The sequence below is a fragment of the Myodes glareolus genome, chromosome 1 (assembly GCF_982192425.1).
Source record: "Myodes glareolus chromosome 1, mMyoGla1.1, whole genome shotgun sequence".
NCBI lineage: Eukaryota > Metazoa > Chordata > Mammalia > Rodentia > Cricetidae > Myodes > Myodes glareolus.
This window is the reverse complement of record NC_142026.1, coordinates 126,514,066-126,658,244: the sequence shown is the minus strand read 5'-3', so window position 1 is coordinate 126,658,244 and position 144,179 is coordinate 126,514,066. Positions and strand designations below refer to the sequence as shown.

The 144,179-nt window shown below is 43.1% G+C and overlaps 3 protein-coding genes and 2 long non-coding RNA genes across 9 annotated transcripts in view; 3 read left to right on the top strand and 2 right to left on the bottom strand.

The window, feature by feature from the left end:
• LOC146895807 (small ribosomal subunit protein eS24-like) overlaps positions 1 to 13,113 on the top strand; it is a 31,981-nt gene extending 18,868 nt beyond the window's left edge. The window contains exon 3 of one of the 3 annotated variants that reach the window (XR_015739358.1): positions 12,991 to 13,113. Coding sequence is in view for 1 of the 3 variants with exons in the window: in XM_087911875.1 (XP_087768001.1) it covers positions 8,843 to 9,262 (420 nt within the window). In the remaining 2 variants the exon portion in view is untranslated. The other 2 variants (XR_015739359.1, XM_087911875.1) reach the window with 2 other exon arrangements.
• Positions 13,114 to 16,202: 3,089 nt separating this feature from the next.
• Positions 16,203 to 25,006, top strand: LOC148123567 (uncharacterized). Its single transcript, XR_015739356.1, has 2 exons — positions 16,203 to 17,005; positions 24,569 to 25,006. It is a non-coding gene; the product is annotated as an uncharacterized LOC148123567 (long non-coding RNA).
• A 24,319-nt stretch (positions 25,007 to 49,325) lies between these two features.
• Positions 49,326 to 133,030, top strand: LOC148123566 (uncharacterized). The gene is made up of 3 exons (XR_015739360.1): positions 49,326 to 49,509; positions 129,536 to 131,439; positions 132,210 to 133,030. It is a non-coding gene; the product is annotated as an uncharacterized LOC148123566 (long non-coding RNA).
• Positions 70,621 to 87,344, bottom strand: LOC125394504 (UL16-binding protein 1-like). The gene is made up of 8 exons (XM_085688227.2): positions 87,341 to 87,344; positions 84,031 to 84,103; positions 80,287 to 80,440; positions 78,404 to 78,536; positions 74,628 to 74,888; positions 74,041 to 74,316; positions 73,380 to 73,517; positions 70,621 to 71,401 (listed from the first exon to the last, which is right to left on the bottom strand). Exons 1-7 carry the CDS (start codon positions 87,342 to 87,344, stop codon positions 73,402 to 73,404), a joined length of 1,017 nt encoding a protein of 338 aa, XP_085544353.2. The 3' UTR covers positions 70,621 to 71,401; positions 73,380 to 73,401.
• LOC125394505 (UL16-binding protein 1-like) lies at positions 102,858 to 124,574 on the bottom strand. 3 transcript variants are annotated; one of them, XM_087911866.1, is made up of 5 exons: positions 124,006 to 124,503; positions 120,468 to 120,719; positions 119,064 to 119,345; positions 118,273 to 118,377; positions 102,858 to 103,544 (listed from the first exon to the last, which is right to left on the bottom strand). In XM_087911866.1, the coding sequence occupies exons 2-5, from the start codon at positions 120,499 to 120,501 to the stop codon at positions 103,540 to 103,542; spliced, it is 426 nt and encodes a 141-aa protein (XP_087767992.1). In that variant the 5' UTR covers positions 120,502 to 120,719; positions 124,006 to 124,503; the 3' UTR covers positions 102,858 to 103,539. The 3 variants fall into 3 exon arrangements, with proteins under 3 accessions (XP_087767992.1, XP_087767987.1, XP_048281344.1); XM_087911861.1 differs by having other exon boundaries at positions 124,175 to 124,503; XM_048425387.3 differs by lacking the exon at positions 102,858 to 103,544 and adding an exon at positions 114,861 to 117,094 and having other exon boundaries at positions 124,175 to 124,574.
• Positions 133,031 to 144,179: the final 11,149 nt, after the last annotated feature.

The window sequence follows — 144,179 nt, the reverse complement described above, 5'->3', positions numbered from 1 at the left end:
TCCATCTGCTCCCAACCTGCCCAAACCAATCCCTCATGTTTCCATACTTCCATCCCAGCACCACCTCCTGTTTACCCAGGAGATCTCATCTACTTCTCCTTTGGGTCCTCGTTACCTAGCTTCTCAGGGGTTGTGGTTTGTGGCCTGGTTATCTTTTACTTTACAGCTAATATCCACTTTTAAGTGAGGCCAGACCATGTTTGTCTTTCTGGGTATGGACTACATCACTTAGGATGATTTTTTTTTTCTAGTTCCATTCATTTGCCGGCAAATTTCATGATAACATTGTTTTTTACTACTGAGTAATATTCTGTTGTGTAAATGTACAACATTTTATTTATTTATTCTTTGGTTGTGGACCATCTAGATTATTTTCAGGTTTTGGCTCTTATGAATGACACTGCTGTGAACATAGTCAATCAAGTGTCCTGTGGTATGATTGAGCCTTTGGGTATATGCCCAAGATTGGGATTACTGGGTCATGAGGTAGACTGGCTGCCAATTTTCTGAGAAACCACCCTACTGACTTACAAGGGGACTGTACAAGTTTGCACTCCCATCAGCAGTGGAGGAGTGTTCCCCTTACTCCACATTCTTTCTAGCAAAGGTTGTCATTAACTTTTTTGATCTTAGCCATTGTGACAGGCATAAGATGGAGAGCCATTTTATTTTGTTTTATTATTTTTTATTCTTATTCCCTTGATGACTAAAGATGTTGAACAGTTCTTTTAAGTGTATCTTGGATATTTGGGATTCTTCTGTTGAGAATTCTCTGTTTAAATCTGTAACCATTTTAAAATTGGATTATTTGGTATTATGATGTCCTTTTTCTTGCATTCTTTCTGTATTTTGGAGATCAGCCCTCTGTCAGACATGGGGATGGTAAATAAAGCCTTTTTAAGGCTTATTTATTTATTTATTATAAATATAACATTCTGCCTCCATGTATGCCTGCATGCCAGAGGAGGGCACCAGATCTCATTACAGATGGTTGTGAGCCACCATGTGGTTGCTGGGAATTGAACTCAGGACCTCTGGAAGAACAGTCAGTGCTCTTAATCACTGAGCCATCTCTCCAGCCCCTCTTTTCTCATTTTTAGGCTGCTGTTTTGTCTTGTTGACAGTGTCCTTTGCCTTACAGAAGCTTCTCAGTTTCAGGAAGTTTCATTTATTGATTGTCAATCTCAGTGTCTGTGCTACTGGTATTATATTCAGGAAGTGGCTTCCTGCGCCAATGCATTCAAGGGTACTTCCCACTTTCTCTTCTGTCAGCTTCCTGATACCAAAAACACTGTTTGAGGGAAGATTCCATGATCTATCTGTCCATGGGATCCATGGGTTTCATTATCACATACCACATAAAGCTACTTCTTTTACAATGTCCCTGTCCTGATCTATCGACCATAAACCATGGCTATCTTATCTAGGACAACACATGATGGGCTGGAGAGATGGTTCAGTGGTGAAGAGTAGTGGCTGCTCTTCCTTAGGACCCAGATCATAACTCCAGTTCAGGAGATTCCAAGATGTTTCCTGACCTCCCTAGGCACAAGTGCTGCACAGACGTGCATGAAGGCAAAATGCCAATAGGCATAACATTAAAGTAACAATAAAATATGCAGTTTACTCAGGAACTACCTCGCTCTCAGTTACTCCAGGATTTAGATAAATGGACAAGTACGTATTCTCTCCTTCACTACTGAGAGTTTAGACCTCAGGATAGTCATTGGATAATCTTTAAAAAGGGGATGAAAAAACACTAACAAAACTGGAGAATGTCAGATTCAGCATCATTAGGATAAAAATAATAACATCATATTTCTCTCTCTCTTAATATCTATATTTTAGAGAGTTATCAATAATGAGCAAGACAGTGTTAAGGATGTCTGAAAAAACAGATGGGGAGTTTCATTTGTAATTTTCCTTCAAAGCATTCTTAGGAACCAATCCCTGCCCTCCCCAGTGACTCCCATTACTACCTCCCCAGTCTCCTATTCTCTCACCCTCCTTTCTAGGCAGATTCTGGGGACAACACCAAAATGTTAATGACAGTAAATAGACTCCCCTTCTATTCATTTGGGACAAAGTTCAGGCTTTGTAACCAGCAGCATGATAGAATGCTGTTCTTCTGTTCAACAACCAACATATTTTTCATAATGAATAAAAGACATTGGAGCTGGAGAACTGGCTCAGCAGTAAAGAGCACTTGCTCTTGCAGACGATCTGAGTTGAACTCCCAGCACCCACTTTTGTTCCTAGAGGATCCAACAGCTTCTTCTGTCTGAGGAGCTCAAGAGCACAAACATGGTACACAGACATACATACATGCATGCAAAGTAAACATACATATAAAATAATAGATAGGTAGGTAGGTAGGTAGGTAGATAGATAGATAGATAGATAGATAGATAGATAGATAGATAGATAGATAGATAAACCTGTTTTGAGTTTGTTCGTTTTGGTTGATTAGATTTTTTGAGACAGGGCTAATCTGTGTAGTCCTAGCTGTCCTGGAACTAGCTCTGTAGACCAGCCTGGCCTGAAACTTACAGAGAAACACCTGTCTCTATCTCCTGAGTGCTAGAATGAAAGATGAGCACCACTACGTTGTGGCATAAACAAATAAATATAATAAAAAACTTAAATAATATGAAAGAGAGACAGACAGGTTCATGCATAATTTCTTTAAAAGATTTATTTATTTATTTATTTATTTATTTATTTATTTATTTATCATGTATACAGTGTTCTGTCTGTATGTGTGCCTACAGACCAGAAGAGGGCACCAGATCTCATTATAGATGGTTGTGAGCCACCATGTGGTTGCTGGGAATTGAACTCAGGACCTCTGGAAGAATAGTCAGTGCTCTTAACCTCTGAGCCACCTCTCCAGCCCCGTTCATGCATAATTTTACATGACTCAGATCCCAACACTCTTGAGGCAAATGTGGGAGGATCTCTGTGAGTTCCAGGTCAATCTGGTCTACATAGTGAGTGTCAGAGCAACAGATCCAAGGTTCTGTCTCAAAAAAAGAAAAATAAGAAAGAAAGAAAAGTGAAGTAAAAGAAAGACATGGCTAGAAAATTCTGACAGGTACATATGCTATATGAACTATGAAGATGGTAACTGAATCACCAGGCTCTGCACTAAGCAGTCTGACTCTTGTAGCAGGTCACAAAGCCTGCTACAGTGGCAGGGTCAAATGACCACCATACACTTGAATACCTCTTTACAGGCTCAAAATCCTTCCTTTACAAAAGAAAAAAGGAAAGTAAAGGAAAAAAGGAAGGAAGGAAGGAAGGAAGGAGGAAGGAAGGAAGGAAGGAAGGAAGAAGGAAGGAAGGAAGGAAGGAAGGAAGGAAGGAAGGAAGAAAGGAAAGAAGGAAGAAAGAAAGAGAGGCCAATGTTGACATTCCCATTTTCCATAGGGGGGAAATCCAGGCTGAAGGAGGCCCAGTAACTAATGCAAGATGATATATTGGATCACAGAGTTCAGCTTTCTCATTCCCATTGTACTTGCTATCCACAGCCACAGTGGCTGCTCAGATGAAGACTAATAAGCATTGTCTTCAGCTCAGCGCACAGGTACTGCACTGACCACTCCAGCAGTAGTAGCTGGGGTCTCCTCTCCCTGGAACCGTGCTTGTGTTGGCACAGCCTGGTGACTGTTCCTGTCCACTCTCTCTGCAGGATCACCCACATATGCCCGAGGACTAGATCTATGAATTCTACTAACTTCACTAATTAAGTCAGTGCACAGCGGAAAATGACAATAAACCACTGTTTACAATCACTTTTATTCTGGTCACTATTCAGTTTCACTTGTAATCCACACCTGGCCTGCAAAAGATAACTAACTCTGCAATAAAAAGAGGCTTGGGCCAGTGAGATGGTTCAGTGGGTAAAGGCATCTGTCATTCAGGCCTGACAACCTGAGTTCAATGCCCAGAACCCATATAAAGAAGAAAAGGAAGAGGGCTGGAAGGTGGCTCAGAGGTTAAGAGCACTGACTGTTCTTAACCTCTGAGCCAGATCTCATTACACCAGAGCTCATTACAGATAGTTGTAAGCCACCATGTGGTTTCTGGAAATTGAACTCAGGACCCCTACAAGAGCAGCCAGGACTCTTAACCTCTGAGCCACCTCTCCAGCCCAATAAGCAAACTCTTTAGTACTCAAGACAGAGAAGGCAGGAAAGCCTGCGTGGAAAGGAGAAAGAAAGATTAAAGAGTAGAAACCAAATAAATAAGAGAAAGAACTATTTAGATATTCAAACTCAGCTGTGGTTTCCCCCATCAAATGGCTGAATCCTGAAGGAAGGTCCTGGATTGTTTACTGGGGCTAAGCCAGAACCCTCCAAGATGAGCAAAGAGATCTTATTAGACAAAAGCTATACAAAACTATATATCCCTATAGAAATGTTTTTAAAAACTCACAAGTCTATACTATATCTCTAAGACATGGTATTTGGCAGAAGTAAGTAATGCCTCCTTGGATTTAACCCATAGGAGACACTTAAATGTTCATTACATGTTAATTAACTAACTCCCCTCCCCCACACTGCCATAAATTTTAGCTACAAAATTGTAGCTCATACTCCAAAGACAGTTAAAGTTCCCTGCTCTTCCCTACCATTGTATATTGATAAAGGCCAACATTCATAAATGCTTTGTTCTGGTTTTCTCACTTTTTCCATTCCAAAGAAAGAAATTGCTGTCAGTAGAAAATGGGTGCTGAAATGCTAATTAGGAATCCAACAACAGCTTGTTCCTGGTGGCACAGGCCTTTAATCACAGCACTCAGGCCCAGGCAGGAGGATCTCTGTGAGTGAGAGGTCAGTCTGGTCTACAGGGAAAGAGCCAGGACAGCCAGGGCTACACAAAGAAACCGTGCTTCAAAACACAGCCTCCCACCCACCCCGCAAAAAGGAAAATATTCCAGTCATATGGGTTTGGGGAGAGAGTTCACTAAAGTGGTAGCCACAAAAGCATGAAGAGGAAGACTTGAGTTCAGATCCTGAGCACATCCAAAAAAAACCAAACCAAAACAAAGCAAAACAAAAAAAACACCCTTCATCTATAACTTGAGCACTTAAGGTAGGGTGGCAACCTAAGGAGCCCTGTAGCTCATTGGTCAGCCAATCTATCCAATCAGTGAGCCAGATTCAGGGAGAGTTATCAGATTTAAAAAATAAAAAAAAGATGTAGAGCAATATGGGAAGGCAAGTAACAACTTCAGCTTATCTCTGGCCTCCCCATGCCATGCATCCACAGCAGAACCATGCACACACCCTAGCACACACACACCCTAGCTCACACACGCACCTTAGCACACACACACCCTAGCACAGTTTAATTTTTCTCAATTTTCAAGCACACTTGGTGTCTACTACTTGTTTATATGTTCAAAGCAGTTCACACACTCTCTTTGATTTCCAAATGCAGTGTTCAGCATTTCTGGTATACAAGAAAAAAGTTAGTTTTAACAAGTGACTCTTACCTCGAGGCGATGGTGAAAGGCAGACCGTCTGGTGGCCTTCACAACTGCTGTGCACCCCAAGATTCTCCTAAGGAGCTAGCATTGATTTTAAAAGAGAAAAAGGAAGCAAGAAAATAAATCACAGCCCTCTCCTTAAGCCTTCACATCTGTAATCTAAATTCAAACTCAACATGCATCAGTCCACATAGCTCTGTGTGTTAGAATAAAGTCAACTACATGAGGCAAAATTAATTTTAATCATTCACATCATCCCCACATTCTAAATTCACACAATAAATTCCTCATTGTAAATAAGAGTACTGCTACCCAAGCACTAGGGATACTGAGTCAGGAAGATGTAAGTTCAACACCAGCCTGGGCTACACAGGTGACTCTGTCTCTCTCCTGTATGTATGACAGACAGGCAGTAGATACAGGGGTGGTTTGACACAACCTTCATTTCTCCTGTTTTCAACTTTAAAGTTCAAGATTCTTTAACAGTATACACACTAGGAAATAGGCATGTAACTCATTCATACACACACATATATGTTTTATACATACATAAATAAATAAATTATACAAAGCATCCCCAAAATAAACTTTTACTCAGTAAATCAAAATTACATTCTTACAACAAGAATATTTATTTTACAAATATATACATAGGCTACTGAATAACTTGTGAGTCTGAAATTACATGGATAAGAGAACAAAATGATCAGCTCATAGAAAAAGCAAATTCAAATTTTTTTTCACTTTTTGCAAAATTTTAAGGACATGTTTTGTTTGATTTCTCCTTAACGTTCTGAATTAAGCTATCTGATATGACTCCTTAGAGGGGGTAAATGGTGAATGATACAGACGATGGTAATTATAAAACAAATTTCTTTATCTGAGGTATGCCAATCTCAGATCTCAGAATAACAGGTTTTATTCTTTAATGTAAACAAGAAAGAGGAGAAATCACAGGACTCGAAAACTCCCACTGCATTGTTCTCTGATTGATAAAACTTTCTAGTTCTGATCAGCATGGGTTCCCATATCCAGCTGCTAACTGGGGTCGTCCAATTACTTCCAAGTCTAAAGTCATAGTTATATGTAAAGGGCAATCTATGCTTCCTGCCTGGCGAACTTAAGATGCAGTAACTACTAGAGGGCCCCCTTGGCCAGTTTTGCAGACTGGCTATTGTGTTATGCTTTAACCTTTCTGAGAAATTCTCTCTACCCCAGTCAAAGTTTTTTTTTTTTAAACCATTGCCCAAAAAATCCCCCCGAACCCGGACCGGGATAGCCAGTACAAAGCCTCCACAGCTCCCCACACCAATAAAGACATCACAACCCAACCAACCATCTACGAAAACCGAAATGAGAATTTATCACACACACACACACACACACACACACACACACACACACACACACACACACCAACATACAGACACACCTGGTTTTTGTTTCTCGTCTCAGTTAACTTAGAATAATTTTTTAAAATCCATTTTTGTTCCTGTGCACTTTATTTCTCAAATGCATGGTTCTGACTGTGGTCCTGAGGTGACAAAGGAGCTGGCTAAGGGATGCTAAAGGCGGGGGTGGGGGGGTGTGATGTGGTGGGGGTTGGGGAAGGTCCTTGCAAAGGGCATCGAAGGAAGTTGCATAAGGAAAGAGACTCCGTTTTCTGCCCCACTCCCACCTACCCCCCCAAAAAATGAAATTTAAAAGAAATCAGTGGAGAAAGAGGAGGAAAGGAAACTGGGCAGTTTTCCGCAGGACAGAGAAGCGACGTTTACCTTCGTGTTCCCCATGGAAAAGTGGGACAGGAGCCCTGACCCATACATACATTGAGGGCAATGCGACTCAATCTCTCACCCAGGCTATTAAGGAGCAGGAGCGCAGACGGACAGAACAAATAGATAAATACCTTTGCCTCCTGATGGTTGGCACAGAACAAACCGCTGGGCAGGTCAACTTTCTCTCTGGGCCCAGCAGTGGGCCGCGATCGTGGGGTTCGGACCCAAAACACCCTCCCCTCCTTTTTTCGTCTTTTTTTTTCCCACCCCAGAAGGCGATCAAGTTTTCCCTCCTCCAGCCCGACCCTCTGCTCACTGCTCCCTCAAGTTTGCCTCCTCCTCTAATCGGCGGCTGGCGGGGAGCGCTGGTGCCTGGGCTCCTGTGCTTCCAAATCCTCCCCTCTGCCCCTCCTCCCCGGCTCGTCCTACGGTCGTCAACTTCCCCGCCCCCTCTGCCGCTCGCCCGGTGTGCTCAGCGCGGGAAAACAGGTCGGGGCGAGGGCGCGACCGGACCGCGCCCTCCTCACCGTTGGAATCCCACGACCTTATGAAGGCCCTTAAAGCAAAAATTCAGAATGAAAGTTATCATTAATGGCCTTGGTGAGAGTAATATGAATAACAGACTTTATGAAATATCATAAAGATAACTTTCTGGATAACAAAAAACTAGTCAGGGAAATGTCAATTGTGATTGTGAATTCTATCCAAGGGTTTTGACATTAAACTACAGAATTACAGCTTTGCCCACATCTTCACGCCTCAGTAAATCTTGTCTTGGATATATAAGACATACTAGGGAAGATGGATTTTATAATACATCAAATAAACCGTGTGATTTTATTGCTTCTGGTTTAAAAATGATGGGCAGCTTAGGTTAGAAACTGTCCATAGGGAAGGTTGAGGAGAGAGGACAAAGGAGAGTGGTGAGCTGGAGAACACAGGAGTGAGAAGAGCCAGTAGGAAGGAAAGGAAGAGAAAGACTAAGGTGGAGTTTGAGAGCACAATGACTCAGGGACCAAGCTCCAGAGTGAAAAGAGGGTGAATCTTGAAAGGCCTGGACTTTGAAGTTAAACTTGAATGGCCATCTAGGAACGGAATATCATCTCTGTGATAACAGAATAAACAATAAATAATAATAAACAAGTAAAATGAAACTCCACATTACTTCTAGGATGGGTGTGCTGAATGGGATCTTTTTGGAACACACCAAATAAAGTCTTACTTCTGACAGGTGAGAAGATAATTACGGATTATTGTTACTATAATATTCTCTTTAAAAGACAAATGCAAATGCTAAAGTAAAATACAGAGAATGCTACTGTGGCCTGAGAGCTGCGAAGCTCTACTTTCATATGAGGCATTTAACATACTTGGAAATATCATTCTCTCGCCTCTCTGTCGAAATGACACTTGTTCTGTGTATGTGACAACCCTTGAGGAGGTGACCATACTCACACCTGTAAGGTTCCAGTGTAGCTGTCAAACGCAGCAATCCGTCTCTTACTTGACAGAATATATGTCAGGGAGGTGGTTTTCTAAAATAAGAAGCTCTTCTCTTTTCCTGCTTTAACAGCTCGCAGCGGCCGTCATCATGAACGACACAGTAACGATCCGGACCAGGAAGTTTATGACCAATCGTCTACTTCAAAGAAAACAGATGGTGATTGATGTCCTTCACCCTGGAAAGGCAACAGTTCCAAAGACAGAAATTCGGGAGAAGTTAGCCAAAATGTACAAAACCACACCAGATGTCATCTTTGTATTCGGATTCAGAACTCATTTTGGTGGTGGGAAAACAACTGGCTTTGGCATGATCTATGATTCCCTTGATTATGCCAAGAAGAATGAGCCCAAACACAGGCTTGCAAGACATGGCCTTTATGAGAAGAAAAAGACCTCCCGAAAACTGCGACAGGAACGCAAGAATAGACTGAAGAAGGTCAGGGGGACTGTGAAGGCCTATGTTGGTGCTGGCAAAAAGCCAAAGGAGTAGATCCGCGGTGACTTGCTCTGCTGTGACAATTCCCAGAGGACAAATAAAACTAAAAGCTTATGTGTCTGGAGTCTGCCGTTTATTGGGTATTAGAAGTATTAGGTGGCTGGGCTAGAGAGATGGCTCAGTTTAAGAGCATTGACTGCTCTTCCAGAGGTCCTGAGTTCAATTCCCAGCAACCACATGGTGGCTCACAGCCATCAATGATGAGATCTGTTGCCCTCTACTGGTGTGCAGGCAGAACACTGCATACACAATAAATAAATTTTTTTGAAAGAAAAAAAATAAATAAAATAAAATAAGAAGCTCTTAGATTCTGTCACTTTACAGTGTGTGGTTGTGGTTTTATTATGAAGTAAGAAAATGCGGGCCCTTTCACCACTCATTTTCAGGAATGTACTTTTTATTGGAATATAATTACAAATATGCTTCTGAGCATATTTCTAGAAACAGTTTTGGGGAGGGAATATACAGCCTACTTTACTGCATATTAATTTTATAAAGGTGTTCAAAAGTAAGATAAATCTAACTCATTCTTCTGTCAAGTCCTTTAAATACTGGGGAAAATATACTCTCTTTGCAATGAAGCCTCAAAATGAAAGATGGAACCAATAACAAACCTTGGACCTGATTATTATGACATCTGGTTAAAGACAGATTGGATGTTGCACAATGTAGATGAAGTAACTGCATGCCTTCCAATTTCATCCTCTCCTGAGATGAGCACACTTCCACTGAGAAATCTACTTGAAAGGGGCAATGCCCTAGAGAGATGCTAGGTCCAAGTACAGTGGTTCAAAGCCATTCAACACCTCGTTGGAATGTGTCTTCCATTACTCGAAAGTTTTTCAAGTCTCCTTATGATCAGTGGCAAAGTAACACGTTCCACACATAGTAGAACTTCTAAGCCTAATCGTCAACTACACAGTTTGGCAACTTAGAACTATCATTCCTGACACCAGCAACTATGCTCTTACATAACAGTAAGTACTATAACCAGGAAATTCTTGTTGAAAATAATACATTAAAGCATTTAACATGAACTAAATGATTTAATATAATCGCGCTGACACTGCATGAATAAACACTTTTATAAATAAAGGAAGGCATTCCTGTTTTTTTAAAAATCTCCTATGTCCAGCTATTCTTTCTTCCTTCTTTCTTTCCTTTCTCCCTCCCTTCTTCCCTCCCCACTCTCTCTTTTCTATAGTGACACTCCTGTCCTTCACTGCAGCCCTTGTTCCTCTCTGAAATTGGAGCTCAAGTCCTAAGTGTTCTTCAAGCTCCTCAAACTAAAGATAACTCAAAAGTAAAATACTTTTTTTTTTTTTACCAAACCTACTTGTCTCATTCTTGTCTTTGCTTGTGTCTATTATTTTTGTATTTACCAACATCTGAATCCTTAAGCTCCTAAATTGATGTCAAATATGGTCTTGCTTCCTTTTCTTCTTCATACTCAATTAAGAACCAAGGGCTATTGATTTCACAAACATTAGTCATCTGCTTAATTCTCACCATGCAATGTCATAGTTTGGGCCTTTTGTTCCTAATGTGGTTATCAGATTTCACTTTTTCATACCTCCACAGCGCACACTTTTTTTTTTTTTAAAAAATGACTCAACCCTCTTATCTTACCACAGAGAAAATGCTGTCTACTATGGTAACAAGGGTTTGTGTGGGTCCTGTAAATACTATTGACCATGCTGGGTCATGAATGGAGATCTTTAGCTCTCATTCCACTCTTCCTAATTCCCATTGGGGATTCTCTCTTTTCAGGTCTCAGTCTCTATCACAAACTTATGAAACTTGTTTGTTAACAAATCATTAAAGATCAGATGCAACACTATATAAAACAGTGCCTTGACGAGTTAGGCAATATTCTGCGTAAAATGCAGACAGTTGCAATTATCCGTGTGTATGATTGAATCTGCTCTTTGGTTCCACTCAACTGTTTCTGTCACTCTCCAGAGAACTGTAGTGGTGATAAATGGTACCTACATCACTTACAGACCTTGTGATCAAGGCAGAGATGACCTTAGAAGGTAAGAGGCACTGTCAGTGGATGTTTTATGAATGAGCACTGTCCATGTACAAAATGATTTCAGATACTTTATTTAAGTGTTGCCTTGTTGAAAATTTTCAGGTGGAAAAATGAGAATTTTAGCATTCAGTGACACCCAGACATTTAGCATTCTTGACAAACTGTAACCCTTGATAATGAAACACTCCATTGCTTTTAGCACTTCTTAATGAATATTATCATTAGTATGCTAGTAATGCTTCTGAATTAAAAGATGTGATTGGGTACACTACACAAACAATTCTCCAGTATCTTCCACAAATTTCTATTTATACTCCATGTATATTATTAAGATTATTGCAAAGTATTTAAAATCTGCTAGGTGACTCAACAAAAGCTAATTTCCAAGATGACTTGTTCATTGCAGTCTTTAAAAAGCTGCAACAATCTGTCTGCATTTTCTCACAAGGTCAAAAGCAGGACAAAATCCACCAAGTTATGAGTCAAGATATTTCAAATTATTGTTTTGGAAATAAGACCAGTGTACAACAATTACAAGAAGGGACCTTCTTCGCTAAGTCAACCACAATTCCAACACATTATTATGATTGGCTCTTGATATATTCTCAGAACTTTTGGAAATTTTCCTAATTGCAACCAAAGTTAATTCTTACATTTCATGAAACACAATAACCACTCGGGTGCTATTTTAGGAATTCACTGAAAGTTGAGAATGGTATTTTTGCTGAGTAGGAATAGGTGTATGAATCAGGGAAGTGCTCAAGTTGAGTGCTTTAAAAGAAGATAAAGAGAAAAAAAAGTAGTAAATTAGAATATCTGTAATAATTGTATTTTTTAAAGTTCATTTTTGTAATTTCAGAGTAATATATCAATATTTCTTTATGTAAGGTTCTGAAATGCTTTATCATGAAGGATTAACAATTAGACATTTAACTAGAAAGCCATTTAGTAGCAACCTAGAGATCCCTACCCAGATTCAAATAATCTAAAAGGATCAAATGTCTAATAAAGTCGTTTTCTAGTAAAATCAAATTTTGCTGCTTGTTGTAGTTTCAGTTCATTGCTTTCTGGAGACCTAATTTGTAGAACATTAAAAACCATAGAACTCTTTAATGGAGAAATGGCTCAGTAAAGCCCATCTACTTACAAGCTTAGCTGCTGCTCACAGTGCTGTTCAAAGGACTATTGAAATGTTCGTGGTACACCCTTTTCACTTGCTCTTATATCCTCAATGCTTAGAGTGACACGGGCTAAAATGACAGTATTTCTAATTACCATTTTTTCAGGTACTTAGGAAAATCTCTCTACTGAAGCAGTAAACACAGATTTAAATTAGAGTAGCAACAAGGTATTATGGGAAACAACCTTTCTAGTTGGAAGATGGCTCCCTTAGAACTTATGAAGGTAAATGCATTTTGCTTCTATTTTTGTGTTGCCACCACTTCCTAGGAAATTGAATTTAACTTTGATTTTCATTCATACCATATAATGTGCCTTAGATGAACTTTCTCCAAGAGATTTTGCTTATATCTCTGTCCAGCTATTTTTCTCAAAACTGAGGCATATAGGTGACTAATGTAGTCCAGTGAGGAAAAAATGTGTTGTTCCCAACCTCCAAATGAAACATCCAAATTAGCATCTTAAAATATCAGTGTGTTCTTCTTTCATCTGTTAACTTTTCTTTCAGGACCAGCAGTAAAATCACCAAGAGTACATCAGAACCTTACACCATAAGTCAGCATTTGCTACACTGTCATAAGCGATGATCAATATATTCCACTAAGTATATTATCAATGTAATTATTTTTGTTGTATTCTTGCTTCATTTTCATGTTTTTTTCTAAAGAGTGTGTAGTAATTGGTTTTTAATTGTTAGACATATAATGAATTTCTAAAACATGCCTGGTGTATAATGTGAAACACTAAGAAGAAATAATAGATGTTCATATTTGAAGAACATCTTGGTCCCTGATGGCCTGCTTCAGACAGTAACCCTCTGGGGCAGTATCATCCTATAGAACCCTTTGGATCATCAAATAGTGTTGAGTAAGTTTGGTGTGCAATTATTTGACATTTGTCCACGTTGTAGCAATATTTATCAAGATTATGTTATTTGAGCAGAGTAGCTTATTCTCTAAACATATTGGGAAAATGACAATCTGGAGATCATAAAGTTAATTATTCTAATAGTTTGATATCCTCTCTACACCAGGGTCACAGCATAGTATAAATTATAAAGGGCAGGGAAATTCATGGGAGAAGACAAGCTTCATTCACTGACTACTTGGGTTTTAATTCTTAAACTCATTCTCTGCAGAAGCAAGATCAACGCCATCCAAATGACATCTTGTGAAATATGATGCATTAGGAAGGAATTGCGATTGTAATGATAAGATGATGCTTAAATTTTATTAATATGCAAACGAAAATTAGAAGGTTGGTTTTTACCAAGCTTCAAAGGAAAAAGCTCACAAGGCTGGAAAGGAGATTAAAGATGGAGTTTAGATTTTGTAAATTGGCATCCAGGATCCAAATCTAGGACTTGCTGCTAGAAAATCTTGCTAAATGGTAACTTCTTTTGAGTAAAGACTTTACATTTTATCCTGAATAAATCTAGTTTGTCATCGCTGAGCACCATATATCAATCAAAATCAGTACTTTTTGTGTTTATTTGCCATAATTACACAGATATTTAAAAATACAAGGCTTCTGTTTTAAAGCACTGTGGGTTTTCTTTCTTTCTTTTCTGAGAAGATAGTAGTGTGTAATAATTAGGATCTCTGGTATTTTGCCAAGTAGAGCTCAATAGAATACTGATGATTGTATAGAAACAGTGGAATATTTGCATAACTTTTTTGGCTATTTCTGACGACAAACAATGGTTATTAAAAATGAACGTGATTGTAACATCCGATTCTGTGTTACCCCCTCGTGTGCCACTGTACCATATGCAAGCCCGGCAAGAGCCTGGGGATCCAAAGAACACACAAGAGACCTGGGTCATCCGAAAGGAGATCAGCCGAATGCCGTTTATTCAACTTTGGGGAAATCCTATATACCTAGCTGCTGCACAAGGAGCTTCCCCCCAAGGCAGGTGGGAAATTGCCACAGGCAAGATGGAGTAAGCAATGCCCTACAACTAATCACCAGGCTGGGCAGAGGGAGCACAAAAACAAACAAAATGTTTTAGCTGACTGACCAGAAACTGTCCTCAAGTCACCACAGGAGCAGGGGACAGAGGGCCCTACACATGATTAACTCTGCAATGACACTCCTTGATAGTAAGGGCCTTTTGTACTGAAACTTTCAAGAGACCAGTTTAAAAAACTTTAGGTAATATTTTTAACCTTAATTTTCTACTTCTATCATTAGTGATGCTTCTAAACGTTTAAGAAAAGCAAGTTATTTATACAAGGCAAAAGCAATACTCTTAACTGCTCACGTAAGTTGCCCTAGTGTGGAAAAAATAGGGATGTCTGATCAGTTTTAAAATAATTTGACCACAGCTTTATTATTCATTATTTAAAAAATTCCCAGTTACTCTTAAGTACATTTTTATTCAGATATTTCAAAAAAACATGATCCAGGTGAATTTATGAATGTATAGCATCAATTTTGAGTTTTGGGACATTGAACAAGGGCATTTAACCTTCTGATCCTTGTTCAAAAAAAAAAAAAAAAGTCATGCTGAACCAGCCAAATCTTTCTTCTGTCTGCTCAGAGCATTCAAGGGGTCACACCTCTAAGGGGATTGCAGGAGCAACCAAGCTGCAAAGGCAGACTCAAGTGCTGCCCCAGGAGCAGCGATGCCTGCAGGACCTCTGTTCCAGACCCACTCCCACAGAATCACTGGAATTTCAGCTCCATTCCACCTATTTCCTCTTTTATTCCCGTTGACTTGGCCTTGGGGTGATCCAGGCAGAAAGAAAAATGCCTTCTCCTTTAGACTTCATAAATCAACCCTCATGTTCCAGCCCAGATGTGCCCTCCCAGAGTCCCTTTCCCCTTCCACCCTACCCCCCTGTTCTCACCTGGGGGGGGGGATGAGAAGGAAGGCACAGTAAACTTTCCTTTGCTTTCTTTTGTTTCCTTCAGAAACAGAAGTGGCCCAGCCAGACCCCCAGGTACCAGTAACACTAAAACAAGGTGGGGATTCTGCTCTCTGCCAGACTGGTGCAAGTGTGGAACTTTCAAGGGTGGGAGGGTGTTGCTACCAGGTTACAGTGACCTGTGAGCTATGTAGAGCAAGAAGCTGTGTTTCTCTTGACTCTGGTTTCCCCACTGACCCTGAAACTCAGTGCCCAGTGGACCTAGCTTGCCTGGGTGGGTATGAGGACCTCTGAGCCCCAGGCTGTTGCTTCCATGGGCAGCAGCAGGGCCTGAGTGGTGGGAGGGTTGCACAGAATACAAACCACTCAGAGGCCAAGAATAATGAATCGGATGCCCTGACATGTTTAGTTTAGGCTCTCCTGTGCAAAGACGAGATACAAGAGACAGTGGGGCCAACTGGGACTCCAAGTCTCTGGTGCTCCCACCCAGTCACGATTTTTAAAGGCAATTTTCAGGTGAATCAAACTTTGTCTGGCCTGGGCTTTGCAGTACAAAGAGAGCTTTCAGGGGACCCTCACGTTCAGGGCTAGGGCAGAAACAAACAGTGGTCAGGCTATTACTAAATTTCCATACAACACTTGTGTCCAGAGAGTTGCAGGCTTTCCTGCCCCAAAGATTTTGCCTGCCAGCTGGACACTCAGGGAAATATCTCATTGGGAGACCAGACAAGGTCTTGGTCTGACCTGTCAGAATAGCTTTATTGAGTGAAGTCAGTTCTCCTTACTAGCTAGCCCTGGGCTCCTGAGCCCTCCGCCAACCCAGGGTCTTCCACAGCACAGCACATGCCACCCTGGAACAAATAGAGGCGCCACCCTTGCATCTGTGCCCAAACCTCTGAAAGGTACCCCTTTCCCTCAGACCAACTTTGGTGGAGGCTGACCGGGCGGCTCCAACTAATTCCAGAGAGAGCTCCCCACACAGCCATGACAGGACACTCTTCTAGGTAGTTGGGTAATAGAGTCAGGGGGAATCCCATTCTCTGTGTGTGCCTGTCTCAGGGGGACCTCTTGAAAGAGTCTGAGATGGCCAAAGCCTCATATGGGACAGGCAAGGCAGGAAGGTAACTGGAGTTCCAAACCCCGACTGGTGAATGCAGTGGAAGGGAGCAAAAGCTTAACACAAACCAAAACAACAGCAACAACAAAAATCAAAACAAAATAAAAACCCCAAACCCCAAAGCAAACCCTGCACTTACTTCTTCACTGGCGCTATCCCCGGGAGGCGTTTTGGCTGCCGATGTATTCCATGAAGTTCAAAATGATAAAAAAAAATCAAGAAATCAGTCGCAAGTGCATAGTAACCCAGTGATGTTTTCCTTCTTTCCTTTTTCTTTTGACTGTTAGTTATATTAAATGGGTTTTTTTTAAATATGTACCTAGGTTTTAGACATGTCTATATGGTACACTGAAGAATCAGAGCAGCCGGACTTCTCCACTGAGATCCAACAGGCGTGATGACAAGCGAAATGGAGCGGGTGGACAGGGAAACCAACAACTACGTTTTCAAAATGTCAGAACACCGCCGGCTGCTCTGAGGAGGCTGTCGTCGACTTGAGCAAAAGTTGCAGGAGACTCCCAGCTGGTTGGCCACAGGTTAGCATCCGCTGTACAGGGCAGTGGGCGGGATCCCCAAGAGCAGTGACCCCTGGAGCTCAGAGGCAGTGGCGGCTGCAGCAGTGGCTCAGAACCTGGGAGCAGGGGAGCGGACACCACGGGTTTCGCGACAGCTATGGCCAAGGGGCCCTGGAGAGACCCAAGCTGCTTCTGGCGTTCCCGAGGAGGAGTCGCCCCAGTGTTGGGCAGGGCTGGGAGCACCTCATTCGGGAGATGGGGGAGGAAAGGAGAGAGAGGGATAGCTGCGGAGGGCGAGGGAGCTCGGAGAACCTGCAACGACCTCGGGCGACCTCAGTAACTTTCAATTTCAAGAGGAAAAGCGGGAGCTGGAATAGTACAGCTTTGCGATTTGGCAGAGGGACGGGAATACGCGCCTAAGGGGTCCTGGGTCTGTGCTGGAGCATCTCTGGACACAGCAAGGGGAGGCCCTCGGAGAGATAATTCGGGTGGGTGCACTGAGGTTTCTGATCCAGCTGTCCCAAGTACTCCAGGCCCCAATGGTTCTGTTGTCTTCGGCCTCTGGTAGGGCGCTCCAAGTCGTAGTGACCCAGTCTCTTGGCTTTCTAGACACCCCTCCTCACTCCAGCAACCGGTCCTGGGCAACTTGCCTTGCCTCTCTTTCATTGGTCTTTTGTTTCCTGGGTTTTCTGGTCACAGATTCCTCTCAAGCTCTCCTTAGTCTGTGGCAGTTTCTCTGTTCTTGTCTCCCTGCCCTCCTTCCCCACTCCCCAATGAGAGCAGCTGTGATTAGGTGCTGGGCAGGTGATCCCAAGAGGTGGTTAGGTGGGCTTTATCCTTCATCTTGAAGGTGATTTTCCTGATGCCAAGGGGAGGACCCAGAAGTGTGTGCTTTGGGGACTTTCTGGATGGAAAAACTATCCTGCTGAGGTTGCCTTCCAAATCCAGCCTTTGGTGTGGTTCTGAAAGATTCCTCCTCCTCCCAGGCAGTTCCTCCTGTATTCAGCTCACCTGTTAGGCGCTCTCTCTTGTCTCTTCATGTTCTTGAGAGGATCCTTTACACATTTTGGCTTCTCATCTAGTAGTCTAGGAATACTATGTGGAAAGACTGTCCCCATTTGGAGGGAGTTCAAAAAGGTCCATTTCTTGCTTCTGTTTCCAGCACAAGTCAGGTCGGGGTGAAGGATTCATTGCAGTAGCAGGGAAAACCAGGTTTCCAGGCCAACACAGCACTGGGGAGGGGACAGGGCCCTGAGGTGCTATCCACTGTTGAAATCCTAGTCTTCCCTAGAAGCACAAACCCATAAACTCTTCTGTCCTTATGTATTTCGTTGAAGGTTACAAACCTCAAGTCATTTTTAATGTAAACCTGCCCTAAGAGTACTTAATAGTATTCCGAAGGGTTCTGCAGTGCCAAAGCTTTATGCAAGGCTGGATGGCAAGCAGACCACTTTGAAAACCAAGTAAGATAGATGTGCAGGGTTGTCTTCTATTTATCTGCCCACAAATTAGAGGAGAAGCAAAGGTCATAGTCCCTACCTGTCCCATTTTGTAATCTTTCAAAACACCCCAGGTTACTGATCTCCTGAATCTTTATACCTGTACATTTCTTATATGTCCCCAAATTGGGATTGAAGAGACGAAATGGCCTGGACACAAAAGTCAGGGAACTTCAAACAGGCATTCTTTGCAAGGCTTTAAAATACAGCATATGGGAAACTGACTTTTTTTCTGCTAAATCTTTATTAAATGTCTATTATTTTGCCTACTTGTATTTGAAATTTGAAAGCAGGCAGAATATCCTGCATGTTTGATATATGAGAAAACAGTAATCTTGTCAAGAGTATAATTTTTTAAAAGTTATTTTTAAGAATTCCTATACCACACAGTTCCTTTTTCTGAGGTAAACCTTTTTTTTCCCTGAACATCCCACAAGTAGCAGGAGCTGCATGAGACCATGAGATACACACACACACACACACACACACACACACACACACACACACACATTGTGGTGGGAGCAGGCACTCTGCATCAGTTGTATAATGTCTACTGGTAATTGATAGTTTTCTCTGAACTAGAAAAGACACAGGTGCCCATGCGATTCCAATAATGATTATCTTGTAAAGAAACCACCCTTGTAAATAAGCCACCATATTCCTTTGTCTGTCCCCATCAGTTTTTTGTTCTTTCTTGCTTAATACCCTAGATTCAGAATATCTGAATCATAAAATGTGGAGAATTTAAAAGCTATGGGAGGCTCCCTTTGCACAGGACTCCAGAGACTGCCTTTCTAATCCAGGATACTTGAGCAGGACGGAATGAGATTGCAAAGGGCATATGAAAAAGCAATTTGGTGAAAAGTTCAGGGAAGTAGGCAGGCAGAAAGACACTCACTTCTCACTGTCTGCTCTGCAGACATATGTTCCTGAGGATGAGAACAGGAATGGCAGTGGAAGTAAATAAACAAACCCAGTGAACTAAGGTTGTTGAGTCATCCCAGAAAAGAAGTGTTAGAGTCAGTGGGCAGGAAAAGCTTGTGAAGGAACAAACACCATTCAGAGGAAACACAAGGAAAACATTAAATAAGTGGGGAGAGCATTCTTTCTTTCTTGACACTCGACTTTAGAATAACTTTTTTTTTCCTTTTGGTCCATGATATCTTAGTATTAAAAGTGTGTTTACTTGCCTGACTGAGTCTGACATTCCCCCAGCTGTTCCAGAATCTTCAGAAGGCATGCTGTGGACTATTTTGTGCAATAAAGTACCCATTTTTCCAATTCAGTAAAGAAAACAATGCTCATAGAAATTGGCATTAGCTCTCGGAGCTCCAGACGAAAGCAAGTTAAAAGCCATGGGTGCAACACAGAGTAGAGAGTGGGCTGTCTACCAACGCTTTGATAAAGATCTGCCTGATGGTGTGTCTCAGGAGACTGGAAAGGACCGCTAAGACTGTGAAGACTGCAAGTAGTGCACACTCCTGAACACTAGGATGCAAAACTAAGAGCATTATAGCACTTTTGTATCTTAACCATGTCTTCCCAAACTTAACAAAATTGCTACTGTAATTTATATTTGTTAGTAATGATTACATAAAATTATTTTTATCTGTCATGACCATTTCCAAATGGTTGCTAGAGGAAACCTTCAACGTGGACAGTTATGCTCAACTGAATGCTAATATCTATACTACATTCTAATTTAAGGATGGCCACAGCTACCAAAAAAGACTTTACCTAATCATCTTGAAATTGATGTACTTTTATTTCCTGAAAGTTATCTTGTCCTATAATTACTCTTTCTCTTGAGTCATACTGTTCATCCTGTGAACGGGAGGGCAAACGTTACCTATACTATGGTCTCATTGTTTTGGCTTGAGTTTCAAAACTCCTTTTTGTAGATTTCTAGTAATAATAGTCTCATCATGGACTTCTTTAGTGATTTCTATAGTCACATTTCATAGATACATATACATTCATATATACATATGTACACACACACAACACACATATATATAGGTAGATAAATAGGTACAAACTAAGTTGTCTAAATATGTAATTTTACTGAAAAGCACAGGGCAGTGAGGATTCAGGACTTCAAAGATATCACTGTTAGATGAGAGAAGAAGGAGAGAATGATTTCAGGTCTGGAAGGAGAGAGCAGAATGTAGAACAAAGAAGACAGATCCAAGTCTCTTGACATTTGATCCTTTGTGTTTAATTTCCTTCAGGAGTGAGAAATTGCAGTGTTCATGAGGAACTTGGAATCAGAGATTAGAAGACACTCTGAAACTTACTCCTGTGCTCTTGGGAATTGATAGATTTTTCAGGCAAAGGGTTTCTGCAGACCAGACACATCTTATTTACATGAAAATGTGAGAAGAGGCCTCGGGGCTCTCCCTGTTACACTGTCCTGAGAGCATCCCTGGACTCTACAGAGCCTGGGAGCACAGTGCTGCCTCTGGTAAGCTGGCAGTTGCTGTTTTCTGGATCCTTAGAGTTCACATTTCCTGACACTTCCTTAGGCCTGGGGCATAAACTGGGAAGAAATGACAACAAAACTGACATTAATTCCTTAAATAAACACATGTGGGAGCCAGGATTTTATCTACTACATTCTATCATTAGGGTTGCTGTGGTCATGGCAACACATAGGAAGCCGTCATCAGATGGAGAACCAGATTGGGCAAAATGTGGGTAAGAAGCATAGTTATGTGGTCATTGAACTGCTGATATTTCCCTTGTTAGATCCGGGGTCCCTCATTCAGAATGTCCATCACATATAAGCGCATCACATATAAGATATGTGCAGAATGCCAGTAAATAAAACTTTAAAAATGCGAAAATGGTAATTTAAAGAATAAATTCCCATTGACAAATGAGGAAGAATGAATTAAAGGTAGAGCCATTGAGTTCTTTGAAATAAAATAGAGCCATTGTTGCTAAATTATCTGGTATTAGAAAGTTCAATGATCCAATTTCTTTTATGTCTAGCTTGCTTTTGCCTTTGCTATTGCTTTTATTTGTTCCTATTCCTACTATGTTTTGAGATTACATCTCCTATAACCAGGACTAGCCACGAACTCCTCTATAGCCAAGACTAGCAATGAACTCCCCTATATCCCATGAATTCCCCTATATCCAAGGCTAGTCATGAACTGATTCTCCTGCTTCATTCTTGCCACCACTAAGCTCTGAGAGTATCGATTTGTGCTACCACGGCTAGCCTGTCTATCATTAAATAATTATTTTATGTTGTCTTGCAGTTTTCTTCACTATAATGAAATACTGGAAAGAGGCTAACTCTTTATAAAGACCAGAGGTTCATACAGCTCACAGCATCAGCTTGACACAGGGCTGGAACATGCAAAAGGCAGAGTCTTGCCCTGAGAGTGATTCAAGGACTAGGTTTGGTCTTCTAACAACTTCCTGTTACTATTTAGGGAACACTGAGGCCCCAGGATGACTACTATAATCATCCCAAGAACAGGTCCCAGTGATCTAAAGATCTCCCAATCGCTCTCACCTCTTAACATCTGGGTGATCCCCAGGAACAAAGCAAGTGGCAAGATGAGTTCAGATGCAAGTGCTTCAGAGAACATACAGAGTCCTGGAGAGAAATGAATATAATCTGTCCCACTGGACAGGTATTTCAGTGGTGTACACCCCCTTTCTTCGGATCAGTGGTTTTCAATCTGTAGGTCACAGTTCTTTTGAAGGCTATTGGAAAACACAGATTTTTACATTGCGATTCATAACAGTAGCAAAATTACAGTTATGAAGTAGCAATGAAAATAATTTCTGTTTGGGGTCATCACCACATGAGGAACTGTATTGAGGGTTGCAGCATTCGGAAGGTTGAGAACCTCTGCTCTGAATGCTATGGTATTGATAACCTCTCAGGATCCCATATAACCAAGTTGACAGGGGCTTTCTCATCTTTTATATGGGTGAACTGCGCAGAACTCCTGTTAACTTGTAGGAACTGGAGGACAATGAAAACATGTTTGGAGTCTGAACCAAAAGGCCAGAGTGCCTGGTGATTTTATGGGTTTGTAGTGAGAGACGTTTGGTTCTCCTGTAGAATGTTTCCAAAAGAAAATGAAGATAATTTCCCTTGAATAGCAAATCGTGCCAGCATAAGGCTTCTTTGGAGAGCTGAAATTTCTCAAAAAGCCAGATGTAATGAGTCAGAACTTGGGGGTCTATGAGTTCGAGGTCAGCCTTGTCTACACAGCAAGCTCCAGGAGAGTTAGGGTTGCGGAGTGAGACTGTCTAGAACTGAAAGTATTGCAGAAGACCATCTAGCCATCATCATCTGTCATCTTCTTTTTAATATGTGCCCTGACCCCTGAAAGATTACGGGATTCTCTTGACAGGCTCCTGGCAGCTAGAATGCTGCTTATCACACCGGGCTTGTGAACACTGTTCCATCAGCCATCGGGTGTGCCATCACTCTCCTGCTTTAGCAGTTTCCATCCTTGTCCTGAACCTCTGGTGTCTGAGAGCTCCCTCCTCAAGCAGTTCATCTGTTCCCATCGCTCTGCCCTCTCTGTGCTACAGGGCTATTCGGACATTGCCCCTGGTTCCCATTGTCCTTCTAAAGTAAGATCTCTTCACACACTTTAAAACATTTAAGACTTTGTCAGTTTTTGTGGGGCCAACACTTTAATTCTAGATTTCTTTAGTAATATTTCTCTTTCTTTCTTTCTTTCTTTCTTTCATTTTTTAAAACTGCTTTTCATACCTTCTTGATCTGTAAATTCTGATCAGGTGACTTCTGGATAGAACTGAGAGAAGATTGTTTTGGCATGCAGCTTAGTGACTAAAGGCTGTATTTATCTTTATAACTAAGAAAATCCACATGAATTTGTTTCACAAATAGGCTCTGTTTCATTCTTCAGCTGAACTTAATTAAAAAAAGCCTACTCAGAAAAATTAGGCATTGTGTTTATATATTATTTATTTTTGCATTGCTAAATTTATTCATTTATTTTTAAATTACTGTGATGAATAAAACCCACTTGGATTCTGCTTCTACATGGTCCACCAGTGAGCAAGCTGGGAGCTTACTAAGGAGAGAGTAACCACACAAATATTAATAGTGAGAATGACACCAAAGAAAGAAAGAACACAGGTTTTTAGATGTTTATAACTTATTGATGGAGAAGGCTTTAGAAGTGTGTTAATGAATATATTATTCTGTATCAATGTTTTAAGACTAGATCTGCTAGAATTTGAAAACAAAAGTAACCACTCTGCTCAGATGAGGACTAGCCAGCCGGGGTCCTTAATGCCCCAGTTTGAGCGTAGATACCCACGTATCCACCTGGTGCCTTGGGAGTTGGGCGTATTATGTATTAATATAGTAATTACACAATTATACCAAGTGGTATAATATATTACAGTTGCTTCTCTATCAGAAACTTCTGAATCTTCAGGAGATAAAATGATTTTTCCATCTTTCCTTACAACAATATATTCATACTCCTGAGTCTTTCCGATACATTTTAAACTAATTCTGAACTGTAGTCTCTGTCTTTACTTTAATTTTACCTTTTCCACATTTGAAATGACTTCATCAACACAACTTTCAGATTTAGAAAAATGTTCTCTGAGTTTCTACCAATGTGTCCCTGTAGATATATTATTCTTACCCTAACCCAGAAGGCTCCTGTCACTTTGATCCTCTGCTTGTTGACTCATAGGAAGGTGTGAGTGCTCATGACATGTCAGGTGAGTTTTAGCCATAATACCATGATGTGGGATTCCCCTCTGTATGCTGTGAATATGTTTTATTATCATTGGTAAATAAAGAAGCTACTTTGTGCCTGTGACAGGGCAGAACAGAGTTAGGTGGGAAAACCAAACTGAATGCTGGGAGAATAATACGGAGTCAGAGAGACACCATGTAGCTGCTGAAGCAGACAGATGCCAGAACCTTACTGGAAAACCAAGAGTCTAATGGCAAGATGTAAAATAATAGGAACGGGTTAATTTAAGATGTAAGAGCTAGCTAGGAATATGCTAGAGTCATTGGTGAAGCAGTGTTGCAGTTAATATAGTTTCTGTTTGATTATTTCAGGTCTGGGCGTCAGGAATCAGATGAACGACCTTCACCTACAATACCAGGCTCCAAAGAATGTCCAGTCTGAATGCTTTCCACCATCAAGAAATTTCACACTCATTTATTTATTGGACGTCCGGTTAGACAATTGGTTCAAGATACCTGCTAAGTTGTTCTACCCAGTTGCTATAGGATTAAGACTTTCACTGTGTTTTTAAAACCTGGTCTTTTTGTTTTCTCATGTTAAAATATTTTCTAGATTTTCAGGCCTGGAGAGATGGCTCAGCAATTAAGTACACTGGCTGTTCTTCCAGAGGTACTGAGTTCAGTTCCCAGTCACTACGCTGTGGCTCACAACCACCTATGATGGGATCTGACACCCTGTTCTGTCATGCAGGCATACATACAAATAGAACACTCTTATACAAAAATAAATAAATCTTTATTTAAATGATATATCCTAGTTTTCCTGTCAATTTTTTGTTTAACACGTAGCTATATAGAAGCATGTTCTTTGAGACTGAAATGTCTAAAGATTTCCCACATGTCTTCCTGCTGTTGATTTCTTATTTTGTTGCCATTGTGTCCAGATATCATGCTTTGTTTTATTTTATTACTTTATGCTGTGTATATTTTTAAAACTCTATTTGGTGGCCAAAAACTGATCTTTCATAGTGACACACCCCTTTAATCCCAACACTTGGAAATAGAGGCAGGTGAAGCTCTATGAGTTCAAGGCCAGCCTAGTCTACAATAGTGAGTTCCTGGTTAGCTAGCATTATGTAGTGAGCCTCTGACTCAACTCAACACAAAACAACATCAGCAACAACAATCCCCAGAAGAAGGAAGAGCATATATGGTGGATATCCCACATGTATGAAAACAGAGCATGTATTTTGCTCTTCCAAGATGGAGTATTCTAGATATGTTAGCAAAAATTCCCACATCAAGAACTTCTTTAATTATTCCCCCCGTCCTTCTGCTCCCAACCTGCCCAAACCATTCCCTCATGTTTCCATACCTCCATCCCCCCACTTCCTGTTTATCCAGGAGATCTCTTCTACTTTCCCTTCCCAGGGAAATCCATGTTTCTCTCTTTGGGTCCCCCTTGTTGCCTAGCTTCTCAGGGATCATGGATTGTGGCCTGGTTATATTAATTTATCGTTAATATTCTACTTATAAGTGAGTACATACCATGTTTGTCTTTCTGGGTATGGGTTATGTCAGTCAGGATGATTTGTTTTCTAGTTCCATCCATTTGCCTGCAAATTTCATGATGGCATTGTTTTTTACTGCTGAGTAATATTCCGTTGTGTAAGTGTACAGCATTTTCTCTATCTATTCTTCAGTTGAGGGGCATCTAGACTGTTTCCAGGTTCTGGCTGTTATGAATAACACTGCTTTGAACAGAGTTGAGCAAGTGTTCTGCAGTATGATTGAACCTTTGGGTATATGCCCAAGATTGGTAGAACTGGGTCATGAGGTAGACTGGTTGTCAATTTTCTGAGAAATCACCATACTGATTTTCAAAGAGACTGTACAAGTTTGCAGTCACACCAACCGTGGAGGAGTGTTCCCCTTACTCCACATTCTTTCTAGAACAGACTGTCATTAGCTTTTTTGGTCTTAGCCATTGTGACAGGCATAAGATGAAGAGTCATTTTTATTTTGTTTAATTATTTTTATTCTTATTTCCTGATGACTAAGGGTGTTGAACAATTCTTTTAAGTGTATCTTGGCCATTTGAGATTATTCTGTTGAGAATTCTCTGTTTAAGTCTGTACCCATTTTAAAATTGGATTATTTGGTATTTTGATGTCTATTTTCTTGCATTCTTTTTGTATTTTGGAGATCAGCTCTCTGTCAGACACGGGGGTAGTAAAGATCTTTTCTCATTCTGTAGGCTACTGTTTTGTCTTGTTGACAGTGTCCTTTGCCTTACAGATCTTATCAGTTTCAGGAGGTTCCATTTATTGTCAATCTCAGTGTCTGTGCTAATGATGTTGTATTCAGGAAGTGGTTTCCTGTGCCAGTGCATTCAAGGATACTTTCCACTTTCTTTTTTGTCAGCTTCCTGTTATCAAAATCATTGCTTGAGGAAAGACTCTGTGACCTATCTGTCCACGGGACTCCATGGTTCCACTATCACACACCACATAAAGCTACTTCTCCCACAATGTCCTTGTCCTGATCTATCGACCATAAACCATGGCTATCTTATCTAGGACAACACATGATGGGCTGAAGAGATGATTCAGTGGTGAAGAGTGTTGGCTGCTCTTCCAGAGGACCCAAATCATAACTCCAGTTCCAGGGGATTCCAAGATGTTTCCTGACCTCCCTAGGCACAGTGGTGCACAGACATGCATGAAGGCAAACGCCAATAGGCATAACATTAAAAACAGCAACAACAACAACAAAACATGGAGTTTACTCAAGAACTACCTCCTCTCAGTTACTCCAGGATTAGATAAATGGACAAGAACATATTCTCTCCTTCACTACTGAATGTTTATACCCTCAGGATATTGACTGGATAATCTATAAAAAGGAGATGAAATAAAACTAATAAAACCAAAGCATGTCAAGATTTGCTGTGTCAGGTTCAGCACCATTAGGATAAAAATAATAGCATCGTATTTCTCTATCTCTTTCTATCTTGATTTTAGAGAGTTATCAATAATGAGCATGACAGCATCAAAGACATCTAAAAGGAACAGGTGGGGGGGTTTATTTGAAATTTTCCTTCAAAGCAGTCATTCTCAGGAGTCAATCCCTGCTCTCCCCAGTGACTCCCATTACTACCACCCCAGTCTCCTATTCTCTCACCCTCCCTTCCAGGCAGACTCTGGGGACACCACCAAAATGTTAATGACAGTAAACAGACTCCCCTCATACTGATCCATGCTTCCCTCACCGTACTGTTCCCACCAGCAGGCATTATTTTTAATCATTTCTTTCCTTTAGCCCTTCTAATCATTTGGGACCAAGTTCAGGCTTTGTAACCAGCAACATGATAGAGTGCTGTTCCTCCATTCAACAACCAACATGTTTTTTTCATAAGAAATAAAAGACACGGGATCTGGAGAATTGGCTCAGCAGTTAAGAGCACTTGTTGCTCTTGTAGACGACCTTAGTTGAACTTCCAGCACCCACCTCAGTCCAAGGGGTTCCAACTCCTTCTTATGACTTTCCAGTTCATCAAGCTCAAATGTGGTAGACAGACATACATGCAAGCAAAGCACACATACATATAAAGTAATGTATAAATAAATAATCTATTTTGTATATGTTTGTTTTGGTTTATTGGTGATTGTTTCTTTGGTTTTTTTTTTTTTTTGAGACAGGGCTTCTCTGTGTAGCTATAGCTGTCCTGGAACTCACTCTGTAGACCAGGCTGGCCTCAAACTCACAGAGATCCACCTGCCTCTGCCTCCTGAGTGCTGGGATGGAAGGCATGCACCACTACTTTGCAGCATAAACAAGTAAATCTAAAGAAAAAATTAAACAATAAGAAAAGACAAACAGACAATGGCAGGCATGATGGTACATGACTTGGATCCTAACTCCCGAAAACTCAGTCTTTTTTATGTTTCCTACTAACGCTGGCACACACTCTCTTTGATTTCCATATGCAGTCAGTGTTCTGCATTCCTAGTGTATAAGAAAACATTAAGAGTCACAACAAGTGACTCTTTTCTCGAGGTGGTGGTGAAAGGCAGAACTTCTGGTGTCCTTCACAACTGCTGTGTACTCTAAGATTCTCTACAGGATCTAGAATTGATTTTAAAAGAGGAAAAGGAAGTAAGAAAAAAAATCACAGCCCTCTCCTTAAGCCTTCACATCTGTAATCTAAATTTAAACTCAACATGCTTCAGTCCACATGGCATTGCTCTGTTTGTTAGAATAAAGTCAACCAGTTCCACGTGAGGCGAAATTAATTTTAATCATTCACATCAACCCCATATTCTAAGTTCACACAGTAAAACTCTCATTGTAAATAAGAATACTGCTACCCAACCACTGGGGATGCTGAGGCAGGAAGATATAAGTTCAACACCAGCCTGGGCTACATAGGTGGCCCTGCCTCTCTCATTGTGTGTATGACAGACAGGCAGCAGATACAGGGGTGGTTTGACACAGCCTTCAATTCTCTGGTTTTCACTTTTAAAATTCAAGATCCTTTACAGTATACACACTGGGAAATAAGTATGTAACTCATTTACAGTATACACACCGGGAAATAGGTATGTAACTCATTTTATACATATACATATACGTTTTATATTCATAAACAAATTACACAAAGCATCCCCAAAATAACCTTTTACTCAGTGAATCAAAATTACATTCTTACAAGGAGAATATTTATTTTATGAATATATATGTAGATTAGTGAATAACTTGCTAGCCTGAGATTACATGATCAGAGAACAAAATGATCTGCTCATAGAAAAAGCAAACAAAAATTATTTCACTTTTTTTTCAAAATTTTAATCACATGTGTTTGATTTCTCCTTAACGTTCTAAATTAAGCTACCTGCTATGACTCCTTAAAGGGGAGTAAATGGCGAAAAATACAGACGATGGTAATTATAAAACATATTTCTTTATCTGAAGTATGCCAATCTCAGATCTCAGAATAAAATAATGTATTTGTTAATGTCACCTAGAAAGAGTGGAAATCACAGGACCCAAAAACTCCCACTTCATTGTTCTCTGAATCACAAAATTTTCCATTTCTGATCAGCATGGTTCCCACATCCAGCTGCTAACTGGGGTCCTCCAATTTTCCAAGTCTAAAGGGACTAAGTAGCTACAAGTAAAGGTCAAACTTCGCTCTCAGCCTGGCGAACTTAAGATGTGTGTACCACTAGAGGTCCCCCTGGGCCAGTTTTTCAGGCTTGCTCATTCTACACTTGAAACTTTCTGGAGAAATGCTCTCTACTCCTCAGTCAGTGTTTTTCTAAAAGCTTGCGGAGGTAGCCAGTACAAAGTCTCCAGGGCTCCCCACACCAATAAAGACATCACTGTTAAGTTTGAAGCGTAGACCCTAGGCACTCGCATCTCTCCTAGCCCCTAGGCCTGAGAGTTGTATTGGCCTGGACTCCAAATCCCAGCAGGCCAGGTCCTGACCCCACCTTGGGTCCACCCAAGAGCGCAGGAATCCCATTAAACCTGGATATTTCTTAATTTTGCTTGTTTTGATTTGGCTTGATTGGGAATTTGTGTCGACAGAGAGCTCGCATTAGAAAAAAATTCTAACAATCACAACCAACCATCTACGAAAACCAAAATAAGAATTCAACACACACACACACACACACACACACACACACACACACACACACACACGTGTTTATTTCTTGTCTCAATTTCCCTTAACTTAGAAGAATTTTTTAAAATCTATTTTTGTTCCTGGGCACTTTGGGTGATGTCAAATGCATGTTTCTGGCGGTGGCTCTGAGGTGGCATAGGAATGGGCCAAGGGATGCAGAAGGCGGGGTGTGGGGGGGTGGAGGAGCAGAGGGACTTGCAAAAGGCTACTGAGGAAGCTCCATAAGGGAAAAGACTGTACCTCCGCCCCCTGCCCGCCACAAAGAGAGAGAGAGAGAGACAGAGACAGAGACAGAGACAGAGACACAGAGACACAGAGAGAAACAGAGAGAAAATCAGCCTGGAAAGAGGAGGAAAAGGAAGCTGGGCAGTGACTGCAGGGCAGACTGGGGAAACCAAAGTGACATTTACCTTCACGTCCCCCCTAGGGAAGGGTGGGGCAAGAACCCTGACCCATGCGACCTGTCAGTGTGGCTGTGTCTCCCAGCCCTGCTATCCCGGAGCGCAGACAGACAGAATGAACAGACAGACAGACACCTCTGCCTCGCGTGGGCCGGGCGCAGAACAAGCCATGCTTAGGGTGCTCTTTCTCTCAGGGCCGTGCAGTGGGCCACGATCGCGGGGTTCCGACCCTAGAACCGCCCCCCCCCCCCGATTCTTTGACGTTTTTCCCCACCCCAGGATGCGATCAAGTTTTCCTTAGCAAGTGCGCTGGGTCCAGAAGGTGAGCAGGGACCAGACAGCAGCCAGCGAGGGCAAAAGAGCAGGTGGAGGGCGGAGGTGTTGGCGGGCACACGTGCACAGCTCTAGGACCTCCAGGCTCTCAGGCCTTGGCCATCTCAGGTGACCTTAAGCAAACTGCAGACCCCCCGCCCCCCGCAGCTGCCTGGCCACTCCCACATGCCAGCCAGTGCCTGCAAAGGCTGCCCAGCACAGAGAAGAATGCAGAAGTGAAGGCATGGGGGCTGAAGAGATGGCTCAGAGGTTAAGAGCATTGCCTGCTCTTCCAAAGGTCCTGAGTTCAATTCCCAGCAACCACATGGTGGCTCACATCTGTAATGAGGTCTGGTGCCCTCTTCTGGCCTGTAGACATGCACACAGAAAGAATATTGTATACAAAATAAATAAATAAATATTTCAAAAAAAAAAAAAAGAAGCGAAGGCATGGATGCCCGCCCTGGCCTCTGTCCTCCTCCCCATGGGGATGCCAATGACGGGCCACGTTGCCAGCCGCGCCCCCTTATAAAACAAGGGGAGGCCTGAGTTAGAGATTAGATTTGATCAGCTGCTTCTTACCCTTTTTTTTCTCTGTCTCACAAGTTGTCCTGAGAAATGAAAGGTCAAATGCCTTCCCAATCAGATCTGGAAGAGGGGAAACTGCCCTGTTGCTGCCTCTGGCTCTGCCCCCAGAGAAGCTCCTGCTGGCTTCCCATTGTGCCTTTGCTGCTGGAAGGCTAGGCCAAGGCAGTTGCCCTCAAACACTGGTTCAAGTGCATCCCTTTGGGATCATTGTCACTGGGGCATCCAAGCTGGGTCAAAGAATGTCTCTAACAAATGAGAAAGACTGAGAAGATGATAGATTTCTTTGTCTGCTTTTGCACTTAATTTTTTTTTCTTAAGACAAATTCTCAGAACACCAAATCCACCATGTGCTGGTCAAATGTGTGTATTCAGTCATTAAGGAATGGGCCCTGGTCTCACATCAATTGCTACCCAGGGGCTGGACACATGCCACAGGTTAAGAAAAAAAAAAGAACAAAGAAATGAAGTTGATAAATTGTATGGAGTCTAATTTGTCCTTTTCGAGACTGGAAGAATGCATAATAAAGTCTGAAACTTGCATGTTCATTCGGCATCCTAAATGGGATTTCTTTTGACAGCTTCAGCGGGTTAGGCCTCTGTTATGGGGACGCTGGGAGTTCTACCTCCACTTAGAAATCCTTGGTGAAGTGCCTAGGCTATAAGACAGGACCACCCACTTAATGTACTCAGGCAAGATGGCTGAGCCCTCCTAAATAGCAAACTCTGCCTTTGTCAGCGCTTCAGTTCTAGATCAAGCTAGTATTGTATTTCGATATTGGCAGTCATCGGCTTATGGACGGGCTACAAACTGGCTTTTTGGGGGTTTATGGTTCCCCTTTTCTACAAGGCTCGGGAGCAGACAAAACAATTCAAAGTCTTTAAATTTGCAATATGTATGTTGATGCCAACAAGAAAGTTCACTGTGAAGGGAAAGGGATAAAGCAGTAAGGTGTGATTTCAGAGACAGTGAGGCAAGCCCAGCACTTCTCTGAGGGGAAAGGGAAAGCAGTGGGGAAGGAAAGAAAAGCTCTGCCCCTGCTGTACTGTTTGTTTTGCCTCTCATGAAGGCTACAGAGGACTTTCTCTGCTGTAGTTGCCTAGAATTTAAATATATCACAGGTGGAAATTCCATATTTAAATGTCTTCCCCTAAAAAGTAAGAGTATTCTTGATTGAATTTTTTTCACTTAAGGAATGTTCTTTGAACTAGTTTCAGAAAATAACCTCTTAAATTCTTTCCTCAGGTCCCTGAAATGGCCCTAGAGAAACAAATCACCTATTTCTTCTGTTACTGTAGACACCAGCTCTCCAACTCCCAAATGGAGGTAAATGACTTGACAGGTGCTTTGGGACACAGGTGCTCACTTGTCTTGCAGCGTTGAAATGAGTTCATAAAATAAGCTTCATGTGCTGCCTGCACAGGCACTGATTCAAGTGTGTGCAGCAGGGACTGTCTGGTTAGTGAGAGCTATTGATTACCTCAGACCACCACCTGAGGACTGATTTAGTCAACCTGCTACAAGGGCAGCTTCATTAGCAGGCAGGAATTTCAGCTTCTCCCCTTTTCTTCCCAACTCTTGAATAACACAAAGTGAAATGACCAAAAGCAGACTACAAGAGAAAGAAAGACCATGAGTTTTGTGGTAAACTAAGACATTGCCACCAAGAAAATCAAAATTAATTTCAAATTCTTCTTTCTAAAACTCCATCCATCTCAAAGTCATTCTCTAGAAAATTTTAGGTGATATTTCTATTTCTATTAACTTAGCATCCTAAGGGCTGGGATAGTAGGTGTTAGCTGCCACGCCCACCTGCCTCTCCTCCAAGGTGCCTAAGATAAAAAGATGACCAAAAATAACATTATGTGCAATTTTGTTCAGTAGTAAATACTATGGTAGCAAGAACAATGGAGGCATTCCCTGAACAATAAGGAAAAATGTACATCCAGGATTTATGATGGCCCATTATCTAAGGAGTCTATGAAGGACAACCATTTGAAGGAGGCCTATTACAGTCAAGAGTGTAGAGTGTATGCCTCACATGGAAACCTGCCCTGGTGAGGGTTGGCCAACAGAAATGGGCATAGCTTGAAGTTGGATACAATACATTGTATCTCTGTTCCCAAAGTCACTGTGGAAACTTTGTCTCTAATTGTAATAGCCCTACATAGGGGAGATAGTGAAGATATTGAAGACCTGTCAGAATAAGGACTTTAACAACTGCCTCCCCTCCCCCAGCCTGGAAAAACACCATCACAGATAAGCAGAAATGCAATTAGAACTAGATGTCAATTTTATTCTTTATATAAATTGGTGCTGTCATCAATACATTGGACCACTGTTGCTGGAGGCTGCTTGTTCGTCCTCAGCCACCCAGATGTAAAATAATCATGCAGATTATTTATATTAATCACAACAATACCAATAACTTATGTATTCTTTTAGCTAACTCTTACATCTTAAATGAATCCATTCCTATCATTTTGTATTTTATCACGAGGCTCCTGGTTTACTGGTAAGGTTCTGTATGGTGTCTGTCTCCTTCAGCAACTGCATTGCTGAGGCAAATCCTGCCTGCGTGCGCCATTGAAACTGGCTCCCCTCGTCGGTCTTTGGGAACGATGTGCTTAGCTGTTTAGGATCTAAACTACAACCAGGCAGGCCTTGGACACATAGAGATCTGTAGGTCTCTGTCTCCAAAGAGCTGGGATGGGAGGCATGCACCACCATTATCCTCCGTGGGGCCGCTGTCAGTCGCAGAGGCCTCCGGGGCTAAGTGCATGCTCTGCTCCCTCCCCACATCACCGCCTGGCTCTGGGCCACTTGCCACACCGTGCATGCTGCTCTGTGGTTTGGCCTGGCCTGCCACAAAGAAAACAAGTTTTAGATCTAGCTCTGCCCGGAACCTCCCTAGGGGCAGAAGCAGCCATTCGCCCCACCACAGGGGGAGGAGCTATGCCTCTGCACAGAGGGATAAAAGCATCCAGGTCCTTGTTTCTATGGAGGTGCAAAACTTCCTGGCAAGACCTGTTAGCATTCTCATAGGCTAATAGCTTTACTGCTGGCAAGTAAGGATTAATATCCCCGAGAGTTCGATTGCCCACTTCTAAGAGGCGGTTTATAAATGCAGAATAAGACTCTGTAGGTCCTTGTACGAATTTTGAGAGTAGTTCTCCTATTCCTTCAACTGGTAGAGATTTCCAGGCCTTTATGGCCGCGGCAGCCACTAGAGCGCAAACTGCGGGATCTTTTTTTTTTATTACCCCATCTTTATTTTTTTTTTAAGTAATTTTATTAAATTATAAAAGTTTCCGCCAGCTTCCATCCAGAGGGCCTTCGGAGTGGTGAGTTGATTCGGGCCACGGGAGGGGCCCGGCGAGGGGGAGCTAGGACTTTCCCCGACCCCATAGACTCCCAGGTCAGCCTGCTCTGCTGGCGCCACCCTGCTAGCTTCCCGCCAGCCATCCCAGCTTCCATCTAGAGGGCCTTCGGAGTGGTGAGTTGATTCGGGCCACGGCAGGGGCCCGGCGAGGGGCAGCTAGGACTTTCCCCGACCCCATAGACTCCCAGGTCAGCCTGCTCTGCTGGCTCCACCCTGCTAGCTTCCCGCCAGCCATCCCAGCTTCCATCCAGAGGGCCTTCGGAGTGGTGAGTTGATTCGGGCCCTCGGCAGGGGCCCGGCGAGGAGGAGCTAGGACTTTCCCCGACCCCATAGACTCCCAGGTCAGCCTGCAGTGCTGTTTCCACACTGCTAGGCTCTCCCGCCTGCCATCCCAGCTTCCATCCAGGTACAAATTTCTATATTTCTCCCCTCCCACTGAGGCCATAAAATTTCCCCAGTTCAGCTGCCTTGCACACTGGGCCTGCTCTGTAGGGGCATCCCGGAAAGAGGGAGTGCCTGTGCTTCAATACCCTGCCTGGGGAAAGGTAGGCATTCTATCAGTGAACTCCCTGCCCAACAAGGGAACCTGACCCGATACCAGAAGTTCCAATAGAGAGCATTTGATCGAAGAGATGGGCAGACGCCAAGGCAAGACCTCCTCCAACAATCTGAAAAACAACATGAAAATATCAGATCCCAACGACCCTACAACAGAAGGATTTGAACACTCTAACCCAGATGAAGTGGAAAAAAGTGTCATTATGAAAGCAATAGAGTCCCTTAAACAGGATATGAATAACTCCCTTAAGGAACTGGTCGAGAAGTATAACAAAAAGTTTGAAGAAATGAGTATAGAAATGGATGAGAAATATAACAAAAAGTTTGAAGAAATAAGTAAATCCGTGAGTGATACCCTGAGAAACCAAGAAAAAACAATCAAACAAGTAAAGGAAACAGTCCAAGTATTGAAAACTGAAATGGAGGCAATGAAGAAAACACAAAACGAGAACCGGCTGGATATGGAAAACCTAGGTAAACAGCGGAGACTACAGAATCAAGCATAACCAATAGAATACAAGAGATAGAAGAACGAATCTCAGATTCTGAAGATACCATAGAGAAAATAAATGATCTGGTAAGAGAAAACGGCAAATCCAACAAATTCTCTTCACAAAACATTCAGGAAATCTGGGACACAATAAAAAAACCAAATCTAAGAATAATAGGGATTGAAGAAGGAGAAGAACTGCAGATCAAAGGCCCAGAAAATATATTCAACAAAATTATAGAAGAAAACTTTCCCAACCTAAAGAACGATATTCCTATGAAGGTTCAAGAAGCATACAGAACACCGAATAGATTGGATCAGAAAAAACATCCCCGCGCCATATAATAATCAAAACAAAAAACATAAATATTAAAGAAAAAATTTTAAGAGCTGCAAAGGAAAAAGGTCAAGTAACTTATAAAGGTAAACCTATCAGGCTTACACCGGATTTCTCTATGGAAACCATGAAAGCCAGAAGATCCTGGATAGAGGTACTGCAGAAACTAAGAGACCATGGATGCAAACCCAGACTAATATACCCAGCCAAGCTATTGTTCACTATCAACGGAGAAAACAAAATATTCCAGGATAAAAGCAAATTTAAAAAATATGTAGCTACTAATCCAGCCTTACAGAGAATATTGGAAGGAAAATCACTACCGAAGGAATCCAACATTCCCAACACGGCCTACAATAACTCGAACATCTAGCGACCATTCACAAGCACAAATCAAAGAAGAAAAACACATACACTCTACTACCTAAAAAAAAAAAATGACCGGAGTCAACAACCACTGGTCATTAATATCACTTAATATCAATGGTCTCAATTCACCTATAAAGAGGCACAGACTTAGAGATTGGATACGAAAACAGGATCCAACATTCTGCTGTTTACAAGAAACATACCTCAACCACAAAGACAGACACTTACTCAGAGTAAAGGGTTGGGAAAAGGTTTTCCAAGCAAATGGACCTAAGAAACAAGCGGGCGTGGCCATTCTAATATCTAACAAAATCGACTTCAAACTAAAATCAATCAGAAGAAATGGAGATGGACATTTCATACTCATAACTGGAACAATTCATCAGGAGGAAGTCTCAATCCTGAATATCTATGCTCCTAATATAAAGGCACCCACATATGTAAAAGAAACTCTTCTAGAACTCAAGGCGGTCATCAAACCACACACACTAATAGTAGGAGACTTCAACACTCCTCTCTCACCAATGGACAGGTCAATCAGACAGAAACCAAACAGAGAATTGAGAGACCTATTGGAGGTATTGAATCAAATGGACTTAACAGACATCTATAGAACACTCCACCCAAATAGGAAAGAATATACCTTTTTCTCTGCAGCTCATGGAACCTTCTCGAAAATTGACCACATACTCGGTAACAAAGCAAACTTCCACAGATACAAAAAAATATTAGTAACTACCTGTGTCTTGTCAGATCACCATGGACTAAAATTAGAATTCAACAACAATGCTCCCCCCAGGAAGCCAACAAACTCATGGAAACTGAACAGTCAACTACTAAATCACCCCTGGGTCAAGGAAGAAATAAAGAAAGAAATTAAACTCTTCCTTGAATTTAATGAAAACAAAGACACAACATACTCAAACCTATGGGACACTATGAAAGCAGTGCTAAGAGGAAAGTTCATAGCACTAAGTGCCCAATTAAAGAAAGCAGAGAAAGCACACATTGGAGACTTAACAGCACACTTGAAAGATCTAGAAAAAAAAGAAGCTGATTCACCCAGTAGGTCTAGAAGACTAGAAATAATCAAACTGAGGGCTGAAATCAACAAGATAGAAACAGAGAAAACAATCCAAAGAATCAATGAATCAAAAAGCTGGTTCTTGGAGAAAATCAACAAGATTGACAAACCCCTAGCCAAGTTAATCAAACGGCAGAGAGAGAACATGCAAATTAATAAGATCAGAAATGAAAAGGGGGACATAACCACAGACACAGAGGAAATTCAGAGAATCATTAGATCTTACTATGAAAGTTTATATGCCACAAAGTTGGAAAATGTAAAAGAAATGGACATTTTTTTTAGAAAAGTACCACATACCAAAGTTTAACCAAGAACAGGTGAAGAATCTAAATAGACCTGTTAGTCGCAAATCATTAGAAGCTGTTATCAAAAATCTCCCTATCAAAAAAAGCCCAGGACCAGATGGTTTCAATGCAGAATTCTACCAGAACTTCCAGGAAGAGCTAATACCTATACTCCTTAACGTATTCCACAATATAGAAACAGAAGAGTCATTGCCTAACTCCTTTTATGAAGCTACAGTTACCCTAATACCAAAACCACACAAAGACACAACCAAGAAAGAGAATTACAGGCCAATCTCACTCATGAACATCGACGCGAAAATTCTCAATAAAATACTGGCAAACCGAATCCAAGAGCACATTAGAAAAATTATCCATTATGATCAAGTGGGCTTCATCCCAGAGATGCAGGGCTGGTTCAACATACGCAAATCTATCAATGTAATCCATCATATAAATAAACTGAAAGAAAAAAACCATATGATCATCTCACTAGATGCTGAAAAAGCATTTGACAAAATTCAACACCCATTTATGATAAAGGTGTTGGAGAGACTCGGGATACAAGGATCATACCTAAATATAATAAAAGCAATATACAGCAAGCCGACAGCTAACATCAAACTGAATGGAGAGAAACTCAAAGCCTTTCCACTAAAATCAGGAACGCGACAAGGCTGTCCACTCTCTCCATACCTCTTCAATATAGTGCTTGAAGTTCTAGCAATAGCAATAAGACAACATAAGGAGATCAAGGGGATTCGTATTGGAAAGGATGAAGTTAAACTTTCGTTATTTGCTGACGATATGATAGTTCACATAAGTGACCCCAAAAACTCTACCAAAGAACTCCTACAGCTGATAAACACCTTTAGTAACGTGGCAGGATACAAGATCAACTCCAAAAAATCAGTGGCCCTCCTATACACAAAGGATAAAGAAGCAGAGAGGGAAATCAGAGAAGCATCACCTTTCATGATAGCCACAAATAGCAAAAAATATCTTGGGGTTACTCTAACCAAGGAAGTGAAAGACCTATTTGACAAAAACGTTAAGTCTTTGAAGAAAGAAATTGAGGAGGATACCAGAAAATGGAAAGACCTCCCCTGCTCTTGGATTGGGAGAATCAACATAGTAAAAATGGCAATTCTACCAAAAGCAATCTATAGATTCAATGCAATCCCCATCAAAATCTCATCAAACTTCTTCACAGACCTTGAGAGAACAATAATCAAGTTTATATGGCAAAACAAAAAACCCAGGATAGCCAAAACAATCTTATACAATAAAAGAACTTCTGGAGGCATTACCATCCTTGACTTCAAACTCTATTATAGAGCTACAGTATTGAAAACAGCTTGGTATTGGCATAAGAACAGAGAAGTCGACCTATGGAATCGAATAGAAGACCCAGATATTAACCCACAAACTTATGAACACCTAATTTTCGACAAGGGAGCTAAAGGTATACAATGGAAGAAGGAAAGCATCTTTAACAAATGGTGCTGGCATAACTGGATGTCAACCTGTAAAAAAATGAAAGTAGATCCATATCTATCACCATGCACAAAAATCAAGTCCAAATGGATTAAAGACATCAACATTAATCCGTCCACTTTGAACCTGATAGAAGAGAAAGTGGGAAGTAGTCTACAAGATTTAGGCACAGGAGGCCTCTTCTTAAGTAGGACCCCAGCAGCACAGACAATAAGAGAAACAATGAGTAAATGGGATCTACTGAACTGGGAAGCTTCTGTAAAGCAAAGGACACTGTCAGTAGGACAAAAAGGCTGCCTTCTGACTGGGAGAAGATCTTCACCAACCCCTCATCAGACAAAGGTCTGATCTCCAAAATATACAAAGAACTCAAGAAACTAGGCACTAAAACTCTAATTAACCCAATTAAAAAATGGGGTACTGAACTTAACAGAGAATTCACAACAGATGAACTTCGAATGGCCAGAAGACACTTAAGGTCATGCTCAACATCCTTAGCGATCAGGGAAATGCAAATCAAAACCACTTTGAGATACCATCTTACACCTGTCAGAATAGCTAAAGTCAAAAACACCAACGATAGCCTATGCTGGAGAGGATGTGGGGTGAGGGGAACACTCATCCATTGTTGGTGGGAATGCAAACTCGTGCAGCCACTGTGGAAATCAGTGTGGCGGTTTCTCAGGAAACTGGGAGTCAACCTCCCTCAGGACCCAGCAATTCCACTCTTGGGAATATACCCTAAAGATTCCCTAACATACTACAAAAGCATTTGTTCTACTATGTTCATAGCAGCACTATTTGTAATAGCCAGAACCTGGAAACAGCCTAGGTGCCCCTCAATAGAAGAATGGTTAAAAAAGGTGTGGAACATATACACATTAGAGTTTTACTCAGCGGTAAAAAACAATGACATCTTGAATTTTGCATGCAAATGGATGGAAATAGAAAACGCTTTACTGAGTGAGGTAAGCCAGACCCAAAAAGAGGAACACGGTATGTATTCACTCATAAGTGGATTCTAAACATAATTAAAGGTCTTTGAGCCTATTATTCGTGATCCTAGAGAAGCTAAATAAGAAGATGAACCGGATGAAGATTATTTAGCTATCCACCAGGAGGTAGGAAATAGACAAGAGTCCCAGGTAACCTCGGGTGCATGGGGGGGAGGGAGGGTCGTTGGAAGGGGAGAAGGTTAGAGAGAAGGGAGTAGGGGAGGAACGGGGAAAGCTTGGTGGCCTGGGATGGGGGGGGAGGGAGGAAGGATGAATATGGGATCAGGGAAGATTATATTTCAACTAAGGGAGCCATTTTAGGGTTTACAGGAGACTTGATTATATATGGGATCCCAGGTCCAAGGAGAGATCCCCCAGATTGCTCTCTGGACAGAGAAGAGGGTGCCTGAATCGGCCGTGGCCCATGACCATACTGATGTATATTTTGCTTATCACCATAGATCCTTCATCTGACGAAGGACGGCGATACAGACGGAGACCCACATTGGAGCACCGGACTGAGCCCCCCGAGGTCCAAATGAGGAGCAGAAGGAGGAAGAACATGAAAAACGAAATCAGTACTGCGAGGGATGCTATCACCCACTGATACAAGGGAACGGATCTGATGAGAGTTTACCAAGGCCAGTTGGACTGGGACTGAACGAGGACGTGATCTAACCAGACTCTCGGAATTTGGCCGGATTCTCTGACTGTGGCTGACCCGAAGTCTTTCTGAAAAGCCATTGATTATGACACTGGGACCTGTTTCCTCTACATATACTGGATTTTGGGGATCCAGTCTGTTTGGACACTCATCTTCCTGGACCTGGAGGGAGGGGGAAGGAACTGGAACTTCCCACAGGGCAGGAAACCCTGACTGCCCTGGGGGACGAAGAGGGAGGAGGAGGGGGAGTAGGGGGAGTGGGAGGGTGTTGGGAGGGGGGGCGGAAATGGAAACTTTTATAATTTAATAAAATTTACTAAAAAAAAAATAAAAGTTTCCATTTACGCCCCTCTTCCCAACACCCTCCCACTCCCCCCTCCCTCTCCTCCAAACTGTGGGATCTTAAGTGGTTTGCACTGTGAGATCAGAATATTGACCCTCACCAAGTAGCACGTCAAGGTCATGCTGGGGGAAACTGGCGGTGGCATTAGGCCACATGGTCTCCTTGCAAATCTTTCGCATATCACCTTTCCACAGCAAAAATTCCCCACAAGAGAGACAGACTTTGCAAAGTTGTATCCAATCGCTGGGTGTAAGGCTGAGTCTAGCAAAGGACTCCAGCAATGTCACAGTAAAGGAAGCATGAGCACCATAAGCAACGACTGCCTCCTTTAATTGCTTGACAATCTTAAAGGTCAGAGAGTCAGGCTGTCTGATATTAAGTACTTGCTGGCCAAGAGTTCCTTCAGCAGGATAAATCGACCTATCTCTACCGAGATTATCAGGCCTGTTTGAAAACTCTCGAGTTCCCGCCTCCAGATTTACAGGGGCGAGAGCTGTAGCACAACGGTTTGGGGTGGCAAAAAATGTTTTTTGCGGAGGAGGTCTAATAGGGGCATCTCTGTTAGTGGCCCAGCCTTCCTCCTTTTCTAGCTGTTTGGTTAGAAGTGTGATTTCGCCTTCTAATATTTCCTCTTCCTCTTCTAAATTCTCAATGCTTTTGATTTCTTGATCCTCAAAACTCCTGATAGAGCTCACAGATTCTACTTTCTGAATTTCCTCAAGGGTTTTGTTCAAAACCTCTAACTGTTCCTTCACTAAAACATCTTCGCTAAGGAGGGCATCTCTGATAAGACACCATAGCGAATAGATCGCTAGGGGGATGGCTTTAGTTCCCCGTTCTCTCTGTGCAACACGTAGATCAGCCCTAACTTGTTCCCAGTCCGCGATATTAAGATTTCCTGTTAGAGAGAACCAAGGACTGAGCTCTGAAATTGCCTTAATGGTCCCTCGTGCTGTGTCAACTTTGATCCTGGTGCCTAGCTTTTCCACGAGCTGCAGTAGCTGATCTGCTAACTGCCCTTCTAACTCCGGAGTGGACGTTTCAGCACCCATTTTCCTAAAAATCAAGCTTATTCACCCCCTTATCACACTTGCACAATTGCACACCATGAAATTGGCCAGTTTTTTCATGGGGTGACCCCTACCGGTGGCTCTTACCTCCCGGGGTTCTCGTGGTGGGTCCACAGATGGCAGAACACAGCTGTCCTTCTTCAATATCCCAGTGGGGCCTCCAATTGTTGCCTGCACTTTTCTGTGAATTCCCACACCTGATTCAGGTGCGCGCCTTCCCTCATCAAGTCCACGAGAATGGATAATTATCCTAGGGGTTGAACAGACACACAGAGAGACCAGGCTCATTCATCAAAGGAGTAAATGGCAACTTTATTAAGCACAAGTCGGGTATATATACTAGGGGGCAGAAGGACAATAGCCCCTTCCATCCAGAACAGGAGAAGAGGATGTCAGGCTTCTGGCGCCCAAGGCCAGAGAGCAGCTGTGGTGGCAGATGTATAAGGTGCCTGCAGGAACCTTGCTTGCAGGTGGAATTACCATAACAAAAGAGGGCCAAGTTCTCTCTAAGCTAAACCCTCAGGCCTGTGCAGCGAGCAGAGAAGCCAGGAAGTCAGAGGAAAAAACGGCCCAACATAGCACCTCGAGCAAAGGGGAAAAAACCTGGATACCGACAGGAAAAGCCCAAATCCTAGGTAGAATTTTTTTTTTAAATTCTTGTCACTTTTAAATGTGTTTTTGCAGGTGAACTGTATGTTTGTGAAGGTGTGTGTGTGTGTGTGTGTGTGTGTGTGTGTGTGTTATACTTATAGGACAGACATTAACCTAAGTGTGGATCCACAGGTTCCATCCATCTTACTTTAGGAAACAGTGTCTTCCACAGGTCTCAGCTCTCGGAGTTGGCTATGTTTTCTGGACAGTGAATACCAGAATTCTCACCTCTGCCCAGATTTGCATCTTAAATGACCTTGAACTCATTGTGTATCCAGCTTCTAAAAGTTAAATATAGTTATCTAATAGGAAGTAAGTGTGGGGAGAAACCAGGAAATAAAAGAAGGTCCAGGATATGGGACAGAGGGTATAAGGCAGAGATGAAGAAGGATGGCAGAACATGAATATATGAGAAGGGAATGGGAGTTACTGGGAGAGTAGGGCACAGTAGGGCAGGGGTGGGGGAGGCTGTAGTGGTGTCTGTAGTGCAAGGTGTGTTTTTCATGTCAGTGTTGCCTCCATGCTGTGTTTACTCTATAGTAGGCACTGTCAGTTAAAACACAGAGGATAGAACTGTAAGGGGTAGTGACGGAGATCAACATTGTCAGCCTGACTGTCTGAGCAGGTATGGAGAATTGTTAAGATGCTGCATCTGTGGGAATGTTTCCAGAGGGAATAGTGAATCACAGTAAGACCCTCCATCAGTGGGGTGACCCAGCCCAGGTCACCACAAAGAGGAAGTGTCTCTATTATTGCCACCACCACAGTTGTTCTCAGTGACAAAGCCATGGATCCCTGTCAGTAGCTCCAGCTTTCACTGTCAGATTGTCACTGCTGAGGCACTCAGCCTGCTGGACTGAGCAGTACTGAGTTCTCTGCCTCTCCCTTGTACCCTGAACAATCTGTCAGCCCAAGGTGTCAGCTCTAGGAAATGGCTCCTGGATGGACTCATGGCAGTGTCTAATTGGAGAAGCACCTTGCTTGGGCAGAAGCCAGACTGACCCACCTGCAGCAGGGAAAATACACTCCATGTCCTTGTGTCTCCTGACATGAACCTGGGACCTGGGAGAGAGCAGCCTGTGGTCTTGGGCTATCAGAAGGCCCATCAGGCCTCAGGCAGACATGATGAGGTGAGCTAGTTCCCACTGGGCTATTTTGAAGAAAAGTCACAGTCAGACAAGATGTCCAGAAGTGAGACACACCCAGAAGGGACATAGTGGTCATGTGTTGTGAGATGCCAAGCAGATTGAGAAAAGGACTTTTGCCTCAAGAAGTCTCCTTTTCCAAGATGGTTGTGGAAATAGCATTCCAGAGAAATGAACAAGGTTCCCCTCTCCCCCAGCCAGCACCTCTGACTCAGGAGCGTCCTCATTCCCAGGACTGCAGAGCACAATGTGCACAAACACCAGGAACTCCCATATCCTCTCCAGCTGACCCAGATGGCACAGCAGCACAGGACCATTCCTGGTTGTTTAGTACACAGTTTTGGCATCACTTGGAGAGAGTGCTCAGGGGAATGGATACCAATACTGGGATACAGGATGCTACCTAATCTGGGGTCAGGTGAGTAAAGAGGCCAAATGTGGTCTCCTGTTGCCCCCCAATCTCTTGTGCTGTTTTCACACTGAAGTTGGAATAGAGTGTTTGATGTAGATAGGAAGTGACTTGCCGAGTTGTCATCATTATTATGTGCTCTGTAAATAAAAGCAATGAAATGCCTGCTGAAATGAACCCTATTATCTGCTATTGTTTGCCCAGGAGTTAGCCGGCGGGGGGGCGGCGGGGGGGGGAGGTTGGGAGGCAGAGGTTTCCTTATGCCCTACTTAGCACCATTGCCAGGTCATATGTGACTTAAACTTTGCCCCTTATCCCTATTTTAGGTTCTATGGGTGAGAGTGCATGGATTTCTTGGGTCGGTCCTCAGGCAGGGGCATGCAGTGCCAGCTGATTGAGGAGGTGATAAAGCACCTTCCTGTGTGGGAGGGTGGGGAAGGGGATGATATAAAAATGGTGAACTGGGTGCTGGTTCAGTATATGAAGCAGTCAGTGAAGTTGTGTGTGGGGACCTGTGCCCTCAGCTCCGAGAAGGCTGATGGAGGGAACTGGTGCAAGCTGGAAACCTGACTTATACAGTGAGAAAAAAATGAGGAGGAGGAGGAGGAGATAAATAAAGAAATGAAGAGAGAACTGGGGTGGTGTGATTCATACCCCTGGGAGCAGCTGTGGCTTTAGAGATCAGTGGCTTCTGGTGAACCACAGTGACCTTTCAGTTCCTCTGGCCCTGTCTCCCCTTCCTATGTAGTAATTTTTCTGAGACATCTCAGCTTCTCTGAAAGCATCTGAGGAAAAGACTATGGGGTGAGCTAGAGAGCAAACCCCAGGGTCTGGTCTGTACAGTCATCCAGAAGGAGTCTGAGGGGATGGGAGGATGGGGGTGGAGGCCCAGGATCATCTAGGAGCACCCTTCCTCTCTGATGCTGTAGTCCTCTGTCCCCACAAGTTCTGTTGTTGAATTCCTCCAAACTCATGGGCTGGCAGTGTGAGCACAGAGGCAGGATGCAATTAATGAGCTTGGTCACTGTGGCCTAGGCCATGGGTTTCCTTCTCTAAACCCAGCCTCAGATGTGAAGGGCACTGTAATAGATGCCAGCTTCCTGCTGATGACATTCAGGAAAATTTCAGAATCAGGGCTGTGACCTCAGGAAGTTTGTGGTTTGTTTGTCACACCTCTTCACTTATTTCTTAGAGGTTTTGTGGTTACATCAGCTTCCAGGAGAGTCTCTAGGAGGCTCAGGTCCTTTGTCTGACAGAGGCCATGGCACTCAGGCAGCAGCTGAGCAGCCTACGCTCCCTGGTTCTGGTGTCCCCAGGCCTCCCACTCCATGCCATCCCTTCCCCACACAAACTGGATGCAGCCTCAGAGATGCTAGGCAGCTGAAGCAGGGCAGAAAGGCAAGGAATAAATAAAGCAGTTATTTAGGGTTGTGTAACACTCTCTTGCCTGCAGCCATAAAGCAAGTATCAGGGACTGTTTGAGGGGTTTCTTAACATCCTCCAGTCACTGTCCCATGTCTCCAAGCTTGGCTGGCCTCACTTTCCACTGTCTCTCCTCTCCCCCCACTCTGTCCTGTCCTACCCCTACTGTACAAGCCCCACCCAGTTCCTTCCTTTCTTTTTCAGCCCAGCTTTAGGTCCCTCTCTGCTCTGCTGTCAGCCCTCAACCTCTCACTAGCTGCTCCCCTCTTTTACCCCTTTATCTTGCCCTCCAATCCCTAACCCCCAATGCCTTATTCTCTCCCAACCCATTCTCAACCCCTCTTGACCTTGGGCTGGTATGGTCCTGTCCTAATCCTTATCACACAATTATTCCTGTCTTGATCCCCCATCTACCTTTGTGGGCCTCACCCTGTTAACTCTCTCCTCCCTCTCAAACCTCAGCTCCACCACACCCCCACTGCCTTAGATTTTTCTTCTCTACCCCAAAACCAGCTTAGTTCCCACAATGCTCTTGCCACCTCTGGTGTGGCTCACCCTGTCTTCACTTTTAGCCTTGCTCCCATTCGCACACCTCTGCATTGGATTCCAACCTCAGTTCTCCCCCCATCCTCTCTTTGAGAACACTTTGGTTCTAAAGCACAAGGTGTGCTTTGGAGATGTATGTGGGTTGCCTAGTCACCATTTCTTTGTTTGTTTGCTTGTTTGTTTGTTGAGACAAAGTTTCACTATGTTACTCTGGCTTATCTGTAACTCTCTATAGAAACCAGGCTAGCCTCAATCTCGTGGAGGTCTGTCTGCCTCTGCCTTCTGAGTTATGAGATTAAACATGTGAACCACTATGCCTGACCCGTTATTGGTATTTTTCCCCTTTTGCCTATACCTGTCTAGTTTGATATTTTCACTTTTGCTGTTGTTATCTGTACATTTCGTATTAAGTTTCTGTCTTAGGATTTCCTATTGCTGTGAAGAGACACCATGACCACGGCAACTCTTATGAAGGAAACCTTTAATTGTGGTGGCTCTCTTAAAGTTGAGAGGTTCAGTCTATCATGGTGGAAAGCATGGTAGCCTGCAGGCTGGAATGGTGCTGGCTACGTGTTGCAGGCAACAGGCAGTCCACTGACACACTGGGAGGAATCCTGAGTATATAAAACCTCAAAGCTTGCCTTCACCATTACACACTTCCTCGAACAAGGCCATACCCACTCCAACAAAGCCGCACTTCCTATGAGATTCTGTGGTAATAGGATTTGGAATTAGGGAGCCAATTACATTCAAACTACCACAGTTTCAAATGTCTCTAAAAAGATAAATATCAAAATGTTTCCTTAGAGTGTTTACAACAGTTTCACAATGTTAGATTCTAGACTTAAATTTTCAGTCCATTTTAAGGATGCTTTTGTATGATGTGTGCTGTGAGGTTCAGGTTTAACCTTTCCCATGCTGCTTCCCAGTTTCCCCAGGATTGTTTATTGAATAGATTTTCCTTCCCTCCACACCCCACCCACCATTTAATCTTAGCGTCTTTGTTGAAGATCTTTGTGCAGGTTTATTTGTGGGCTTCCTGTTCTATTCCATTGTTGGCTAGTTTTCATACAGTTTTGATTACTACCGTTTTGGGTATAATTGAAATAAAGAATATGCTGCACGCTGCTATTTCATTCTCAAAATACTTTGGATGCAGTTGGAGAGATGGCTCAGTATTTAAGAACATTTATTCTCGCAGAACAGGCTCCAGAGTTCAATTCCCAGCAACCACGTGGTGGCTATCAATTATCTACACAATTGTGCACATACATACGGTGAGCAAAACACTCATATACACCCAAGAAAATAAATAAAACTGATGAAAAGGACATTGACTATTTGGAACTTTTCTTTTTAAAAAACATTTTTTATTAGTTTATAAATAATAACAATCAAAATTCCCACTTCCTCCTCTTCTCCCACTTCCCTCCCGCTTCCCCACACAACCCTCCCCCCCCACCCTCTAGTCCTAAGACAGGGCAAGGCACCCTGTCCTATGGGAAATCCAAGGCTCTCCCTCTTACATCCAGGCTTAGGAAGGTATGCATCCAAAGAGAATAGGATTCCAAAAAGCCAGTATATGCAGTAGAGACAAATCCCAGTGCCGTTATCATTGGCCCCTCAGTCTGCCCCAATTGTCAACCACATTCAGAGGGTCCAGTTTGATCCCATGCTCGTTCATTCCCGGTCCAGCTGGGGTTGGTGAGCTCCATTAGTTCAGGCACACAGTCTCAGTGGTGGACCAACCCCTCGTGGTCCTGACTTCCTTGCTCACATTCTCCCTCTTTCAGCTCTTCAGCTGGACTTTGGGGGTTCAGTCCAGTGCTCCGATGTCGGTCTGATCTGCCTCCATCTGTCATCGTAAGAAAGTTCTATGGTGATATTCAAGATAGTCATCAGTCTGACTACGGGACAGTCTGACTTCTCTTGTTATATCTCATGATAGTTATGGCCAGCAACTGGACACCAAAGCCCCCAAAATCCTTCCTAAACAAGGCACCTTCATTTACAAATTACTCTGAAGGAAGTGTCTGTTGTGTTAAGACTTGAGTGGGAGGCTGTATGCCTTAAAAAATCAATTTGTTATACAATATAACTTACATTGTAGTCAGACATTAACCTTCTGCACAGACACACTGATTCTTAACCTTTGGTTCATGACCCCATTGGGGATAACACATGAGTTATCATGCATTTCACATTTTTAATTTATAATTCATAATATTAGGAAAATTATAGTTATAAATTAGCAATGAAACTAATTTTCTGGTTGTCAGGGTCATCACAACATGAGGGACTGTATCACATGGTTACAGAATCAGGAAGATTGAGAAGCACTGGTCTAGAACAGAGTGCCATGTGTAGTGTGCTCTTACATCAGGTAACAGTACTAGATTTGTTCTCAGATTTGAATGTCTGAAGCTCCCAGGTTCCTCTGGAGAACCACATGACTTCTGAGTGATACCAGAGATGATAGAAATTAATATTTGTGGACACACCATGGCTCTACTTTCTGCTTTTTTCATTGGTTGAAGACAGAAACATTAGCTGTAAAGTGGTTTTTCCTGGAGAAGGCCTTCCTAAGGAAACAGAAGACATTCTAAAGTACAGACAAGCTGTTTGCTTTTGTTACTTTGAACCCAAAGGAAGATCTCACTTATTATAATCAAAGAAGGGACTGGAAATCAATACTGTGGGTCCTCTGCAGAGTTGAGACTTGTGCTTCTTTTAATCTTTAATCTGTCTGTGTGACAAATTCTTCTGCTTGTTGGAAAGGTCACATGTGGGTTTTAGTCTTTCCTCCTATGGAAATACTCTCTTCAGAGGATGGGAGAGGCCCCTTAGAACAGGAAATAAGCAATTTCCTATCATTGAGAAACTGAAACTCTTAAGTTTATAAGACTCACCCAGGTTGTAGAAGGAGGAGACCCTGACCAGCTTCAGAGAAGACCCCAGACCTGTCCCTAGGCCTGCAAGCTGTGCAGTTTCAGCTGTGCTGTTCTCTGAGTGGCTGCCTGAGCTGATGTGGACTCTGCAGGGAGGCAGCTGCTGTGAATCCATTCCAGCTCCTGTAAGTAACTCCTCACCACACCCCTGTTAGCAACCCCAAAGAAAACCCGGTTGTCCCACAGGGTGGCCCTTCATGGTGTTGGTACTATGCTCTGTCATAGGTTCTCCTTCGTGTGTGTGTGTCTGTGTGTGTGTGTGTGTGTGTGTGTGTGTGTACATTCATCTACACAGGTAAAGTCTCTAGTACAACATCAGTTTTCATAAGATCCAATTGGTTTGTGCGATCACGTCTTGGTTTGATATCAGCCGACGGTGGAATAGTGCGGCCGGCTTTGTCTGCACAGCTGTTGTCATCCTGGGTGTGTGGATGCTGGCTGTGTAAAAGATGCTCTGTAGAAATGTAGGGAAGGATGAACTTTACAAATCCAGTCACTGATCAGACCTGTAGTCTGGAGTGGAGGTGCAGAGCACAGGAGGGAATGTGAAGAGTTAGACTACATGGCGGTTTGAACAAGGACCCTGGTGTACTTGAATTCCAAGTGATCAGGGAGTAGCACTACTTAGAAGGAATAGGAGGTATATCTATATTGGGGTAGGTGTGGTCTTGTTCGAGGAAGTATGGCACTGGAGAGGACTTTCATATTCCAAAAGCCAAGCCAGGTCCTGTGTTTCTCTCTCATCCTGTGCCTGTGGATTGTGGTGTAGAACTCTCAGGTCCTTCTCCAGCACCACGTCTGCTGCTTGCTGTCAGACTCCATGTTTTGATGACAATGGACTAAACCGCTGGACCTGTAAACAAAGCCCAATCAATCCTTTCCTTTATAATAGTTGCCATGGTTATGTTGTCTCTACACAACAATGGAACACTTACTAAACTTACAGCTCTGCTGGTTTGGGGGAGGACATCTGCTTTTGTGTCTCAGGTTGCTCAGCTGAAACTTTCCAAATCCTTCCCTTTTGCTCCAAACTCTTACATTCTGCAGTTCCTTAGACTTTGCTCTTAATCCCTTTTTTAGGAGTCTGGCTTCACCAGAAACTCTTTTTAAGAACAGGCCCAGTGGTAGAGTCCCCAGTGAGCACCTGGACACAGGTCCATGACTGAACTATGTGTTGCACACCATCAACTCTCGAGTTACTTCTGCAGCTCGGCCTCTGTGGCACACACAGCTGGTCTTCTCAGCTCTGTCTGGCTTCACTCCACTGCTGCTGCTGTTTTTGGGCATCATCCCATGGTACCTTCAAAATGCTGGGGTCTTCTGCTGCAACTGTGCTTACACTAGTAGCCTATCCTGGGCTCTCTCCATGGAGTCCAGTCCTACTACACAGTGCCTAGCACCCACGACACCTTTATACCTTCAGAACTAGCACCACCAGGGTGATTCTTATACACTATCAAGTTTGGCTGCCAGCACAAGGCACAATCTTGACCATGTCTGGAACACAGCCTGTGTGTGCTGACTCTCAGGAAACACTTTCCAGAAGACCTCTCCTCTAAAATGCTGGGTTTTTTTTTTTTTGAATCACTGCTAATTTCTCAACTCCAGCTAGTCAGCATTGAGTATCCCAACAAAGCAAAGGTTTCACTTTTGTAGTTCTGGTACCTTGTGAATAACAGCTGATACTTCAGCCCCCAATACCCAGAACCATTATTCTAACGTCACAAGCCAGGCCCCCGTTGTCTGCGCTGCTCTCAACACTCTTAGCTGCCAGGCTCCCAAAGAACGGCCCAGTGAGCTCTCAACACTTGATGATTTTCCAGCCCATATTTCCAAAGTTCTTCTACAAGCCTTCCCAAATCCCATGGTAAGCAGTCACAGGAATATCACACTATCTTGATATGAACTTGTCTTCTTGAGGGTTACTATTGTTGTGTAGAAACATCATGACCAATGAAACTTGGGGAAGAAAGGGTTTATTTGACTTCCATTTCTAAATCACTGTACATCAGTTGAAGGAAGTCAGGACAGGACTCAAACTGGGCAGACAGGAATCTGGAGGCAGGAGCTGGAGTAGAGGCCGTGCATGGATGGGTGCTGCTTACTGGATTGTTCCTCATGGCTTGCTCAGCTTGCTTTCTTATAGAAAACTATGGTGGGACCACTGCCATTGACCGGTAATTAAGAAAATGTCCTACAATCTTGCCTACAGCCTGATTTGATGGAGGTGTTTTTAAAATTGAGGTTCTCTACTCTCAGAAGACTTTAGCTTAAGTCAAGTTGACACAAAACTACCCAGCATATACCTTACATTTACCAGTTTCATTCATTATTGCTATATTACCTGACATCTATGATAGAAGGACCTGTGACTCCCTGTCACCAAGATTCAGTGGTACATTACTACAATGATGTCATAACTGGCTATTACAATCCACATTATTAAAACAATGTGTTTTTCTTTTTGATTCTAAAACATTTAACTGTATTGAGAAGTTTGCTGTAAGACCTTCCCTGTATTTAATTATATTCAAGCATTTATATTCCTTTTAAGAAACTTATTAGAGTGCTAGAGAGATGGCTCAGCAGTTAAAAGAACTTGCTACTCTTGGAGAGAATCTGGGTTCAATTCTCAGTTCTTACAACCATCTACAACTGCAGTTCCAGGTGTCTGATGCCCTCTTCTGGACTTTGTAAGTGCCATGTACACATGTCACATACACACATAGATATAAGTAAAATAATTATACACAGTAAAATAAAAATCAATATTTTAATGATAGCACATTAATGATACATAATAATAGGTTTCACTGTGATGTTTCTATAATTGTGCATATGCTATTTTCATTATTATCAGCCCTTCTATCACCTCTCATGTCCCCTTCCCACTCCCTCCAGCTGCTTCCTCTTCCCAATTACTCCTCCCCTACCTTCATGTGAGGCTTACTTACAAGTTATTTTATCTAATGATCCCATTTAGGATCATTTGTAGAAGCTCGGTGAGGAGCTACTTATAAGAATATGGATTCCTGAAGAGTGGCCACACCACTGATAAAATGTCAATCGTACTCCAGCATCATTAACTGCAGATAGATTTTCAGGGGGCCCTGGGGCCTCATGAGCCTCCTTTTCTCCATGAAGGGAAGGCTGACAGGCCTGCTTTTGTGCAGGGATCATGCAAGTGCTCTGAGCTGCTGAGAGTTCAACAGTGCAGCAGCCATGTCATGGCTGGAACACAGGGTTCTCTTACATCCTTTTTTCTCCCTTTTAAATGAGATCCTGACTCTTGGGTGTTGTGATGTAGATGTGTGGTTTAGTAAATTCTTTTATTCTCACGTCATGGGCTCATCTTCCTGGAAAAACATTTTGGTGGATAGTTGGGGAAATCTCCATTTGGCTTCATTGTCCTCTCTTGATTCTGTGGCTTGTGTCAGTTGATGGGACAGCTCATGGGCAGCTGAAGGTTTCTGTCTGGAAAGGTTTTGCAGTGAGATTCAAAGCTCCAGACTGAGAGGCTGAAAGTACTTAACCCTTTACCTTAGGAGAGAAGTATGACAGGCATTGCTTACCTTGTACTTCAACATCCCATGACCCCTGACAAACGAAGGGGATTTGAATGCAGACCACACCAGCCCTTCTCAGACAGACCCATTTCTGGGGTCAGCAGCCTCTCAGTTGCAAGTGGTACAGAGGAAAGCGAGGCAGAATGAGTGGACGGGCAATCCTAGTTGACTGTGTGAAAACACCTTTGCAGTTGTGTTTGTGATGAGTATATGGTAAGGGTCCCTCTAAGGGCCATGACAGGACTGCATGCAAGTGATGTGTTCAGAAGCTTGTTACACTCAGTTCTCCTTGGCTAAGCAGAAGACAGTATATTGACTTGGTAACCAGACAGTCAAAAGCTCAGTTTTGGGGGCTGGGAGGATGGCTAAGTGGGTAAGGCCCTTTCTATAGAATCATGAAGACCAGAATTCACATCCCTGATACCCAGTGGGACACCTGTTCCATGTCCTCAGCTGACCAACCCTACCAAGAACCAGAGTGAGACCCCAGTCTGTTTCTTACCTTCTTGGGAATGACATTTTCTCTTCATATTCTTGTAAATACAAGGAATAAGTAAGATGATGATGACGATGACAATGCTATGATGGTAGATTCTTCCTTATTGGAAAACTGCCTGGAAGACAGAACCTGGGTGGTGTTCATGGTATATGGAAGCTGGGTGATATCTGTGGTCCTTGATGTAGGTCCATAAAAAAATTCAGGAAAATTCTGGATAAAGTTAAAAACACTGCTGCATCACCACCTTCTCTTCAGGCAGTCGGAGGGACTCTTTGTAATAACCGTTTATAATTCCTGAGTATAGAGAGGAGTGGAGCTGTGTGAATGATGTCCTTGCGGAGTTTGTGTCATTAAAACAGAAAGCAAATTTCTATCAAAGCATTAAACAATGTGACATACTTAATGTGGTAGAACTTTCTGGATGTTGGCACAATTGGTTGTGTTTAATTGTGTCAGAGAAAGATATAGTGAAGCCTTTCACAGTGACGTGGAGCTGGTACAAGGGCAGCTATAAGTGAGAAGCTATAAGTATAGTTGTATAGTATATGTGTTTTAACAAATGAAGCTTGCCTGAAGATCAGTGGGTAAAGGGAAGCCACACCTTTAATCCCAGGATTTGGGAGACAGATGCAGACAGATCTTTGTGAGTTCAAGGCCACCATAGGCTACTCAAGATCAATTCAGAATCCATGTGGTAGTGGCTCACACCTTCAATCCCAGTACCAGAGAGTGACATGCCTTTAATCCCAGCACTTGAGAGGTGGAGACAGGAATGATATGGCTGTGAGGAAAGAGGAATATAAAGGAGAAGAGACAGGAACTGACTGGAGTATGGAGTGTGAGGTTTGTGGAAAGCATTTCAGGAGGGTCCCTTTGCTTGTCTTAGTCTTGATAGAGGCAAGGTCTTTCTAGTGTCTTGGCTGCTTTGCTTTCCTGATCTTCAGCTTGAACCCCAATATCTGTCTCTGGGTTTTTATTATTTGTGCTACAAAAAAATGGAAGTTTACACTGATGTTTGCTGACTTGTGGCCTATTAGCAGGCCGCATAGTGTCTGGACCAATTAGTTAGTACAAAATGAGAAACACTGGGAGGTGAGATGAAAAAGAGGAATCCCTGTGGTCATTACTGGATCTCAGACAGGAAGACTACCAGGAAATGACCCACCCTGTCTATCAAATGTGATGGAGTTGTCCCCTGATAATCTAGGTAATACCTACTTGATTTTTCCTTCTGGAACTTTAAGAGTTCCTTGAGCCAGTGCCTGCAGTCTGCTGTAGAGAAAAGACCCTGGGAGAGAGGGGCCCTCTGGTCCTGTGATACCAGTGACAATGCAGCCTCAGGGGTCCATCAGGAGCTGGGTCTCAAATCTACTATGACGTAAGGTAGACTAGTCCAGAACTGAGAGAAGATCCCAGAAGTAAATGGTAACAGCGACCTAGTGAGTAATTTGTAGGATCATAGTCATCACACGCACACACACACACACACACACACACACACACACACACACACAGGAATACTAATAACAAAGAAATAAAATTTAAAAGGAAGTTAACTTTATTTCCTTTTGCTTCTGTCTAACAGGAATCAGCAAAGTTTTTTTTTTTTTTTTTTTTTTTTAGGATTTAACTCATAGGTATACAGTGTACAGTGCTCTGCTTGCATGTATGCTCACACACCAGAAGAGGGCACCAGATCTCATTACAGATGTTGAAAGCAGCTGTGTGGTTTCTGGGAATTGAACTCAGGACCCCTGTAAAAGCAGCCAGGACTCTTAACCTCTGAGCCACCTTTACAGCCCAATTAGCAAACTCTTTAGTACTCAAGACAGAGGAGGCAGGAAAGCCAGAGGGAAAGAAGAAAGAAAGATTAAAGAGTAGAAACAGAATAAATATCAGAAAGCACTATTTAGATATTCAAACTCATCTGTGGTTTCCCCCACCAAATGGTCCGGATCCTAAAGGTAGGTCCTGGATTATTTATTGAGGTTAAGCCAGCACCCTCCAAGATGAGCAAAGAGATCTTATTAGACAAAAACTATACAAAACTATATATAATCATAGAAATGTTTTCAAAAACTCACAAGTCTGTGCTATATCCCTAAGATATGGTATCTGGCAGAAGTAAGTAATACCTTCTTGGATTTAATCCATAGGAGACACTTAAATATTCATTACATGTTAATTAATTAACTCCCCTCCCCCACACTGCCATAAATTTTAAGTACAAAATTGTAGCTCATACTCCGAAGACATTTAAAGTTCCCAGCTCTTCCCTACCATTGTAGATTTATAAAGGCCGACATTCATAACCGCTTTGTTCTAGTTTTCTCACTTTTTCCATTCCAAGGAAAGAAATTGCTGTCAGTAGAAAAGGGAGTGCTGAAATGCTAATTAAGAATCCAATAATAGCTGGTTCCTGGTGGCACAGGCCTTTAATCACAGCACTCAGGCCCAGGCAGGAGGATCTCTGTGAGTGAGAGGTCAGCCTGGTCTACAGGGAAAGAGCCAGAACAGCCAGGGCTACACAAAGAAACCCTGCCTCAAAACACACCCTCCCACCCACCCCCACAAAACAGAAAATAATCTAGCAATGTGGGGTTGGGGAAAGAGCTCACTAAAGTGACAGCCACAAAAGCATGAAGAGGAAGACTTGAGTTCAGATCCTGAGCACTCCCACAAAAACACCCTTCATCTGTAACTTGAGCACTAGGGGAAGGTGGCAACCTAAGGAGCCCTGTAGCTCATTGGTCAGCCAGTCTAGCCAATCAGTGAGCCAGATTTAAAGAGACCAATCAGGTTGGGGGTGGGGGGAGAAGATGAAGAAGAAAGTGGAGAGCAATACAGGAAGGTAAGTAACACCACCAGCTTATCTCTGGTCATCCCATGCCATGCACCCACAGCAAAATCATGCACATACCCTAGCGCGCGCACACACACACACACACACACACACACACACGCACACACCTTAGCACAGTCTCACTTTTCCTCAATTTTCAAGCACACCTGGTGTCTACTTGTTTATACTTTCAAAGCAGTTCCCACACACTTAGTGTTTTTTATGTTTCCTACTAACCCTGGCACACACTCTCCTTGATTTCCAAATGCAGTCAGTGTTCAGCATTCCTAGTATATAAGAAAACAATTGGTCACAACAAGTGACTCATACCTCGAGGCAGTGGTGAAAGGCAGAACCGTCTGGCGGCCTTCACAACTGCTGTGCATCCCAAGATTCTCCCAAGGATCTAGCATTGATTTTAAAAGAGAAAAAGGAAGGAAGAAAGAAAAAAAATCACAGCCCTCTCTTTAAACCTTCACATCTGTAATCCAAATTCAAACTCAACACGCATCAGTCCACAGGGCATCACTCTGTGTGTTAGAATAAAGTCAACCAGTTCCACATGAGGTGGAATTAATTTTAATCATTCACATCATCCCCATTTTCTAAATTTACACAATAAAAGTCCTCATTGTAAATAAGTGTACTGCTACCCAAGCACTAGGGATACTGAGGCAGGAGGATGTAAGTTCAACACCAGTCTCTCTCATTGTATGTATGACAGACAGGTGGCAGTTACAAGGGTGGTTTGACACAACCTTCATTTCTCTGGTTTTCACCTTTAAAATTTAAGATCCTTTACAGTATACATACTGGGAAATAGATACGTAACTCATTTAAAATACACACACACACATATGTTTTAAATCCATAAATTATTCAAAGTATCCCCAAAATAACTTCTTACCCAGTGAATCAAAATTATATTGTTACAATGAGAATATTTATTTTAGAAATATATATATGTAGGTTAGTGAATAACTCATTAACCTGAGATGACATGGATCAGAGAACAAAACGTTGGGCTCATAGAAAAGCAAATTTAAAATGTTATTTTTTTAACTTTTTGCAAACTTTTCAGTCCATGTTTTGTTTAATTTTTCCTTAACGTTCTCAATTAAGCTACCTGCTATGACTCCTTAGAGAGGGGTAAACGCTGAAAGATACAGGCAATGTTTATTATAAAACAAATTTCCTTATCTGAGGCATGTCAATCTCATATCTCAGAATAAAATAATTTATTTTTTAATGTAAACAAGAAGGAGCGGAAATCAGAGGACCCGAAAACTCCCAGTTCATTGTTCTCTGATTCACAAAACTTTCTATTTCTGATCAGCACCGGCTCCCACATCCAGTTGCTAACTGGGGTCCTCCAAATACTTCCAAGTCTAAAGGGACTAGGTAGCTACAAGTAAAGGCCAAACTTTGCTCTCTGCCTAGCGAATTTAAGATGCGTGTTACCACTAGAGGACGCCCTCGGCCTGTTTTGCAAGTTCTCTATTTTCTACACGGGAAACTTTCCAAGAAATGCTCTGTACTCGAATCAGTGTTTTAATAAAAACTTGCCCAAAACTCACGCAACCGAGGTAGCCAGTACAAAGTCTTCAGGGCTCCCCACACCAATAAAGACGTCACAACCAACCATCTACGAAAACTGAAATGAGAATTCAACACACACACACACACACACACACACACACACACACACAGGTTTTTATTTCTCGTCTCAGTTTCCTTTAATTTACAATAATTTTTTAAAATCTATTTTGGTTTCTGGGGACTTTGGGTGATCTCAAATGCATGTTTCTAGTGTTGGCCCCAAAGTGGCAAAGGAGAGGGCCAAGGAATACAGAAGGCTTGACCTTGGCGGGAGTGGGGAGGCTTGGAAAAGGCGCCCAAGGTAGTTGCATGAGGAAAGAGACCCCGTTTTTTGCCCCTCTTCCCCCCCCCCAAAAAAAAAAGAAAAAGAAAAGAAAAATCAGCAAGGAGATAGGAGGAAAAGTAAGTTGGTCAGTGGTTGCAGGACAAAGAAGGGAAACAGAAGCGAAGTTTACCATTGTGTCCCTTGTGGAAGGGTGGGGCAAGAGCTCTGATCCAACCCGCCTGCCGCTCAACCCCTGCCTAGGGCGGGCCTGGGGCGGAGCAAGCCGCTGGGCGGGTCAACTTTCTCTCAGGGGCGGGGTTCGAACCCCAACCCCCCCCCCTTTTTTTAGTCTATTTGGATTTTATTCCCCCACCCTCAGGAGGCGATTAAAGTTTTTCCTCCGCTAACGATCCCCTTGGCCCGCCGCTCTCTCAAGTTTGCCTCCTCCGTTGGGCAGTAGGCTGGACGCGGAGCAGATCCTAAGGCCCTTGAGCTCCCTGATCCTCACCCGTGCCGGCCTCTCCTTCTCCTGCTTCCACTGCAGCCACGGCAGCCACTGCCGCCACTGTACCCACCGCCGCCGCCACTCTACCCACCGCCCCCCAGTCCGGCCCAGGAAGCAGCCCCTGAGTGCAGAAGGGCAGACGGGCGACCATAAACAAGTCGCAGGCACCAGGAGCACCCGCCGCCGCAGCTCGCCTCTCCCATTCGCCCACGCCCGCATCGGCGGCGCTGCACCGAGAAGAACGCGGTCCGGACGGCGCGGGTGCCCGGCCTGGCCCGCGCCTTCCTCCCCGCGGGGACGCCAATGCCAGGCCAGCGCCGCCGACTGCGCCTCCTTAAAAAGCACTTTCCTGCCTCGGGTAGGAAAAAAATCCAGCGGAGTTTTTCGTTTCCTTCCTTCCTTCCTTCCTTCCTTCCTTCCTTCCTTCCTTCCTTCCTTCCTTCCTTCCTTCCTTCCTTCCTTCCTTCCTTCCTTTATTTCTTTTTCGGTGTAACTTTCCGCAAACGGCGGAAACTGGAAGCGATCTCTAGAAAATTCTCCCGCAGTCGGCGGCGGGAAGCGCGGGTGTGGCGAGCCGGGAGAGCACAGGCAAACTCTAGGCCGCCGTCCCCGCCTAAGCTCGGATGTGCTGACCTGTGAAGTCCGCGAGAGGCGCCTCTGCCACACTCAATGGGTCTGTTCTCCGCAGCCGAGCCCGGAAGCAAAGTCGCCCGGCTCCTTTTCCCATTGCCTCGGTCTCCCGCATTTGAACTTCCCACGCTCGCTCCTTCGCTCTCTAGGTGTGCGCCTGGCACGAAGGCCACGCGGGCAGAGAGGACTGCAGGGGAGGGGGGGGGGAGGCGGCGCGCTGGGGATCTTCTCCTTTTGCCTCCGCAGAACCCAGTTGTCAACGCGATTGTCCCCATGGTCCCCTCCGGAAGACTGCGCTCCCTGGCGAGGCTGCGCCAGGTGTTAAGCAGCCAAAGTGAAGAGCTCGGGATTGGGGGGTCAGAAGCATCCCGCCGCCCACTCAAAGGCCCAACTCAGCCAACTTGGCTGGCTCCCTTCCGCAGGACCCCCCCCCCCCACCCTTCGCCATGTGCACCTAAAAGGAGGAAAAAACAGAAGTCTCTTCTCCCCCCCTCATTTTTTTCTCTTTTCTCCCTCTTTTCTTCCTCTTTTGCACTTCTTACCTCAGAGAGAGAGATGCCCACAGACTGCTTCCACAAACTGCTTCTAAGTCACTTGCCCACCACCATCCCCCCTCCTCAAAATTAGTTTCCTCCTCTTTCCCCAAGGCACAAAGAAGTTGGGGAGAAATCCCTTTTCTTCTTCCCCTGCCCGGAGCTCTTTCTTAAGACTAGGGTGCACTTTCTTCCCTCTCTAGTTCTCAGAACTTTCATCCTCACCCAGAAAAAAAAGAAAAGAAATCAATGAAAGGCTTTGGCATGGGCTGAGCTGCGGATTAATTAGAAATTAGATCCAATCAGCCACTTCTTAGCTCCAAATTCTCTCTCTCTCTCTCTCTCTCTCTCTCTCTCTCTCTCTCTCTCTCTCTCTCTCTCTCTCTCTCTCTCTCTCTCCCTTGCTCCCTCTCTCCCTCCCTCCCTCCCTCCCTTAGTCTCAGGAGTAGTCCCAGGGCTGCAAAGGCAGTGCACATGTGCACATGACTCAAGACTAGAGAGAGATGAAATTGCACTGGTGCCTCGCCTCTGCAGCCACGGCCACACACGGGCTTTCCTATTACTGCTGCTAGTGCACCTTTTTCTTCTGGAAAAGAGCAGTTGAGTGCTTGGCCAACGCGGCCGCCTACAAACACTGGTTCAGGTGCATCCCTTCACTATTCTACTTGCTGCTGATTTCAATCTGGTCAGAGAATGCCCAGAACAAATGGGAAAGACTGAGAAGGCTATAGACTTCTTTGTCTGCTTTTGCACTTCACTTTTTTTCCTAAGGCAATTCTCAGAGCCGCGAATCCACCAGGTGCTGGTTAAATGTGTGCATTCAACCATTAAAGAGTGGGCCCCGGTCTCACATCAATTGCTACCCAGGGGCTGAATACATGCCACAGGTCAAGAAAATAAGAAATGAAGTTTAATGGAATTTAATTTGCCCTTTTCGAGACTGGAAGAATGCATAAAAAAGTCTGAAATTTGAGCATTTGTTCCGCATTTAAAATAGGATTTCTATTGGCAGCTTCAGCGGGTTAGGCCTCTGTTCTAAGGAATGCTGGGAGTTCTACCTCAACTTAGAAATCCCTGGTAAAGTGGCTAGGCTATAAGATGGGACCTCCAGCTTAATGTACTCAGGCAAGATGGCTAAGCTCTCCTAAATAGCAAACTCTGCCTTTGTCAGCCCTTCAGTTGGGGATCAAACTAGTATTGTATTTCGATATTGACAGTTGTCTGCTTATGACTGCAAACTAGCTTTATAGGGGTTTACGGTTCCCCTTTTCTACAAGGCTGGGGGCAGACAAAACAATCCAAAGTCATTAAAGTTGCTATAAAGTATGTTGATACCAATGGGAGAGTCTGCTGTGAAGGAGGAGGGGATAAAGCAGCAACCTGTGATTGCTGAGACTTACCTAGCACTTCTCTAAGAAGAAAGGGAAAGCAGTGGGGAAGGAAAGGAAAGCTCCGCCCCCAGCTGTACTGTTTGTTTTGCCACTAAAGAAGGCTATAGGGTCTTTCTCTGCTATTATTGCCTGACGCCTAGAATTTAAATATATCACAGATGGAAATTCCATATTAAAAAGCCTTCCCCTAAAAAAATTATTCTTGTTTAAAATTTTAAACCTAAATAATGTTCTTTGAACTAGTTTCAGAAAATAAACTCATATTAAAAAGCCTTCCCCTAAAAAGTAAGATTATCCTTGATTGAATTTTTTTTCACCTAACAAATGTTCTTTGAACTAGTTTCAGAAAACAAACTCTTAAACTGAGGAACTTCTTTCCTCAGGCCCCTGAAATGGCCCTAGAAAAACAGATCACCACCCATTTCTTCTGTTACTGTAGAGACCAGCTCTTCAACTCCCAAATCGAGGTACATGGCTTGACATGTGCTTTGAGGACATAGGTGCTTACTAGTCTTGCAGAGTTGAGATGAGTTCATAAAATAAGCTTCATGTGTTGCCTGCACAGGCACTGATTCAGGGGTGTCAGCAGGGACTGTCTGGCTAGTGAGAGCTATTGATTACCTCAGACCACCACCTGAGGACTGATTTAGTCAACCTGCTTCAAGAACAGCTTTATTAGCAGGCAGGAATTTCAGCTTCTTCCCCCTTTTCCCCCAACTCTTGAATAACAAAAAGTGAAATGGACAAAGGCAAACTAAAAGAGAAAGAAAGGAGTTTTGTGGTAACCTAAGACCTTGCCCCCCAAAAAATCAAAATTAATTTCAAACTCCTCTTTCTAAAACTCCATCCATCTCAAAGTCATTCTCTAGAAAATTTTAGATGATATTTCTGTTTCTACTGTGTTTATGTGTTTTCATAAGCATTTACTCAATAGCCTGTTTTTTTCAACTAGGTTTTTGAATTTGGTTTTGGTTAAAAGTCTTCTATTGCAACCCAGGCTGGCCTAGATCCACAGCAGTCACTTAACTCAGCTTCCAAAGAACCAGGGTAGTAGGTGTTTGCTGCCATGCCCACCCACCCTTCCTACAAGATGCCTGAGATAAAAAAATGACCAAAAGTAAGATTATGTGCAACTTTGTTCAGTAGTAAACTATGGTAGCAAAAACAATGGTGACAATGAGGAAAGATGGACATCCAGGATGTATGATGTCTTAGAGTCTCTGAAGAACAACCAATCAGAGAAGGTCTCTTACAGTCAAGGGTTTAGAGAGTATACCTTACTTAGCTGCCCTGGTGAAGGTTGGCCAACAGAAATGGGCATAGCTTGAAGTTGGATACAATACAATGTATCTCTGTTCCCAAGGTCACTGTGGAAACTTTGTCTCTAATTGTTGTAGCCCTACATAGTGGAGATAGTGAAGAGATTGAAGACCTGTCAGAATAAGGACTTTAAAAATTGCCCCCAAACCTGGAACAATACCATCACAGACAAGCAGAAATGCCATTACAGCTAGATGTCAATTTTATTCTTCACATCAATTGGTGCTGTCATCTGTACACTGGACCACTGTTGATGGAGGCTTCTAGTTGGTTTCTAGCCACCCAGACCCAAAATAATCACACAGAAATTATATTGATCACAACAATGTTTGGCCAATACATTATGGATACTTTAACCTACATCTTAAATTAACCCGTTTCTATTATTTAGTATTTTATAAGAGGCTTGTGGTTAACCAGTAAGGTTCTGTCCAGTGTCTGTCTCTTTCAGTGACTACATGGTATCTCTCTGACTCTGGCTTCATTTTTCTTCTATCTATGCTTAAATTTCTTCCTTGTTCTGTTCTGAGCTGCCATAGGCCCAAAGCAGATTCTTTATTAATCAATGGTAAAAAAACATATTCACAACATACAGAGGGGAATCCCACATCAGACTACTTTTCCTCCCGAGAAGCAACATTCTAATAGAATTTCCTTTGCCCTGCCTTCCACCCTCCACTAATCATTCCCTGGTGAATTGGTGAATAATTTTATGATTCTGATCAGCATTGTTTAATCTCCTCCTGCTCTACCTCTTGTTTATCTGACTCTGCCTCATGCCAAAACATGTGAATACCAAACTCATTTTTCAGATGTAGGCCTACCACTCCCCTGATGTCCTAAACAAGGGGATTACCTCAGTTCTTTATTTTTCTATGTGCTTTTAATATCAAAAATCCATCATCCCTCCCCAGAAATGTCCATCCGTAGATATGCTGAAGCCAAAGTAATTTTATGTGGAAAATATTTTAACCAAGTAGTGGCACTCACTCTTCAAAGTCATTTTGAGGCTTCTCAACAGCTCCCTAGTAATGGTCATTCAAAACCTCTGACTTTACATTCTGAAACTGCTACTGCACAACCTTCAAGTTAGAAACTTCACTTCCTGTTCCCAATACTAAGCAGGTCCTGCCCTTTAGGTTGCAGTCCTGGACTGAAAGGCATCCTCCATGAGCCATTCTCTGTTTGAAGATGCCCAAGAATGAATGAAGTCCAGTAGGTTTACGGGCACTACACACACATACTTCAGAGAATCATGGTGTAGAAGGTTCTTCTGTCTATGTGTTATTTTCATTGGTTAATAAAGAAGCTGCCTTAGCCTTTTGATAGGCCAGCCCTTAGATAGGTGGAGTAGACCAAACAGAATGCTGGGAGAAAGAAAGCAGAGTCAGGCAGATGCCGTGATTCTCCGACCCAAGATGGACGTAGGTTAGGATCTTTCCTGGAAAGCCACCACTTCATGGTGCTACACAGATTATTAGAAATGGGTTCATCAAGATGTGAAAATTAGCCAATAAGAGGCTGGAACTAATGGGCCAGGCACTGTTTAAATGAATACAGCTTCTGTGTTATTATTTCCAGGGCTAAGTTAGCTGTGCAGGAGCTGGGCGGAACAAAAGGCAGGCCTGCTCGCCTCATCACTAAGAATCACACTCAGACAAAGCACTCATCAAACAAAAATGAATATTTTTTGCTGTTTTAGAAGAGGCTTTTACATAGGAGAAGTCCAGACACTTGGTAGAAAAATTTTAAATTTGTTGTCACTTTTAAGTGTGTTTTTGCAGGTGAATTGTGTATGTTTGTGAAGGGGTGTGTGTGTGTGTGTATGTGTGCATTATACTTATCGGACAGAGATTAACCTTGGATGTGGAGCCACAGGTTCCAGCCCCCTTGCTTTAGAACACAGTGTCTTTCACTGGCCACAGCTCTCTGAGATGGCTATGGTGTCTGGCCAGTAAGTCCCAGAAATCCCACCTCTACCCAGATCTGTATCTGAAATGACCTTGAACTCTTTGTGTATCCCACCTTCTAAAAGTTAAATATGATTATTTAATGGGGAGTAAGTGTGGGGGGAAACCAGGAAATAAAAGAAGGTCCAGAAGATGGGAGAGAAGGTATAAGGCAGAGATGAAGAAGGACAGCAGAACATGAATATATGAGAAGGGAATGGAAGCTACTGGGAGAGGAGGGCACAGTAGGGCAGGGGTGGGGGAGGCTGTAGTGGTGTCTGTAGTGCAGTGTGTGTTTTTCATGTCAGTGTTGCCTCCATGCTGTGTTTACTCTATAGTAGGCACTGTAAGTGAAAACACAGAGGACAGAACTGTAAGGGGTAGTGACGGAGGACTCCAATGTTGGCCTGATTAGCTTAGCAGATATGGAGAATGGTTGAGATGCTCTGTGTCTGTGGGAGTGTTTCCAGAGGGAACAGTGAATCACAGCAAGACCCTCCATCAGTGGGGTGACCCAGCCCAGCTCACCACAAAGAGGAAGTGTCTCTATTACTGTCACCACCACAGGTGTTCCTAGTGACAAAGCCATGGATCCCTGTCAGTAGCTCCAGCTTTCACTGTCAGATTGTCACTGCTGAGGCATCCAGCCTGCTGGACTCAGCAGTACTGAGTTCTCTGCCTCTCCATTGTACCCAGGACAATCTGTCAGTTTGAGGTGTCATTTCTAGGAAATATCCCTGGGTGGAATTTATGGTAGTGTCTAATTGGAGAATCACCTTGCTTGGGCATAAGCCAGACTGATTCACCTAAAGCAGGGAAAATACACTCCATGTCATTGTGTCTCCTGGCATGAACCTGGGCCCTGGGAGAAAGCAGTCTGTGGTCCTGGGATTTCAGAAGGTCCATCAGCTTTCAGGCAGATGTCATGATGTGAGTTCTTTCCCACTAGGTTTTTATAAGGACAGATCACAGTCAGACAAGATGTCCAGGAGTGAGGCACATTCAGAGGGGACAATAGTGTTCATGTGTGTTGAGAGATGCCTAGCAGAGAGAGAAAAGGACAAAAATTTACTTTCCCTAGATGGTTGTGGAAATCTCATTCTAGACGAAGTGAATGGGGTTCCATTAGCAAGCATTTCTGACTCAGGAGCATCCTCATTCCCAGGACTGCAGAGCACAATGGGCACAAACACCAGGAACTCCCATATCCTCTCCAGCTGACCCAGGAGGCACAGCAGCGCAGGACCATTCCTGCTTGTTTAGCACACAGCTTTGGCATCACTTGCAGAGAGTGCTCAGGGGAATGGGTACCAATACTGGGATCAGAAAATGAGTACATAGGCCAAACTTGGTCTCCTGTTGTCCACTAATCTCTTGAGCTGCTTTCACACTGAAGCTGGGATAGAGTGTTTGATGTAGAGCCAGGTAGGGAGTGACTTGCCAAATTGTAAATATTATGTGGCCCTTAAGTAAAAGCTATGCAATGTCTGCTGAAATGAACACAATTATCTGCTCCTGTCTCCCTAGGAGTTAGTCTAGGGGAGACTGAGAGGCCAGAACAGAGGTTTCCTTATGCCGCACTTAGAATAACTGGCAGATCCTATGAGATTTAAATTTTGCCTGGTATCCCCTGCTTTAGGTTCTATAGGTGAGAGTAGATGGATTTTCTAGGGTGCGTCCTCAGGCAGGAGCATGCAGTACTGGTTGAGGAGGGAATAAATCACCTTTCTGGGTGAGAGGGTCGGGGAAGGGCATATAACGACTGTGAACTCAGTGCTGGTAGTAAATGAGGTAGTCAGCGAAGCTGTGTATGGTGACCTCTGTCCTCAGCTCTGAGAAGGCTGATGAAGAGAACTTGTGCAAGCTGGCAACCCAGCTTATACAGGGAGGGGAAAAATTAGGAGGGGAAGATAAATAAAGAAATGAAGAGAGAACTGGGGTGGTGTGACTCCTGTCTCTTGGAGCAACTTTGGTTTTAGAGATTCAGTGACTTCTGGTGAACCACAATGAACTTCAGTTTCTTCTATTCTAGGCTCACCATCTTGTTCTAGTATTTTTTTTTTGAAAATTCTCAGCTTTTCTGAAAGCCTTGGAGAGAAAGTGCGTGGGTTGAGGTAGGGAACAAACCCCATGGTTTGTACTGTACAGTTATCCAGAAAGAGCCTGATGTGGATGGGGGTCTGAGGTTGGAGGCCAAAGATCATCAGTTCAGCTAGGAGCATCCTTCCTCCTTGATGCTATGGCCTTGTGCCCCTCAAACTCTATTGTTGATTGATGGAGGAGGGTCTTCTGTCTGTGTGTTACTTTCATTGGTTAATAAAGAAACTGCCTTGGCTTTTGATAGGACAGCAGCTTAGATAGGTGGAGTAGACAGAACAGAATGCTGGGAGGAAGAAGGCAGTGAGGCAGACACCATGCAGCTAGCCACCAGGTCAGACATGCTGAATATTTCCCAGTAAGCCACCACCTCATGGTGAGATACAGATTATTAGAAATGGGTTGAATCAATATGTGAGAGTTAGCCAATAAGAGGCTACAGACAATGGGCCAGGCAGTGTTTAAAAGAACACAGTTTCTGTGTAACTATTTCAGGTAAAGCTAGCTGGGAACAGGGCCGCAGCCCACCGCTCCCACCACTACAGTTGATTCCCTCAAACTCATGGATTGGCCTCCCGTACAATGAGAAAAGAGTCAGGGTGCAGTATTGAGCTTGGTCACTGTGGCCTAGGCCATGGGTTTCCTTCTCTAAACCCAGCCTCAGATGTGAAGGGCACTGTAATAGATGCCAGCTTCCTGCTGATGACATTCATGAAAATTTCAGAATCAGGCTGTGACCTCAGGCAGTTTGGGGTTTGTCTGTCACACCCTTCACTTTTTTCTTAGAGGTTGTGTGGTTACATCAGCTTCCAGGAGAGGCTCCAGGGGCTTGGGTCCCCTTCCTGAGAGGCCTTGGCACTCAGGCAGAAGCTGAGCAGCCTGGGCTCTGTGGCTCTGGTTACCCAGGCCTCCAACTTCATGTGGTCCCTTCTCACACAAACTGGCTGCACTGTCTAAAACACTAGGTAGCTGAACCAGGGAAGAACGTCAAGGAAAAAGTTTGGTGCTATTGGCCCGTGTCACAGTCACTTGCCTGCAGTCAGAGAGGAAATATCAAGGAAAATTTGTGGGGTTTCTTCACATTCTTCAGTCACTGTCCCAAGTCCCCAAGCTTGCTTGGTCTCACCTTCCACTCTCTTCACTACTACCCCTCTCCCTCCACTCTGTCCTGTCCTACCACTAATGTTTACGGCTCCTGACAGGTTCTTTCCTTCTTTTCAGCCCCAGCTTTAGGGCCCTCTCTGTTCTGCTGGCAAACTCTCACTTACTGTTCCCCTCCTTTACCCATCTATCTTGACCATACAACCCCTAGACCCCAATGCCTTATTCTTTCCTCCAAACCATGCTCACCCATCTTGATCTTGGGTGGAGTGTAGCACTGCCTATAGGCCTGTTTTTTTACTTCATCCCATCCCTTTCTTCACTTTTTCTGTATCTTTGTGGTCCTCACCCTCATCTCTCTCCTGCCTCTCAAATCTTTACTCCATCACAGCCCCCACTGCCTTAGTCTCCTTCTCCCATCTCTCCTTCCCTGGCTACACCTTCTACTCAATCCCCAGCAACACCTTTTGTTGACAGAAGTTTCTGTTCTGCCTGGTTCCCACCACCGTTCAGACCCAAGGAAGCACACAGAGATCTGCAATAATCATAAACTGGTTGACTTATTAGCTCAGAATTTCTATTAACTAAGTCTTACATTGTACATTAACCCATTATTCTTGTCTATGTTAGCCATGTGGCTTGGTACCTTTTATCAGCAAGGTATTCTCATTTTGCTTCTTCTGTGCATGGGTGACAATTGTAGACTGACCCTTCCCTCTTCTCAGAATTTTCCTATTCTGTCATTCTCCCCTTAATTACTGCCTGGCTATCGGCCAATCAACTTTTTATTAAAACAGAACAATTGACAAAATTTTACAGGCTATAAGTCCCACAGCACTCCTCCCCCCTTTTTTATTCACTGCACTATTAACTATATATGGCCCTAGCCTTCCTTTCTGTCCTTCTGGCACAATGCGTTCAACTCCCCTTGTTTCACTTGAAATAAGGTTCAAATTCCTAGTAATTGAATATCTGCCTCTTGAAGAGGTCAATTTGGAAACCAAGATTTCAGAGTACTGATACATCTGCACCCGTGTCTATTAATCCCTCAATTACAATGCCATTTATGTGTGCTCTCAGCTTTGGTCTTTGGTCATTTACAGAAGTATGACAAAATATACATTTACTATTCCTACTGGAGTTTTTACTCATCTTCCATGTCAATTCCATCATCATAATGGAATAATAATAGACCAGTATATTATTTTAAAGTAGACACTGGATTGTTTAATTTTTCTGGTGAGACATGTTTTCCACAGTGACTAAGAATGGCTAGACCTTGATTGATATGGGAACCTGTGAGAGACCTCCCCAAGGAGTTTCCTGGTGGTATCTGGTTGTCTTGTCTGTCTTTTGCCAACCTACATTCATTAGTCCAATGTCTGCTTTTGCCACACCTCCTACACATACAGGAAAGCTGAGTCCTTCTATTCTTGCCATCCCTAGAGGAGATATAATTCCTAGGAATTCCTTGTCTTCTTAGTCCCTTCTTAGATGTCCTATTCTACCACAATTCAAATCATTGGAATTTTGGTGTCTCCAAATTTCCAATGATTTTGGAAATCATTTCTCCTATCCAAGCCTCAGTACTATAGTCAAATGTTTCAACATTCATTGTATACAAAATCCATTCATCTATGGGTACTGATCGAACCTTTAAAGGCCCAAGGACCTTCTTACATTCTAAGTTGGCATTTTAAAAAGCCAAAGATTCAATAAATACACATCTAGCTTCAGGGTCTGTCACTCCTACTTGTAAAGCCTTACTTAATTTTTGCAAGAAGTCACTAAAGGGTTCTATCTAGCCCTGTTTAACCCTAATATATTACTCAAACTTCTTTCCTAGTTCCTGAATCCTGTCCCAAGCATTTAAAGCAGGGGTGCAGAAGTGGACTTGAGGGAATGCTCACCTGGGAAACTAAGTCCCCTTCTTGTGCGCATTGCACTAGATGGCAGAGGGGTCTGAATGGGAAGCTTGGCCTCTCCTGACCTCCACACAGAGACCAACCCTGACCATGAGCAAGAGTCATGCAATGAACTAAGCATGTGACCCACTCATGGAATGGGACAGGTGGATGGTTCTTCTTTTTGTTGTTTCATTTGTTTTTGTCTCTCTGGGTGACTTAATTGAACCAAAAAAGATTCAGGTCCCCAACAAGACGGGCACAATTCTTAAATCAGGTGTTCACATACTAGAGTAAGCCACTAGTCAATGTAGGGAAATAGAATTGAAAGATACACAGATACACAGACACACAGATGTACACAATACACACACACACACACAGTTAAGACAAGCAATGGTGACTACCACATATTCATTCACATGAAAAGATGGGGAACCCAGTGACATCCCACAAGGTTCCCAGCACTGGATCAGTGGCCTTGTCAGACCTCTACTCTGTGTAAAAAGAGAAGGGGCCTTAACCACACTTCCCTCTGGACCTGAAAGACCAGGTGAGTTTCTGATTGTTACCTCTTGCAGTGCAGACTTCAGACTCCTCTGAAGCCTTAGGCACCAGTTTATCAAAGAGAACCCTGTAGACCTGGAACCCAGGTGACACACAGCCCCTAGGTCAGTGGATGTCAACCTTCCTTATAATGTTATCCTTTAACATAGTTTCTCATATTGTGGTGACCCATAAAATTATTTTTGTTGTTCCTTCGTGTCTTTAATTCTGCTAGTGTTATGAATCATAGTATAAATATCTGAGATACAAGATATCTGTCTTGTGGCCTATGATCACTTTGAAAAGCCCCTTGAGCCCTCAAAGGGATGAGACCCATTAGTTGAGGGCCACTGCTCTTGGAGCTCTTTGACCACCACAGTCTTCTCTGTTCCCGAGGTCTCTGGTGTCTTTAGGTCTGGCTCTAGGATCTTGGTCAGACTTCCAGAAATGTTGTGGGGTATTCACCAGAGAAGATTGTTCAGATATGGATTTAAGTTAATAGAAACACTTTATTAGCTGATCAGCAACCACACTGTGTATTTGGGACCCAGTGTAGCACCAAGCATTTCTCAGGTAGAGCTTTTATGCACACACACACACACACACACACACACACACACACACACACACACACACCCTGTTCTGGGTGGACATGCTTTCGTCAAGAATGGTTAGCCAGGAGTGCGAGTACAGAAGCCAGAAAGCAAGGTCAGTACATTCAGAGACTGTCCCTCAACTATGAACTCGGATGGATTAGGCCTTTGTTTTAGGTTTGGCAGGTAGTTTTGTCTATGTGCTGAGTTTTACAGCGTGAATGGCACTTTTATCATGGAGTCAGTTGTGCTAAGATATGGGACCCTGTTACATTTATCAATGATTTCTATTAAACAACTGGCCCTCAGTTTTCATTTACTATTACTAGTTGTTGCAGGTTTTCTTTAGTGATACTTGAGATGTTTGAATATTGCCTGTTACATACACAACAGTGAAAATATCACGTTCCCACTAAGAAGATCTGGTTATCCTGTTTCCTATGCTAGAGGTGAGTACATAACCATGTTCTTTTCCAAATCTCTGGTTCAAGTTTCATTTAAGAGCAAATCCCTCCTGGGAACACCAAGGAAACAGTACAAGGGCCCAAGTGACTGTGCAGTGTGAAAGACCATGAAATGCTGTGTCTGCAGCATCTGCATTCATCTGGTGGAGGCTGATGAAAGGGAGAGTGGCTACACCAGATGAACTCTCGTGACTTTTCTGGAGCATCTTCAATCTGCAGCAAGGAAACACATCTTTTGAAGGGTCTGAGGAGAGCCTGGGTCAATTCTCCTGGGTGCCCTGCACCAGTCATCACCACCCACAGCCACCCTCACTGAGGGTCATTCAGTTCCCTCCTCCATCACCCCTGGGCTCTCCATCCTGGATCCCCTACTGTCTTCCTCCTTCTTTCCCATGTCCCAGAGTCCCAGACCCTGTTGCAGACCTGGAGATCAGAATAAAGTGGTGATGAATAGCTTTGCTTTCTCACTCTGGGCCTAATGGGGATGGAGGAGAAGGGAGGACCTCTATCCAGAAAGGGCCCTGGGTACTGGTTTTCCAGGCTATGAGTGGGGTTCCAGACATCATTTCCCTTTCATTGTAAAACTCTCAGAATCTGAGAGTGGCATCACACCTGTGGGTGTGCCTGTCCCTGCCCCACCTTGTTCATCTGATAAGCCCAGATGGGAGCTGTAGACTTCAGGAACAGCTTTGTCTCATTTGTCTCCAGTGGGGACACTGCTCCATTGGTTCTGGAGGCTGTTGTTGCTGCTTGATTTATTTCTATTTTATGTGTATGAACGTGAGCCTGAAAGTCTTTAAGTGTTCTGTGTGAATGCCTGGTGTATGTGAAGAAGAAGGGGCTGGGTCCTCTAGACCTGAAACTGTATGATTGTGACTGCCCTGTGGGTTCTGGGAATGGAACTGGGGTCTGATGCATGAGCAACAGGTGTCTTGTCACTGGGCCATCTTTTTATTTTTATCTTCTTTATCTTTGTCTGTGGAGTTGAATCTTATTCTGTTATAAAAGGAACGGCGGGCTGCATTCCCTCTCAGATCCCAACTCCCCAGCTAGTTTACACCTGAAATAATTATATGGAATCTATATTCAGTTAAACACTGCCTGGCCCATTAGTTCTAGCCTCTTATTCGCTAACTCTCACATCTTGATTAACCCATTTCTGCCCAGGTGCAGGTGGGGAGTGCTGAGCCATAGGCATGGTCTCAGAGTACTTTCTTCCTGATCCTGAGCAGGCACACAAACATCCAGTCTCATCAAAACCATTGAAATGCTTTAAAATCAGAGTTTGCACTGGTGGCACAGCCCAGGAAGCTGTGTTTTAAAATGGTGTGGCTTTTTTTTTCTGCCACTATTGCTGAAACAGGAAATCTCTCTATGGCATGTCCTAGCAAACAGCAAAAAGCTGTGTTAAACTCTCTGTTTGTGTATAGAATTCCTTTTTAAGCCCTCTTAGGTTTTATGTGGAGTTAGTTACCACATTGGGTGCCACTCTATTGCAAAAGGAGCGGCGGGCTGCGTTCCTGCCAGGTTCCCAGCTCCCTGGCTAGTTTATACCTGAAGTAATTACACAGAAACTGCCTAATACTGCCTAACCCATTAGTTCTAACCTCTTATTGACTAACTCTCACATCTTGATTAACCCATTTCTAATAAATCTGTATGTTGCCACGAAGTTGTGGCTTACCGGGAAGATTCTAACCTGCATCCATCTCAGGAAGGGGAATCATGGCATCTGCCTCACTTCCCTTCTTCTTAGCATTCTGTTCTGTCTACTCCCCCTATCTAAGCTGCTGTCCTATCAAAAGCCAAGGCAGTTTCTTTATTAACCAATGAAAGTAACACATAGATGACCCTCCTACATCATGTATTCCCTCTACATATTGAATGAGACTACCATGTACTTTTGTGTTCCTGTTGTCTCCTCATCTGCATGATGAAACCCTCCTGATTAGGAACCTCCTGTGTTCCCCCCTCCTTTCCCACTGGTCTATGACAGTATCCCTGTCCTGTCAAGGTTCAGGATACACAAGCTACTGCTAGCAGGTGACATGAACTCCAGATCTCTTGCCTCCTATCTCAATAAGATGCTCAATAAGATGAGGAATAACAATAGGACTCCAGTAATTCACTCTTGCTTCTTCACTTTTCACCCTCCTGTCCCTCACCCCACTCCCAATACAACACATAGTACCTGTCATTGCCAAGGATTTTTTTCAGAAAACATAGAAGAGAAGAAGGGCGTAGGGAAGGATTATTAGCAAGACAGCAATCTTAGGATCGTTGGCCATGGATGAAGACTGGTCCACATCTGGAGTAGTGGTTGTTGAGGCTGAAGGGGAAATACAAGTTGAGTCTTTAACCAAACCTCAAATCTTAGAAAATCTCACTGTAGCTTCTGGATTCTCAAATAATTCAACAACACAAAGTTCCACCCATGTTGCTGTGGATAACTGTTTAGGTGAGTGAGTCCCCTGACCTCAAAAGACTTATGCAGCTTTGTTAGGAAGAACAGAATAATGATGAGTTCTTGTCTTTCCTGCTGGCGGGAGAGCAGGCATGAGGGTGACCTTTGAGGATGGTGACAGGGAAGAAGAAAGATCAGGTGAGATGAAAAGCAACGGTGATTCTAGAATGAAGAAAAAGCCAGGAAATAAAGACACAGACTTTGACAACCAGTGAGAACCACAGAGAGTAAACAAAGTAAACACAATGAATAAGATAGGAGAAGGTGAGAAAGGAAGGGATTAATGGAAAAAAATGGCCATCAGCACAAGAACTCATGGTGATTAGATCATTACACACCCCACCCCACACTTTATCTGCCTAAGTGTCCACCCCATCTTCTCAGTTACCTGTAGGCTCCAGCTTTTCTTCCCAATGTGACTTGAACTCCTCAAGCCATGTCATACAGTCCCCCTGTGAGGTCATTTTTAAGAAGGCAGTAAAATCCATGTTTTTCTCCCACATCTCCTTCATCCACCTGGATCCAGGATCAACTTCAATCCACTCTCCAGTGCTTGAGTCAACATGTGCCATTTTGTGTCCATTGAGGACAAAGTCCCAGAATCCATTGAAACGTCCATCTACTTCCTGCCAACAACACATCCTGGCCTGCAGAGAGAGGGGCTCTGTGCCCATTGGAAAGAGATCAGCCTCTGACTTTGATGAATCCTGTCTACGTACCTTCCCTCCCGTCCCATCCTCTGACCTTGCTCTACCCTTCACATTTTAGCTTTGGTGCTGGACCTCTTCTTTTCCTCCATGCAAACAATGAATGTCCCTAACTTGTCACAAATCCTGTTCTCTCCTTTAGGGGCCATCTAATACATCCTTTTATTAAATTGTAGCTGTGGGGATTGAACCTAGGACCTCATGCATGCCAGGCAAGCACTCTACCACTTAGCTAACTCCCCAGCACTATGGAGCCATTTGATCTTACCTCTGATAGAATTATTCTCCTGTTTCATGTGAATCATTTGCTGTTTGAACAGGTCAGATAAATCTCGCAGAGTGTCAACCTGTGTTTCCCAGATCTTTGTGGCAATCAATCTATTTCCTAGAACACCATTGGGATAACAGTTGGTGTTGGTACTGTAACAGTAAATAAAACACTGTTTGTTCAGTTGGCCTATGACTTCCTGACTCCATGGTCCAGACGTTGGCTTTTTAAGAGTGGAGTTGTAGCAAAGGAAAGCAGTATCTGTGAAGGAAACATGCAATGAGGTTAGGGATGCAGAGCAGGGGCGCAGAGACAGTCTCTGTCTGTGGAGCAAGGAAGTCCTCTGGAAGGGAGTCTTTAAAAAAAGAAAGAGAGAAATAAGTAAGTGTTGACCGAGGTTTCTGTCCCACCCAGTCCTGCCCGGTCCGGCAGCCGTTCAGTCACAAAGAAATCACACAGAGGTCTACAGTAATTATAAACTGAGTGGTCTAGTATCTCAGGTTTCTTATTAACTCTTATAACTTGTATTAGCCCATAATTCTTGTCTGTGTTAGCCACGTGGCTTGGTATCTTTCTCGGCGAGGCAGTCACATCTTGCTATCTTGCTTTCTCTCCGACTGGGTCATGACAGCAGACTGAAACTTCCCTCTTCCCAGAATTCTCAATGCCCCACATCTACTTCCTGCCTAGTTGCCCCACCTACAATTCCTGCCTGTCTACTGGTCAATCAGTGTTTTATTAAAATACAATTGACATGGTACAGAACATTGTCCCACAGCAAGTAGGTGAGTAAATCAATCAATCAATCAATCAATCAATCAATCAATTCCAGGCTGAGTTTCCACTGTGGTAAAAAAAAAAAGTTTAACCTTTCTCTCCTGCGTGAAGATCCAGGTCAAGGAGTGGCCCACCCCTGCTCTCCACCAGGACAATTCTCTTATCTGTTATCACATCATCTTGCTAAGGGTTGGCCCTGTCAGTTACAACAGGAAAATTTGGTATATCTTCTCTGGATATGTTCATCCTGGAGAATCTCCAGAAGCTGCTCATGTAGACTGTGTGGAGACAGGATGGTGCTTGAGGCTGGTGGGGCAAAGTGAGCAGGGTGAGGATGGAACAGAAGTTGCATGGACACCGTTTTTACTCATCTGTTCTCTCAGATCATAGACTTGAACATCTTTGCTGGTTAGATTCTACTACCAGTTTGATAAAGCCTAGAGTCACCTGAGAAGGGAGTGTCTACTGAGGGCCTGTTTCTATTATTAGTGATATAGAAATGTGCAGCCACTATGGACATTACTATTCCTGGGACAGGTGGTCTCTGGCTGGATAAGAAATCTAGCTATGCAGGAGCTAGTGATCCAGACACCAAACAGCATCCTCCATGATTCCTGCTGTGCCTCTCTGGCCATGAAGTGAGATTCTTGGTCCTAGATAATGCTGTGTGGAATAGCACATGGGCCTGCCTCTGAGTACCTGTCCTGACCTCCCTCAGTGACAGACTATGGCTTAAAAGTAGGAGTCAAACAAATCAGTTTCTCCCTTATGTTGCTCTTGATAGTGTGCGTATCACAGTAACATAATGAAACCAGAACAACACACACCAGATCTCCTGTATACTGCAGTGGTCCAGAGATGGCTTCCTGGACCTGGTCAGAGGCTAGCCCACACTACAGGACACAGAAAATCTAGGATGGGTAAATCTGATAGTAGAAGAGTGGGGATCAAAAATCTCAGAGAAGTGCGTATGCCAGAGTGGATGGAGCAGCAAACATTTCCAGGGGAAGTGTGCAGAGTTCATGCTGTCTGTGGATGCTGGAGCATCCCTGTTGAGAAGCAAAATGAGAAGAACCAGGGAGAAGGGCACTAATATGACTGGAACTTCAGGGATGATGATGGCTCAAGGTTGGGGTGGTTTAGGATACTGTATTCCTGAACCCCAGCAAATATGATACAGAAAAATCCCATCAAGTGGAGTGGTCAAGAGGCAGTAACATCTAGGACAGTGGTCTGTTTGTGACTAGGATGACCCACCTTGAAGCCTATCTGCTTAAGAGAGTCATGGCTAACAGAATATAAAAATGCTAAATTCAGATAAGTGTTAGCCAACCCACATGTGACTGAATTTTAATAAGTAAAGACAGAACAGACAATCGTGAAGCTGAAAGCTGCTGTCTTATGAAAACCCCGACTCCTGTGCCCATTGTTTAAACTGGACCATTGGGCCTGAGAGGTGGTGCAGTGACTGTGGGCACTGTCTGCTTCTGCAGAGGATCCATGTTTGATTCTTGGTAACCACATATGGTGGCTCACCACTGCAAGTAACTCCCGTTCCAGGAGATCCAATGCTTTCTTTTGACCTCTGAGGCCATAAGGCACATATGTGGTGCACATACATACATGCAATTAAAACAAATAAATCTAAAAAAAATTAAAGCTGAACCACCTCCCAGACAGACTGAGATTGTCTTCCTAGGAGGACCAAACAGATTCCAACAAAAGTGACCATTTGGGCCCCACAGCAAGTGTACTCATTTTTTTCTGTATTGTTTCATTACTTCCTGTCACTCAGATACCAACCCTGAGATGCTATCGTGAATGTCTGGTGTGGTTATTTGAATGAGCCTGTCTTTTACAAAGTAGGATGTTTGAATTCATGGTTCCCAGTTGGTGGCAGCTGCTTGGACAGGTTCAGAAGTTATGGCTGGCTGAAGGAAGTATGATGCTGGGGCTTTGACTTTGAAAGCCATTCCCATTTCTTCATCTCTGGACCATGCTTGAGGTTTAAGATGTGGGCTTTCAGCTGAGCATGGCATCACAGGGCTCTAATGCTAGCACATGGGAAGCAGAGGCAGGTGGATCTTTCTGGGTTTGAGGCCAACCTGTTCTCCGTAGTGAGTTCTAGGACAGCCAGTGAGACCTTGTCTCAAAAACCTGAACCAAATCGTATCAGAACAAATTGAATTAAAATATGTGGGCTCTAAGTCTGCGGCTTCAGTCACAATGCCTGCCTGCTGCCATGCTCCCTGCTGTAATAGTGATGGTGGTTGTTAGTCTCATGGGAACTGAAGTTGAGCCCAGTGGCACGAAGTTGTAATCCTAGCATTTGATAAACTGAGGAAGAGGAAGGATTGTTGAAATTTTTATTGTGTGGGCTATAGTATAAAATCCTGATTAAAAGAGAACAACAATAATAAAAATAAATAAGAAGGGGAAAGTATGAATGTGTGTGTTTGCAGCTGTCTTGTCCCTGGAAACATCTATTGCCATCTTCTGGAGAATACCTTAGAAATGTAAGAAAGAAAGTTCAAGAACAAAGAGGTCCCAGAACGGTGGAGAGCTTGTGAAGAATCCCAGGAAGGCAGTCTTCAGAGCATAGACCACCTTAGATCCAGGGGAGGTGTGCGAGACCTCCTCCTGGTGGTGTCTTTAACTGTGATAAGCACACCTGGTCCAGGTGACTGGATTTCAGGTTTCCTGAGACCACAGTGGTGCTGAGGATGCCACCAAGCCTTCCCTTCTGTCACCACCCCCGCTCTCTTCATTAACTTATCTCCTGCCCTGCCCTCCTGCCCTCAATTTCCCCCTAACTTGTTTAATCTACCAAATCCTGGTGGGGGTAGTGCCAGGGAGAGACTGGGCACTGCGGTGGTGAAGAGGAGAAGGAGAAGCCCAGGAGCTTCTAGCTAGCCTAGGCATACTGCACACTTCCTGACTCAGAGCCAGGTTCTGTTCCCATTCCCCAGTCACCCTCCACTTAGACCTTGGGAACTCACCAGCCAGCTGCTTGGTCCTCAGACAGATCAGGAGAACCAAAAGGCTCAGCTTCTGAAAACGATTTCTCAGGGAGTTGCGAGGCTTTGCCATGGTTCCTTCCTGAGACCTGGCTACAGACAGGTGTGACTGGAGCTGTGGAGAGAATCCAGGAGACCTCAGTACCGCCCTACAGAGGACCCTGAGCAGAGATTCTCAAAGGTCCCAGATACCTGGGCTGTCAATTCAGGTCTTTTCATGCTCCAGCCATTCCAGTTTTTTCCTACATTTCTTAGGTGATTCCTCCCTGGCCCTGGGGCTCAGACACTCCCTACCAGAGAACTGAGGTCCTTGTGGCCGTAGGTGCATGAAGGGAGCCATGTGAACTGAGAGGTGAGGTCACTGTTGTCCTGGGCTCCACATCCTTGGTCCCTTCCTCTCACTCACTGGCAGCTGTGCCCTCAGGGACCATGGGAAACAGAACCAGGAAACTCATCTATGCTTTGGGCTGCTTCTCTGCAGACCTCAGGGAAATGCAGATAAATTTATTTGGGACAGTGTAAGCCCTGTGCGGTGTCCATGCACACAACCATGCCCTCTGGTATTGCTTGGCATTCCTGTCCTCATCAAACTAGGTGCCTCTGAATCACTGTTCTAGCAGTCCCCTCTGCTTCTGCTACAACTTCACACACACCCTGAATCTCCCTCAGACCTCCTGCTCCTCCTCACTTCCTCTTTCTCAAGTTTCTCTCTCAGACTCATCTGCCACTGTAGGTCCCTTTCCTATCACTTCTCCTGCACCCACATGGTATTTGTCTTCTCTGTTTGCCACACAGTCACCCAACCCTGACCCTCCCTAGTTATCCCCCACCCCTTCCATTTCTTTCCTTTTACTCTCTCTCTAATGTAGACAATTGTTATCTTGTCAGCAAGGCTGAGATTTTCCCTTTACTCTGTGACATTGGAGCCTAAGACATTTTGGAAAGTTCTGCAAATAAATAAATAAATAAATAAATAAATAAATAAATAAATAAATAAATAAATAAACTCCTTACAATTAAAAGCAGCTTCTGGGGGTCTGGAGAGAGGACTCAGAGTGTGAGAGCCTCAGCTACTCTTTGGGGACCCAGGCTGGATCCCCAGCATTCACACAGCAGCTCACAACCTGGGGAACTGAAGTTCCAGGGGATTCCATGTAGGCTCCTGGCCTCCATGGTCACTGCACACACACAATGCAGAGAATCACACACAGACAAAGCACTCGTCAGAAAAAAAAATGAATGATTTTTTTTCCCTGTTTTAGAAGAGGCTTTTACATAGGAAAAGTCCAGATTCTTGGTAGAAAAAGGGGGGGGGGATTGGGGGCGAAAGGCCTTCCAAAGGGCGCTGGAGGAAGTTGCATAAAGAAAGAAACTCCGTTTTTTCCGCGCCCCCCACCCACTCCCAAAAGAAAAAAATCAACGGAGAAAGAGGAGAAAGAGGAGAGAAAAGGAAGCTGCAGGACAGAGAAGGAAAACCGAAGCGACGTTTACCTTCGTGTCCCCCGTGGAAGGGTGGGGCAAGAACCCTGACCCACGCGATCAGGCAATGCGACTAGATCTCTTACCCTGGCTATCACGGAGCAAGCCACTGGTCGGGTCAACTTTCACGTTTGTGCGACGGACAACGATCGCGTGACCACAGAACTCCCACCCACCCCCCCTTTTTTCCACCCTCAGGAAGTGATTAAAGTTTTCCCTCTGCCAGCGAGCAACTTTGCAAGCAGCTCTCCCAAGTTTGCCTCCTCCTCCAGTCGGAGGCTGGCAGGGGCGCAGAGGATACTGAACTTCCCAATCTCCACACACACCCGCCTCCCCCCGGGGGCCTCCACCTTCCCCGCCCCAATGCCGTCCCCAAGGGGCCCTACTTGGAAGCCGGCACCAGAAAGCAGTTCCTGAGCGCGGAAGTGCGGGCGCAGGCTGAACAATGCGCACATGACTGGATGGCCCTGGCCAAAGCGGGCAACCATAAACAAGTAGCAGAAACCTCTGTCCTCCTCTGCTGCCACCCGTCCTCGTGCCCTACAGGATGTTACTTAATCTGGGGTCAAATGATGAGTACAGAGGCCAAATATGGTCTCCTATTGTCCCCTAATCTCTTGAGCTGCTTTCGTACTGAAGTTGCAATAGAGTTTAATGTAGTGCCAGGTAGGGAGTGGCTTCCCAAGTTGTAAGTATTATATCTGTTCCTTAAATAAAAGCTATGTAATGTCTGCTGAAATGAACACCGTTATCTGCTACTGTTTGCTCAGGAGTTAGATGGGGGGGGGGAGGCTAGGGGACAGAACAGAGACTTCCTTATGTCCCACTCAGCACCACTGGCAGATTATATGTGATTTAAACTTTGCCTGCTATCCCCTGCTTTAGGTTTTATGGGTAAGAATGGATGAATTTCCAGGGTGTGTCCAGGCAGGGGCATGCAATGCCAGCTGATTGAGGAGGAGATAAAGAGTTTCCTGGGCGGGAGGACGGAGGAAGGGGATGTAAGGTTGGTGAACTGGGTGCTGGTTCAGTATGTGAAGTAGTCAGTGAAATTGTGTATGGTGACATCTGCCAAGTTGTCATAAAACTATCCAGCACATACTTTACATTTACCAGTTTTATTCATTATTGCTATATTACCTAGCATCTCTGTTAGGAGGACCTGTGAGTCCCTCTCACCAAGCTTCAATAGGACATGGCTACAAATGATGACTTAACAATGTGTTTGATTTTTTTTTTAAAATTCTGAGACATTGTTTCCAGTTCTGGGGGATCTGATGCTCTTTTCACTTCTGCAAGTACCGGGTACACATGTTACATACACACATACACATAGGAAAATACTCATACATATTAAAAACCAAACAATCTTAAACAGCACATTAGCACATAGCACATTAATGACACATAGAAACTGTTTTCATATATGTGAATAAGGTATTTTGTTCATATCAACCCTTCTTTTTCTTCTCATGCCCCATTCCCACTCTCTCTAGCTGCTTTCTCATCCCAAATTCTCTCCCTCTACTTTTAAAAAAACTGGGGGCCACATGATTTCATTTGGGGTTATTTATAGATGCAAGGGTGAGGAGTTATTGGTAGCAACATGGGCTTCTTACTAGAGGTCACTCCACTGAACAAAATGCTTCTTCTGCTCCAGCACCATTAACTACAGATAGATTCTCAGGAAGCTCTGGAGCCTCATGAGTCCCTATCTCTCCATGAAGGGAAGGCTGACAGCCCTACTCTTTACAGGGATCATGCAAGTGCTCAAAGGTGCTGAGAGTTCAGCAGTGCAGCAGTCATGTTATGGCTGGAACACAGGGTTCTCTTACATCCTTTCTTCCCCCTCTTGTAAGTGGTGTCCTGATGCTTGGATGTGGGGATGTAGATTCTGGTTTAGTGACTGCTTTTACCTTCATGCCTTAGGCTTATCCTCCTGGGACAACATTTTGGTGGCCTGGCTGTGGAACTCTCTATTAGATTCCATGGGACTGTCTTTCCTTTGTGGCCTGTAACAGTAGATGGGACAGTTCATTGGCAGCTAAAGATTTCTGTCTGGAAAGGTTTTGCAGTGAGATCCAAAGCTCCAGACTATGAATATGAAAGTAATTATCCCTGTACACCAACAGAGAAGTCTGCAAGCCACCGCTTAACTTATATCTCAATGTCCCATGACCCCTGAAAAAGGAAGGGGATTTTGAGTACAGACCACCCAAGCCCTTCTCAGAAAGACCAATTTCTGGGGTCAGCAGTCTCTCAGGTGCATGTGGCACAGAGAGAAGCAAGGCAGAAAGAGTAGATGGGCAGTCCTAATTGACTGAGCAAAAACACCTTTGCAGTTGTGATTGAGATGAGTACATGGTAAGGGTCCCTCTCAGGGCCATGACAGGAGTGCATGCAAGTGATGCGTTCAGAAGCTTGTTGCGTTCAGTTCTCATTGTCTGAGCAAAAGACAGTAGACTGAACTGGTAACCAGACAAAAGGTCAGTGTTGGGGGCTGGGAGGATGGCTCAGTGGGTAAGGCCCTTGCTATAGAAGCATGAAGACCGGAATTCCCATCCCTGATACCCAGTGGGACACCTGTTCCATGTCCTCAGCAGACTAACCCTACCAAGAACCAGAGTGAGACCCCAGCCTGCTCCTTACCTCCGTGGGGATGAGATTTCCTCTTCACACACTTGTAAATGCAAAGGCAAATAATGACAGAGGGGATGATGACAGGGATTGACTACTGCTGTGATGGTAGCAGATTCTTCCTTACTGAAGAACTAACTGGTAGACAGAAGCTGGGTGGTATCTGGGCCCCTGATGTTGGTTCTTAGAGAAAAATCCGGAAAATTCTGGATAAAGTTAAAAACACACCTCCATCAACACCTTCTCTCTCCAGGCAGCCAGAGGGACTCATGTGCAATAACCATGTATAAGGTCCTGAGTAGTGAAAGGAATAAATACAGTTTTGTGTGCAATGTCTTTGCAGAGTTTATTTCGTTACCAAAGAAAATAAATATCTCTGGAACCATCAAACAATATAATGCATTTACTTTGGTGAGGACTTTCTGGATGGTGGCTCTATTGGTGATGTTTCATTGTGCCAGACAAAGATAGTGAAGCCTCTCAAAGTGATGTGGAGCTGGTGGAAGGGCAGCTATAAGTGAGCCAGAAAAGGCTGGCGGTTTACAGTGATGCATGCAGACTTGAAGCCCATTAGCTGACCATGCAGTGCCCGGACCCTTGGTTAGTAGGGAATGAGAAACTTTGGGAGGTGAGGAGAGATAGAGAAATCCTGTGGGAATCAGTGGAACTCAGACAAGAAAACCACCAAGAAATCACCCACCCAGTCTATCAAATGTGATGGAGTTGCCTTCTGATAACCTAGGTAATACCTACTAGGCTTTTCCTTCTGGTACTTTAAGAGTTCGTTGAGACAGTGACTGCAGTATGCTATGGATATTGTCTGGAGATCTTTTATTAATTGTTTATCTTCCTTCCATTTATTCATGATACCACCAGCTTCTCGATCAATCAGTGTCCAATTTATATTTATTGTGTTGAAGATGAAGGAGTACTTTCCACTGATGTTAAATCTTTAGGAGGCAAAAACACTTTTTCCGTGTTCATACTGAGAAAGCATGGTGGCCTGTAAAGAGGGCTGACCTGCAAACCACACACAACACCATCCTGCTTCACTCTCATAGATCCATCACTTCTCCAAAGGTCAGGACTTTCCCACTGGCTTATGAACCAGAATCATTTCCACATGACTTGCCCTTTGTTACCCACTGGGTACTACATGCTTCCAAGGTTGGACCAGTGCTCAGCTCTTTCACATAGATACATTTTAACATCTCATTCCCACATGTCCCCTGTACTTCCTCTCTCTTCCTCTCTGCCTTTCTGCTTGTCTCTGGCTCTGCACTGAATCCCATTCTCACCACTGATCTTGGTTGACCCTAGTTTGGTGTTAGCCAGCATCTTCCTGAGCTCTTGCCTTAAGTATTCCAGCTTTTGCACAAAATCTATCGAAACCTGAGTAGCATTTACTGCCTTCCCCAGGTCTCCCAACGGTGTGGCTCTGTTGTCATCATACTGCAGGAATGGCTCTCCATCCACTGAACACTGCTCTTTACCAGGGCTGTCCAGATGTGGTCCGAGCCTTCACAATGTGGTCCGAGACATCACACCTAAGAGAGTGTGTTGTATCTGTGAGAGAAACAAGCAGGTGAGGTACAAATAGGGAGCAGAAAGTCAAGGGATCCATGGTTCTGTGACACCAGATGACACCCAGAATCCTACTGAAGGGCAAAAGACCAGGAAGAGAAGTCTCTGTTCCATATGTCCACCAGCTTCTGGATCCTCATTTCCATTTCAGTTTTGTCCGTCTTAGGTGCACATGTCCTCAGATGCACATTGTGTCACCAGGGGATTTATCTCACAACTGCTTTTAGTGACTTTTATCAAGTGTTGAGAAATAAAATATGTCGATAATATCTTTGTTCCTGGGACTGAAAATTTACTGAACTCACAGAGAAAGGAGGTATCATAGAACATGGGGCAAATTTAACATGGAGTATGGAGTTCAGGAAAGATCCTGAAGTAATGCTGCAACTTACCATGGCAGGAGAGCTGTCACCTGTGAGCACAGTAGTTACTGGGCCCCCACTGGGCCTCTTCACACAGTAATGTTGGGCATCAGATGCCAGATTCCCCCTTGCTAAACCACACCCCTAATTCATTCTCAAGAAGAGATCTCTGTCTGATCTTCTGGAAGCCCTGATTGTCTCTTCTCTTCGTCATGCAGTTGTTTCCCAGCACACTTATGGCCCCTGGTCTCCCAGACTTTCCCTAGCAGTAACAGAAGACACAATACCCTAGTGCTGTTCTGTTCAGCAGACTGCACAAACAAGCATGCAAGACCTAGTGAAAATGAACATATGTACTCTATGCACGTGTGAGCACTGAGATCTAAAATAAATAGTAATTTTAAAGGACCTTTTCAACAAGTTTGCAATATAATTGTACCAAAAAATGAAAAAGAGATGCTTAAAAAATTCCTCTTTTCCTCCTTCCTCCCCAAAACTTCTGCTATGAGGTGGGCTGCGGCAGGTTTGGGGACATCCTTTCCTGTCCTCCTCAACCAGCTTCCTCTTCCTTCACCTCACTGCTTCTTCTACCACCTGTTTCTTCTGTCTCCACAGTTTCCTCCCAATCTACTTTCCCCTTCCTCACACTCTTGCTTTTCTTTTTTCTTTTTTTATTACTTTATAAATAATACCATTCAAAATTTCCACTCCTCCCCTCCACCCACTTCCCTCCCGCTCTCCCACTTATACTCTCCCCCTGCCCCTCCAGTATTAAGAGAGGGCAGGGTACCCTGCCCTGTGGGAAGTCCAAGGCCTTCCCCACTACATCCAGGCTTAGGAAGGTATGCATTCAAATAGAATAGGATCCCCAAAAGCCAGTACATGCAGTAGAGACAAATCCCAGTGCCATTATCATTGGCTTCTCAGTCTTTGAGAGATTAGGGATACAAGAATCATAGCTAAATATAATAATAGCAATATATAGCAAGCCGACAGCTAGCATCAAAATAAATGAAGAGAAACTCAAAGCAATTCCACTAAAATCAGGAACAAGATAAGGCTGTCCACTCTCTCCATACCTCTTCAATATAGTGCTTGAAATTCTAGCAATAGCAATAAGACAACATAAGGAGATCAAGGGGATTCTAATTGGAAAGGAAGAAATCAGACTTTCATTATTTCCTCACACTCTTAAGGCTTGAACTTGTTCTTTAGTGACTGAGATTCTGTCTCACTCAGTAAACTTCACTGAAGGATTTATTGGACAAGAACATGAGCCCTCCTGAGCTGAGAACTAGCTTTGTGGTTTTTACTTCTCCTCCTGCAAGTCTGACGACTCCACCTTTCTTCTGCCCAGAGCTCTCTGTGTCCAGATGTCTCTGCTATACTTCTTGCCTAGCTATTGGCTGTTTATCTTTTTATTAAACCAATCGCAGTGACACATCTTTATACAGTGTAATCAAATATCTTGAGCAGGGAGAAGCCAGGAAATAACAAGAGGCCCAGGAAATGGGAGAGAGGGTGTAAGACGGAGATAAGGAAGGACAACAGGACGTGATATATGAAAAGAGAATGGGGTGTTACTGGAAGAGGAGGGTATGGTGGGGCAGGGGTGGGGAGGCTGTGAGTGTTATCTGTAGTGCAAGGTGTGTTTTTCATCTCAGCATTGTCTCCATGCTGTGTTTACTCTATAGTAGGCACTGTCAGTTAAAACACAGAGGACAGAACTGTAAGGGGTAGTGACGGTGGACTCCATTGTCGGCCTCACTGACTTAGCAGATAGGAGAAGGGTTGAGATGCTCTGTATTTGTGGGAGTATTTCCAGAGGGGAGAGTGAATCACAGAAAGACACTCCATCAGTGGGGTGACCAAGCCTAGGTCTCCACAAAGAGGAAGTGTCACTATTACCGCTACCACCACAGGTGATTTTTAGTGTCAAAGTCATGGATCTATAGCTGTAGCTGCCAGCTTTCACTGTCAGATTTCAACTGCTGAGGCACCCAGCCTGTTGGTCTGAACATTACAGAGTTCTCTGACTCTCCAGGGTCCCCAGGGCAATATGTCAACCTGAGGTACTATGCTAGGAAATGGCCCCTGGGTGGAGTTCATGACAGTGTCTAATTGGAGAAGCACCTTGCTTGGGCAGAAGCCAGGCTGACAACCCGGAGCAGTGAAAGCATACTCCATTTCAGTGTGGCTATTGCATGGTGCTTGGGCCTGGTAGAGAGCTGCCTGTGGTCCTGGGCTTTCAGGCAGACCTCATGAGGAGAGCTGACTGGGCTGCTTATATATATTTATCCTTGTGTTTCTATCTAAGCTGTAGCTTTCTGCAGTACACCAAGACTGGCTTGGGCATTAATTCACTCTATCTCCTTGTTTTTCTTTCCAATGTGTGCATGTTTGACAAACTGATTTTATTCATGTGTCCCCATACAAGACACCAAAATATCTACTGAGATAGTCAAGGTCTGAGAGGGACGCGCTGTCCTCACAGAACACATTATTCCTCACTTTAGGCACCTCTAGTCCACACAGTTGTTTAATGGCTTTTCCAACATCACTCAGGCAGTGAGAGAAGTCATCAAAATTAAGTATTGTCTCTATAAAGTCTGATTCCCTCGATTTTCAGGAAAGATAGAAAGAGGATTAATGTGCTTGTTCATTTTTGAGATTGCGGTTTAATTATAATATGTTCCCCTTCTCATTCCTTCCTCAAAACCTTTCCATTCACCCCTCCCTACTCTTTCTCAAATTCAAGATCTCTTTTCCATAAATTGCTACTCTGTGCATAGATGTATTTGAATATTCCTATATATTTGCCAATAGAGCATGTTGGGTATATGGATTGTTGCTTTACGCATGTTTTCAGGGCTCAGCACTGGACAAGCAGTTGCTGGACTCTTCTCTGGGGAGAGCCACCTCCCCTGCTCCCATCTTTACTCATTTGCCTGTAGGTCTCCGTATAGGGTTGATTCGTCCTGGGCTCCTCCTACCCCAGCAGTTGGTGCGGTCATTGCCCTCCTCCTTGTTCAGGTCACATTAGCTCACAGTCTGGTTGGTGAGACTTTGCTGTAGTGGCTTCTGATGCTACTCACAGCAAAGTCCCCGATCCTCTGGCTCTTACAATCCTGCCGGTTCCCAGTCTGCAATACTCTATGCTGTGGAGAGGATTTTAGATGTAACCACTGGGACTGGACTCCACAGCACTGCGTATTGATTGGTTGTGGTTTTCTGTAGCCATCTCTGTCCTAAAGAGAAGCTTTCTGAAAGGGTATTGAATCCTACACTTCATTTGCAATGCCCTGTGTTTCAGCACCGTCACCCACAGAGAAACTTTTGAGGTCTAGATTGAACACTTAATAGAGGAGATAATTGTGAGAGAGTAGGGGTTTAGGAAAGAATTGAGAAGAATTTCCCATGTACTCTGTGAAGGTTCACTCTGTCAACCTGACACAGCTCCGAACTGGAATGTAACTATAATTGAATTGGAATTAGATGCCAAACAAAAGCCTTTTCTCCTCCATGTTATTTTTGGTCATAGTGTTTTGTCACAGAAGCAGAAATGAAACCAGGCAGAAAATGGTCCTGGAGAAGTTCGCTATTTTTGTGGTAACCTGAATGTGGTGCTTTGAGGAAGAAGACTTTGGAACTTTTGGCTGGAAATACTACTGAACACTGTCTCAGAGTTTAATGGGTCATTTTTGCAGGTCGTTTGAAAATAAGAATGTTAGCATTAATGTGTATAGTGGAAGGCCAGTTCCAGAGGGGCTCTTTTTGGGGGACGGGATTAAAGGACTTTATTAAGAATTAGGATGAGGCTATAATGTGATATTTAGGCTAAGAATCACTGTTGCCTGATCAGGCTAAGGAAGGAGAATCATTTGCCACTAGTAAGAGACCAGTACCATTGAAGGACAATGAGAAAGAATTTCCCCAGACTCAGAACATAGAAATCCAAATAAGTGGGGCCAGGTGACATCTTGACCTTGGCAGCTGAACTTGGCAATGTGTAAGCATCTTTGGTGTGTTACTAGTTTTGAAGGCATGGGAGATAGGAGCTTGACAGTCTGATCTACATAGCACTGTCCAGTCCAGACAGCACTATATTGTGACACTCTGTCTCAAAAAGAAAGAAAATACCCCAACAACAGTTCAGGAGGGGTACCATTTCTCCAAATCCAAATCCTTGAGGATATTTATTTTGTAGTAATCACCCTAACACACATGAAGTGCCCGTCTCACTATTATCTTGAGTTACATATTCTAGTGCTAAATACTATTGAATGTTTTCACGTGCTTATTGGTCATTAGCATGTCATCATATTAAGGTAAGTATCTTTCCAAGTTTGTATCTGATTATTTTACTTGTGTTATTTGCTTTATATTGTTAACTTGAGGTCTCAAGAGATAAAGGATTACGTAATGACGATAGGATCCCTTTGACAGCAGCATATCACAGTCATAAGCATCTATTTAATATCAGAGCTTACACATGAAGAAATGTTTATTACTGAAGTGAGAAATCTATGGCAACATGGTAATTGAATTAAATTGCTTATATTTATTATTTTTATTTATTTAGTTTTGTTCCGTGAGATAGTTCAAGGCTAGCCTTGAACTCATAAAGATTCATCAATTTCTAGCACTCTAGTGCTGGGATTAAAGGCATGTGCCCCTATCCTTGGCTTAATTCCTCACTTTCAGTAATGGAAAGAACAGCCAGGTATCAGTAAGGAAACATGACTTGGACCTCTACTATGACCCCGAACTTGAACCTTTACTCAGACCCAAACTATGCATAGACAAATACAACGTATATTTTTTGATCATGCTTCATTGCTTTTTAAAAAATAATTTATTTTATATACATTGGCGTTTATATCTTTGTGACTATCTTTGTGAGGTGTTGGACGTTGTGGAGCAGGAGGTGCAGACAATTGTGAGCTGCCTGCGGCTGTTGGGAATTGACCCTGGTTCCTCTGGAAGAGCAGCCAGTGCTTTTAACCTCTGAGCCACCTCTCCATCTCTGCTCTCTCCCAGTATATTATTTTCAAAGCGTTCATAGAGTATTTCCCAAGATAGGCTTTTCTAAAATATGCAAGGCTTAAATAAAGCTAACATAACTACCATAAAATTATCTTTGCTAGTGAAATGGTACCAAACCAGAAATTAACAAACGGAAAGAAAAAAGAGAAGGCACAAGACTGTAAAACTTAAACATCACTTTAAAAAAAATGCTGTCATTCTGCCACTCAGTAGCTTTATTGAAATTGCAGCGGTTTGTCTCAAAATGACAAGTCCATCCAATACTCTGTAGGTGCTGCCACAAGAGAGGAGAAGGGATAATGGCTCAAAGGAAGAGAATCTGAGCACCACTCATCAGATCTGGGAGGAGCGGAAAGGAGAGCCTTTCTTTCTCAAACAGTAGATGGAGTAAATGTTCGATGAGTTTATAATTAGCTTTTGTAAACAGTTTTTACTTATTTATATATTTTTTATTATTTAAAAGCATATTTATTTATGTATTTGTTTATTCATTTCAAGGCAGGTTTACTCTGTGCCTCCTTGGCTGCCCTAAAACTCCCTCTGTAGAACAGGTTGTCCTCGCACAAACAAATTCACCTGTCTCTGCCTCCCTAGTGCTGAGATTAAAGACATGGTTCATTATTGTTTGGCTGAAAATCATTTTCAATTTTACACATGTTTTGATCACATTCCTCACCTCCCCAATGTTTATCCAGATCTTCCCCTTTTCCCTACACACTCAACTTTAAGTTCTATATCAAAAAATAAGCCAAAACACCAATACAAATACAAATGCCCAAAATGTAAAAAATATAACATCACCCAAAAAGAAAATACAAAACCAAAAATGAATCAAAATAAAAATTCATCTGTAACTAATTAAAAGCACACACACAAACACACACACATGCACACACACACATGCAAACTGTGGCATCCATCATGCATTGGTCACTTACTTAGAACATGTGATCTTCCCTGTGGTGTTATTTATGGCCAGCATCATTTTCATTGGAGTAGATTGATTTTCTCTGTCCCAAATGGTATAAATGACAGTTCCCCTGTTAGCCTTTATCCTAGTGACTAGATTTATACTCATATATTCATCCATGCATTTCAAGAAACTGTAACAGGATAAAAACAAACCTATCACACAAAACAGACAAACAGAAAGAAACGAGCCCAAGAGAGGGCACAAGACCCAGAGAGGCAAACTTGTTCCTGTGGTCAGAAAATCCCTTTAAACAGTAAACCTGAAGGCATAGTATAAGCCCAGGAGACCTGGTGCAGACCCGTGTAGGCCTTGTGCATACTGATTGCACTTCCTCTGAGTAGCTATAGCTGTGCATATGCTGATGCAGAGGGCCTTGTTTTCTTGGTGTTCTCCACCCCTGCTGGCCCCTATACTCTTTCTGTGTCTCCTTTCCACAGGGTTCCCTGAGCTCTGAGGAGGGATTTGTTGGAGACATTGCTTTTAAAACTCAGTGTTTCAAGGTCTCTCATTCTCTGCATAATGTCTGACTGTGAGTCTCTATTTTAACACAAGGCATTTTTATTTTTTTTATTTTTATTTTTTTTCCTCAAAGTTTATTAAAATACAAAAGTCTCCATTTCCGCCCCTCCTCCCAACTCCATCCCCAATAGCAGTCAGGGTCTCTGGCCCTGTGGGTAGTTCAAGCTCCTCCCCCCTCCCTCCAGGTCCAGGAAGGTGAGCATCCAAACAGACTGGATCCCAAAAATCCAGTATATGCAGAGGAAACAAGTACCAGTGTCATTGTCAATGGCTTTTCAGAAAGACTCCGGGCCAGCCACATTCAGAGAATCGGGCCTCGTTCAGAGAATCTGGCTGGATTACGTGCTTGCTCAATCTCAGACAACTGGCCATGGTGAACTCTCATTAGATCAGTCCCCTTGTATCAGTGGGTGATCGCACCCCTCGCGGTCCTGATTTCCTTTTTCATGTTCTTCCTCCTTCTGCTCCTCGTTTGGACCTTTGGGGACTCAGTCCGGTGCTTCAATGTGGGTCTCCGTCTGTATCGCCATCCCTCGTCGGATGAAGGTTCCCTCTGATCTTGCCTTCCTTGCTCACGTTCTCTTTCCTTCTGATTCTCATTTGGACCTAGGGAGTTAAGTCCAGTGTTCCAATGTGGGTCTCTGTCTCCATCTCCATCCATCGCCAGTAGAAGGATCTATGGTGATAAGCAAAATATTCATCAGTATGGTTACGGGCCAAGGCCTGTTCAGGCACCCTCTCCTCTGTCCAGACAACAATCTGAGGATCTCTCCTTGGACCTGGGATCCCATTTATAATCAAGTCTCTAGTAAACCCTAAACTGACTCCCTTAGTTGAGATATATTCTTCCCTGATCCCATATCTATCCTTCCTCCTTCCCCCACTCCCAGTCCCCCGAGCTTTCACTATTCCTCCCCTGCTCCCTTCTTTCCAACCCTCTCCCATTCCAGCAACCCTCCCACCCCACCCAAGCACCCGAGGTTACCTGGGACTCTTGTCTATTTCCAATCTCCAGGAGGAAAACTACCTGAATTTTCTTCAGGTTCACCCTCCTATCCAGCTTCTCTAGGATCACGAATAATAGGCTCAAAGACCTTTAATTATGGCTAGAATCCACTTATGAGTGAATATATACCATATTCCTCTTTTTGGGTCTGGCTTACCTGACTCAGTAAAGCATTCTCTTTTTTTTATTATTTTTTTTAATTTTTTTTTAAATTTTTTTTATTTTTTAATTTAATTTTTACTAGGAACCCCTCCAGAATCAAGTCTCTTGCAAACCCTAAAATGGCTCCCTTAGCTGAGATATAAACCTCCCTGCTCCCACAACCATCCTTCCTCCCTCCCTCCTCCCATTCCCCCAAGCCATCCCCAATCCTCCCCCTCTCCCCTCTCCCTGACCATCTCCCCTTACTACCATCCCCCCACCCTCCATGCACCCGAGTTTGCCTGGCAATCTTGCCTAGTTCCACTATCCAGGAGGATAACTATATGATTTTCTTCAGGTTCACCTTCTTATTTAGCTTCTCTAGGATCACAAATTCTAGACTCAAAGACCTTTAACTATGGCTAGAAACCACTTATGATTCAGTACATACCATATTCCTCTTTTTGGGTCTGGGTTACCTCACTCAGTAAAGTGTTTTCTATTTCCATCCATTTGCATGCAAAATTCAAGATGTCATTGTTTTTTACCGCTGAGTAAAACTCTAATGTATATATGTTCCACACCTTCTTTAACCATTCTTCTATTGAGGGGCACCTAGGTTGTTTCCATGTTCTGGCTATTACAAATAGTGCAGCTATGAACATAGTTGAACAAATACTTTTGTAGTATGATAGGGCATCTCTTGGGTATATTCCCAAGAGTGGAATTGCTGGGTCCTGAGGGAGGTTGACTCCCAGTTTCCTGAGAAACCACCACACTGATTTCCAAAGTGGCTGCACAAGGTTGCATTCCCACCAACAATGGATGAGTGTTCCCCTTACTCCACATCCTCTCCAGCATAGACTATCATTGGTGTTTTTGAATTTAGCTATTCTGACAGGTGTAAGATGGTATCTCAAAGTGGTTTTGATTTGCATTTCCCTGATCGCTAAGGAGGTTGAGTATGACCTTAAGGGTCTTCTGGCCATTCGAAGTTCATCTGTTGTGAATTCTCTGTTCAGTTCAGTACCCCATTTTTTAATTGGGTTAATTAGAGTTTTAGTGTCTAGTTTCTTGACTTCTTTGTATATTTTGGAGATCAGACCTTTGTCTGATGAGGGGTTGGTGAAGATCTTCTCCCAGTCAGAAGGCAGCCTTTTTGTCTTACTGACAGTGTCCTTTGCTTTACAGAAGCTTCTCAGTTTCAGGAGGTCCCATTTATTCATTGTTTCTCTTATTGTCTGTGCTACTGGGGTCCTACTTAATAAGTGGCCTCCTGTACCTATATCTTATAGACTACTTCCCACTTTCTCTTCTATCTGATTCAAAGTGGACAGATTAATGTTGATGTCTATAATCCATTTGGACTTGAGTTTTGTGCATGGTGATAGATATGGATCTACTTTCATTCTTCGACAGGTTGACATTCAGTTATGCCAGCACCATTTGTTAAAGATGCTTTCCTTCTTCCATTGTATACCTTTAGCTCCCTTGTCGAAAATTAGGTGTTCATAGGTTTGTGGGTTAGTATCCAGGTCTTCTATTCGATTCCATAGGTCGACTTCTCTGTTCTTATGACAATACCAAGCTGTTTTCAATACTGTAGCTCTGTAATAGAGTTTGAAGTCAGGGATGGTAATGCCTCCTGAAGTTCCTTTATTGTATAAGATTGTTTTGGCTATCCTGGGTTTTTTTGTTTTGCCATATAAACTTGATTATTGTTCTCTCAAGGTCTTTGAAGAAGTTTGATGAGATTTTGATGGGGATTGCATTGAATCTATAGATTGCTTTAGGTAGAATTGCCATTTTTACTATGTTGATTCTCCCAATCCAAGAGCAGGGAAGGTCTTTCCATTTTCTGGTATCCTCCTCAATTTCTTTCTTCAAAGACTTAAAGTTCTTGTCAAATAGGTCTTTCACTTCCTTGGTTAGAGTAACCCCAAGATATTTTATGCTATTTGTGGCTATCGTGAAAGGTGATGTTTCTCTGATTTCCCTCTCTGCTTTTTTATCCTTTGTGTATAGGAGGGTCACTGATTTTTTGGAGTTGATCTTGTATCCTGCCACGTTACTAAAGGTGTTTATCAGCTGTAGGAGTTATTTGGTAGAGTTTTTGGGGTCACTATGTATACTATCATATCGTCATCAAATAACGAAAGTTTAACTTCGTCCTTTCCAATTCGAATCCCCTTGATCTCCTTATGTTGTCTTATTGCTATTGCTAGAACTTCAAGCACTATATTGAAGAAGTATGGAGAGAGTGGACAGCCTTGTCATGTTCCTGATTTTTGGAAAGGCTTTGAGTTTCTCTCCATTCAATTTGATGTTAACTGTCAGGTTGCTGTTTATTGTTTTTATTATATTTAGGTATGATCCTTGTATCCCCAGTCTCTCCAACACCTTTATCATAAATGGATGTTGAATTTTGTCAAATGCTTTTTCAGCATCCAATGAAATGATCATATGGTTTTTTTCTTTCAGTTTATTTATATGATGGATTACATTGATAGATTTGCGTATGTTGAACCAGTCCTGCATCTCTGGGATGAAGCCTACTTGATCATAATGGATACTTTTTCTAATGTGTTATTGGATTCAGTTTGCCAGTATTTTATTGAGAATTTTTGCATCGATGTTCATGAGTGAGATTGGCCTGTAATTGTCTTTCTTGGTTGTGTCTTTGTGTGGTTTTGGTATTAGGGTAACTGTAACTTCATAAAAGGAGTTTGACAATGACTCTTCTATTTCTATATTGTGGAATACATTAAGGAGTATAGGTATTAGCTCTTCCTAGAAGTTCTGATAGAACTCTGCATTGAAACCATCTGGTCCTGGGCTCTTTTCGGTAGGGAGATTTTTGATAACAGCTTCTAATGATTTGCGACTAACAGGTCTATTTAGATTCTTCATCTGTTCTTGGTTCAACTTTGGTATGTGGTACTTTTCTAAAAAAATGTCCATTTCTTTTACATTTTCCAACTTTGTGGCATATGAACTTTCATAGTAAGATCTAATGATTCTCTGAATTTCCTCTGTGTCTGTTGTTATGTCCCCCTTTTCATTTTTGATCTTACTAATTTGTATGTTCTCTCTCTGCCATTTGATTAATTTGGATAGGGGTTTGTCAATCTTGTTGATTTTCTCCAAGAACCAGCTTTTTGATTCATTGATTCTTTGGATTGTTTTCTGTGTTTCTATTTTGTTGATTTCAGCCCTCAGTTTGATTATTTCCAGTCTTCTAGACCTCCTGGGTGAATCAGCTTCTATTTTTTCTAGAGCTTTCAAGTGTGCTGTTAAGTCTCCAATGTGTGCTTTCTCCATTTTCTTTAATTGGGCACTTAGTGCTATGAACTTTCCTCTCAGCACTGCTTTCATAGTGTCATATAGGTTTGAGTATGTTGTGTCCTTGTTTTCATTAAATTCAAGGAAGAGTTTGATTTCTTTCTTTATTTCTTCCTTGACCCAGGGGTGATTTAGTAGTTGACTGTTCAACTTCCATGAGTTTGTTGGCTTCCTTGAGGAAGCATTGTTGTTGAATTCTAATTTTAATCCATGGTGATCTGACAAGACACAGGTGGTTACTAATATTTTTTGTATCTGTGGAAGTTTGCTTTGTTACCGAGTATGTGGTCAATTTTCGAGAAGGTTCCATGAGCTGCAGAGAAGAAGGTATATTCCTTCCTATTTGGGTGGAGTGTTCTATAGATGTCTGTTAAGTCCATTCGATTCAATACCTCCAATAAATCTCTTATTTCTCTCTTTGGTTTCCGTCTGATTGACCTGTCCATTGGTGAAAGAGGAGTGTTGAAGTCTCCTACTATTAGCGTGTGTGGTTTGATGACTGTCTTGAGTTCTAGAAGAATTTCTTTTACATATGTGGGTGCCTGTATATTAGGGGCATAGATATTCAGGATTGAGACTTCTTCCTGATGAATTGTTCCAGATATGAGTATGAAATGTCCATCTCCATCTCTTCTGATTGATTTTAGTTTGAAGTTGATTTTGTTAGATATTAGAATGGCCACACCAGCTTGTTTCTTAGGTCCGTTTGCTTGGAAAACCTTTTCCCAACCCTTTACTCTGAGTAGGTGTCTGTCTTTGTGGTTGAGGTATGTTTCTTGTAAACAGCAGAATGTTGGATCCTGTTTTCGTATCCAATCTCTAAGTCTGTGCCTCTTTATAGGTGAATTGAGTCCATTGATATTAAGTGATATTAATGACCAGTGGTTGTTTACTCCAGTCATTTTTTTTGGGTAGTAGAGTGTATGTGTTTTCCTTCTTTGAGTTGTGCTTGTGAAGGGTCGCTAGATGTTTGAGTTATTGTAGGCAGTGTTGGGAATGTTGGATTCCTTGGGTTGTGATTTTCCTTCTAATATTCTCTGTAAGGCTGGATTAGTAGCTACGTATTGTTTAAATTTGTTTTTATCCTGGAATATTTTGTTTTCTCCATTGATAGTGAATAATAGCTTGGCTGGGTATAGTAGTCTGAACTTGCATCCATGGTCTCTTAGTTTCTGCAGTACCTCTATCCAGGACCTTCTGACTTTCATGGTTTCCAGAGAGAAGTCTGGTGTAAGTCTGATAGGTTTACCTTTTTATGTTACTTGACCTTTTTCCTTTGCAGCTCTTAATATCCTTTCTTTAATCTGGATGCTTTGTGTTTTGATTATTATATGGAGAGGGGATGTTTTGTTCTGATCCAGTCTATTCGGTGTTCAGTATGCTTCTTGAACCTTCATAGGAATATCATTCTTTAGGATGGGAAAGTTTTCTTCTATAATTTTGTTGAATATATTTTCTGGACCTTTGATCTGCAATTCTTCTCCTTCTTCTACTCCTATTATTCTTAGATTTGGTTTTTTTTTATTATGTCCCATATTTCCTGAATGTTTTGTGATGAGAATTTGTTGGATTTGCTGTTTTCTTTGGTCAGAGCGTTTATTTTCTCTATGGTGTCTTCGTAATCTGAGATTCGTTCTTCTATCTCTTGTATTCTATTGGTTATGCTTGTTCCTGAAGTCTCTGTTTTTTTACCTAGATTTTCCATATCCTGCCGGCCCTCGGTTTATGTTTTCTTCACTGTTTCCATTTCAGTTTTCAATTCTTGAACTGATTCCATTACCTGTTTGATTGTTTTTTCTTGGTTTCCCAGGGTATCATTTACGAATTTACTCATTTCTTCAAACTTTTTGTTATATTTCTCTTCCATTTCTTTACTCATTTCTTCCATCTTTTTGTTATATTTCTCTTCAAATTCTTTAAGTGAGTTATTCATACCCTGTTTAAGAGACTCTATTGCTTTCATAATGACACTGTTTTCCACTTCTTCCGGAATAGGGTGTTCAAGTCCTTCTGTCCTAAGATCGCTAGGATCTGGTATTTTCATGTTGTTTTTCAGATTGTTGGAGGAATTCTTGCCTTGGCGGAGAAGGCATTTTTAAACACAGTATTTTATCTATTGAGATTGTCATGCCGGAATACATATGTTTTGATCATTTTTATGGTCAAAGTTTCCCCTCACTCCTTTCAGATCTACCCTTGCTAGTTCCTAACTTTTTTTTTAATTGTCTTTTCTAAGGACTGGAAATGTGGCTCTCTGATTAAGAGCATTGGCTGATCTTCCAGGGTACCTGGGCTCAATTCTCAGAACCTACATGGAAGCTCACAACTGTCTGTAACTCCAGTGCTGGGGGATCAGACGCCTCTTCTGCCTTCTGCCAAGAATGCACGTACATGGTACATGTGCCTATGTGCAGGAAAACACCATAAAGAGTTCATAAAAGTAAACAATGGAGATGAATACACATAAAACAAAAATAAATCTTTAAAGAAAGGAAAACTTGGTACTGTAAACACTGAATGAGGCATCTTCATGAAGGTTCCTGCATAGTGGGGGCACGGAATATGATATAGATGTCCCATTTGTGAACTCTTTACTGTCAATCTGAGACACAATTCAACTTTATCTTTCAATTGAAGACAGAGTGTTCAGCTAGAAGATATTCTTCTAACAGAGGGTAAGTCACCCAGTTTTGCTGGATGTCTGCAAATGTAGCTGTGTAACATCATCAGAGAAGATGCTAGTGGCTTTCAGTTTAGGAAAAGTTCTTGACCTTTTTAGTTCTCTGTTGTTAAATACCTTTGAACTAGCTCCAGGAACTGGGACCTCCTTGCACTTATAATTTTTCGGTAACTTCTATAATTTTTTCTAATATCTGAGGCTGACTGGGTGACAAAGGAAAACATTCTATCAGGTCTCATTAATCTTTCTAAAACTATTTATTAAAAATTGTTTAAAGTCTTCCTAGTCAGTGTTGGACAGAGGGAAGAATCCATTTTCTCCAGACTGTGTAGACTGGCAGGGATCAGCCTCCAGGCTCTGGGATTGTTGTAAATAGGAACCCTACTCTATAGTAGAATGGAGCAGCAGGCTGTGTCTTGCAGCCTGCCTGGCTAGCTTTACCCGAAATAATTACACAGACACTGTTTTTTTTTAAAATTGCCTGGCCCATTAGCTCTAGCATCTTATTGGCTAACTCTCACATCTTGATTAACCCATTTCTAATAATCTGTGTACCACCACGAAGTGGTGGCTTACTGGGAAGATTCTAACCACTGTCCATTTTGGGTAGGAGAAGCATGGCATCTGCCTGATTCTGCTTCTTTCTCCCAATATCCTGTTCTGTCTATTCCACCTATCTAAGCTGCTGTCCTATCAAAAGCCAAGACAGTTTCTTTATTAACCAATGAAAGTAGCACATAGACAGATGACCCTCCTACATCATTTCCCCTTTTTCTGTTTAAACAAAAAAGAAAGGCCTTCACTTTAACATAGTAAAATTACATATAACAAAACAGTTATAAAGCAAGATTTATAGTTACAATATCTATTTTATCTTTTATCATAACAAAGGAAAACTATAACTATCTATTTATTCTTCAACTCCATCAAAGACTCCAGAAGGATATAATATTACCTAAGTAAACAAGAAATAAGCAACTTCCAAAACTCTAAAAACAACAGAGACATCTCGTTGCCTGGACAGTCACCCAAAGTTCTTTTGTACTGTTGGGGCATCCATCTTCGGCCTACAGGCCCATAGTATCCAGCAGACATTTCTGTGAAGCAGGAAATTTCAAAGGCAGTTTAGTCACTATATGTTGTGTCCTGCAGAATGTCTCGCAGACTCTTTCATGAATCAGGAACTCTGAAAGACCACCTTACCTTCAAACAAGTTCAGCAGTCCTCTCTCTGTGGGTTCTTCATGTCCAGTTTATGCAACAGTCCAGGCAAGAGCAGTTTCTTGCCCAAATGGCTATCAAACTCCATAAGGAGCCTCTTCAATGTCCATCTTCCTCTTGAAGTAGCTGGTGCTGCCAGGAGCAGACGTGTCTCATTGTCATGAAAAGCCCTAAGTTATTAAAACATTAAATGCCATATTCTGTAGTCTTTGAAAGATATGAAGAATGTCTTTCTGAAATATATCTATGCACATCTAGAAAATCTAACTAACATGACTACAAGCTTGACTATTATTGATGATTGTCCATTAACAACCTATATTTCCTAATTATACATTACATTTTTAAATAAACTATACAATCACAATACCTTAATCAAGATCAGAAATATATATATATATATATATATATACATACAACAAAATTGACCTTAAATCTATATTGCTAAAGCAAAATCCATACCAATGCAAATTATTTCTATCTATATCGTATCCCCCTTTAAATGTAAAAGAACATTTATATACAATATTTGGGAATATGGACGTAGTTATTTCTCTCCAAACTTCTTTCTGCTATATAGGGGCATTGTTAATCAGGTCTTTTTTTTGGTGTATCCTTTGTGAAGTAATTCTTTGAGGGTGTTTATAGCAACCTTTCAGGAGGGCGTGGTCTTTCATATCATATTGGGACAGAAACAATCCACAGGGTCTCATCCTCTGTGAAAACAAAAGAATCTCTTTCCCAAAGAGTCATATTCTTAGATCCAAATTCTGAAGTCATATACCCTTATGATCTCCATTCTTGTTTAGCTTGGCAGCCCATATAATGAAATGTCTCTCTGTACTTAGCTCCTTCACAGTCAAAAATTTTAAAGAAAACACAATAATACACAGAATCCAGGCCCTCTGAGAATTTTCCATTTTTATGTGGCTTATTTTTATTTATTTCTTTTAATCTATAACTATCTGTACTCTGTCTCTTTCAAGACTTTACCCCTTATATTTTTAAGGCATTAACTTTATTCTCTATATTCCTTTTCTTTTCTCTCCCAAGCCTATGTACACTCATCCAACATTGTGACCCATTTAGAGGTCTTTTATGTCTGAATCTGTCCTATTGTGAATCTGTAATTTTTTTACTGTCCAGGAGCACTTTTGATTTGCACCTTTAAATCGCTAAGCGCTTGAGAATCTAAGCTGTGACATTCCTAGGTCAAAACCAGGTACTGCAGGCTCGCCCTGCCCAGTCCAACATGGTGGATCTCATACTTCTGAGCCTTGCACATTGCACTGCTAGCATGGCAGAGCTGCTTGTGCCTCTGAGCCGCAGCACACAATGACCCCCTTTTAGGCACACAGCGAGTCTAGTTGCCATCAAACAACTCATAGCAGTTTACTCCAAATGCTCCATTCAAAAAGTTCTGTCTCCTGCAGGAGCCAGAACAGAGACAGTTCTGGCACAGCCCAGAAACTGGTATTTCAAAACCACCACTTTAGAGTAGACCTGATCCTACTGCCTACCCAGGCAGGAAGAGCCAAGCCATGGGCATGGTCTCAGCTACTTTGTTCCCGACCCCGAGTGGGCACACAAACGTCCAGGCCCAGAAATGCTCCATAGCTGGAGTTTGCACTGGCAGCAGGGCCCAGGAAGCCATGTTTTAAAACAGTGCAGCTTTTTTCTGCCGCTATTGCTGAAACAGGAAATTTCTCTACTGCACGTCCTAGCAAACAGAAAAAGCTGTGTTAAACTCTATATTTGTGTCTACAATTCCTTTTCAAGCCCTTTTAGTCTTTACATGGAGTTAGTTACCACATTGTGCAGCCATCTGTTGTAAATTGGAGCATCACTCTGTAGTAAAATGGAGTGGGCTGTGTCCCGCTGCCTGGTTCATGGCTAGCTTTACCCAAAATAATTACACGGACACTGTTTTCTTTTAAACACTGCCTGGCCCATTAGTCTAGCCTCTTATTGGCTAACTCTCACATCTTGATTAACCCATTTCTAATAATCTATGTACCACCACAAAGTGGTGGCTTACTGGGAAGATTCTAACCACTGTCCGTCTTGGGTAGGAGAAACATGGCGTCTGCCTGACCCTGATTCTTTTTCCCAACATCCTGTTCTTACTACTCCACCTATCTAAGCTGCTGTCCTATCAAAAGCCAAGACAGTTTCTTTATTAACCAACGAAAGTCACAGTCAGATGACTCTCCTACATCATGGGATGGTTTTTATTTATTTTCTCAGAGAATGTGGATGATGAACTTTCCAGCTGTATGGACAAATTGCTGACAAGAAGACATACATCGTACAGAAGAAAGAGTAGATTCCCTTTCTTTCAGGTTCAGCTGAGGGGAACTTTTCCCATTCCCCAGCACTGCTTAGAACAGATATAGAGTGGAGGGAATGCTCACCTGGGAAGCTATTTCCCCTCCCTGTGTGCACTGCAGTAGATGCAGAGGGGTTTGAATGAGAAACTTGGCCTCTCCTAACTGAGACCAACCCTGACCGTGAGTAGGAGTCAAGTAATGCACCAAGCAAGTGCTCCCTCTCAGGGACTGAAACAGATAGAAGGTTCTTGTTCCTGTTGCTTTGTTTGTTTCTGTGTTTCTCTGTAGGTGACATGGCAGAACCAAAAACGATTCGGGTCCCCAACAGAAGGGCACATGTCTTAAGCCAGGGGTTTCTATACCAGAGAAAGCATGGCTTAATAGAGAGAGCAAGAAGTGACAGAAACACACAGACACCCAGATACACACACAGACTGAAGACAACCACTGATGACCACCACACATTCATACACCTGAATAGACGGGGGAATCCAGTGACATCCCACAGGCTTCTGACACTGGACCAGTGCCCTTGTTGGACCTCTCCCGTGTGTCCAAAAAGATGTCGCCTTAACTGGACTTGCCTCTGGAGGTGACATTCTAATTTTGTTTCCTTTTGGGGTGGAGATGTCAGAGTCCTCTGAAGCATGAGGCAACAATTGATCAAAGGGAGCCCTGGGGACCTAGAATTCAGGTTGCGCACCCCCAGGACAGTGGTTCTAATCTTCCTAATGTGTGATCCTCTAAGACAGTTTCTCATATTGTTTTTGATCCCAAATCATAAAATTACTTTTGATATTCCTTCATAACTGTAATTTTACTACTGGTACGAATTGTAATGTAAATATCTGCTATGCAAACTATCTGGTGTGTGACCCCTTTGAAAGGACCATTCAACCCCCAAAGGGAGTTGTGAGCCACAGGTTGAGGACCAGTGCCCTAGGGGCTTCTTGACCACCACAGCCTTCCCTGCTCCAAGGGGTCTGAGACCTCTGTTGTCTTGAGGTCTTGCTCAGGATTCTCTGTAGGAACTTCCAGAAATGTGGGGTATTCACTAGAGAAGACTGCTCAGACATGGATTTAAGACAAGAGAAACTCTTTATTAGCTGATCATTAATTACACTGGGTGTTGAGATCCCAGTATAGCACTGAGCCTTTCTCAGGTAGAGCTTTTAAGCACAAAAACCATATTCTGGATGGACATACGTCAGTTAACAGAAGAGTTTGCAGAAGTGGAAGGACAGAAGCCTAAAGCAAGGTTAATCCATTCAGAGACTTGGATGGACTGGGCCTTTATTCGAGTTCTGGCAGGTACTGCTTCCTATATGCTGAGTTTTACAGCCTGGATGGAGCTTCCATCATGGACTCAGGTGTGCCCTGTTAAAGTTATCAGTGATTTCTAAAAAGAAAACTGGTCCTCAACTTCTGTTTTCTTGATTAGTTATTAGAGATTTCCTTTAGACATCTGAGATATTTGATTATTGCCCGTTACATATGCAAGAGTAAAAACTTCACATTCCCACTAAGGAGATCTGGTTATCCTGTTTCCTATGCTAGGGATGGGCAATAACCACATTCTTTCCAGGTCTCTAGTAAAAGTAGTTCCACAATGAGGACAATTCCCACTGAGGAGCACCAAGAGAAACAGTACAAGGTGATAAGAAGAGACTCTAAGCAATTAGCACAGAGTGAAAGACCATGAAATGCTGTGTCCGCAGCATCCTGATTCATCTGGTGGAGGCTGATGGAAGGGAGAGTGGCGGCACCAGATGAACTCTCACGACTTCTCTGGAGCATCTTCAACCTGCAGCAAGGAAACACATCTTTTGAAGGGTCTGAGGAGAGCCTGGGTCAGTTCTCCTGGGTGCCCTGTACCAGTCATCACCACCCCACAGCCATCCTCACTGAGGGTCATTCCATTCCCTCCTCCATCACCCCTGGGCTCTCCATCCTGGATCCCCTACTGTCTTCCTCCTTCTTTCCCATGTCCCAGAGCCCCAGACCCTGCTGCAGTCCTGGGAGTTCAGAATAAAGTGGTGATGACCAGCTCTGCTTCCTGACTCAGGGGCTGATGGGTGTGACTGTCCCAGTCCAACTAAGTTCATTTGAGCATCCCAGATGGGAGTAGACTTCAGCAATAGGCTCAGTACACCAGCCTCCAGTGCAAACTCTGCTCCAGGGGTTCAGAATGCTGTTGCTGCTGCTTGATTCACTTTTATTTTATGTCTGTGCATGTGAGCCTGCATGCCTATAAGTGCGCTGTGTGAATGTCTGGGGTCTGTGCAGAAGAACAGGCTGGATCCTGTGGACCTAGAACTGTATGGTTGTGACGGCCCTGTGGGTGCTGGAAATAGAACATGTGTCTGATGCATGGGCAGCAGGTGTTCTTGCCAATGGACCATCTCTTCATTTATATCTTTTTTATTTTGCCTGTGGGGTGAAATCCTCTTCCTTCTATATATTAAGAGGAACTACCATGTGCTTCTGTGTTCCTGTTGTCTCCACCTCTGCATTATGGGACCCTCCTGATTAGGAGTCTGCTCTGAGCACCCACCTGCTGTGTTCCCTCCTCACTTTCCACTGCTCTGTGACATGATTCCTATCTCATGAAGGCTGACCACGCACAAGCTATTGCTAGCAGGTGACATGAACTCCAGACCTCATGCCTCCTTTCTCAATAAGATGCTACAGTTGAGGGACAAGATCATGACTTCAGGAATTCACTCTTGCTTCCTCACTCCTCACCCATCTATCCCTTACACACCCACAGTCCCACCCCCAGTACCTGTCATTGCAGATACTTTAAGAGAACCAGGAGGGCTAAGGTGAATAGCAAGACAAAGGCATTGGGCTCCATGGTCATGGATGAAGACTGGTCCACATCTGGGGCAATGGTTGGTGAGGCTGAAGTGAAAATATCAGCTGTGTCTTTGACCAGACCTGAAATCAAGAGAAAAATCTCACCATTGCTTCTGGGTGCTCAGGTAATTCAGGACATAGATCCACCTGTTGCTATGCAACAGCTGTTAGGTGGGTCCTGAGTGGGAAGGGAAGAGAGGGCATGTTCCCTGATACAGCTATGGTAGGGGAAGCAGGGTAATGATGGGACTGCATCTTTCCTGCTGACAGGAGGGGAGGCATGAGGAAGACCTGTGAGGACGGTGGCAGGGAAGAAGAAAGAGATCAGGTGAGATGAAAAACTACAGTAATTCTAGAGTGAGGACAATGCCAAGAAACAAATGGTTGCTATGCTGTGACAGCCAGCGAGGAACACAGTGTGTGAACAATGTAATCACAATTACTGAGATAGGAGAGGGTGAGAATGGAAAAGACTGATGGGAAAAATGACCATTAACCCAAGAACTCATAGATTTAGATTATTTCTCTCTCTCTCTCTCTCTCTCTCTCTCTCTCTCTCTCTCTCTCTCTCTCACACACACACACACACACACACACACACACACACACACATACACACACACACACACACACACACACACACACACACACACACACACACTTCATCTCATCTCTAAAGACTTTTCCCAAGGTACCTGTAGGCTCCAGCTTTTCTTCCAAGTGTGACATTTTTATCTCCTTATGCCAGGCCCCGCAGTCCCCCTGTGAGGTCCTGTATAAGAAGCCTGTTAAACCTTCGTTTTTCTCCCACATCTCTTTTATCCACATGGATCCAGGATCAACTTCAGTCCACTTTCTAGTGCTTGGGTGAAGATACAGCACTTTGTGTCCATTGAGGTGTAAGTCACAGGATCCATAGGAAAGTCCATCTGCTTCATACCAACAGCTTATCCTGACCTGCACAGTGAAGGGCTCTGTGCCCATTGGAAAGGGATCAGCCTTTGGCTTTGATGAATCCTGTCTACCTATCCTCCTCCCTTCCCATCCTCTGACCTTCCACATTTTACCATTGGTGTTGGACCTCTTAGGTGGGAGGGGCTACCAGTGCTTCATTTCTTATCCTCCATGAAAACAATGAATGTCCCTAGCCCATCACAAGTCCTGTTCTTTCCCTCAGGTGCCCATCTGATTGTTCTTTTATTTACTTTGTAACAGTGGGGATTGAACCTATGTCCTCACGGATGCCAGTCTAGCACTCTGTCTCTGAGCTTCATATCCGGAACTATGGGGCCATTTGAAACTCACCTCTGCTTGCATTAATCTCCTGCTTCATGAGAAGTGCTTGGTTAGTGACCCGGCCGAGTCCATCTTTCAGAGTGTCAACCTGTGTGTCCCAGGACTTTGTGGCATTCGGTTTCTTGCCAATAAGACCAATGGCATGGCAGTTGTTGGTACTGCCACAGGAAATGAAAGTATTTTCATTCACTTGACCTTTGACTTCCTGCCTCCACGGTCCAGACCCTGGCCTGACAACACTGTAGTTGACGCAAATGGAAGCAGCATCTGTGAAGGAAACATGTGGTGAGGGATGCAGAGCAGGGGCTCAGAGACAGTCTCTGCCTGGGGAACAAGAAAGTCCTCTGGAAGGGTGTCTTTAAAAAAAAAAGAGAGAGAAATAAGTAAATAACGTTAAAACCCTGACTGAACTTTCCCTGTGTTAAGTAAAGTATAGTCCGTCATTCTCTCTTCTTTGAGGATGCAAGTCAAGGAGTGGCCGACCCCTGCTCTTCATCAGGACAATTCTCTAATCTGTTATCACATGATCATGCTGTGCTGGGCCTTGTCAGTGATGGAAGGAAAATTAAGAAGCTGTTTTCTGGATTTTTCAGTATTCATCAAGAGGCCCTAAACCCAGGCCCTCATCCTGTCATTTCTAGCTAGCCCAGAAGCCATAGGCAGCATAAACCCACTAATTCCCGGGAAACATGCAGCTTGCACAGTATATTTGAATATACTCTGGGAGGGGCACCAATACTGGTACATGGGGTGTACCCTAATCTGGGGTCAGAAGAATGGTGGAGACCAAATCTGCTGTCCCGTTCATCAACTTGCTGCCCTCTGAGCCAGTTACACTAAATGTCGACTCGAGTGTTTAATGCAGGACAGGTATAGTAAGGCTTGCCAGGTGGAAAATTTCAATGCCTGCCATTTACAGAAAATGAAAAACAAACAAACAAACAAAACCCAAACCTATTTCTGCCTAAAGGAACACCATTAATTGATGCTGTTTTCCCAAGAGGTAGACTAAATGAGCCTGGAATGCCAGGGCAGAGCCTTCCACATGTCCTACCCAGTACCATTCCTGGAATCCACTATAGTCATCCCTGGTTAGCTGAGGTGCTAATCCACTGATTGTCACCCGGTGGAAAAGGGGCTGAAAGGCACTTTATGGATGGGGAGTGGGAAAGGCTATATGGGCAAGGAAGGGCACTGAGCCGGCTGGTGGTTGATGAGTCTCATGGAATTGAAGGTGAAGGTTGGTGGTAGAAAGTTGTAATCCTAGCACCCGACAGACCTATAGAGAGAAGGAATGGCTGCAAATTCTGGGCTCTGGTGTAAAGTCCTGCTGTAAAACAAAGCGAAAGCAAGAATAAATGGGTAAAAAGTGAGAAAGAGCGTGGTTGATAACGTTTTCCCTGAAGCATCCTTTGTCATCTGCTGGAATAGTATGGTGGAATGATGGGAAAGAAAGTTCCAGGGCATAGAGGCTCAGGAATGCAGGAGGGTTCCTCTGGGAATCCCCTGGGAAGAGTCTTCAGAGCACAGACTGCCTTCAATCCAGGGGAGCTGTCTGAGCTTCTTGGCGGAGTCTGGCACTGTGCACATCACCTCCGAACCTCCTGACTTGGCTTAGCCTTCCTGTGGACACCAGTATGACAGAATACTCATGGCGTTATGGTAACTTTTTCCCTCCTCCCCTGAACATGGTAGGGGCAGGGCAAGGGAAGGTGCGCTGCAAGTGCCACATTTCCGCAGGCGCTGCCTTTACCGCAAGTGCCTCAATTCTGAGGGTCTGGGAGCTTCCCAGAGGAGGACTACTACCTTGAGATTCAATACCCACTTCCCTTCCCTCCTCATCCCCCTCCTCGCACCCCTCGGGTTAAATCACCTTAAATCGCAGCAGCTCACCAGTGGGTTGCAAGGACCCCAAACAGATCAGTAGAACCAATAAGCACTGCTTCTTAAAGATCGTTCTCAGCGGCTGCATTCTTCGCCATACCCTGAGCCACAGGTTTAGTAATCAGAGTTGCAGAGAGAAGCGGAGAGGCCTCAGTGCCGCCCTGCAGAGGGTTCACAAAAGTGCCAGGCACCAGAATGAATTCTCAGTGGGGATTCTGGGCGCCCTGCACAGGACAAGCTCCTTCAATTTAGAAGCAGACTGTGAAGGCGGAGACTATGACCTGAGTGATGCAGGCTGTTGTCCAATCCCCAGGCTCCTAAACCTCCCGGTCCCTACCAGACAACCAACCAGGGCCCAGCCTTCTAAATCCATGGCAACTGACCCAGCCCAAAACACAAAGCTTTTCCCTAAATATATATATATATTTTCTTGCGGTCTGACACCGGAAAGGGACGTGTGTACCTAAGAGCAGTCGTGCCAGAAGAAACTTGAAGTCACTCCCAGGAGTTTCTCTCCAGAGTCTTCCTTCTTCAGTGTCTAGACAAGACTGGGGAGGAAGCTTCCTTCTTCCCAGAATTCTCTTGTTCTCATTGACCCACCTCTACTTCCTGTTCTGTCATCCTGCCTATACTTCCTGCCTGGTTACTGGCCAATCAGCGTTTATCTAAAACATAATTGACAGAGTATAGACAATTGTCCCTCACCAAATGTCTGTTTCAAATAAACAACATTTATGCACAAGAAAACAGGACTATGAGACCTTGGGATTTTGCCTAGGATAAAAGTTCATACAATTTAAAAATATAATTTTGTTATTTTAAATGTATGTATGTTGTTTTACCTAGTGTTTGTTGTATGCACCATATATGTGCCTGGTGCCCTTGGAAGACAGAAAAGGGTGGCAGATTCCCCAGAACTGCAGTTCTCTGTAACTTCAGCTACACATAACTACTGTTCTGACTACCATGTGGGTGTTTGTGTTTGAACTTACATCCACTGGAAAAGCAGCCAGTGCCCTTAATCCCTGAGGCATCTTTCTAGCCTCCCATGTTTTTTTTTTTTCTTAAAGCCTTAGTATATATTTCCTTTAGCTTGAATAAGAATGACCCACATAGGCCCACAGAGACTCATAGATTTGGATGTTTGGTCACAAGGGAGTGACATTATTAGGTTTGGCCTTACTGGAGTGGGTGTGGCCTTGTTGGAGGAAGTGTGTCACTGGGGTGCTCTTTCGGGTTTCAAATGCTCAAGCCAGGACTAGTGTCTCAGTCTCTCAGTGCTGCCTGCCAATACAGATGTAGAACTCTCAGCTACTTCACCAGTAACACGTCTGCTTGCCTGCTGCCCTGCTCCACACCATGAGATAATGGACTAAACCTTTGAAACTATAAGTCAGCCCCACTGAAATGTCTTCTTTTATCAGAATTTCCTAGGTTGAGCTGGGTGATAGTGGTGCACACCTTTAATCCAGCACACTGGGAGGCAGAGGCAGGTGGATCTCCTTGATGTTTGAGACCATCCTGATCTACAAAAGTGGATTCCAGGACAACAAGAGCTGTTACACAGAGAAACTTTTGCCAGCACCCACACAAAAAAGGGGGGGGCAAAAAAACCGAACAGTTGTCATGGTCATGGTGTCTTTTTACAGCAACCAAACAATGCCTAAGACAATCATATTTAGTCAGGTCATTCAGCAGAATCTTACCTGGGTCAGCTCACTGCACTGTTTTTTTTTTAAATTTAACTTCTTTATTGATTCTTTGGGAATTTTGCATCATGCACCCCCATTCCATTCACCACCTGCTCCAACCACTCCAACACAACCCTAAGAAAACCCTAAAAAACAAAACAAAGTGTGCAAGCTAATAATCAAACAAAAACAAAAATAAATCAAGCTGGAAACAAAACGAAGACAACAAGAACAACTTTTTGTTTCTCCTTCTTTCCCACCTCTCCACCTCTTCATTCTGGCAGCAAATCATACAGTACACCCTTTTGTCCAATCAGCTTTCCTAGTAAACATTTACTGCAATGAGTCACTGATCTGGTTCAAGGCCTCTGGTTTCTGGTACACCATCATTAGGATCCTTCCTGGAACTCCTCTGGGATATCCCGTGGCTGTCCCAAGTCTTGGAGATCCTGCAGGTATTGTTCCACAGGACTTGTCTGTTCATGAGCTCCAGCAGTTCCTAGATGGGGTATATATTAGAGTGGGCCAATTCAAGATCTGGTTGTAGGTGTGAGTGGTAGCTGAGCTTGTAAGTCCAGGTCACTGTGGCTGCCTGCCTCAGGTGAGATGGGGGAATTAGCTCCTTTATATCTAGGCCCTCACGGTCAGTTCAGCTTTACCTGTGGTGAGGGGTGGGGCCTTCTCTCCTAACTGCAGGGGCTAGCTCTCCCACAAATATCAGAGTCATTTCTCTTGGTGTAGTGTCCAGAGAGGCAAGACCAGCTTTTCCAGGGTGAGTGAAGGGCAGGCCTGGCTCAGCATGGTCCTCTTGATTTCATCTTACATGGTTCCTAAGGCCCCCTGAGGTGAGATGGGTCACAGACATCAATACAGACCCTATCTGCATCTAGATCACAGACTTAGACATGGCCCTTGGTAGCAGCCTGAGCCCTGAGAACATTATAGTCATAATGGCAGCCCTAGTCACTCCAATCAGGATAATGCTAGAAGGAACATGACCCTGGACAGTAACAAGGCCATAGGTTGTGGCCCAAACACCAGGCTTCATGTGGCCTTTGATAGCAACATAGACTGTGGACATCAACATAGACCTCTCAGCTGTGGTAGGACCATGGACCCAAACACAGTTCTAGGAGATGGCCCAGACCACTGGAATCAGCATGGCCCTCGATGGCAACAGGAGCCACTGACATCAACACAGGGATGTACTGTAGGACCATGAACTGTAGGCCCATTTTCTGGCAGCCCAGACTCGAATAATCACACAGAAATTATATTAATTATACCACTGCTTGGATAATAGCTTAGGCATAATCCTAGCTGTACCACCCGGTTCTGCGTTACCCCTTCCCAGTACGGTTCGTGCGCCTCCCATACCTTATACGTGTTTGGGCAAAGGCCTGAAGATTGAAATAAAAGACACACACACAAGAGACCTGGGTCATTCGTCAAGAGATAGCCGAATGCCACTTTATTTAGCAGAATGCAAGGCTAATATACCTTGGCCCCAGTAAGGGAACCCCCTCCCAACCAGAGGGAAAACTGGCACTTTATGGGACCTGGCGCTGTAGGGAATTCCTTCCCAGGCAGAGGGTGGAGAGCAGTGACAGCAGTGAGAGAGACCTTGGCTCTGTGTAATTCTCCCAGGCAGGTGGGAAATTACCACACCAAAGATAGAAAAAAGCCCTACAGCTAAATCACAAGGCTAGGGCAGAGATAACAGAAACTAGAAGGAAGCTTTTAGCTGGCAGACCAAACTGTCCTCAGAGATGCACCCCAGGGAGTAAGGGGAGACAGGGTCCAACACTAGCTAGCTCTAACATCTTAAGTTAAGCCATGTCTATTAATCTGTGTATCACCAGGAGTCTGTGACCTATTGGTGAGTTTTCTGCATCCTTCTCCTTAGGCAGTTTGATTGATTCTGGCATCACCTTGATTCTGCCTAAACTATCTCTATAAATCTGTTTGAATTTCCTGCCTAGCTTTACTTTGCTAAGCCATTGGCTGAACAGCTTTATTTATCAATAATAACAGCAACACCTCAAGGATATCTCACATCATCTCTCCTTTTCTGTCTAATTAAAAAGAAAAGCTTTAATTTTAACATAGTAAAAAGAAAACAATGCTCATAGAAATTGGCAGTACCTCTCAGAACTCCAGACCAAAGCAAGTTAAAAGCCATGGGTGAAGCACAGAGTTTGAAATTTTCTTCTGATCTTAGCAAATATTTGTCAGACCAGACTGGGATTAAGAGTTGCAGGCTTGAGACAAGAGAATAGTATGGGTTTGGGTAAACATGAGGAGATAAACATATCTAGAATCAGACTGTAATTGCTCATCTTTCCTCACTGCGTCCTCCAAGACAACAAAAACAAGTTATTTTTATCCACTGATGCAGTGACACTTTAGGGAACAAAAGTGATTGTCATACTGTTGAACCCATACAGCAAATATGTGGAAGGGAATTTGCCCCAGAACTAGAGAACAAACCTAAGAGTCTGGAAGTGGGGACAGCTCATAGTGATCGAGAGATGTTTGCCAAAGTTGGAAGTGACATCAGTCATTATAGTGCAGAACCAGTATGCAGATTTGGAAAATGCTCCACTCTCTATTCACCCAGATCTGGACACCTGTGAGTGATCAAATCCAACATGGTACTTCTAGCAAGTTCTGTGTTACTAATGTGACCATGGAAACATGGAACTCATAGGTTATAAAGTCAGTGGAATTAGCTGAAGGAGTCTACCTACTATTTTAGACAGAGATAGAATTATTAGGCCAATTTGAGAAGCAATTCGATAGACTATCACATTAAGACAATGGGAAAGTGAAGACATGGAGTAGAGAGTGGGCTGTCTATCAATGCTTAGGAGTGTTGCACCTCCCAGATGAAGTCAGGGAACATTTGTAAAATTGTGTTGAGCGCTGCCCTCTATGTTTTTATTTTAAAACTAATTTCTCTCATGAAATCATTTAACTGAGCACATAGCAGTATTTACTGTAAACAATGAAACACCCCAGAAAATGCTGCTTGATTAAAGCATTTTACTGTCAGCAAACTGTGTATTGTAATGAGAAAGCACAGGTTTAGTAATCTGTACCATTGTGGGTCCTGGATCACATTTTCATTGTGTTTATGTATTTCTTCATTTGAAGATTGAAAAAATTCAATCAAGTGATTTCTAAAGACTCTGAATGTACTGAAAGTAAGGACAATACCTTCCAAACAGAGAGACGGGCTTGTAATTCCAAATGTGGAAGCTATTTCTAGCTGTATGATATCATAGTTAGCACTTACAGAGTTATGTTTAATTAAATAGGTCCAGATTTAGAAATCTGCTTTCAAATGGATCCCTTTGCTGGAAATGTCCAGCCCTTTGCAAGACCCCTAAATGACTCTGGTCTAGCAAAGCAAATCCAGGACTGTTTTACTCTGTCTCTGTAGACTTTGGGATCTCATGCAAGTGTACATCTTAAACCCTAAATTCTGGGCATTCTCCTAGGGAAAACGGGGAAAGTGATTCCTACATCTCATGGAGACACTGATCCATTTCTGTTTGAGATTGTGAATCCTATAGGAAGGAAAACATATTTTTTTAATCTCATGCCACTTTACACTTTCAGCGAAAAGGATAAAAAAAAAGCTTCATTTTCCCCATTTGTGTGTCTTTTCTTAAGGATGTATATCAATGCTTCCTTTGTTCCTGGAGACTCTTCAGAAGGTCCACAGGAAGGCCTGAGTCTGTGCTCACACCTTCAGGCTGACAAACTGCTACGAAAGGCATGAAAGTTTTGTGGCATCTGGAAGACTGCAGGAGAAAGGATGCTAATGAAAACAATTGCCATTACACTGGCATATCCCACCTCAAAACAGGTCTCCAAGCACGTAGTTTTCAGGATGAGACATTTGGGACAAAAAAAGCAAAAGCAAAAATACACAACAAACAAAAAACAAAGTCACATGTGGCCAGTCTTATGTAGAAAGAACTATTAATCTCTATTTTCCAGATTTCTTTTTAACAACAAATACAGGAGACTTCCAAGGGCCAATTTATTCTTCAACATTCTGGTCCTTTAATTATTACTGTACCATCCTATCTAAAGCCGGCACTGTTGTGGGACAATGGTCTGGTACCCTGTAAAGATTTGTTACTTGTATTTCAATAAAAGGCTAATTGGCCCGTAGCCAGGCAGAAAGTATGGGTGGGGCAACAAGGCAGGAAGTATAGGCTGGGCGATGAGAAAATAGGAATTCTGGGAAGAGAAAAGACTCAGTCTCCAGTTGTAACCCAGATGCAGAAAAAGCAAGATGAGAATGCATCACTGATAAAAGGTACCAAGCCACATGACTGACACAGACAAGAATTATGGGTTACTGCAAGATTTAAGAATTAGTTAATAAGAAGCCTGAGCTAATAGGCCAACCAGTTTATAATTAATTTAGACCTTTGTGTGTTTCTTTGGGAAACACTTCTTGGGAATGGCTGTGGGGCTAGGCAGGATAGAAACTTCTGCCAGCACTGCAGTTTCTCTGATGTTAAAGGCCATTGTACAACCCATACAGGTTTGTCTGTCAACCATTTTGAAGGTACAGTTGTTGGTGCCTTTGGAAGATCAGCAGCGGTTGTGCCCTGTTCTTGTACAACCTGAATGGTTGGTGGCTGTTCTTTATGATACCTTCTAATGTTTTTCCCAGAAGCATATGTTAATTGCTGGACTGTTAATCTGAGTATTCCATTGCTATAAAAAGTCATGTCCCCACAAATTCATTGCTGTGTTAGCCACATATGGTTTTAATTTTCTTCTCTGTCCTCCTGACCCTACACATTTGACATATCTCATGCTCTGTCTTTGCTCACCTTCTGTATAATCCTTAAGAGAGGGGTCTTCTATTTTATTTGAATTATGCTTAGAAATAAACATTGTTCTGGGAATGCCCTGTGTTCAATACTTTTGAAGGTGACCTTGTCTGCCACAGTTGAGACACTTGACATTTTGATTTTTGTTCAAACCTCTGGAAATCACCTCTCCTATCCAAGCATCATCATGGTCATGAGATTCAGTATCGACAGTATCCTGACTTCATTCCTCCAATGGTGCTGATCTTGTCTTTCAAGGCCTAAAAGACTTTACATTAAGAATTAACATTTTCAAAAGCCAGAGATTCAATTATTATTTGTCTAGTTTCTGAATTTGATATCATTCTATTTACTGTTGATGTCAGTCTTTTGATGAAATCTGTGAAGATTTCTTTTGGGCCCTCTATGACTTTAATAAGTGACCCAGTCTTCTTTCCTACGTCTTCAATTTTGTCCCAAATATTCAATGTTGCTGCATACCATAAAGCCAGGGTATGGGCATCATGTTAAGATTGCCTATCTATAGTAACATAATCTCCTTCTATAAGAAGTTGATCTTGATAGATTTCCATACCTCCAGCTCTACTCTGTTGTTCAATGGTCTTAGCTTCTTATTTTCACCAGTGAATTCACACCCCAAATATCTGGGTGCCAGATGTAATATGAATTCTAGTTGGCATTAATAATCAAAACAGAGTCATATATAAGGGTTAATGCTAAAAATCAGAGAAGCAAAATGAACAGATACTAGAGAGTTCTTACCTCCACCAATGCTCAGACTGCTAAAACTGACTGTCCCAGACTGCAGTGTTTCTCAGACTAGACTGCTCCTCAGACTACACTGAGTTCGTATCTCCTCCCACCTTCTATTCCTTTCCTCACCTACCATGTCACTCCTTTCTCCACTTCCCTAGAACTGGGACTAAAGACACGTGATCCCAAGTTCTGGGGTCACCTTTGTGGGAGCCTCATTTCTCTTTTAGACAGATTCAATCTTGTGTAGCCCACAGTGACCTTGAACTGACAGAGATCCCTCTGCCTCTGTCCATCTCTTGGGATTAAAGGTGTGTGCCAACACTCTTTGGCCTCTAGTGGCTTAGCTCTGCACTCTGATCTTCAGGCATGCTTTATTTGTTAAAACACAAACAAAATATCAATACACTCTAATCACCCTCAAGACCCCCCCAAAATGTATACTGATTTTGACAGGACTTTATACAGATTGACAAAGAACAAAGAGAATATTACAGTTACTTTATCACAAATTAAATAAATATTGCCACAAACTTTGAGAAGTAATCATGAGAAAATTCTTTGAAAAATTTTATGTAAAAGTCATACAGTGCAGCCATGCACACATTTGTATAAATATAAACATATGCAAGGCAATTATAAGAAAGTTTATAATCATCTGAATAGAAAGATGGCATTTAAAAGATACCAAGTCAGCAATATGATGGCTTTTGGTATGGAGAATGAAGGAAAGACATTACCAGTGACTGCCACTAAACAACTGGTCCTCAACTTCTCTTTCCTAAGACTAGTTGTTACAGGTTTTCTTTAGTGATACCTGAGATATCTGAATATGGCCAGTTTGCTTAATGCCACTGTAGTTTATAAATTAATTATGGAGAAATAGTGCATCTTACATTAGTAATACTTTAGTAGCACACTATAAGAGCTCAAAATCCAAGAATCAGCCAGGTGTGGTGCACACACCTTTAAGCTCAATGCCGGGGAGGTAGAGGCAGGAAGATCTCTAAGTTTCATGCCAGCCTGGTCCCCATAGTGAGTTCCATTTCAGGTTAATCTAGTTAGCCCCTACATAAAAAAATGCTGTTTTCAACAGTGAACTCTCCATACTTTAGGGTACTTATGTTGTCACTGTGTGTATGTGTCACGTGTGTGTGAGTGCTAGTGCACTTGTGCAAAGTGTCCCTGTGCAGTCAGAGGAAGCTAGTGTGAGTTCACTCTCCTTCCATCCCAGGTCTGTATGTATAGAAGAAGCTTCTCTGAGCACAGTGAAGAGCAGCACTGATCCAGATCTGCACCAGGAGGATGTGGACCCAGCAGCACCAGCTCCCAGAAACTTCTGCCTTTCACTGCCAGATTGTCACTGCAGGGGACAGCCAGTCTGTAGGACTGAGCAGCTTCTGGGTTCTGGGTTCTCTGTCTCCATTGCTGGACCTAGTGCATGTCACAGAGACTAAACTATAATAGTAATAATATTATAAAATAACACTTTTCTGTTATGAAATATCCCTATCATATGTAGTCATATGAAAATATCAGATACATTCTTTATTTTGTGCTAGAGAAGGTTGCCTTGTATAGGTGTGGTTATAATAAATATCTATTACAAAATTAATATACTTAATAGAATTTAACTCCTAGTCAAATACCTTAGAGAGGTTGGAATCTGTCTAGTCTGTCTCAAACTAACTTAGATACTGGTAAGTTATTTTCACAGGAGAAATAACTTCATATTTTCCCACTAAAGAGATTTGGTTATCCTGTTTCCTATGCTAGGGATGTGTACATAACCATGCTTTCCTGATCTTTAGTTCAACTAGTTCCATGTTAAGGGCAAATCCCACCAGGGAACACCAAGAGTACAAGGTGATAAGAAAGGGCCCAAGTGCCTGCACAGAGTGAAAGACCATGAAATGCTGTCCGCAGCATCCTGATTCATCTGGTGGAGGCTGATGGAAGGGAGAGTGGTGGCACAAGATGAACTCTCACGACTTCTCTGGAGCATCTTCAACCTGCAGCAAGGAAACACATCTTTTGAAGGGTCTGAGGAGAGCCTGGGTCAGTTCTCCTGGGTGCCCTGTACCAGTCATCACCACCCCACAACCACCCTCACTGAGGGTCATTCAGTTCCCTCCTCCATCACCCCTGGGCTCTCCATCCTGGATCCCCTACTGTCTTCCTCCTTCTTTCCCTTGTCCCAGAGCCCCAGGCCCTGCTGCAGACCTGGAGTTCAGAATAGAGTGGTGATGAGTCAGCTCTGCTTCCTGACTCAGGGGCTGATGGGAGGGGCTGGAGGAGCAGGGGGTGACCTCTATCCACTCTATCCAGAAAGGCCCATGGGCCCTGATTATTCAGGCCTTGAGTGGTGTTACAGACATCATTTCTCTTTCATTCTAAAACTATATTAAATATACTATATTTAAAAAACTATATAAAAAACTATATTTAATATAGTTTTAGAATTTAATATATCTAATATAGCTTTAGAATTTAATAGTCCCAATATCTAAGAGTGGCATCACACCTGAGGGTGTGCCTGTCCCTGCCCTACCTGTCCATCTGCACAGTCAGATGAGAGCAATGGATTCCAGGAGCATCTCGGTCCACCAGTCTCCAGTGGAGACACTGCTCCAGGGACCTGGAGGCTGCTGCTCCTTGATCTATTTCTATTTCATGTGTATGAGTGTGTACCTGCATGTCTGTAAGTGCACTGTGTGAATGCCTGGTGTTTGTGGAGAAGGGGCTGGATCCCTTGGACCAGAAGCTCTTTGGTTGTGAGCTGCCATATGGGTCCTAGGAATGGAACTTGGGTCTGAAGCAGGGGCAGCAAGTGGTCTTGCCATTGAGCCATCTCTTTATTCATATTTTTATCTTTGTCTGTTGAGTGGAATCCTCTTGCCTCTACACATTAAGAGGAACTATATGTTCTTTTGTGTTCCTGTAAATGGGACCCGCCTGATTAGACACCTGTTGTGTTCCCTCCTCATTCCCACTGCTCTGTGACATGATTCCTGTCTGTCAAGGCTGAGCATGCACACACTATTGCTAGCAGGTGACATGAACTCCATATCTCCTGCCTCCTTTCTCAATAAGATGCTGCAGTTGCGGGACAAGAGCAGGACTTCAGCAATTGCTTCCTCACTCCTCATCCATGCGTCCCTTACTCTGTTCCCAACACTGCCCTCAGTACCTGTCATGGCTGAGGATCCTCCTGAGAGAAGCAGCAGGAGGGAGCAGGTGAGGAGAATCAGCAGGACAGAGATGTGAGGAATGATGATCATGGCCTTTGATGAATCTAAAGTGGAAACACAAGCTGAGCCTTTGACCAGACCTCAAATCTGAGAAAATCTCACCTTAGCTTCTGGGTCCTCAGGTCATTCAGCAACACAGAGAGTTCCACCCCTGTTGTTGCTCTGCAGCAACTGTTTAGGTGGGTCCCAAGTTGGAAGGGAGAGAGGGCATGTTCCCTGATCTCAAAAGACTCATGCAGCTATGGTGGGGGAAGCAGGATAATGATGGCAGGTGAGCAGGCATGAGGGTGACCTGTGAGGATGGTGACAGGGAAGAAGAGAGATCAGGTGAGATGAAAGCAACAGTGAGTCTAGAATGAGAAAAAGACCAGGAAGTAAAGGCGCTCAGATTGTAACAGTCAGTGAGGGCCACAGTGAGAGAACAATTAGTGAGATTGGAGAGCGTGGGAACCGGAATGAATGATGGGAAAAGTGACCATTAACTCACGAACTCATGGTGATTAGATTATTACACACACACACCACACACACACATACACCACAAACACCACACACATATACACACACACCACACACATTCACACAAATACACACACAAATATACACACCAAACACACACACATACACACCACACACACACACCACACACAAATACAAACACACAAATATATACACACACATACACACACCCCTTATTTGCAGTGAGTTTCTTTCCCTTCTTCACAGTTACCTGTATGCTTCACCTCTTGTCCCCAGTGGGACTTGAACTCCTGAAACCAAGTCTTACAGTGATTCTGGGAGGTCATTTGTAAGAAGGTAGTTATTTCCGTGTTTTTCTTGCGTTTCTCTAGCAACATGATCGATGCAGGATGAAGAGTAGTCCATGTTCCAGTGATTGAGTTAAAATGCAACATTTTGCGTTCATTAATGTCAAAGTTCCAGGATGCATTGAATTGTCCATCTGCTTCATGCCAACAACACACCCTGGCCGTCAGTAAGAGGTGCACTGTGCCTATTGGGAAGAGATCAGCCTCTGGCCTTGATGAATCCTGTCTGCTTACCCTCCCTTCCCATCATCTGACCTTGCTCTACCCTTCACATTTTAGCCTTGCTACTGTGTAGGAGGAGGAGCAGACCATGTCCTGCCACCCGGCTAGCTTAACCCCCCCCGAAATAACCACACAGAAATTGTATTAATTAAATTACTGCCTGGCCCTTTATATCTAGCCTTTTCTTGGCCAACTCTCACATCTTGATAACCCATTGCTAGTAATTTGTGTAGCACCACAAGGTCGTGGCTTCCTGGGAAGATTCTGAACTACATCCATCTCAGGCTGGAGATTCAAGGCCTCTAGGCTCTCTCTGCTGCTTTCTTCCTCCCCGAATTTTGTTCTGTCTTCCCCACCTACCTGAATTCCACCCTATCAACTAGGCCAAGGCAGTTTCTTTAATAACCAATGAAAACAACACAAATACAGAAGGGCCTCCTACACTACTACTGGGCCTCTTTGGTGGGAGGAACCACCAGTGATTGGTGCGGAAGAATTGTCTGTATACTGACAATCATATTTAAAATAAATGCTGATTGGCCAGGTAGGAAATATAGGTGGGAAATCCAGACAGGAAGTAGAGGTGGAGCAAAGAGAACGGGAGTATTAACAGGAAGCTCCCTCTGCATTCCTGCCCACACCATAGAGAAGCAAGGTATAACCTGCCCTGCTGGAAAAGGTACTGAGCCACGTGGTTAACATAGATAAGAATAATGGGTTAATGTAACTTATAAAAGTTAGCAAGAAGCCTGAGCTAATGGGCCAATCAGTTTTATAACTTATGGAGATTTCTGTGTGATTTTCTTTGGAGCTTGCCGGCTATAGGGTACCAGGTGGGACAGATACCCCAACAAGCAGGCCCTCTCATTTTATAAGTGATTCTTTTTTTTTTTATTTTCCTCCACGAAAACACTGAATGTCCCTAACCTGTCACAAATCCTGTCCTTTCCTTCATGGAGCCATCTAATAAGTTCTTTTATTTTGTTTGTAGCAGTGGGGATTGAACCTGGGGCCTCATGCATGCTAGGCAAGCACTCTGTCACTGAGCTACATCCCCCAATCCTACGGGGCAATTTAAAACTCACCTCCCATTGTGTTCTCCCGCATCATGTGAAGCATAAGCGCATTGAACAGTCCACATCCTTGTTGCAGAGCATCAACCTGTACTTGCCAGGTCTCTGTGACATTCACTTTTCTCCCTAGAACACCTATGGCACGGCAGGTGTTATTATTGCAGAAGACAAAAGTTTCGTTGTTCGCTTGGCCTTTAACTTCTTGCCTCTGTGATCCAGGCCCTGTCTGGCCCTCAGTGAAGCTGTAGCAAAGAGACACCAGTTCTGTGAAGGAAACAGCAGTAAAGTTAGGGATGCAGAACAGCGGCTCAGAGACAGGCCTCATAGACAGTATTTAGAACAAGAAAGTCCTTTTGGAATAATGTCTTTTAAAAAAAAAGAAAGAAAGAGAGGAAAAGGGAAAGGAAGGAAGGAAGGAAGGAAGGAAGGAAGGAAGGAAGGAAGGAAGGAAGGAAAGAAGGAAAGAAAAAAAAGAAAGTCTTGACCATCTTTGCCGGTTTCCTTTGTCGGTTTTATCCAGCCTAGAGTCACCTAAGAAGGGAGTGTCTATTGAGGGACCATTTTGACTGTTAATGATGTAGGAATGTCCAATCACTGTGGGAATTATTGTTCCCTGGGAAGGTGGTCTCTGGTGAGAAATCTAGATAAGAAATCTAGCTCTGCAGAAGATGTGATCCAGACAGCAAGCAGCATCCTCCACGGTTCCTGCTGTGCCTCTCTGGCTGTGAAGTGAGTTCCTTGGTCATAGATAATGCTGTGTGGAATAGCACATGGGCCTGCCTCTGAATACCTGCCCTGACCTCCCTCAGTGACAGACTATGGCTTAGAAGTAGAAGCAAAGGATTTAGGTTTGATTCTCAGCAATTGCACTTGGTGACTCACCACCACCTGTAACTCCAGTTCCAGGAGACCAAATGTCCTCTTTTATCCTCCAAAGGCACCAGGCACATATGTGGTGCACATACATACATGCAGTCAATACAAAAAAAAAACCTAAAATAACGATTAAAACTGAACCACCTCTATGAAAGACCCTCATTGCCTTCCTAGGAGGACCACAAGAGTGACCACTCAGCCCAACAGCAAATGCAGTCATTCTTTCTGTACTATTTCATTACTGCCCTGTCACTCAGGGATGAACACAGAGATGCTACTGTGAGTGGATGGTATGCTGGCTTGGATGAACCTGTCCTCTATAAAGTTAACTTTTGAATATTTGGTCCCCAGTTGGTGGCAGCTGCTTGGGCAGGTTCAGGAGGTATGGCTGAGCAAAGTATGATACTGGGTGTGGCTTTGAAACTCATTTTGTAAAGAATTACAGATATACAATAGGACAGACTCAGACATAAAAGAGCTCCAAACAAGATACAGTGTGTTTAAAAAATGTACATAGGCTTGGGAGAGAGAAGAAAAAGAGTAGAGAGAGTTATACAATAATAAAACAAAGTCATTAAAGTGACAGAGTAGAGACAGTCAAACACTAAAAGGGAGTAAAGAAAGAATAATCCATGCAAAGATGGAGAATGCACAGAGAGACTGGATTATGTATATTATTGTGTTTTTTTTGAATTTTTTGACTGTGAATGAGCTAAGTATAGAGAGATATTTCATTGCATGGGCTGCTAAACTAAACCAGCATAGATATTTTAAAGGCTTCTTGAATTCAAAATTTGAGTCTAAGGATAAGTTGCTTTGGAAAAGAGGTTCTTCTTTTGTTTCCACAGAGGATGAGAACCTGTGGATTGCTTCCAGACTAATATGGTTTAATGCTCCAAGCCACCCTGAAAGGTCACTGTGAACACCTTCCAAAAAATTACTTAGCCCAACTGCTGACTGAGATGAACCTAGCACACAGAATACACCATGAAAGACCTGATTAGCAGCACCCCAATCAGCAGGAAGTAGTCTAGAGAACTATACCCAAATTCCCAAGTACTATTTGCAAATGTTTGTTTACTTTTAAAGGGGAATATTCTATAGAGATTTGCATTGGTATGGATAATGGTTTATTGATACAAATTTAAGGTCGATTTTGTTATCTGTATATTTCTGTTCTTGATTAAGGTATTGTTTCTTCAGCTCATGTAAAAATGTAATGTATAATTAAGAAATATAGATTAAGAGATAATCATCTATAATAGTCAAGCTTGTAGTCATGTTAGATTTTCTAGATGTACATATTTCAGATGAATAGGCATTCTTCAAATCTTTCAAAGACTACAGAATATGTTAAAATGTTTAAGAACTTAAAATGTTTAAGAACTTTTAAAATGTTTAAGAACATTTAAAATGTTTTAAGAACTTAGGACTTTTCATGACAGTGAGACACATCTGCTCCTGGGCAATACCAATCTACTTCAAAGAGGATAGGCTGAATATGGATGCCCCAATGGTACAGAAGAACTTTGGGTGAGTGTCCAGGTAATGAGAAGTCTCTGTCAATTCTAGAGTTTTAGAAGTTGCTTACAATGCACTTCCTGTTTACTTAGGTAATATTATATCCTTCTGGAGTCTTTGATGGAATTGAAGAATATGTAAATACAGTTACAGTTTTCCTTAGTTATGATAAAAATAAAGTAGGTTTAAATATTATAACTGTAATTCTTGCTTGACACATGTTTTGTTGTATGTAATTTTACTATGTTAAAGTTGCAACCTTCATTTTATTTAAACAGAAAGGGGGAGGTGATGTGGAATTCCCATCTGTATGCTGTGAATACCATCGGTTAATAAAGGAGCTGCTTTGGGCCTATAGCAGAGCAGAGCAGAAAGAGCTAGGTGGGGAAAACTAAAGTGAATGCTGGGAGAAAGAAAGAGGAGTTAGGGAGAAGCCATGTAGCCCTACCAGAGACAGATGCCAAAATTTTAGCTAGTAAGCCGTAGCCATGTAGCGATACACAGATTAATACAAATGGGTTACATTAATGTGTAAGAGTTAGCCAATAAGAAGCTAGAGCTAATGGGCCAAGCAATGATTTAATTAATACAGTTTCTGTTCTGTTATTTCAGATCTGGGAAGCTGGGACAAACAAGTGACCTCCTTCAACAACAACAACACACACACACACAGAGAGACAGAGAGAGACAGAGACAGAGACAGAGAGACAGAGAAGGGATTATTGCAGATTCTATAGTGTGTGCTATGATGTGAAATCCCACCTTAAACAACAAGAGAAAGAAAAAAGAAGGAAAGAAACTACGAACGAGTGTGGTTGTAGCTGCCTTGTTCATGGCTGCAACTATTGTAATCTTTTGATTTTAATAAAAGAGGGGGGGTGAGAAGATGTGAAAGAAAGAGCAAAAAGGTTCCAAATGGTGGAGGGCTCGAGAGGAACTCCCGGGAAGGCAGTCTTCAGAGCATAGACTGCCTTAGGTCCAGAGCAGCACTGCCTCCTGAAGGGGTTCCTCACTGGTGACTTGGTGAGGCTTCAGTGGACCCCAGTGGTGTTGAGAGCCTCATTAGCTACTCCCCTCTGCTGCTGTGCCCTCCTCATTCATGCACCCCTTCCAGCCCTGCCACAGTGACTTTCCCCTAACGTTGTCAATTCACCTGTGAGGATGGGGGAGGGACGCTGCAAGGACCAAGGAGCAGACTTAAATTCCAGTAGTAATGAAGAGAAAGAAGCCCTGGAGCTTCCCCTGAGGAGACTTTTATCTTCCTGACTCGGTAGCCCAATGCTCCCCTCCCCAACCCCTCCATTTAAGTCCGGGTAACTCACTGAAAGGCAACTTGGACCCCAGACAGCTCAGTACAACGAAAAGGCACAGAACTAGGGAAAGGTTGCTTCCGGTGGCTGCAACCTTTGCCATGGTTCCTTCCTGAGGCCAGGCACCTACAGGTGTGGCTGGAGCTGCGGAGAGGATGGGGAGTCCTCAGTACCGCCCCGCAGAGGACCCGGTGCAAAGATTCGCAAAGTTCCGGGCATCTGGACTATGAATTCAGACCTCCTGGTCCTCCAGACACATATTTTCCTACATCTCTTTGGGGTCGCTCCAGGGCCTCTGCTCCTCCCTCCCTGAGCATTGCGATTTCGTCACAATGGGCCAGGGAGCACTGTGGGTCTGGTCTCTGGCGGTTTCTGACTTGCTAGCTCATTGTCTTGCTCCTTTGCTGGCATGGAGGGCATTGTTGTCCTGGGCTCCCACAGCCCGGGGTGCCGTCATCTCACTCACCCTGGGACTCTGGGCAACAGCATCAGGAAAGACAGAGACAGAATAAAATCTGTGACTTCATAAAGGAAGGGGGGGTTCAAGATTATAATGGGGAAATCCACAGAGACAGCTGACCTGGGCTAATAGGAGCTCAGGGACTCTGGACTGACAGTGGAGAACCTGCATAGGACTGAAGTAGGTCCTCTGAATGTGGGTGACAGTTGTGTGACTTGAACTGTTTGTGGGGCCAGTGGGACCATGACTTATCCCTGTGCATGAACTGGCCTTTTGGAGCCGATTCCCTATACTGGGATACCTTGCTCTGCTTTGATGCTGCGGGGAGGGGCCTGGACCTGCCTGGACTTGGTATACTAGACTTTGTTGACTCCCCAAGGGAGGTCTTTCTCCTTCTAAGTAATAGATGGGTGTGGAATGGGTGGAAGTTATGGGGTGGGGGGAGAAGAGGAGGAAAAGGAAACTGGGGTTGGTATGTAAAATTAAAAAAAAAAAATCTTAAAAAAAACAAAGTCAGTGTCTTCACCTGGAATCTAGGCAGGAGCAGCTCGAATCAGCATAATATATACAGGACCCGCCCTCTACTCACCACATACCACGCCCACTCCGCTTAGCCTATGAATCTCATTACTTCTGGGCTCCTCCCCTTCAGATGCTGATCAATCAGGAGGAAGCTCAAAGTTCCACTGCCCCCTCCCCCCACCCCCATCTGGAGTAGGAGCTAGCAGGTTCCCTAGGGCGCCCTTCTCCATGGCTGCACTCCCGGATTGTCAGGACTGTTTCAGCTCCTGTGGTCTGATGACACACAAGGACTGTGTGTGGGGAGGAGGCGGGGAGATGTCTCCTCCATTGTCTGACCGCTACGGCTAGCCTACCCCAGCACTTAGGTTTTTCTCTATGCTCCCAGCTCTCATCTCCCTCTGATCACTGACCTCCTCTTGGGGAAAAATTAAAACGGGCCCAACTTCTAGGCCAAAAAAAAAAAAAAATTGTAACTAGGGGATAAAGAACTTTCGGAGGGTCCTTTGAATTTTCCCAAGTTTCAAGCTTTTTGTTTTGTTTGGTTCGTTTGTTTGTTTGTTTTTTTCCCCTTCTTCAGAGACAGGCTTTCTCTGTGTACCCCTGGCTGTCCTGGAACTCCTTCTAGACCAGGTTGACCTTGAACTCAGAGATTTGTATCTCTCTGCCTTTGGAGTAGTGGGATTAAAAGCATGCACCAGCACTTGAACTCCCCCATTTTTACAATTCATAAGACAAAGAATAAATTTAGAATGCTACATGATCATAGGTGCATAAATGTGACTATGTAAACAGCGGGGCCCTCCAGTCAGGCCTTCCTGCTTCTACTGTGATTCCTCACCAACATTACAGTACTATACTTGATCAAGACTGCCTTTCCTCTCTTCCTTTACATCCTGAAAGGGAACACTTTTTTTTCATTCTCTGCTCTTACTTTAAACAATTAACAGCCAATGTCCCTGTTATGGTTAAATCCATGAAGTCCCCCAAAAGCCAACAAGAAGACAGAGTCCTGTATGTTAAAGCAAAGAGCCTTTATTTTAAGCAAGTTTGCAAACTTGTTCTCTCCGCATGTTCAACGTATTGGAATAAACAGGAGAGCCCCGACCTCAGTTAGAATTGGGTTTTTATTGTAATAAAGGTGGGGGTGAGGGTTTTTTGAGGTTCAGGACCCCTGATTGGATGACATTTGTCTGGGGGTGTCCTGGTGAGTGTGTGTTGGCAGGTGATCCTATCTACAGCGGTTGGAATATTAGGCATTTCCTTTGGATGGTCTGTTCTTGAGTGGTGGTTGGGTAATCTCAGCTTGTGGTTCTTCCTGCAGCCAGGTATTGCTTCAGGGTAAACTACTGAGACTGAGGCCTCTTATTAAATTTATGAATGGCCGAGTCCTACTCTGGCAGGTGATAATGGTTGGAAGTAAAGAACCTGCCCATACTTAGCTTATCATAGCTGACTTCCACAGTCCCAATACCTCTGGAAAATTCTACCCTAGGGGATGAAAACTAGCCTCCCAATAGATCACTATTCTGTACTTAAGCGCTTCAGCCAGTGTAACATGAGGGCCGGCTTGTTGGGGTTTCTGTCCCACCCGCTACCCCACAACCAGCAAGTCCCAAAGGAAATCTCACGGAGTCTACATTAGGTTATAAACTGATTGGCCCATTAGGTCAGGCTACTTATTAGCTCTTATAACTTTTGTTACCCCATTATCCTTATCTATGTTAGCCACATGGCTTGGTACCTTTTTCAGCTGTCAGCTCACATGATGCTTCTTTGGTGATCTGGGCAGGAATGGCAGAGGGAGCTTCCTGCTTCCCAGAATATTCCCATTCTTTTTGCTCCACCTTACTTCCTGTCAGGCTTTCCCGCCTATACTGCCTGCCTGGACAATCAGCATTTTATTAAAATATGATTGACAGACTACAGACAATTCTCCCGCATCAAGCCGGTGCTGATTAAATTTCCCAGGTATTGGTCATTTGTTGTGTGGATGACATTCTCCTCTCCTGCTCATAAATCAGTACTTATGTGAATGCTTGACTTTCATGGGAAACAAGCTTAAAAGAGCAAAATTTGAACATAGCTTCATGTAAAATACAAAGCAACCACACTACAATTGCTTAGAATATATTATTACTTAGAATATATTGTTACTTCACAACGATTTGGCCATCATCCCCTCAGTTTAAAACTTAAAATCTTACAATCTAGGTGTTGTTTATTAGTTTTGTGCTTACCCTTGGTCTGACATAATTGATCAGACTCTCTGTGAGTTTGAGGTCAGCCTGGTCTACAAAGCTAGTTCAGGGACATTCAAGACTACACAAAGAAACCCTGTCTGGAAAAAAACAAAATTAATAAAGAAACAAAATAAAAAAGGGGCCCTGCGGTGGTGGCACTTGCCTTTAATCTCAGCGCTTGGGAGGCAGAGTTAGGTAGACCTCTTTGAATTTGAAGTCAGCCTGGTCTAAAGATCGAGTTCCAGGACAGCCAGGGCTGTCTAGGGAGGTGGGAGGGGCAGGAGGCATGTAGGTCCTTGTGCTCACTGATGAATACTACGGAAATCAGGAATATTAAATGTACAGGGTCATCTCTTCTAAGAGAGATGTATAATCTATTTTCTACCCAGAAGGCTGGGGACAGATGGGGTTAATAGCCTGGTAACCTCTGTGTTATTTGTATGGTCAGACCACAACAGCTACCCCAGAACCATATCTTGATCTTGTTTATCTCAGTCCACCACAGCAGGATCCTCCCCCAGACCCTTATCCTGAGCTTGTGTCCTCAGTTAATCTGTAGATCCTATCCTTATGGAAGATGTCACTTGGACTTGAGAAGAGTTTCTATGTAGTCCTGCTTTAAGCTCTGCTCTGCACAGAGATGGAGTTAATAGTCACTAGGAAACATTTTTCCCCATTTTCTATGCTTAAATATGTCTAAAATAAACTACTGAGTCAGACTTTCAAAGTCTGAACCAACACTGCCCACTGAGTCAGGTTAAACAGGGCTTCTTTCTGGCTTCCTGTGGATCAACCCTCTCCTGGTGGAGGTGTTGGCAGAGACCCTCACAGGCATCTTTCAAAAGCAATCTCACTGGGTGGGTGCTGCCTTGTGGGTGGAACATCTCACCATAAGCAGGGTCAGGAGTGAAAGGTTGGACCAATTTTCACCGGTTTCCAAAACTAACTTAGAGAAGCCCAGTTCTGTTTCGGACCCACACTGAGCTCTGAAGTCAGTAGGCACAATTTCCAGGTTACATTAAGACCTTACTGACCATTTAAGCTATGGACAAGAGAAGGCGGGTCCATCATCTGATCCAATTGACAAGGGCAGCCCTTACCTAGAAATGATCTTATGTAAAAGAGTCTTGGTCACTGTCAGAGCAGTGTCCCCTCTGAGTAGCAAATGCTTCTATCCAGTTGAGGTGTCAACACATGCAGATACTTAAACTTGGGTGTGAGAGGCTTGATTTCTGTGAAATAAAACCTCCATTTCTTGTCAGGGTTAGTCCCCTCAGATGAACAGATAGTCCAGGCTACACAGAGAAACCTATCTCAACCTCCAACCCCCTTCAGACCAAAATAATGAATACCGAATTTGACAGGTCTTTATACAGATTGACAAAGAACAAAGAGAATATTACAGCTAGTTTATCACAAATGGAATAGGCATTGCCACAAACCTTGAGAAGTAAAATAATTACAAGAGAAATCTCTAAAAATTTTATGTAAAAATCACACAACACAGTCATATACACATTTGTAGAAACATGAGCACATGCAAAGCAATCACAAGAAGAAAGTTCACAAACATCTGAGAAGAAAGATGACATTTTTTTAAAGATGCCAAGTCAGCAATCAGATGGCATCCAGTAAGAAAAAGTAAAGACAGACATTACCAGTGACTTCAACTAAACAAATAATCTTCAATTTCTCTTTCCTAGGATTAGTTGTTACAGGTTTCCTTTAGTGATGGCTGAGATATCTGAATACAGCCAGTCTACTTAATGCCACTATAGTTACAAATTAATTAGGGAGAAATAGTGCATCTTACATTAGTAATACTTTAGTAGCACAACATAAGAGCTCAAAATCCAAGAATCAATCAGGTGTGGTGCACACACCTTTAAGCCCGATGCTGGGGACATAGAGGCAGGAAGATCTCCAAGTTCCAGGTCAACCTGGCCTGCATAGTGAGTTCCATTCCATGTTGTGCTTCATAGATAGGCCCTACCTCAAAAATGTGTTTTCAATAGTGATCTCTCCATATTTTCAAGTCCTTACGTTGTCACTGTGTGTGTGTCACGTGTATGTGAGTGCTAGTGCACTTGTGCAAAGTGTCCCTGTGGAGTCAGAGGAAACTAGTGTGAGTTCATTCTCCTTCTATTCCAGATCTGGATGTGCAGAAGAAGCTTCTCTGAGCACAGTGGAGAGCAGCACTGACCCAGATCAGCACCAGGAGGATGTGGACCCAGCAGCACCAGCTCCCAGGATCTTCTGCCTTTCACTGTCAGATTGTCACTGCAGGGACAGCCAGCCTGTAGGACTGAGCAGCTTCTGGGTTCTCTGTTCTTACTGTGAATGTGGACATTGCTATGCTACCTAGTGTATGACTAACCTATAATAGTAATAATATTATAAAATATTATATTTTCTCTTATGACTATATTATATATAGTCATTTAAAAATAAAAGACACATTTTTTCTTTTGTTCTAGAGATGGCTGCCTAGTAAGGTGTGGTTATAATAAATATCTACTACAAAATTAATATTTTTAACAGAATTTAACTTCCAACAAATACCTTATCAGGGGTGGGACCTTTCTAGTCTGTCTCACATTGACCTGGATACACAAGAGTAAAAAGTTCACATTCCCACTAAGGAGATCTGGTTGTCCTGTTTCCTATGCTAAGGATGTGTACACAACCATGTCCTTTTTCAGACATCTAGTTCAAGTAGATCCATGTTATGGGCAAATCCAACCAGGGCACACCAAGGAAACAATACAAGGTGATAAGAAAGGGCCCAAGTGACTGCACAGAGTGAAGACCATGAAATGCTGTCTGCAGCATCCTGATTCATCTGGTGGAGGCTGATGGAAGGGAGAGTGGTGGCACCAGATGAACTCTCACGACTTCTCTGGAGCATTTTCAACCTGCAGCAAGGAAACACATCTTTTGAAGGGTCTGAGGAAAGCCTGGGTCAGTTCTCCTGGGTGCCCTGTACCAATCATCACCACCCACAGCCACCCTCACTGAGGGTCATTCAGTTCCCTCCTCCATCACCCCTGGGCTCTCCATCCTGGATCCCTTACTGTCTTCCTCCTTCTTTCCCTTGTCCCAGAGCCCCAGACCCTGCTGCAGACCTGGAGACCAGAATAAAGTGGTGATGACCAGCTCTGCTTCCTGACTCAGGGGCTGATAGGAGGGGCTGGAGGAGTCATGGGAACCCCTATCCAGCCTTCTTCTCCATTCTTTCTCAGCCTTAGAGCGACACACACAGGTGTGGTTGTGACTGTCTCAGCCCCACCTTGTCCAGACAGGAGCAGACTCCAACAGCAGCTCAGTCCCCCGGCCTGCAGTGAGGACACTGCTCCTTCTGGAGGCCACAGCTCTATTCATTGTGAGTTCATGTGTGTGAGCATAAGCTTGCATGCCTGTAAGTGCACTGTGTGAATGCCTGGTGTCTGTGGAGAAGAAGGGGCTGTATGGTTGCCAAGTGGGTGCTGGGACTGGATCCCAAGTCCGACTCATGAACAGGAAGTGGTCTTGCCACTGTGCCATCTCTTTATTTATATCTTTTTTATCTTTGTCTGTGGTATGGAATCTTCTTCTCCCTATACATCGACTAGAGCTACCACATTTTTCATTTGTGTTCCTAATGTTACACATCTGCATCATGGGACCTTCCTGATTAGGAACCTACTCTGATCAGGCACCTGCTGTGTTCCCTCCTAATTCCCCACTGCTCTGTGACATGATTCCTGTCTGTCAAGGCTGAGCATGCACACACTATTGCTAGCAGGTGACATGAACTCCAGATCTCCTGCCTCCTTTCTCAATAAGATGCTATAGATGAGGGACAGCATCATGTCTCCAGGAATTCATTCCAGCTTCCCCACTCCTCGCCCATCTTTGTCTTACCCCACTCCCAACACAGCCCTCAGTCCCTTCATTGTCAAGGATTCTCCTCAGAGACCACAGAAGAAGGGAGTAGCGGAGGATCAGCAGTGGGACAGAGATGTGGGGCTTGATGACCAGGGACGAAGGCTGGACCACATGTGGAGCATCAGTAGGTGAGGCTGAAGTGGAAACACAAGTTGAGTCTTTGACCAGACCTCAAATCTGAGGAAATCTCACCATAGCTTCTGGGTTGTCTAGCAATTCAGCAACACAGAGTTCCACCCCCATTGCTATGTAACAACTGTTTAGGTGGATCCTGAGTAGGAAGGGAGAGACAGCATGTTCCGTGACCTAATAAGACTCAGACAGGTATGGTAGGAGAAGCAGGATAATAATGGAGCCCATCTTTCCTCTGGCAGGATAGGAGGCATGAGATGACCTGTGAGGATGGTGCCAGGGAAGAAGACAGATCAGGTGAGAGGAAAAGCAACAGTGAGTGCAGAATGAGGAAAAGGCCAGGAAATACAAGGATGCTCAGACTGTGACAGCCAGCGAGACCCGCAGTGAGAGAACAATGTAACCACAATTAATGAGATAGGAGAGAGTGAGAAATGAAATAAATGACAGAAAAAAATGACCATTAACCCAAGGACTCATGGTGATTAGATTATTACGTGTGTGTGTGTGTGTGTGTGTGTGTGTGTGTGTGTGTGTGTGTGAGAGAGAGAGAGAGAGAGAGAGCTCACACACACACATGCACAGACACACTCACCCTAATCTGCAGTGAGTTTCTTCCCTTTATTCCAAGTTACCTGTAGGCTCCAGCTTTTCTTCCAAGAGTGACTTGATCATCTCCTTAAGTCAGATCCTGTAGTCCCCCTGTGAGGTCCTGGATAAAAAGTCTGTTAAATCCTTGTTTTTCTCCCACATCTCTTTCATCCAGCTGGATCCAGGGTCAACTTCAGTCCACTCTCCAGTGCTTGTGTCAACATGGACCATTTTGTGTCCATTGAGGTCAAAGTCCCAGGATCCATTGAAACGTCCATCTACTTCATGCCAACAACAACAGCCTGGCCTGCAGAGCAAGGGGCTCTGTGCCCATTGGAAAGAAATGAGCCTCTGCCCTTGATGAATCCTGTCCCCTACCCTCTCTCCCATCCTCTGACCTTGCTCTACCCTAAAGCCTTGCTGCAGGACCTCTTAGGTTTGACTACCAGTGATTCATTTTTTTTCTCCATGAAAACAATGAATGTCCCTAATGTGTCACAAATCCTGTTCTTTCCCTCGGGGGCCCATCTAATATGTTCTTTTATTTAGTTTGTGGCAGTGCAGTTTGACCTAGGGCCTCATGCATACCAGGCAAGTACTCTACCCCAAGAATATGGGGCCATTTGAAGCTTACCTCTGAATGTCTTATTCTCCTGCTTCAAGTGGATCGCTTGTTCTTTGAACAGGTCAACTCCATTTTTCAGAGCATCAATCTGTGGGTCACAGATCTTTGTGGCATTCAGCCAGTTCCCCAGAACACCAATGGCTTGGCAGTTGTTGTTACTGCTGTTGTAGGAAAGAAAAGTCTCTACATTCAGTTGGCCTTGGACTTCCTGCCTCCATGGTCCAGACCCTGACCTGCCCACAGTGTAGGTGTAGCAAAGAGAAGCAGCATCTGTGAAGGAAACATGCAGTGAGGTTAGGGATGCAGAGCTGGGGCTCAGAGACAGTCTCTGCCTGTAGATCAAGAAAATCTTTTGGAAGGGAGTCTTTAAAAAAGAGAGAAATAAATAAATTTCTTAAGTAAATAAAGGAAATAAAATAAAATGGCTGACTGATGTGGGCTTTCTCTCTGTATGCTTGGATATCATTAATGAATAAAGAAACTGCTTTGGACCTATAGCAGGGCAGAACTTAGGTAGGCAGGGAAGGCAGAACTGAATGCTGGGAGAAAGAAAGGTGGAGTCAGAGAGAAGCCAATTAGCCCCGCTGGAGAGCTGACTGGGTTTCCACTGAGCTAAGTAAAACACAGTCAGTCAATTTCTCTTGCTTGAAGATGTAGGTTATGGTGTGGGCAACCCCTGATCTCCATCGACAATTTGTAGAAGGATACTTAAAAGAAATCCCACACTAGCTCAGAACTGAGAAATAGATGGTCATTTATTTAGGGGTAGACTCTCAAATCGGACTCCTCTGCTTGAATGGAGATCAGAAAACGAATCCTACAACCACAGCAGAGAGGCTGGATGCATGCTCTACGTCTGCATATATAGTGTAAGAGGCCTATACAATGGGCAGGTAACCACTGACTGTGAGACTTCCTACAGCAACAATCTCTTATGCGTTATCACGTGACCTCGCTAGGGGTTGGCCCTGTCAGTTATGACAGGAAAACTTCAGGATGTCTTCTCTGGTTCTGTTCATCCTGGAGAATCTCCAGAAGCTGCTCATGTAGACCGTGTGGACACAGGATGGTGCGTGAGGCTGGAGGGGCAGAGTGAGCAGGGTGAGGATGGGACAGAGGTTGCATGGACACCATTTTTACTGATCTGTACTCTCAGATCATAGACTTGAAAATCTTTGCTGGTTAGCTCAAACTGCCAGTTTGATCCAGCCTAGCCTCACCTAAGAAGAGACTGTCTACTGAGGGCCTGTTTCTACTACTAATGATGTAGAAATGTGCAGCCACTATGGACATTACTATTCCTGGGGCAGGTGGTCTCTGACTGGATAAGAAATCTAGCTATGCAGGAGCTAGTGATTCAGACAGCAAGCAGCATCCTCCATGGTTCCTACTGTGCCTCTCTGGCTGTGAAGTGAGTTCCTTAGTTGTAGATAATGCTGTGAGGAATAGCACATGGGCCTGCCTCTGAGTACCTGCCCTGACCTCCCTCAGCGACAGACTCTGGCTTAGAAGTAGGAATTAAATAAATCAGTTTCTCCCTTACATTGCTCTTGATAGTGTGTGCATTACAGCATCATAATAAAACCAGAACAACACATACCTAATCCCCTGGACGTACTGCAGTGGTCCAGGGATGGCTTCCTAGACCTGGTCAGAGGCTAGCCCACACTGCAGGACACAGAAAATCTAGACTGGTTGAATCTGGCAGTAGAAGAGTGGGGATCAAAAATCTCAGAGAAGTGCATATGCCAGAGTGGATGGAACAGCAAACATTTCCAGAGGAAGTGTGCAGAGTCCATGCTGTCTGTGGATGCTGGAGCATCTGTGTTGAGAAGGACCAGGGAGAAGGACACCAGCATGGCTGGAAGTGCAGAGATGGTGATGATGATGGCTCAAGGCCATCAAACTGTATTTCTAACTTGGAACCTCAGAAGTATGCAACAGAAAATCAGGTGGAGTGGTCAGGAGGCAGTAACATCAACAACAGTGGTTCATTGTGAAGTTAGGGGGATGAACCTTGAAGTCTAACCACTTAAGGGGGTCATGGTTAACAGAACACAAAATTCCTAAATATAGAGAGATGGTTAGGCAACCCAGATTTTGACTGGATTTTAATAATTAAAGACAAAACAAGTGATCAAGAAGCTGAAACCTGATGTCTCATGAAAATCCTAGGATCTTGTGCCCAGTGTTTAAACTGAACCAATCAAAACTAATCTACCTCAAAGACAGCCCCAGATTATTTCAGGGCTGAACAGCTGAAAACAAACTAAAAGCCCTTTGCCAACGTAAACTGTGCTCACACCAGAAAACACCTTAGCTAAGCAGGGGCTAGCACACCTTGCCAAATATTGAGGACTCTGGCAATGGTCCTGGTTGGGGTATTTGAAATCTGTCCTCGTTCCCAAGCCCATATAGTCTACCTACTGGGGAGATGACATCAGATACTGGTGTTCATTTAAGAAGGAGAAGGTTTGTTTTTTCCTCTGTGAATGTCAGGCACTAAATCTCTTCAACCTTGCAAGCCTCACTATATCCATCCTGTATCAAATACTCAGGTCTGCATTCAGTGTGACAGATGCAGAAGGCAACAAGCTAATGAATGGGACAGCAGCCTTGTCCTCTGTCCTTCTTCTGACCCCATGTACCAGTGTTGGTGCCCATCCCCTCAGAGTGTTTTCAGAAGTACTGTGAAAACTACCTGCTTCCCAGGCTGCTCTCTCTCAGGACCCAGTACCTGGCCAGGAGAAATGGAGTAATTTACCCTGCTGCAGGAACCTCAGACTGGCTCCTGCCAAAGCAAGGCCATTGTCCTATTTGGAACAGACACAAAATCCACCCAGGGCCATTTCCTAGAATTGACACCTTAGACTTCAAGATTGTCCAGGGTCAGAGGGTCCTAGAGGCAGGCCCAGCTGTGCTCTTCATCGATTATTGTCTCTGGCTGCTTTCAAGTCCAGGAACAGAGCCGAACAGGATAACAGAGACCATCTGTCCCGTGAAGACTTCAGTACTGATACAGTAGCTGTATTAGTCACTTCCTGCTGCTGTGATGAACACCAAGGCCACGATCACACAGAAGGAAGGGTTTGAGATCTTAGAGTTTCAGAGGAGAAGAGTCCATCACCTCACAGCAGAGAAGCATGGCACCTGGGGTGCATGGTGGCTGAGCAGCAAGCTCATTCAAAAACTATATCATTTGAATAACTGCTTGGTTTATTAGATCTTATCTCTTACTGACTATCTCTTACATCTTAATTTAACCCATTTCCATTAATCTGTATTATCACCACATGGCTGTGGCTTACCAGGTAAAGTTCTGTCCACTATCTATCTCCAGCGGGGCTTCGTGGCTTCTCTCTGACTCCACATTCTTTTTCTCAGTATTTGGTTTAGATTTCCCCACCTACCTATATTCTGTCCAGTGCAGTCCAAAGACAGATCTTTATTAACCAATGGTATTTACAGCATACAGAGGGGAATCCCACATCCCCTCCCCTTTTCTGTCTAAAGAAAAAGGAAGGTTTTAACTTTAACATAGTAAAATTACATATAAAAAACAGGTATCAAGCAAGAATTACTGTTACAATACTTACATCTACTTTATCTTTTATCATAACTAAGGAAAACAATAATTATGACTATCTATTTTTCAACTCCATCAAAGACTCCAGAAAGATATAATATTACCTAAGTAAACAGGAAGTGCATTGTAAGCAACTTCCAAAACTCTCGAACTGACAGAGACATCTTGCTGCCTGGACTGTCACCCAGAGTTCTTCTGTACTGTTGGGACATCCATCTTCAGCCTCTAGGCCCATAGCATACTTTTTCATAAAGCAAAAAATTTCTAAGACAGTTCCACCTATTGGTGTGGGAGAATTGTCTGTATTCTGTCAATCATGTTTTAAATAAACACTGATTGGCCAGACAGGAAGTATAGGCAGTAAAACCAGACAGGAAGTAGAAATGATGCAACAAGAACAGGAGTATTCTGGGAAGGAGGAAGCTGATTCCTCCCACTCCTACCCAGATCACCAAAGCAGCAGGATGTGATCTGCCCCAATGAAAAAGGTACTGAGCCACATGGCTAACATAGATCATAATAATGGATTAATATAAGCTACAAGAGCTAATAAGTAGCCTGACCTAATGGGCCAATCAGCTTTATAACTTATAGAGATCTCTATGTGATTTTCTCTGGGACTAAACAGCTGGGGAACTGGGCAGGACAGAAAACACAAGCAAGTCAGCCCCTCATATTACAACCTATATTGGCAGTTTGTCAGTCACTCATTTTCTGTGTCCTGCAGAATGTCTGGCAGACTCTTTTATGAAGAAGGAACCCCAAAGAACAGTCTCACCTTCTTTAGGCAAATTCAGCAGTCATTTCTCTGTGGGTCTCGCATATTCAGTTCATGCAGCACAACATCAAGCAATCCAGACAAGAGCAATTTCTTGCCCAAATGGCTCACAAACTTCATAAAGAGCCTATTCGATGCCCATTTCCCTCTTGAAGTAACATGGTGTTGCCAGGAGCAGATGTGTCTCACTGTCATGAAAAGTCCTAAGTTTTTAACATTTTAAATGCCATGTTTCATAGTCCTTGAAAGGTTTGAAGAATGCCTATCCATCTGAAATACATTTCTTTTCATCTAGAAAATCTAACTAGAAACCCGCCTATCCTTTTGCAATCTCCATGGAACTCCAAAACACAGCTTGCCCCAATACTTAGGGGACTTAAGAGGTGAGTAAACAGCTATGTGACAGGACACCCCACTCTCTAGGACCTCTACAATGGGACAAACCCCTGGGCTTCTCCCCAAGCTGCCTTGGGTTTTCTAACCAGCCAGCAGGGAGTTTCCTGTGGGTAGTGTCCCTCAAAGTGCAAACCCATCCGCCAGCCCCTCCAACTTACTAGCCCCACCCTACCCACAAACTTGCCTATCCTCTGGCAACCTTGGTGAAACTCTGAAACACAGCTTGCTCCAATACTGAGGAGACTAAGAGCTCACTACAATACTGAGGAGACCAAGAGAGAGAACCAAGAGAGCTAGCCAGGAGACAAGAACAAGAGAGCAGGCTTATAGAGACCTCAGAGACTTTCTGAGACACAGACAATGACAGTAAAGAACAGACTAAGAAAAACTCCCAAGCACTCAGGCATCCACTTCAAGGATTTGACCAAGATACCAAAACACTGCTGGCCTCATTTGAAGGAAAGGATGGGTAGATGCCAATGCAAGAATTTATCCAACAACCTAAAAAGCAACATGGGAACACCAGAACCCAATGGTTACACAACAGGAAGACTTCATCATCCTAACCTAGAAGAAGGAGAAGAAAATGACTTTAAATGTAACTTTATGAAAATGATGAAGATCTTTAAAGAGGAAATGAAAAGCTCCCTTAAAGAAATAGAGGAAAAGAAAAAAATTAAAAAAAGAAATAGAGGAAAAGACATATAAAAAATTGGAAGAAATTAATAAATCCCTCAAAGAAACCCAAGAAAACCAAGTAAAAAATAAACGAGTGAAGGAAACAGTTCAAGATTTGAATACTGAAATACAGGTAAAAAAGAAAACACAAACTGAGAAAATTCTGGATATGGAAAATCTGGGTAAATGAACAGGAACTATTGAGACAGGTATAACCAACAGAATACAAGAGATAAAAGAAAGAATCTCAGGTGCTGAAGATACTATAAAGGAAATAGACTTATTGGTCAAAGAAAACATTACATCCAACAAATTCTAAACAGAAAACATCCAGGAAATCTGGGACATCATGAAAAGACCAAACCTAAGAATAATAAGAATAGAAGGAGAGGAACTCCAGGTCAAAGGCCCAGAAAATATATTCAACAAAATCATAGAAGAAAACTTTCCCAACCTAAAGAAGCATATCCCTATGAAGGTACAAGAAGCTTACAGAACACCAATCAGATGGATCAAAAAAAAATGTCCCCTCACTATATAATAATCAAAATGCAAAACACACAGAATATCAAAAGAGTATTAAGAGCTGCAAAGGAAAAAGGTCAAGTACCATATAAAGATGGACCTATCAGAATTACACCTGACTTCTCAATAGAAACCATGAAAGCCAGAAGGTCTTGGACAGATGTGCTGCAGACACTAAGAGACCGTGGGTGCAAGCCCAGACTACTATGCCCAGCAAAGCTTTCAATCACCAATCTTCAATGGAGAAAACAGGATATTCCATGACAAAAACAGATTTAGACAATATGTATCTACAAACCCAGCACTACAGAAAGTACTAGAAGGAAAATTCCAACCCAAGGAAGCTAACTGTACCCACAAAAGCACAGGTAACTGATATCCTCACACACCCGCCTAACCCAAAAAGGGAAACACACAAACATTACTACCAAAAACAACTGGAATTAACAACCACTGGTCATTAAGATCTCTTAATATCAATGAGCCCAATTAACCTATACAAAGATACAGGCTAAGAAAATGGATAAGAAAACAGGATCCAGCCTTCTGCTGTATACAAGAAACACATCTCAACCTCAAAGATAGATACTGGTAAAGTATTGGGAAAAGGTTTTCCAACCAAATGGACCTAAGAAACAAGTGGGTGTAGCTATCCTAATATCTAACAAAATAGATTTCAAACTAAAATCAATCAGAAGAGCTGGAGAAGGACACTTTATACTCATAACAGGAACAGTCCACCAAGATGTAGTCTCAATCCTGACCATCTATGCCCCTAATACAAGAAATATTACTTGTATTTAAGTAATAATCACACATGAAACCCCACATAGTAATAGCAGGAGACTTCAACACTCCACTTGGCAATGAACAGAAACTTAAAAGAGGAGGGAGGAAAGATGAATATGGGATCAGGGAAGAATATATTTCAACTAAGGGAGTCATTTTAGGGTTTACAGGAGACTTGATTATATATGGGATCCAAGGTCCAAGGAGAGATCCCCCAGATTGTTCTCTGGACAGAGGAGAGGGTGCCTGAATCGGCCAAGGCCCATAACCATACTGATGTATATTTTGCTTATCACCATAGATCCTTCATCTGGCGAAGGACGGCGATGCGGACAGAGACCCACATAGGAGCACCGGACTGAGCCTCCCAAGGTCCAAATGAGGAGCAGAAGGAGGAAGAACATGAAGGACGAAGTCAGGACTGCGAGGGATGCTATCACCCACTGATGCAGGGGAACGGATCTAATGAGGGTTTACCAAGGCCAGTTGGACTGGGACTGAATGAGGACGTGATCTAACCAGATTCTCGGAATTTGGCCGGATTCTCTGAATGTGGCTGGCCCGAAGTCTTTCTGAAAAGCCATTGACTATGATACTGGGACCTGTTTCCTCTGCATATACTGGATTTTGGGGATCCAGTCTGTTTGGATGCTCGCCTTCCTGGACCTGGAGGGAGGGGGGAGGAACTTGGACTTCCCACAGGGCGGGAAACCCTGACTGTCCTGGGGGACGGAGAGGGGGGATGAGGGAGTGGGGGAGGTGGGAGGGTGTTGGGAGGAGGGGCGGAAATGGAAACTTTTATAATTTAATAAAATTTACTTTCAAAAAAAAAAGAAAGAAGAGAACAGGTGTCATGAATCAAATGAGCTTAACAGACATCTATAGAATATTCCACCCAAACACAAAAGAATATACCTTCTTCTCAGCACCTCATTGAACCTTCTATAAAATTGATCACATACTCAGTAACAAAGCAAACCTCCAAAGACACAAAAAAGTTGGAGTAACCCCCTGTGCCTTATTGGATCACCGAGTATTAAAGTTAGAATTTAACAACAATACTACTCTCAGAAAGTCTACAAACTCATGGAAATTGAACAGTGAACTACTGAACCACCCCTGGGTCAAGGAAGAAATAAAGACAGAAGTTAAAGACTTCCTAGAATTTAACAAAAATGAAGGCACAACCTATCTAAATCTATGGGACACTATGAAAGCAGTGCTAAGAGGAAAGTTCATAGCACTAAGTGTCCACATAAAGAAAATAGGGAAAACTCACATTAGTGACTTAACAGTACACCTGAAAGCTCTAGAACAAAAAGAAGTAGACTAACCCAGGAGGAGTAAGACAGGAAATAATCAAATTGAGGGCTGAAATCATCAAAATAGAAACAAAGAAAACAATAGAAAGAATCAATAAAACAAAGAGCTGGTTCTTTGAGAAAATCAACAAGATAGACAAACCCTCATTCAAACTAATCAAAAGGCAGCAAGAACATCTAAATTAAGAAAATCAGAAATGAAATAGGGGACATAACAACAGATACTGAGGAAATTCAAAGAATCATTAGGTCATACTACAAAAACCTGTACTCCACAAAATTGGAAAATGTAAAAGAAATAGAAAGCTTTTTTAGATAGATACCATATACCCAAATTAAATCAAGACCAGGTGAGCAAGTTAAATAGACCTATACATTGCAAGGAAGTAGAAGCTGTCATCAAAAGTTCCCAACTAAAAAAAGCCCAGGACCAGATGATTTTAGTTCAGAATTCTACCAGAACTTACAAGAAGAGCTAGTAACTATACTCCTCAAAGTGTTCCATATAATAGAAACAGAAGAAACATTGCTAAACACTTTTATGAGGCTACAGTTACCCTGATACTGAAACCACATGAGACTCAATCAATAGAATTACAGACTAATCTCTCTCATGCACATGGATTCAAAAATACTCAATAAAATACTGGCAAACTGAATCCAAGAACACATCAAAAAAATCATCCACCGTGATCAAGTAGACTTCATCCCAGAGATGCAGGGCTGGTTCAACATATGAAAATCTATCAATGTAATTCATCATATAAATAAACTGAAAGAAAAAAACCCATATGATCATTTCATTAGATGCTGAAAAAACATTCAACAAAATTCAACACCCCTTCATAATAGAGGTCTTGAAGAGATCAGGGATACAAGGAACATATCTAAATATAATAAAAGCAATATAGAGCAAGCTGGCAGTCAACATCAAATTAAATGGAGAGAATCTCAAAGCGATTCTGCTATAATCTGTCTACCTTCTCCATATCTCTTCAACATAGTTCTTGAAGTTTTGGCTATAGCAATAAGACAACAAAAAGAAATCAAGGAGATTCAAATTGGAAAGGAAGAAGTCAAACTTTCGTTATTTGCAGATGATATAATAGTATATATAAGTGACCCCAAGAACTCTACCAGAGAACTACTACAGCTAATAAATACCTTCAATGATGTGGCAGGATACAAGATCAACTAAAAAAATTAGTAGCCCTCCTATACACAAATGATAAAGAAGCTGAGAGGGAAATCAGAGAAACATCACCTTTCACAATAGCCACAAATAGCATAAAATATCTTGGGGTAACACTAACCAAGGACGTGAAAGACCTATTTGACAAGAACTTTAAGTTTTTGAAGGAAGAAATTAAAGAAGATATGAGAAAATGGAAAGATCTCCCATGCTTTTGGATAGGTAGGATCAACATAGTAAAAATGGCAGTCCTACTAAAAGCAATCTATAAATTCAATGCAATCCCTATCAAAATCTCAACACAATTCTTCTCAGACATCGAAATAATAATAATCAACTTCATATGGATAATCAAAAAAAAAAACAAAACAAAACCAGGGTAGCCAAAACAATCTTATAAAATAAAGGAACTTCTGGAGGCATTACCATCTGTGATATCAAGCTCTACTACAGAGCTACAGTAATGAAAACAGCTTGGTGTTGGCATAAAAACAGAGAGATTGACCAATGGAATCGAACTGAAGACACGGATATTAATTCATACACCTATGAACACCTGATTTTTGGCAAAGAAGCTAAGATTATACAATGGAAAAAAGTATCTTCAACAAATGGTCCTGGTTTAACTGGATGTTAACATGTAGAAGAATGAAAATAGATCCATATCTATCCCCATGCACAAAACTCAAGTCCAAATGGGTTAAAGAACTCAATATTAATCTGACCACACTGAAGCTGATAGAAGAGAAAGTGGGAAGTAGTCTTCAATACATGGGCAAAGGAGACTACTTCCTAAATATAACCCCAGTAGCACAGACACTGAGAGCAACAATAAATAAATGGAACCTCCTGAAACTGAGAGGCTTCTGTAAAGTGAAGGAAACAGTCAATAAGACAAAAAGGTAGACTTCTGAAAAGAAAAAGATCTTCACCAACCCCACATCAGACAAAGAACTGATCTCCAAAGTATATAAAGAACTCAAGAAACAGACATCAAAATTCTAAATAACCCAATTAAAAATGGGATATAGAACTAAATGTAGAATTCTCAACAGAAGAATCTCGAATGGCCAAAAGATACTTAAGGAAATGTTCAACATCCTTAGTCATTAGGGAAATGCAAATCAAACCAAGACTGAGATACCATCTTATACTTGTCAGAAATGGCTAAGACCAAAAACACCAATGACAGTTTATGCTGAAGAAAGTGCAGAGTAAGGAAAACACTCATCTATTGCTAGTGGGAATGCAAACTTATACCATTCTGCACCACGGAAGTAGCCTGGAATACTACGCTCACATCCCCAAAAATTAAACTATGGATATTTTCCTTTGTTTAAAAAAAATAGAGGGGGAAGTAGTGAGGGACAATCATCTATATTCTGTCAATTACGTTTTAAATAAACACTATTGACTGATAGCCAGGCAGGAAGTATAGGTGGGAAAACTAGACAGGAAGTAGAGGTGGCGCAATGAGAACAGGAGAATTCTGGGAAGAAGGAAGCTCTTTCCTCAGTCCTGCCCAGACATGGAAGAAGCAGGATGTGACCTGCCCCGCTGAATAAGATACACAGATAATAATGGACTAATAATGGGTTAATATAAGTTATAAGAGCTAATACGAAGCCTGAGCTAATGGGCCAATCAGTTTATGTTTAATATAGAATCTCTGTGTTATTTTCTTTGGGACAAATGACTGTGAGAACTGGGCAGAACAGAAACCCCAACAAGAAGGCCCTCATTTGGTCTATGTGTGCCATTCTTATTAAAGAAACCACAATATACACTGAGGTTTAAAAAAAAAACCATAAAAGGCTGGAAAGATGGCGCAATTATTAAGGATGCTGGCTGCTTTTCCAGAGGACCAAAGTTCAAATACAAACAACCACATGGTGCTCACAACAGTAGTTATGTGTAGGCAGAGTTATAGATGACTGCAGTTCCAGGAATATGACACTCTCTTCTGTCCTCCAAGGGCACCAGGCATGTACATGGTGTACACACATACATTCAGGCAAAACAACATACATATATATATAAAACAAAATAACTTTTAAAACTTGTATGAACTTTTATCCTAAGAAAAACGCCAATTTTGATAGTCCTGTTTTCTTGTGTATAAATGTTATTTACTTGAAACAGACGTTAAAGATAACTTTCTAGAAAGAATCTGCCACACACAAAAAAGTACAGTTAAAGGGAACTGTGAAGTAATATATGCTACATAAAAGTAAGGAAGGCTTCCAGCTAACAA

Coding starts and splice junctions, on each gene's coding strand:
- LOC125394505 (XM_048425387.3), bottom strand. CDS start 124,265: ATGGCAAAGGTTGCAGCCACCGGAAGCAACCTTTCCCTAGTTCTGTGC. Junction 119,346..120,467: donor GCGGGAGAACACAATGGGAG/GTGAGTTTTAAA, acceptor TCTTCCCAATAG/GCACAGTGCACCTCTTACTG. Junction 118,378..119,063: donor ACAAGAGGTGAAGCATACAG/GTAACTGTGAAG, acceptor TTTCCACTTTAG/ATTCATCAAAGGCCATGATC.
- LOC125394504 (XM_085688227.2), bottom strand. Junction 80,441..84,030: donor ACCACATCTGGACAGCCCTG/GTAAAGAGCAGT, acceptor AACATCCTGTAG/GGCACGAGGACGGGTGGCAG. Junction 73,518..74,040: donor AGAAAAGCTGGAGCCTACAG/GTAACTGAGAAG, acceptor TTTCCCCTTCAG/CCTCAACAACCACTACTCCA.